General features: G+C 44.3%; 3 protein-coding genes across 3 annotated transcripts; 2 read left to right on the top strand and 1 right to left on the bottom strand.

Moving 5' to 3' along the window:
• The first annotated feature begins 24,291 nt into the window (after positions 1-24,291).
• Positions 24,292-107,290, top strand: plxnb2b (plexin b2b). Its single transcript, XM_083667103.1, has 36 exons — positions 24,292-24,503; positions 82,728-83,857; positions 84,383-84,571; positions 85,143-85,265; positions 85,485-85,585; positions 86,079-86,205; positions 86,669-86,828; positions 87,176-87,287; positions 87,779-87,890; positions 88,146-88,247; positions 89,702-89,797; positions 90,298-90,385; positions 90,686-90,870; positions 91,165-91,313; positions 91,607-91,718; positions 92,254-92,390; positions 95,377-95,559; positions 95,973-96,084; positions 97,296-97,505; positions 97,813-98,019; positions 98,292-98,425; positions 98,692-98,792; positions 99,056-99,285; positions 100,400-100,581; positions 101,202-101,268; positions 101,620-101,766; positions 102,498-102,654; positions 102,903-103,003; positions 103,485-103,569; positions 103,699-103,850; positions 104,263-104,423; positions 105,591-105,738; positions 106,009-106,073; positions 106,290-106,365; positions 106,545-106,619; positions 107,171-107,290. Exons 2-36 carry the CDS (start codon positions 82,730-82,732, stop codon positions 107,273-107,275), a joined length of 5,619 nt encoding a protein of 1,872 aa, XP_083523229.1. The 5' UTR covers positions 24,292-24,503; positions 82,728-82,729; the 3' UTR covers positions 107,276-107,290.
• A 5,996-nt stretch (positions 107,291-113,286) lies between these two features.
• On the top strand, positions 113,287-129,142 carry tubgcp6 (tubulin gamma complex component 6). The gene is made up of 24 exons (XM_083666371.1): positions 113,287-113,517; positions 114,105-114,957; positions 115,187-115,350; positions 115,495-115,708; positions 116,033-116,194; positions 116,351-116,472; positions 116,697-116,760; positions 116,882-116,991; positions 117,157-117,248; positions 118,032-118,171; positions 118,501-118,650; positions 119,078-119,159; positions 119,762-119,850; positions 121,025-121,140; positions 121,362-121,500; positions 121,666-121,758; positions 121,899-123,876; positions 124,238-124,409; positions 126,322-126,463; positions 126,623-126,817; positions 127,071-127,203; positions 127,471-127,684; positions 128,023-128,216; positions 128,577-129,142. The coding sequence occupies exons 2-24, from the start codon at positions 114,133-114,135 to the stop codon at positions 128,666-128,668; spliced, it is 5,682 nt and encodes a 1,893-aa protein (XP_083522497.1). The 5' UTR covers positions 113,287-113,517; positions 114,105-114,132; the 3' UTR covers positions 128,669-129,142.
• A 1,546-nt stretch (positions 129,143-130,688) lies between these two features.
• On the bottom strand, positions 130,689-142,795 carry appl2 (adaptor protein, phosphotyrosine interaction, PH domain and leucine zipper containing 2). The gene is made up of 21 exons (XM_083666372.1): positions 142,667-142,795; positions 140,855-140,953; positions 140,571-140,630; positions 140,141-140,212; positions 138,098-138,185; positions 137,893-137,934; positions 137,703-137,761; positions 137,437-137,583; positions 137,253-137,335; positions 136,935-137,087; positions 135,513-135,701; positions 135,364-135,406; positions 135,080-135,136; positions 133,459-133,553; positions 133,125-133,280; positions 132,922-132,974; positions 132,635-132,809; positions 132,423-132,459; positions 132,085-132,243; positions 131,820-131,867; positions 130,689-131,691 (listed from the first exon to the last, which is right to left on the bottom strand). Exons 1-21 carry the CDS (start codon positions 142,718-142,720, stop codon positions 131,560-131,562), a joined length of 2,001 nt encoding a protein of 666 aa, XP_083522498.1. The 5' UTR covers positions 142,721-142,795; the 3' UTR covers positions 130,689-131,559.
• Positions 142,796-144,179: the final 1,384 nt, after the last annotated feature.

The raw sequence follows: 144,179 nt of genomic DNA, 5'->3' as shown, positions 1-144,179 counted from the left end.
AGAAATTAAAAAACAAAAATATTACTAATACATTTTGTCTTGTAAATGCACTCTCTGATATCTATCTGTCAAAAAAACTAAAAATCACAATTGCTCAATTTTGTCGCTATCTCCCAAAATAATTATTTGTCGAGATTAAATAGCAGAGTTATCATTTGCATTAAAAACGCCACTCATGATAAGCAATCTTCTGGTCCAGGGAGTAAGACATTTACCATTAGGGATCTTGACATTTTATACAGCACATCAATCATGAAGATGGTTGCCACTCTAAACTGGCCAAAATATATTCCCTGTTTTAATTAAAATAGATTTTTTGTCAGTGACTAATGCCAACTGAGGACACAGAGGCCAAGAGTACGCTCTCAGACCACTGGAGGTGTTGTCCAGGGGATCCTTTTAGAGAGTGCCTCAGTTAAGTTGATTTCCCCATTGGCCCTGCCTCAGATTTGGAAGAAACTACCCAGCGACGTAGGCTGCCATTTTAAACAGCTTGTATTGTTCTCTTCAAGACTTATATTGTGAGCTGTCACCTCCATGGAAATCACAAAGCGAAAGAGTGAATTCAAACGACAAAAATGAGCATTACAGCAAAATGGACTGTACTTGAGGGTTATATTTAACTTTTCAGTGTGTTCTTAATATCACTTTTCCATGTTGTTCAAATGTGATGGGAAAAACACATTCTTGATTAAAGTGCTAACTGTTTTGATATTCCTTCAATTTAAGAATATCAAAACAGTTGGCATTTTCATTGTTTTAAATATATATTTGTTTATGTTGTATTTAATCAAGAATGTGTTTTTCCCATCGCATTTGAACAGGCTGCTACATGCCCTAATGATAATTTCGAACATAGATTTCTCTTTTGAGCCTTTTTTGTTTCTCTCACCCAAGCAGGCCATGTTGAAGGCTCGGTTGTGTAGCAACAAAGCAAGGTTGTTGATGTATTAATAAATGTACATGAATGCTGAATGTTATTTTGTGCCTCACTGCACCTTGTGTTTGCTAGTAGCCACAGCACAATCTGACAGCATCGCTCCCTCTTACCACTCATGGAGGGGTCTTAGTGAGTCCGCCAAAGGCCATTGATCGACAAACAGGATTAAAAGGAACAAGACTTTCCCTACAGCTAATTATCTTGAGTGTGCTACCAGGACAATTATAGAGCCAGTGCCAAAGCAGTCAGCTGCCATGCTATCACTTGGTGTCCCAGATAACATGCCATTCTGGGTCTTATCGTTGTGTTGCAGGATAAGTGTAACGATAAGTTGATAAGGTAAAAAAACTCACTCCTCACAAGTTGAAATACCCACACCCATACCATCAAATTGCAGCTGGTTATCATCAGTGTTTTTGGTGGCGGTCACATGTGCCGTGTGTGGCAATACAGAGGACACAGGCTTGAGACTCGTGGCAGAAAATCGGAGTGCAAAGGAAGCAATACTGTTTGCAGCTGTGTAACGCCTGTTACATAAGGTTTATGATTAATTCACTGTGGAGATGTGATACCTGGTATTTGTTCCAATGGCAATCTAACCATTCTAACAATAAATCTTCTTATTTCTTCTTCAGTATATCTTGTGTCTTGTGAATGGAAAATGTACTGTTGAGTTTACATTCTTTATTTGACAGTGACAGTTTTTCCCCCAAACGTCTTCCCTCTGTCTGTCATATTGTGTTAGCCAAGTAAGTGAGTTGGTAAAGGTTCTGTTTTGTAAGACAGGCAATGTTCATGTAATCCATGATCAATGTTCATGATTTTTTCCCCTCACCCCCTAGTAACACTGTGTTTGGGAGAGAGGTGTCGTTAAACCGATTAAAAGTTTGGGGCAGATCAGTGCTCTGCCATTATTATCTGCCATGGGGAGTGGACACACTTGATAGAGGTGCCCCATGTTACAGAACCACACAGCTCCAAACCACCAAGCTCCAATTAAACTACTGCAAGAGCTGCTGACAGCTCTGTTAGAAAATAGAGATGCTTCCGGAAGCTTCCCGGCTCTTTCTAATGAGATTATAAAGCCCCATCTCGTTCCATCCTGAGGGAAGAATAGCCAGTGGAGGAGCTAGAGCCCCTGTGGAGGTTTTGGAGTGGCAATCTAAAGGACCAGGTAGGCTATGTAGTTCTGCAGTAAGCTATTTCCATATAGCTTATATTGAACATTTACTTCACCGAATTTCACAGAACATATATTGTCTGCCATGTCCAGCCCGAACAGTCAAAGACTTTGCTATCACAGACAGACATGCATCTGTTTTTGCCAGTTTATTTTTTTAAAGCTGAGCAAAAAAAGAAGAATGAGGGCTCACTTATATACGAACTGAGACATTCCTGACTAGCATCTTATACATCCAAGAACATATCTCACAGCTCTTGTTCTGCAGCCTGCAGAGAGATGAAGGGGTGAAGGGATGGCGCCTGACCTTCAGCCATCAGCGTGCAGCATGACATCATCAGTGCGGACAGGATGGAGCACTGCCCAGGGGCATTTCCCTCTGTGTGTGAAGCAAACAGCCTCACTCTCCCTGAGATTACATGTCATCTGTTCCTCATCTGTCATAATCAAAAGAGACCATCACTTCAATCACTAAAGGCACCTTTTGGGAGGGTGCTTTTTTTTTCTGTCAGTTTGACAATGTTTTTATGAAATGTTTTTTTGTCTGTTGTACAATCTTAATCCTAAATTTTTTTTTGATGGAGTACTGTCATAAAACCTGTTTGTACTTGATGGTATAGTTTATAGTTTTATAGTTTCTATGCTTGGAAAGGGTCCTTCTAAAATATCCTATGATTCTTCTTAAAACTGGAATAGGAGCTTAAATAACTGGTTGGCAAAGAGAGAAAAAACAGTTTCCATCAGTTTGTCTAAAGTGTGATTACTATGACATTTACCTCTGTAGAAAACCCACTCCTTGCTCCCAAAGTTGCTTGCCACCAGGGTATTTACTGCCAAATGTCAGTTATTATTATTTTACCATCTTCCTGGGGGTGAAATCAGCAGGGTCATGATTTCTCCCAGTCTAATCACGAACAAGCAAACAATGGAATCCAATAAAAGATATTTGAGGGCAAGGGCTCTGAAGTAGCAGCCTCAGATGTTATAATTTGAAAATCAGTTCACTGACAGAAAAGAACTGTGAATGAGAAATCGATGTTTGCTGCAGTCCGTTGCTTTTCATCTCTGAATTCATCACTTTATCTTGCCCTAGCCTTTGATAATCTTCCCAAAGGAAAGTCCTTTGCAGATTTGTATTTACCACTTGATATCAATGAACCCTCCTTTGATTTATGACTAAAGGCAAATATAAGAGTTAGAAAAAAAAAGAGGAGATGGAGTAAATAAGTAAACAGCAGCAAGAGTTGTCAGTGGGCAAAAGAGGGGTGTGTTGACATATTATTGAGCAGGACTAGTGACAGAGAAGGACAACAGGACAGCCACAGCCTCAGAGGGTGGTCTCCTGTGATTGAGAGGAGTCTGTTTACAGTTGACTGGGGACAGTGGACCTCACGTCTCCCTGCCCCAGTCAACCCTTCCTGCCGTCAGCCACACAACCAGGGTCACCACCAGGTTGATTGGCTACAGGATAGGGGTCTCCTTTATGTGACCCCCATTATGTGTGTGTGTGTGTGTGTGTGTGTGTGTGTGTGTGTGTGTGTGTGTGTGTGTGTGTGTGTCTGTGTGTGTGTCTGTGTGTGTGTTGTTGTGTTCCAGCCAATTTTCTAGTTTGGCCTAAAGTAAGTTACAAGGCTATATTAAAACACTGCACACACTGAAAGTTAATAAATATTATAAATGCAGCTCAGATCCTGACATTTGAGAGCATCTGCATCTGGGTGCTCAGTCTGTAAGTGGGTCAGAAATGATATCCCTATTCCCCACGATATCGTAAACCCATCATATCCATTCCCTGCCAATGAAATTATATTACTTTAGCTCACAACATGGGAAGGGAGAGAATGAATATGGTTCAATATGGAGAGTGCCACTCACTGACACAGTGGTCACGGTGCACTTATTGGGTCTGCATAGAAATAAATCCCGATACATTCTCACTCAATCTGAAAGCACTGAAAGAACCTGGACAACACTCGACCTATCACGACTGGAGAAACTCAGACAAGGACTTAAATGCACGACACAGTCAAAAATCTTGAATCAAAAATGTAGTCTTTACTTTCACAAGGGTACAGTTCACAGGTAGTCAGTCAGATGAAAGGCATCTAATCCAATAAGGGGTAGACAAGGCAGGGTTCGGTACACAGGTATTCAGTTTAAAGAGAAAACAGATATCCGATAAGGATAAGAAAAAAAGGCAAAAAGGCAAAGTCAAAAATAAGACACGGAGATAAAAAAAAAAAACAAGGAACACTTGACACTAGTAGAACGTTGGGAGATAAAGACACAAAGGTACAATGACGAACTGGCACAGAGACAGGGGAACACACAGACTAAATACACAGGGAAGGATGGTGAGGAACAGGTGAAGCTAATCAGGGCGAGGTCGACAATCACACAGGCGGGAAACACACAAGAGCAGGTGGTGAAGTGTCTGAAACGAGAGACAAGGTGAGGAACACAAAACAAACAGGAAACAAAAAATGAATCACATGAAAGAAAAACAAACATAAACTAAGAAACAGGACGAGTTAGCATTTTCTCAGGAATACTTACTGTTCCAATTCTGCCTCTCCGAAATAGAGCAGTCGTTTTATTTCTCAACTTGTGAGTTGTGACAGCTGTGTCATTCATTGCGATGATTAATGAACTGTTACAATGTCTGCTGTGTGTACACCTCTCATACACCATTATACTTTCTCTATTTGAGGATTCCTTCTTCCAAAGTAATTTGATCCTTATTTATGTTTCACACTGAGAGACAACAGTAGCTTTTCATCTGTTTCCGATGTTTTACATCTGTTTTCATCTGCTCTGTAGAGTGGTTCTATTGGCAGCCGCCTAGTATTTATCTGTGCTGGGACACATATGGGGATGTGACATCAGGAATGCTCCCGTCTTTCCAACACACAATGTGTAAATTATTCACCTGTTATCATATTCCGATGGTATAATTATACTGGCGGACATCAACACCTCCAGGTGGTTTCTAAGCAACTGCTGTTTCAACATGTTTTTTGCATCCATATAAACAGCAATATTTATTGTCATTTGTATCCAGACAATATCAAACCGCATTTTAAATATATCAGAGGTACTAGTGATAATAGCCTTAACTTTACATACAAATGATAGTAGGTCCTCTTCCTTTGGCTGTCAATATTCATGTTTAAGAGTCCAATATTTTGTGCAAGACTGAATTAATAGACTAAATGGTCACCACATGCATTGGTCCGAGCCTTTTAACCAAATACAATCATTACACTTGTCTCATTGTACTTTCTACCACCACCCATCTTGTCGCTCTCACTTCATCAGCTGACGACGTTAAGCTAAATAAAAAGCTGCATTTTGAAGCATCAGTTAGCTCCAACTGCTGGATGTTGTAGACAGCAGAGAGTGAGACAACAGTTCCATGCTTCTGGCTGGTTGGCTGGAACACTGGGTTGATGAAACACCCCTGGCTGCTGCCTTCTATTATGTATCCTCCCTGTGGAGAAGGCCTGGGCTCTGTGTGTTTGTCAGCCTGCATGGACGGGATGGCAGCATGGCAGACGTCCCCAGGCAAGCAGACAGCCTTGGTCTTAGTCACCGCTCACCACCACTGGTGTCTCGAATGGCATCCCTCCAGTGTGTAGCGGGAATCAGACGTCAGTGAGGATCAGAGAAACCATGAGGGATGAATGCCGAGGCTATGATTAATATTATGGATCAGTGCAGTGCCAGGGAGAAGAGTTCTGCTCACCCCAATGGTTACTTGGAGGGTGGACATTTTGGATTCCCCTAAGGAGGCCTGTTTTTACACTGCTCTTGGTTTGTGCTTCGTCGTTGTCTTGAAATTGAAGACGTTTATTGTACCTAACGAGAAGTGAGTCTGTCTTGTTTTAGCAAAGCCGGCTCCTGTGCTTGATTTAAATTGTAATTGCATGGGGACACACTGTTCCTTCTCTGCGGCAACACACACACACACACACACACACACACACACACACACACACACACACACATGTAGGCACTACCTGGGGGAATTACTCCTGTGCTAGGAACATTCCGTCCCCCAAATCAACCAATCTCCTGATCAACAGAGAAAAATCTCATTTACACAGGATATTAAAGGTATAGCCATGAGGAGATTCACATACTTCCTCTCCATCTCTCTCTCACTCTGTGTTTTTGTGGTGCTTTTCCTTTTTCATCTGTACACCTCAGGCTGGTGAGGCTTCTCCACACTGTCATTCCTTTTGACATTTAAAGAATTAGATAGATAGATAGATAGATAGATAGATAGATAGATAGATAGATAGATAGGTACTTTATTGATCCCACAGGGGAAATTAAGGCGTTACAGCAGCTCACATCACAAACAACAACACCAAAACAAAGTGGCAATAGAATAATAGAATAAAAATAAAATAGACATCTGAAACATTATATACAGTAAGAACAGTCCAGTATGATTTAACATCCCCCAGCCTGACTCTGATCACCCTGATCGAGCCAGCCGGAGGAGGAGTTGTACAGTTTTATTGCGGCAGGCAGAAAAGATCTCCTATAGCGCTCCTTAGTGCAACGTGGTTGTAATAATCTGTTGCTAAAGGAGCTTCTCTGCTCTGCCACAGTGTCATGTAGGGGATGGGAGGGATTGTCCATGATGGCCAGTTTGGTCCTCATCCTCCTATAGGCCACCTCCTCCACAGTGTCCAGGGTGACACCGAAGACAGAACCAGCTTTCCTAATAAGCTTGTTCAGCCTCTTGGTGTCACTTACCTTGATGCTGCCCCCCCAGCACACCACTGCGTACAGCACTGCATTTGCCACCACTGACTGGTAGAACATGTTCAGCAGAGTCCTGCACATGCCAAAGGACCTGCGCCTCCTCAGGAGATAAAGCCAGCTCTGGCCCCTCTTGTACAGGACATCTGTGTTACCAGTCCAGTCCAATTTATTGTCCAGGTGCACCCCCAGGTACTTGTAGCTCTAGACCACATCCACATCCTCTCCCTGGATGGAAACAGGAGACAAGGGGACCCTAGTCCTTCTAAAGTCCACCACCTCCATCTCCTTTGTCTTGTTGATATTGAGTAGCAGGTGGTTCTGCTCACACCACTCAACAAACCTGTCCACCAGTCCTGGCCTCCACTGACACATCCCACAATGGCAGAATCGTCCGAGAACTTCTGCTGATGGCATGTATCTGTGTTGTGCCTGAAGTCTGAGGTATAGAGGGTGAAGAGAAGAATTGCCTTATCAAGTATTAGACACAGACTGGTGTAACTCCTAACCATCCTTTCCCCCACTAAATAAATTGCTTTTCACAATCTGATGCAAAGTTGCTCTGGGCACTCATTGGTTTCCTTACACACAACTCTTCACAGGGCCTCCTATTTAGACGAAGGCATGTTAGATGAAGTAGAAAAGAGGAGAAGAGGATCTGTTGATTGAAACAAACCTTTGCACAACAAAAGCCATTACCAAGGTTATTGAAATTGAAGTGACTTGGAGGTGTGACTTGAATGTGTTGATTGTTTTCTTGGGGGGAGCGGCAATGGTCTGCATCACAGCACAATCCTCTTATTCAGAATAGACCTCTCTCACACTCAGTGAAACAGAACTTCTGTAACAAATACTACAGGCTACATTTCCCTTTAGCAAGTGTAACATTGGTAGTCTTAGACCTTGGCAGCAGATGTAATAATAGTCCTCCAAACATTGTCATATATTGTAGTGGTTAACATAGACCATAGTAGAATGTTCAAATATGATGTATACATAACTCAGGCCCAAACACTTTAGACACCATGGAAGAAACTGTATGTTAACCCGGGTACTGTCTCTACTGTAGGCTTTATGATTAGCTGGCCACTCTGCCTTGTATTGTGTTGTTTTGTGTTGTATTGTATTGTGTTGTGTTGTGTTGTGTTGTATTGTATTGTGTTGTGTTGTATTGTGTTGTGTTGTTGTTTGACTGGCTGCGTTGGGTCTCTCACTGTGTAGCCACTCACAAGGACTCCAGTGATGATGATCAAAGAGGTCGCTATTTACTGCTCTCCAACAAGCACTGTGGGTTCTGGGGGATACAAGCCTGGACTCAGTAATATATTCAAATGTTAAATGATCTCATAACAATATTGGATAGCCTATACAGTAGTTGTTTCATTACAACCATGTGAATTATCTAAAAATGTTTTTAAAAAACATAAAAACAGCATATTTAAATGTGTGAAATTACACGGTGGGTCAACACAACATTGCACCTGTTATGCCTAGCCAGATTAACTGTAAAATTAGTTAGTGGTCCAATACTAATTAGTTAGTATTCATTCACACCATACCACACAGCCAACAGCAGTGGCATTTGCTCCAGTGGTGAAGCACATTTTAAACATGTACTTAACACAACAAAGAGCTTTCACACCTCAATGCTAACTTGTGTTACAAGTAAACGGTCATCTTATTAGTTAATTCTTGGGGATCTCAAATTTAGACTACAGTACAACAAACAGTGCTTTGCAGGTGTGGGGGTCTCAAATCTTGATACCTAAGAGAAATTGGAATTATTTCAGGCACATCCAATGAAACAACTGTGTTCTTCTAAAAGTCTAAGAAATTATAGAAAGAAATAATCCTAAAGCTGTTCCATTGTTCCACTCTGTCTTACTTGATGATAATAAAACTCATTGCTCTCAGTAAAAACCTGGTACATTGTCTACAGATGTGGCAAATTGGACAATTTCCCTTGAATCACTCAACTTAAGTGGTAATGTGTAAAAAAATCAATTAGCAAATATTGGAATGTTAATTTGGGATGGATCCTAGTTGATTGGGTTTTATTTTCTCATTTAGAAAATGTGGTTCTCCTGACTAGGTGCTTAAGAGAGCGTTTAATGAAAAAGTGTTCAATTAACATGTAATTACTTTTTAATCACAACAATAGCGATGTATTGATGGGAGCGAAAAAATAATACCACATTTGAGTTATTTTACCATATTATCGTGTTGAACACACCTAAAACCTTATATAATATTGCATACCGTACCCAGAAACCTGATATTTAAGAAGTGAAGACAGATGGTGTGATTTCTCACAGGTACGCTGTTTATTTAGTTTCCAATCAGGGGAAATAATTAGCATTCAACAATACATGACAGTCTTCATTATATTTGATCTGTGAATAATTTGGTGTATTTTTCATTGTTAACCATTATTGGACAATTATCTATCTATTTAGCTTTTCTACATTTCATTCTGGCTGCGTATGTAAGTGTGATGCACCACAAACTACAGTCCTTTTGACTGAACAGATTGTGGTCATACATATATACACTACTTTAGTACTACTTGTCTAAAACCTATACACTCTCTCCATCAGTTCCCCATGTTGTCCTACACTGATAGTTGGACTAGTGCAATTCCTACATGGTAGAGCCAGTTTAGAGCCAAGGTGAAAGGCCTGTGTGTTCAGCAGACACATTGCCAACCTGTCTGACTTGTAATGGATGTTGGCCATACAGTGCCGCTTTACCACTGTGTGTGTGTGTGTGTGTGTGTGTGTGTGTGTGTGTGTGTGTGTGTGTGTGTGTGTGTGTGTGTGTGTGTGTGTGTGTGTGTGTGTGTGTGTGTGTGTGTGTGTGTGTGTGTGTGTGTGTGTGTGTGTGTGTGTGTGTGTGTGTATTTGACCTGCCAAAGCTGGACAGAGACTGCACTCTAGTTTAATAATCCCCCAGCTCAAAGGGTCAGCCAGAGGGATTGGGGAGGAAAATCCTTTTATAGTCCTGTTTGGGTCTCTGGTCTAGTTTTCCTGCATTGATACCCCCTCTTTCTCGCACATCGCATGTCAATAGATTTCCTTCAAGATTACACTGATCCTGGAGGGTAGTTGCTCAAGAGCTTTCATTGGTAATGTCAGCTACAGGTGGTTGTATTGATTAGTCACCACTGACTGTGCTGAATTGGATGGGGACAATGATGCTTTTCAGATATTGTGCCATACTGAGTCAGGCACATTAAATTTCCCCTCTGCTGGCTTTGAGAGTCCTTTTCTTTTATTTCCATGGCTGGTTCATGATTTTGAACAGGGATTTGCTCAGAATATCAAAAGGTTTCAGGTCGTGGTTGTATTTCCCCCCAAAATAATGGCCTTTAGGCGAACAATACTGGCCAAATCACTTACTATATTAAACATTAAAAGTAGGGTTTTAGCAACCGAATTAAAGAAGAGCTTGAGATCTTTTTATTGGTTCAGATAAGCAGTTCTATTTTCAGAAAGAAAGGATAGGGGAAAAATGAATCATGCAGTGATTTTGATTCATTCAACAGTGAAACAGAGTGAAGCAGGTGGAAAACAAAACAGGCATCAGCCAGACACAGCTGATAAGCCTGTGTAGGAGCAGTCTTCTCACCAGATGTTATCCTCTTAACATACAGTGCCAGTCAAAGGTTTGGACACACCTTCTCATTCAATGGTTTATCTTTATTTTTTATTATTTTCTACATTGTAGATTAATATTGAAGACATCAAAACTATGAAGGAACACATATGGAATTATGTAGTAAACAAAAACGTGTTAAACAAACCAGAATATGTATTATATTTTAGATTCTTCAAAGTAGCCACTTTTTGCTTTGATGACAGCTTTGCATACTCAAGGTGTGTCCAAACCTTTGACTGGTACTGTATACTTACCTGGAAGGGCCTTTTGAAACCTGAACCAATACTGGCCTGTTCTGGAAAGGACCTGACCTTTACATAATCCTATCTGCCCGCTCTTGTTGATCAAAGAAAAAGTTCATTATAACAACCACAACCACTCATCCGACCACTCACTCACAGCCATGAAGCACCACCCCCCCCCCCCCCCCCAATAAAAGTTGCTCTGTGAGAAGAAGTCTCCTGTCTTGAGTGGTAGAGGTGTCAGAGAACCTCTGTCCTCTCACCTCCGCTTGTTAGCAAATGTCGCCAACTTTCTTCGACTCAACGTGGTGTCAGAAGCCTGAGAGCAAAACCGAGACTCATTTTCTCATGTGTAATGAGAGGTGAGACCAGACCAGACTAAAACCCCTCTGCTGCTAAGCCTTGAGAAGAGCAGGTCATATTTTTTGCTTAGTGAACTGTACTATGACAGACTTCCTTTCCAGTAATACGGTGAGATACATCGCTAGTCATTGGATATTATAAGCACACCATCCAACGTCACCCTCACATTCACCTATTAGGAAGCGATTTTGAAAAGGAACTTACAAATCACAGGATGAGAAAGAAACTACTGAAAAATACAAAACTTCAGTGGCTTTTGTTTTCTTTCAACAAAGACAATATTTCAGGGCAACACTACAACAACCATGCAATATTCCAAGCATTGTAGATATTTATCCTTCTCAAGAGTTTTAGTACAGTTCATTCCAGAAGCACAATAGTACAATAGTACATCCGAGCAGCACTAATCATGATTTCTCTCCCTCAATCTTTCTCATTATCAAAATGAGTGCCCTTTCAGAGGAGGAAATTGTACTTATTCATATGAAATAAGTGTATTGACCGGGCCTGGACCTTTTCTATACAGTAATAATGGGATTTTGCAAAAAGCATTTATCGGAGTATAATAAGGTTTGTGTGGGTGTAGCCTACATTGTAGTTCCGTGAAGCTACTTTCAAGTGGTCTGGTCCCAGGGAAATAAGGCTTTTCTGTCCACTGTTGGATATCGAAATGTTCCAGAAATCATTGTACAGGTGACTCTATGTATGATACCCCAAGAGAGATACCCCATGTTCCATAAAATAACAAATAATAGGAACAAAGAATAGAATTGAATGGGGATGTGATGCCTTCATGATCTCCTGACCCCTGTAGAGACAAGCAAACTCAGGACGGACAAGGCCACGTTACCTGGAAAGCTTCGATCCACCAAGATCGATCCACCAGATATTAACAAAGGACAGCAGTTTGCCACAACAAGGATCAGCTGCCTGGAGGGCATCGATTACCACCAGCTAACATTAGCAAAAGGCTCAAAGGGATTGAACTAGCAAACCATTACAGCTAAAGGCTGCAAGGATACAAACTTTATCCAATCTTGCCTCAAAGTAATTAAGTGTTTCACAGTCTCTTTTGTACAGGGCATTGTGTGCTAGATGTAACGTTAGATTGGTAAATATTGTATTGTGTAGACTGTAGTCTTGCCAACCATTATTATCAAATCTGCTGCCATTATCTGCCTCCTGCCTGTATTAGTCACACATACACCCCCCCATACCACGATTAGCATCGGAAACTGTCTTCGACTGTTGGGTTGTTTTCATACTGTAGCTCACAAGTAGGCGATTTTACGATATTCTAGCTATTTTATTCATTGATGGCGTGATGTGTATTGCGTGCCACATCCATTTGTTAATTTGCTGTTGCCGGTGGAGCTTATCAGTCATCAATTATTCATTCATTACCTTCCTCATTACTTGATTCTTGTTTTATGTTCATGCTGAGTGAGCAAATGAATGTTGAATGTTTGAATAAATTATTAGACATATACCATATCTTCTATACCCTTATACATATCCCTGTCCATTAATGAGATACTATACAGAAGGTAATTATTATTATTGAATAAAGAATACAGGAAATGCATAAGCCTATTTTGGAAATTACCTGTAAAATGATCTGCAAAACTACAGCACAACTTGATAAGCACACCGTTAGCCATTGTACAGGATTGCCAAGAATTGCACATCTGAAATTCTACAACCAACTACTTTCGGTAAGTCCAGTGGGAGGCCCACCTCTGAATGGAGTAGCTGCGCATGCTGTTGTGCAGGTGTATCTCTGAGCCCTGTTCTATACCCCAGTCATAATCTTTTAAAAGAAATCCAATTAAAAACCCCTGGGCCCTGAGGAAATGGGGAAGACTAATAACTTTAAAAAGCCATTTCAGAGACCCCCAGGCTACTGGGAGCTACCAGGGAGCTACTAATATTCTGACCTGGACCTGGGGTTGACTTCACTCTGCCAATCAGTCTACAAACAAGCACGCACACACATGAGCACACATGTACACACACATTCCCACATTCCCACACGCGTGCGTGCGCACACACACACACACACACACACACACACACACACACACACACACACACACACAAACACACACAGTATCACTGGCACATACAGTACATGCCACATAAGGACACAAATGTGCAGTCACACACATTTAATCACAAACACACATTATATAAATATGCATACACACACCTAAAGATATCCTGTCCACAGGCATCTTTACTGCCTTCAAATGCCTTTCAAACCTGCTCGGAGGTAGAGGCCTCAAAATTACATGTGATGAGAAGCTTCCTTCTACATATGTTTGATCTGGACAGGACAGCCAGCTGCAGCTCTCGGTATGACAAGATAATTGATAGTTCTTTTCGTGATTTTATAATCCACTGATATGAGTGAATGTCCTTCAGCCCCCCAACGAACACACACACACACACACACACACACACACACACACACACACACACACACACACACACACACACACACACACACACACACACAGCCATTATCTCATCCTTGGGGAACGTGAGGTAATTGAAGCTGAAATACAATCATGATGTGGCTGGGTGTCAGGATGCCACACAAGGTAGTTAATTGGTTAATTGGCCTCCCATCTTGTGCTGTGAGGTGATTAAAAGGAAGCACAATATTAAAAGATGGGGGGAAGTTTCATTGGTAATGTGGAATAACTGACGCAGTTCTTGTGAGACTTCTGTTGAATTGTATGCTCATTAATGTCTAGGTTTTCAAAAACGTAAACAATGGGCTAATTTATGGTCATCTCTACCCGAGATGATACATATTCACACCTCAGTGGTGAGATAGGATTTGCCCATAATTGGATGTACATCAAAGTCTTTCTTTTTTTAGAATTGCACCTGCTGTTCCCTATAAATTAATAGTGTGCTGCGCTGTGATGTCTATCTCTCTAACAAATACCTGATTATTTTTCCTCTCCGTTATGTTGTAACTGCATGTGGGGCTTATAGATCTTGAGTAAATGACAAACAGATTGATTTACTTTTTGCTCTCCTTTTGAAAAATGTTTATACTGGGGTCTGAAGGATTTATGTAAATAAGTCTCCTTACAATGTGTATGTTATTCAATATTTCTGAACAGATAGATTAGGTAGATTTCATTTTAAATGAATACATAAAAGTGCAGGGCTATATTTCACAATAAAGCCTGAGATATACAGTACTTGGAGAGCTTATCCATTTAGTACAGGAATACCAAGTAGTTTAAAGACTACACTAGGATTATAACTACATTGTATTTGATAAACAAGCCTGGTAAAAGTGACCTGGGATCGGAAAAATTCACTACTTCTGTGGGAGAGGAAATTCTTTGGAGAAAGCTGCCACAGAATGTACGTATGTGATGACGGAGTCTTATTCACACATGTCAAACCTTGACTTCCAGAGTGAACCCAATTCTCACAAAGAGAATATTTTTGCTCACATCCTCAAAGAACTGAGAGAGAGGAGGATAGGTTGGTTACCATAGCAATTGTCGACAGTGTCACATGGTTACCTAGAAACTAGTACTGTGGTGCTGGCCAATTTATTCATTTATTGTTGGCATGCCTCCAAGACAAGTACAGCTGAAATGGAATGCAGCTGTAACAGAACTCATGACCATGTTTTGTTATGACCACTTGTATTCAGACTGATGAATGGGCGGCCATCAATTTAAAAATGGAGGAATGGTGTAACATGTTAAGTACAGTACCAGTCAAAAGTTTGGACACACCTTCTCATTCAATGGTTTTTCTTTATTTTTATTTTTTATTATTTTCTACATTGTAGATTAATATTGAAGACATAAAAACTATGAAGGAACACATATGGAATTATGTAGTAAACAAAAAAGTGTTAAACAAAGCAGAATATGTTTTATATTTCAGATTCTTCAAAGTAGCCACCTTTTGCTTTGATGACAGCTTTGCACACTCCTGGCAAGGTGTGTCCAAACTTTTGACTGGTACTGTATGTTTAAGGGAAATTGAGCTTCTACATTGTCTGTCAGTGGTGGTCAGAGTGGACTGACTAAGTCCTCAGACGCATGGAACTATTATACATCACATAGGGTCATATGCAGGTCAGAAGGACAACAAAGGATATCAACCCTGGGAATCCACTTGGTGTAGACTGATCAATAATCATTGGAGCATAGAGTATGGAGAGGGCAAAGGAGCAAGTCATATATGGGTTAAGAGAACAGTAAATGTCTTGAGTAAGTGAAGTAAATATGGGGCAGTGTTTTATGTCCTACTTTCTCCTACCATTAGGCCTACAGGGAAAAAAATGTCCTATGCCCTGAATGAATGACAATTGATTCCTTCCACAGTAAATTCCAAATTACTGCATTATCAATACACTCGTCGGGAAAATACTACTGAGATGTTTTAAGAGGTTGCATTGTAAATGTGCACACTGTGAAGCAACAATAGCCCTTTGTGTGTGTGTGTGTGTGTGTGTGTGTGTGTGCGTGCGTGCGTGCATGCATGCGTGCGTGCGTGCGTGTGCGTGCGTGTGCGTGTGTGTGTGTGTGTGTCTGTGCGTGCACAGGCCATGCACATCTTTCTGCGTGTGTTCTCCTGTTGATTATTTCAAGCCAACATCTTCCAGAGGAGCCCATCTGCCGGATGAAGTGTCTGATTGGCCCCCTTTCGTCAGTGTAAGGCCCCCACATCTGAGTGTCCAAATCAAAGCTCAAGGCTCCTCAGGCCTGTCTGTTGATTGGCATTGACAGATAAAACACTAGTAGCCGAATGGTACAGTGCACACGTCCTCCACTGTCATTATACACTTGGTCATCTAATACACTTGTTCACCTAATACTTAGTCTGGTCATAGTCAATGTAATCTAGTCTACATTTATTCAAATCCCAACATAAACACACATGCTGGTGCACACACACACACACCAACGCACAGCCCTGCCATACACTACTCACATAGTGTACAACTCTTCCCATATATATGAGAAGTCAAATGTTATATCCCTTTTAATAATAAATTGTAATCAAACTTTTATGGTATACATATTATTGTTCAAATCTCAGAAGCCTACAACGCTGTCCTTGGTTTCTGAATTTAATAAGTAATGGCTTGGTGAACAGCGACATCTCCTGGTCATTATGAGCATGAAACCACGTGTACAAGAACAGTAATTTGATTCGAGGAAGCGTGTACACAAATAAATGTTTCCTATGGAAAACAAGGACAAGGTTACATTGTAATCGTTAAGTGCAGTTGTTCATTTTCAGCAGATGAGACATAATCAACAGTCGCTCTACCCTATGTCGCAGCGTTCTAGGAAACTAGTAATCAGGTACCTAATAACTTAATTTCAACAGAAAATCAGTCTTCTGAAAGACCGTCAAAAATTGCCAACGGCGACTATATTTCAAGTCGCCACGGCGGGGTATTGGGTAAAGTTTTCAACTAGCAATAATCGCGCCTCGGATAAACCTCATAGGCTACGATACTGCCACTGCGCAAAGATAACTTCAATTTCGTTACCGCTGGAGTGCCTTTCCGGTACATACAGTTCAGGGTGATGGTTTGGATCAACATCACATCGAATGAGTGGATAATGGAGTGTTCTAACAAGAAACACAGTGCAGTTAGTAATTGTCTTTTTAAATAATTGTTTTTATCTTTTTAACTTACAAATGTACAGCGTCCCCTCTCGCCAGTACGAGGCCCGAGTGTCCCAATCAGAGCTCATGGCACTCTGGGCTCCTCAGGCCTGTCTGCTGATTGGCACTGACAGGTAAAACACACGTCCTCCACTTTCATTATAATACGTAGGGCCGGTTTCACAGACAAGGTTTAAGCCTAGTCCTAGACTAAAAAGCATCCTCAATGGCAATTAGCCATTGAAAGTGTGAATTAGTCCAGGACTAGGTTTAAGCCTTGTCTGTGAAACTGACCCTTAGTCTGGTCATAGTCGATGTAGTCTAGTCTACATTTAATCAAATCCCAAAACAAGCAGACACACACACGCACAACCATTCCCTACACTACTCACATCTTGTAAACTCTCCAAATATATATAAGAAAACTCAGATGTAATACTTGTTAAATATAATAATGTATAGATAAAAACGTTTCTGGTATAATGAGATTTTATGTTCAACCCGGATCCGTTCATAGAAGCCAAGAACGCTGTCAATTGCTTCTGAATTTTACTGACAGCAGGCTAATGGCTTGGTGAACAGCGACCTCTCTTGGTCAATATGAACATGACACTACACATGCACAAGAACAGCTATTTGATGAGGAATACGGGAATAGAAGGAGGTTACATTGTATTCGTTGGAAACGCTAATGCAACAAGTTCAGCAGATCAGGCGATACTTCACACAGCTCTATATCGCACATGTATACACCGGATACATTATCCCGCTAAATGACTTTAACAAAAAGATCAGTCTCCTTAGAGACCGTCAAAAATTGCCAACGCCGACTATATTTCAAGTCGCCACGGCGGGGTATTGGGTAAAGTTTTCAACTAGCAATAATCGCGCCTCGGATAAACCTCATAAGCTACGATACTGCCACTGCGCAAAGCTGACGTATGAGTGGCAACGGGTGGGATGCCTCTCTGCTCCATACAGTTCGCATTGATGGTTTGAACCAAAATCACATTGAGGAGGTGGATAATGGAGTGTTTTAAAACAAAGCTAAAAACATAGTGCAGATAATAATTGTCTTTTTAAGTGTTTGGTTTAAACATGTTTTACTTTTAAAATAATACAAATTCACAGTGCATGCTGGGATAAAATCGCCTCCATTGACAGTTCATCGTATATTGTAAACCATTGCTAACAATAGCCTACTGACTGGAAATATCCGTCGGGACTCTGTCATGAACTGGGGCACAGAGCGTTCAGAAAGAAATATGTGGAATAGAGAACTCGTACACACATTACAATAAAGAATCATGCAGTTATGAAGTCTATTTCGAATGTTCTCAACGTAATCTTCCTCTTTTTGTTAGCACCTACGGCGGCGCTAAGGACGTGTTTTGCTATAGCCTCCTAGTGGTTGAATTTTAGACAGTAAAAGCAGCCTACCTTTAGTAGGGTGTAGGCCTACTTATTTTGACACAGTAATTCGATGCAGACAAGCGGTTAACTGCACAGGACATTATTGTTTAAATAAAATTAGCGACATACATGTTCAACCATATCACACAAAGCATTGCTCTATTTCTCCCCTTACTAAGTGCCCATTAGGTGTTCACGTTTTGAACCACCAGGTGGCAATCTTATCCAGGACATGATCGAGGCAGTTGGCAGCTTGGCCTTGACCTTTCTAGTTACATCAATATCTGCACTAAACACATAACATCAGTTTTCAACCAGATGAAAGCCAATTATCATACAAGTGACATTTTAACGTAGCCTAAATACAAATTGTATTTAGATGTCCTAGTGAAATCTTCTTTACCCCATTAGAATTCCCTTAATTTAAATGTTGCATCAACAGCAAAAAATAATTAATATGTTTTACATTTGTGGAAAAGCATTACCACACAGAGGAGCTATCATAACCTACATTATTCATGATATCCATACTACAGTATGTCCTCATTTTATGTTAGAGGTCAGTCATTCTGGTTAGGTCATGATTGCTACTGTAACTTCATGCATTTATTGTAAGAATGTTTGCTATATATATATATATATATATATATATATATATATATATATAATATATATATATATATAATGTTATACACACACACACACACACACACACACACACACACACACACACACACACACACACACACACACGCACACACACACACACATACACACACACACACACACACACACACTAACACACACTGGTAATAATAATCCAGTCTTCAGTTTTACCCAACCTTCTCTCACATTCTTTTATCCGTGCCAGGCAGTAACGGGCTGGCCATCTGTTACACCGGAACAATTCCTGGTCGATCTGTGGGCTGCAGGGCCAGTGGATAGAATTGGTTGATCTGTGGGCTGCAGGGCCAGTGGATAGAATTGGTTGATCTGTGGGCTGCAGGGCCAGTGGATAGAATTGGTTGATCTGTGGGCTGCGATCTATGGGCTGCAGCCCTGCATACAAAAACAACAAGCAATAAACTACACAAATTCACAAACAAATGCCTATGACACATCCTGGGAATACACTGGCCAAACACCATAAGAAACTAAGAGCTCTGGGAAACTACACAACACAACCAGTGTGTGTGTGTGTGTGTGTGTGTATATATATATATATATATATCTAGTAGATCAAATATATTTGTAATAACTGTTAAAATAAATAAAACTAAGTCCTCCGATGAGGGGGGAAAAGGAAAAGAAAAACGAGGAAGACCCAGGAATAGCTGGAAAAGGTATGTGGAGGCAGAACTAAAAGTAGCAAAAACATCCTTCAAAGAAGTGAAGAAAACCACACAAAACCGAACCTGATGGAGAACATTTGTGAATGAACTATGCTCCCCAAAGAGAAAAAGGGTTTTAAGTCAAGTAAGTCAGTCAGTTGCAGGTTACATCACACTCACATTCAGAGAGTTAGGATCTGACACACCAATGACTGTGAATCAGTTAACATACTTATAGGCCTATATTATCAGACACATAACACATAATAACCCTTATTTTCAAGTGAGAGTGGTTATTAGAAGCATTTCTGTTGTTGTACAACCTCAAAGGGATAATGTGGCATGCGCCCAGTAGGTTCAGTAGATAAGCACTGGCATGCCAGGTGTAAAGCTGCCTGTGCTGATACATTAGGGGGGATTTGCTCCTGCCAGAGTCATCCAGAGAGCCCTGCGGTGGCAGCAGGATCACTGTCAGGGACAGGTAAGTATGTAGATAAAGGGATTACACCGTGTTTGGGCCACATAATCTCAAATGAATCCTGCAAGCTTCTGTTTCATCCCTAACCTGGCAAACCCCATATTCCTTGCACCACCACCACAACCCAGGAAATAATAGAAGAGAAGAGATCATTGAGTGTGTTAGCCGTGCTCATTTGATAATGACTATGGTGGATGGTGGTAATAATCCCCTTTGATTCTCTGAGGTGCCCTGATTACTTTTCTCTATCAGACTTGTTTTTTTCTGATTCTCTGAGGCTTCCCATCCTTCCACTCAGAGAAGTGTGGTCTTTGTAATCGCCTGGGACATGTCATAAATGAGATCTGGTCTCTATTTGTCCCCGTGGTTGAGATCGGACCTGTTGAACAAAGATACGTTGGTTAATAGAGGCTCATGTGGAGTCTCCCTTGGCTCTGGACTTCCCACCAGTAGGCAGGGAGATGGAAATAGAGTGCAGCAGATGGCATAGCTATGGCAGTGATTCAACATGGGCTGCTGGGTGGCCCGCATAATACCCTGCCTTCCGAATAGGCCCCAGTGGCAGTCTGTGGTCTTTAACATGCCGAGCCTGTTCCCTTTTCATAATCAATCACAATGCTTTGCCTCACAGAAATCAATGGCTTCCTTAGGTCAGGATCCATGGATCAGCTTACAGTATGTCATGTGGAGCAGTTCCTAGTAGGTTAAGTATGATTTTTTGTTTGGGAATTGCAAACGTGGCTTTCTGGTAAAGCCCTATAGACTTTGGCATGCCAACTGGGCTGATCCAGCTTAGACTTCCCCACAGCCTTGGTCTCTAATCACACATTCTCAAACCTCAGTCCTCCAATAGACTCAGCCTCCTTAAATCAGTGATCAGTGATTAATCAGTGTGTGCGTGCGTGTGTGTGTGTGTGTGTGTGTGTGTGTCTGTGTGTGTGTGTATGTGTGTGTGTGTGTGAGAGAGAGAATGTTTGTGTGTACTCAAGCGATGTGTGTGTGTGTGTGTGTGTGTGTGTGTGTGTGTGTGTGTGTGTGTGTGTGTGTGTGTGTGTGTGTGTGTGTGAGTTACATCACTCCAGGATAAAGGACCAAAATTGATGCTATGTGTCCCTCTGTCTTCCCCCAGTTTAGACCACCTGGACAGGCTGAGATGGGAAAACTGTGATTACATTGTGAGGGGGAGCAAAGGAGAAATACACTGGCAATGAAATGACAGTCAGTTAGCTCAGCTAGTGCAGTGGAGATCTGAGATCTCCAGGGATGAAGGCAAATGTCACTCAGTGTATTTTTCAGCCTCACCCCACCTATCATGAGTGCAAAGGCAAGTGGCAAAACATGTAGGCAGATGGTACATGCCTTGACTTACAAACATATAATTACACACATACAAATACACTTTGTATCCTAACAGGCACACACACACACACACACACACACACACACACACACACACACACACACACACACACACACACACACACAAATACTTGCCACACTCCTCACAACAACCTACACACTGCTGCCACCCTGCTATTCCCATCTTGTGTTTATTCTTGTGAGTAAGAATCACACCACCTTCTCTCTCTTTCATGCTAAACCTGATGTCTCCAAGTCACACACTGCTTCATGAAGAGACTGCTCTCTGCACACAGCTAAGTGAGGCTGCTCAAACATACCCCTTCAACTGTAATAAGTCACATTGACAGACAACGATGTGCTCTGTTAGGTCAGGGAGCCATTCAAATATAACTGCTTCTCATGCTTTAAAGAACCTTCTCCTGTCTCTCCAGCAAGTCTCCATGCTTTCGCTCAGCACCTGTGACAGTTTCCTGTGTCTGTGTGAGCAACCTCCATTTGTTATCCGGATGTCTTCAGCCTTCCATCCCGAGATGCTACATCCGGCAACCTTCACCTACTGACAAAAAGAGTGATAGGGTGGTTTTGTTCCACATTGCATACCAAAGATATTCTGCATGCATTTGCAGGGTGCATGCCTATATGCAGAACAGTTTACTCTTTCCTGAATGTCTTTAATATATGCATACGGGTTATCAAGATAACAATACCAAACATACTGATAGGCTACATGGAGGCCTATGGAGATTGAAGGGAAGGTGCTTATTCTCATTTGATTTTCTATGTACAGCATGTAACATGCTACACAATGATAGAGATAGACTGAAAAAATAGAAGCACTTACAACAATAATGTCTATTTTACCAAAACACAAATACAGAGCCCTTCCTGAAGGTCCCCTTCACATCGCAATGGTATCAGTTGTGAACTCGATACTGGTGGGCACATTGCCATCTACAACCAGCAGAGGACACTCTATCCACATGACACACTGGTACTTGAATCAGCCACTCGGCTTCACATGGATTAGACCTGGTCTGAACACTCCACATCAACAAACAGATTACAGTATACCATTTTGACAGTATATTTATCATGTGCATACATATCAATCCAGGTGAATATGGTAATTTCCCATTAAGTAAAGGAACATGTAGTCACTCAGTCATTTCCTCAAGGATTTATCAATCACTTGTTACTCGACATGGACTGAAAATGTGGCCAATAATGTATGACTGAGATTATATATACAGGCAACACAATATTATAAAGGCTGTAATATTATTTCTTGCTTGACAGTTGAATACATTGTCTGGTAGTGTACCTCTATTCCAATAGGTGAGTTGATTTAGCCTTATGAAGCCTACCTCATAGTGCTTGACAGCATCACTCGGCCTAGAATACTCAAAGACTCAGACTCATTACTCTCGAACGAACACTTAGACAAACAGGTCAAACGTATTGAACTCGAGCACCGAAGCAGCCTTGCTCTACTCGGCTGGTTTCATCTGTTCTGGGAGTGTTTGTCTCTCTTGCTCTATCTCTCTGGGTCTGTTTGCCTGACACTTGTCTGGCATGGCCTAGTTTCCCCTTGATCTCATCAGTCAATTTGAAGACCTGTGAAGGCCATCTCCCCATCTCCCTCTCTGTGTCTCTGCCACCATTCGGGCTGTGTCAGCAGTAAGGGACTGACTCACACACCCCACACAGCCCCCATTGTCCCCCAGGGCCCATTGGGCAAAGACGACGCGTCTCCCCCAGACACAGCAATTTTGACAGCCTCATTTGCATAGCAATAAATCACTCAAAACTGACACCCAGCCCACAACAAGGCAGAGACAGGGCCACACAACTATATGTGCCAACTGCAGTGTCTTGTGTGAGCTAAGGCTCCAAGGCAGGAATACAAACACTTCATTAGAAGAGACATACAGTAGGTGTTGATGACAAAGCTGATCTTGGTTCAGTTACACATGTATAAGCGTGTTAAAAGTCCATGGAGATCAGTTTAAGTGCCTGACTGGAATACGGCAGAACTCAGTAAAGGTGTGTTTGTAAAGGTACTAGCCTATAGCAGTTTGACTTGAGTGTTGTTTTTATAGTGCATTCAGAGTGTACAACCATACCTACAGTAATAATATGATGGAGATGTCTAATAGATAAAAACAATGTCAGAACTCTGTAACTACTGTGGCTTGAAACTCTTCATCATACAGGTAATGAGTAAATAAAACATATTGATTCAGAAAAGGTTTCATCCTCTATTTTAGTAATCTGAACATATATAGCCTATACATTATATCAATATATGTATTTTACTTTCCAGTAAAGTTGTACATTTCTCAAGTCTAAAATGCATCTTATGATGGGGTTTCATGTCTAACATAGAAGTTGTTAGCAGCCACACAAGTTGAGACAAGCAAATGCACGGTCTGAATGGTTGGTTTTTACCAGAGGAATGAAACGGCCCTAATCGCTCTTTAGACATTAATCTGCTGGATTAAAATAAAACCACTTTAAGATTTGCATGAAATAAGCATTCCAGATGTGAACTCATGGCACACGTCACGTCAATTCCTTCCAAAAGTCTGTGGTGAACGAACGGCATATCCTAGTTGCTCGCTTTTATATCTTGATATTTGTCACCATATCGTCTGTAACTGTCTTTTGAAGGGGGAGGAGAATATTTCCTCTCTTCCCGGTCGTTGCTACGGTCTCTCCCTCAGGGTGAATTTTTCCAAATTTCTCATGCAATGTCACTCGAGGCGGATGAGAGCGGATCTCAGGTGTGTTGCCAACTGAGCCACAGCTCGAAACGAAACACACCTGGAATCATCATGTGATCCGGTACCTGGGCGTGGAGAAAGTCCCTGCTATTTTCTGGACTCTTTTGTTGAGTTAACTGTATCGTCTTTCTGTAAGAATTGGCAACCGTTCCCAGTATTTTCTACGGAATAGTGCCTTTATGTGTAGCCCTCTCCGCGCGCCTGGGAAGAGTAAAATGTGAACTTTACATGCGTTTTGCTCGGGGACTTATTTTTTGTTTTTAAGGGGGATTCGAAATCTGGACGGCTCGTGTTTGTGCAACTACTGTTCACCCAAGGTGAGTTCAGGCTACATGACGGGTGTTCTCCCATTATAACAACGGATCGAGTCACTTTGCCCTATATCCAATGTTACATGTACGCGTTTAAAAGCGTATAGGCGGTTTTCGGATCGGTTTACATTATGCCATTGTAATTTCATGCGTGCCTAAAAGGTGCATTTTCAAGCGAGAGAGTGTTATATGCAACTGCGCTGCTGTCTAAATAGACATAGCGCGAGAGGGACACGGATTCGCTTTACATTGGTTGTGAAAGAAAAGTTATATGACGATACATATTGATAGATCAGAATGTCTGTACCTTTTAAGGTCATGCTGGTTGTATTTCGGACTCTTTCCTCCAGCATTGAAGTGATGCGTTCAAAGAATGAGTTACATGCATAACTGGTTTATACATCTCTACAGTCACACATTTAGTTCTAGAATCATGCAAACGGTAATCACGCTTGTACGCAGTATGAGATAAAGCTGGCTCTCTCACCTTACAATGTTGTTGAAAGTTATCTGTCATCAATATAAATTAGCATAGGCAGATTTGTAGGTGCCTATTTTTGCAGCTAGATTACCATCCACTAATTTATTCACTCACTGACTTTCATTGCTGCAATAATTTTATCTGACTGCTGGTTATTTTCTTTTTTAGAGGGGTGTGTGTATGGGGGTAGGGGGTAGGCACACCTTGAGATGACCTGGTCCACATCCTGACAGTAGTTTGGGAGGACAGAATAATGACTCCACACACTGTAGTAATTTCATAAACGGTAGAGCAGCTGATCAGTAACTAAGAAGTGGGTCCCCTCCACACAGGCAATCTCAGTCAGACGCGGTATCTCAAACACACCCCTGGCTCTAGATGCGAGTGTGTGCACAGCAGCTGAAAGAAAAGGCTTTCTTGTGTCTTTTGATTGGTAGTGAGTAATGCCTCCTGTTAGTTTTTTGTGTCTTTGCTGTGGAGAACATGGAGACAGTAGCCCCATTCATGTCCCAGTTGAATCTCTTGAGTGGTGCTGTCAGTCTGTATCTCTCTGTCCCTGGCTCTGCCCTCAGCGATCACTGTACAGCCTTGTGTGTCTGTCTATAATCACCCTTTTATTCTCAGTCCTACATCCCCGACCCCTCACATACAGACCTACTGTAAATGACATTAAACAAACGTTCTCATAGTGGAAATGGATTAGTCCTGGTGGGGGGCAAGGGGAAGCAGGAAGGATGGCCGGCAGGGTTGGTTGGTAGGGGGGGTCAGCCCCTGAACTCCTCACAGAGCAGGGCTGGGTTTCCAATAAGGGCCATCTGCTCACAGGGACACACACAGGCAACAGAAAACCAGGTCTCTCTCTCTCTCTCTCTCTCTCCCTCTGCCCCACAATGCCTCATTCAGGGTTTATCTCTTCCCCTCTGAATAAATAGCGACACCTTATCTGTGTGGAAGAGAGTGGTGATAAAATGTTTTCTCGTGCTCCTCGCAAGGTTGAAAAAGACGGCATACTTCTTCATCATAGATTTTCAGTTCAGTGCATTTAAAGAGGAGACATTTACCATTCATGTCATGAATATACAAGCATATAGGTATTCTCAAACCTCATCAAAGTCAAATCCATGGTCATACTGTATAAAACAGTGAAATAAAGGAAATCCAACATTATAACATGCATCTTGATGACTTACATGTTGTAACATATTCATAATTGGTGATGGTTCTGGAACTGAGAACTTTTGTGATGACGTCCATTCCACTTATTTTTGTCCCATGAAATCTGGTATTGCAACATTTGGAAACTTTCCTCTTTCTCAATTCCCTTTTGTTTAATTTCTCATACCGAGTCAGTCAGACCCCTCTGTAATGATAGTTTAGTTTCTGTTCTCCAGCTGGTCTGCTGGCATCTGAAACGGCATTTCAAAGAGTTCTGCAATGTTTTTAAGGTCATACAGTATGTAGTTGAATCCATCCTTTGTCTCTTTGTTTCCATTCAACTGGATTACTGACCTCTTAATCTTTTTCATTTATGAAGTAAAGCCATAATCCTGGTAAGCAAGGCAATGCCTGCCCCCTATAGTTTGTTACTGTCATAGTGTCTCCCTTTCCGAAAAGTACCTGATGAACTCAAATGTTTAATTTCTCTCCACAAAGGGCGTGGCATTTTTAATCCTAATTAATGTGCAATGTGTACCCTCATACCTATTTTTCTTTCTATCTTGAATACACATTTGTGTGTGTGGGGGTAAGGGTAGATAAGTAAGGTGGGGCTTGGCATCAGCTTAGCATTATAGGCTAGCTCTGAGGAATAGAGATTGTCTTCAGATTGGAGATTGTCTTTTTATGTTGGGGGGGATTATCCAGTCGGTAGCGTCATGCTGAAGTGGTCTAGTGTTCTCATCCCTTGGGTTTATGTGGCTGCTACCCTTGCCCTTGGACCCAAACCCATCCCTCACCACCTACTGTATCCTGTACCCTTCAGGCTCCATCATGTCGCTGCCTATACTTCACATACTGAAGTACATACTGAGCCTCTGCCACTCCATTCCCTTCCCCTCCCCCATGCTCTTGAGCTCAGTTACAGCTGATAACAAAGCTAGTGTGGTAATGACAGGCATATGAGGTGAGATCACATTAATTCTCACGCTTCCTCACCAGCAGCTGGCTGGCCGGGTGGGCTGTGTCCGCGGGGGCTCTCACGCTTTCCCCCCCTTACTGCTGCTCAGTGGCCCTCAGCCCCACCCATGCCCCTGAAACAGCGATTCACCACCATCCAGGGCTTTACCTTCACTATCAACTCTCCATACTGCAGGGGTCCTCTTACAGCACTTCAACCTCATCATTATGGCCTGAACCGACTCTGCAGGGTAGCATTTACATCTCAAACAACCTTGACACTCTTTCAACCCACACTATACCTTTCATTCTATGCCGATGCTCTCCACAGTGCTCTCAACCTACCATGGCCCTCACTCCACACCACTCCCAACCCATGCTGATACTCTGACTACTGCCCACACTCCATTCTGGCTTTCATCTCTACCACCATCCTGACTACACTCTCTCAAAGGTTTGCACATGAGTCAGTGAGAGAATATCTTTAAATCTGTAAAGCACACATGTTCTGGAAAGAGAGGGAGGGCTGGAGGGAGATAACTTAATTGCTTGGTTGAGAGGTTGTATGCTTCACAGGATGTCATGCACAGGGAGTGTGCAATACTAATGTTTCACTGGGATAGAGCTGAGAGGGAGAACGTTAGTATGATATGTGTTGGGGAGGGAGGACTATTCAGAAAATCAGCCTTGAGGAAAACATGATCCCCATTACTGTTCTAAAGGCAGTGTTAGGAATGACACTGGTGTTAGCTGTCAGGAGCCCCAAGGTGCCATAGATGAGAACTGTATGCCAGTGTGTGAGACAGAATACAATGCTGAGCGCTCTCACTCTTCTCTTGCCACATAACCGAGCTGAACAGATGGGCTGACACACAGGAGAGCTTTTGATTGTGCCTGCTTATTGGAGACACGTCAACCTGCCCACCCAGGCCACATACTCAGACACCCTAGGCGCAAAAGGAGGGAGCTGGAGGGACCTTTAAGGCCCAAAGAATACAGGGTCACCTTCACCTTCCTTGCTTTGGAAATATTAGTCAAATGCTTTCTATTCAAAACTCATTTTAGCCTGAGAAGCGAAAGTCTAATTTATTTCTTGCATTGGTAATTGAGGCTGGCAAAGTAAGGCTAGTCAAACGCCATCCATTTAAGACTTCATGAAGAAGTTGCTTATGCCTATTTCCATCAGCGCGATGTTGACGGAGAATGTTTAGTCCAACTCTGCTTTATGATGAAAAGAGGATCTCTTAGACTTTGAGCGTAATGAAGATGAGTTGACGCATCATTTCAGCACAAATTGAATGTGCTTCTGCAGAAATTGATGGATGGATGATATATGGCTCTCTTAAAAGATTTGGGTTTGGAAGCCGACTTCAAGTTAACAAATAATTGAAAAACTACAGACCCACTCATTCCACCTCTAATGCCATTCTTTGCGTTTTTGTTTTTGAATGAGAGTTTCTCCATTAAGAGTGGCATTTAATCCTCACTCAGGCTCCGGAGTGTGCAATTCATTTTTATCCATGTGAGTTATGTTGCAGTTAATCCTCAAACTGACCAATTTCCACCCGCCAAGATCATTTTTAATTATCACCTCTACTATACGGCTAATATGAGGTCCAGCTGGTTCGTGTTAATGTGGTAGTGGCTGTTGGGTATTGCCCTCCCTTTTAATTTTTGCGTGCTCACTGGGCGATTAATTATGAAGTTGTGAATGTGGGCCTCAGCCAGGACTGGTGTGCGACAGATGCGGGAGGGGGTCAGTGCACCGGCAACAGCTGTAGATAAAGGTCGAGAGAGAGAGAGAGAGAGAGAGAGAGAGAGAGAAAACTAGCAAAAGGAGTGTGAAGGTGAGGGTTAGATTGCGCAAAACTAACTTTATAATGAAGTGGGTGGTGGTCGACCAAGATACAGGCCTGTATACCACCTGAGACTACTGTACTTCTGTCCTTGTGTCTCCACAAATGATCCAGTATCACAGCCGTTCAGTAGCTGATGGACCAAGCGGGACCTATTAAAACGGCCCTTACAGCTTCAGCTGCCTCTCATGTGTATACTCACAGACTGACATAGTGTTGCTGCTTACAGCATTTGGTGTTTTGTAGTTAGCACCGCGGGCTGCTTGTGGTGGTAATGGTGTTAGTACTGGGATTCCTAAGGAACTAGAGTCTGTTTATGTTGGTTTGGTCAGGAGAGCAGGGCATGTTTGTCAGCCTTTCCATTTCCTTTGGTCTGGAAGGAAAGGACAGCAGGAGCAGGGTCAGGGGAGCAAATGGGGGATTGGTCAGTATCAGATGGAGCTCATCTGTGGCCTTGGCCTTGTAGAGTCAGACCATGTCTTGACATGGAGGCAGGCCTGTTGAAGAGGTACATACCACAGTGTAGTGGTGGAGTGGTGGTTAGCTTCAGGAATCCCAGCAATGCCTGGTAACCAGCCAGGACCGAGGAACAGGCAGGAGTGCTGCTTGGACAGTGTCTCTGGAAAGACCCATCCATGTGTTTATGACTTCCTACTCAGTACTGTCTCTACAGTACTTCTACACATCTATCTCTTTCTTTCTCTTGTCTTTTTTTCCATTCTTTCTCTCTGTTGGTCTCTAGCCCTTTTCTCCCTTTCTTATTCTTTCTCATCTCTTTGTCTCATTCGCACTGTCTCCCCATACCCAGTGAGGATATGAATCCTTGTCTTCCTCTCCTGCCCCAGGCTTGAAGCTGTCTCCTGAAATGCAGATCTGTAGAGGTGTCACCATAGCTATGTGTCTTGGGTGTCTGTGTGTGCCCCCCAGCCACACTCTCTTATTCAGACAAAGCCTTGATAACATGCATTATTCCACACTGACTCATCTGTAAAGCCTCCAAATCCCCACACTCTGATTTCACCTCATAACCTTGTAGAAACAAGGAACTTTTTCAACATTTTGTGTCTGTCTTTGGCATTTTACTAGCTGAATAAGTCTGGGCTTCTGTATTTCCCATATAGGCTACATGTTTTCTTCAACTAACTTGCCCTTCCACACAATTTGGGCTTCTGCATTTAACCAACATCATGCTCTTCACACATGTTTTATCGACTGTAAATTGCCCTTCCACACAGTTTGTTTCACCCAATGGTACGATATTTCCTGGTGTCCTCCTTTTCACAGAATATTGTTTACAGTCCCCCTGCTTGGGGGATTTTTGGTCTTAAACCAAACCAGACCTTTCAGAAATGACATCACAGTCTCAGCCACATACCCCCAAAATAATGCCAAAATATTGACTTACACTCACAACACACAGCGGCACACACCACACACACTTGCCCTCTGTCTTTAATCGTAAAGCGGGTTGTGCGGTTGGCTTTCTCCCCGTGCAGTAGCTGTGTCTCTTCTACGTCCTGTCTCGTCTGATCCCACGTCATTGATCTCTCAGTGGCGCTCGGCTCTTTAATTACAGTCATTAGCTGTAGGAGGGCGGCTGCTGGGGTTAGAGAACCTTATTACCCAGACCTTGTCTCTCTCTCTCTCCACACTAGAACGCTGCCACCACCCCAGCCGCCCCGCTCAGAAAACAACCAGCATATGCCCCAGCAGTTACAATGTTTACAGCAAACACACTGCCAAATTGGATCCTCAAATCACAAGCCTTTCCAAAATAATTGTTTTTATCCTTTTTCAATTGGTTATGGGTGAAGTATGTGCCTTTCCTAACAGATTGAGGCAAAGTGGGGTGCTAGGCCCTGTTGTTATATTGGTGTCCTGACCGGGCCAGAGGAGACATTTATTTAGCACTTGAGAGTTCCATCAACACTTCTCTTGACGTGGCTGCTTACCTCTCTGTGTCTGTAGGTTATTTCTGTGACTTAGGGTTAGGGTTCTGGGTGGTGCTGTTTTGTTTCACTTCCTTGTCTGAGAGCTGTCTGGACGTCAACACACATTCCTCTGTGTTTTAATGCTTAATTAGTCATATGGATTTTGTTTATTGTGTGGGGTAATGGAAACTCGTAGACACACTCCATTGGACCTCTTCATGTCTCCCTCTCCACTTGATTCAAACCTAAAAACAAAACATTCTCCCTCATGAGTGAAGTGTTCAAGCACCACATCTGTTTCATATCTATGGTGAGAACAAAACAAATCCTCATCACCAAAGCCTCTAGTTTATCAGGATATCTTTGTTGAATACAAATGGTTGAGTGCTCTCTATGAACATTTTGATTAGAAGGGTTAAAGTCCTGGATCTATGTAAGCCCTCCCCACCACACCTTTGAGTTTTGCCATTGTGGCCTCACATTACATTGCAGTAATGCCATCCCCCCCGTAAGCTATATGACTCATGTTACAGTATGCCAGTTGTATTAGTAAAGTGACTACTACTTAAGAGGCCTGTAATGTTAAGGTCTCCTTATATAGCAGAGGGCAGGCAGTGAGCAGCATGGTCCGGAAAAGGGGATTTTTCAGAAGTGGGTTAAGCCTCGGAAAAAGTGATGTAGTGTGAAACGCATCCTGTCAGTCTGGCCGTTTCCTTGTGCTGCTGGCCTCAGTATAAAGATTTGTTAAAAAGGACTCTGGGTTAGAGTGGGCTCTGAGTTCCCTGTGAAAATACAGCTCTGTCTTTGTCTGTAATCCATCACTTGAAGATTGCATTGCTACCAATGCTAATGTTGCTAACAGGACCTGAGCTATGTTTGTGGGCATAATAACCAGACCCCCCAAGGAACAGACAAATAAAAATCCCATTTTCTCGTTTTCATCAGTGGTATTAAGAGCAGGGGATTGCAGTGTTGTCTGAGTGCCAGTGGGAAAAGCCACTCAGTGTGAGCAGTTAAAGCCCAGAGCCCAGTATGGGTGAACTAAGCATTGCTTCCTGTATGCATCAGCCAGCCTGACTGATCGATTCTGTGTTTGCTCTGTCTTGTCTAAGTGCAAGCTCACAGTCCCCGCTCTGCTCTGAAAATAATCAGAAGTTTGACCACCATACACCCTGCCCTCCCTATCACACACACACACACACACACACACACACACACACACACACACACACCACACACACTACAGCCTAAGGGAGCTGGGCAGCCGAGGCATGGATCCATGAATTCCTCATAATGCAATCTGTCAGCTGATCAATAATTCAATTCTATCTGTGAGCAAGCATGTCCGGATCCAATCTCACCTGTGCCTCCCCTCGGCCTTCCCTCGGCCGCCCCTTAACGAGGTGGGCATTATGTCCTTGAGCCGGGCTGGGCTTAGGTGTGTGTGTGTGTGTGTGTGTGTGTGTGTGTGTGTGTGTGTGTGTGTGTGTGTGTGTGTGTGTGTGTGTGGACAAACTCAAAGAGACAGCACATGCATACACTGTAGTGTGTGTGTGTGTGTGTGTGTGTGTGTGTGTGTGTGTCTTTTTTAGTGTATGCATGTGCTGTCTCTCCCTCCAGGTGGTTCAGGGTATCAAAGGCGTGGATCTCATTAGAAGGTGTGGAGCCTGTGGAGGGGCAGCAGCTAAGTCCTCTGATTAGCGTGGCCCAGGCGAGTTGGAGGGAGCGGCAGGGAACCGGGGGAAGACGGGCTCACCACACCGGCCCTTTCATCCATTTCCAGCCCATGCCTGGGGGCAGTACACCCCTCCACACCTCCGCACCGCACGCCTCCAGTTCCAGCCAGGGTCACGGCCATCAGACAAGGACACACAGACAGGAGTCTTCCCCCTCTCCCTCTATCCCCCACTCTCTGTCATATACATACCCTAATCAGCCGTCTACGTCCAGGCCGGTTTTTATCCTCTCTTTGAGTTTGTTATCAAAGGCCACACTCAGTTTCACTCCACTGCGAGTCTAGTGGTCTACTTCCTGGGTCATTTGGGACTTGTTTGAGCTTTTTTATCAACTGTGATACCTGGTCGACTTTCAGCCAAGTAGAAACTCTGGAACAGGATACTTGTGAAGGCTGATTGTGGCCAACTTTGGACAGTCTCTTCTTGTTCTTCTCATTGGGTTCTCTCTCTGTGGGTCTCTCGGTTAAATGCCAGTCCAGGTAAAACAACGGCAGTGAACTTAACTCTCTCTCCCTTCCCCCCCCTACTGATAACCACACTTTATCTAAAAGTGGGCAGCACTCTCCTTCTATTCACTCCCCTCTCTCTCTCTCTCATTCTCTCTCGTTCTCTCTCTTGTTCTCGTTCTCACCCTCACCTTCACACTCCTTTTGCTAGTTCTCTCTCTCTCTCTCTCTCTCTCTCTCTCTCTCTCTCCTGGAATGCGAAGAGGCTGTATTGTGTGTAATCAGTGGAGGGGTAGCGGCTCTTTTTTTTCTGTGTTTTTCTGGCCCGGTGGAGGAGTGATTGCGGCGGGGCTGACGTGTATCTGCTGACTGTCACTTCCATTAAGCGGGCTGTCTTCACTCGTCTCCCCGTTGCTCATGCTGAGCTCTCTCAGAGAGAAGGCCCCTTTGTCCCTTCTGCCCAGCCTGCCACAGCCCTCGGAGCCTCTCCCCTCCGGCCAAGAGAAATGCTCCAACTATCAGGGAGTTCTCAGAGGAAGAGCTCGGTCATTTATGAGGCTGATGTGTGCCGTACTGCAGTGTTTTCGTCGAGGTTTTAGCATTGTTGTGGTATTAATCTCTGTTAGTGTAACTTTTTGGCCTCAAAGAAAGAGAGAGATGAAATCACCAGAGTCCATATAATACTCTCCAAACGTTTCCCCTCCTCTGTGAGTAATGTTCTTCTCTCTCTCTCTCTGTCACTCCATCAATTAATAAAGGCTTGGCATTTACTAAAGAAAGCAAATAAATGTGTTCAGATTGAGGATCATCCTGTATGCAAAACACTCTCCCGCAGTTTTTTTTTGTTGTGTTTGTTCATATATTATTGGTCGTCATCCCTGGATAGTATCTCAATGCATAAAATAAGGACTCAAGAAGGACTCACAAGAATAGTGACTACTTTCTATAAACTGAACAGTTCCTTTTTAAAGGCCACTGCAGTTGCCTCCAGTTGTCGAGGTCTGATTAGTGGAATAATCAGTGCTTTAATTTACAAAGTCAGTTTAGAATATCAATTAGGCCCCTCTTTATCTGCAGTCATGTCACACAAAAAACAATTATGACTGATTGAGGAGTTGTTATTGTCCCTTGCTGGTGATAATTTGCTACATTTGGCTTATAAATCATGCAATTCTTCACATTAGCCCCCCCCCTGCCCTCCTCTCCCTCTCCCTCTATGTTATTGTAATTATTAATGAGTAGGGTTGCGCAATTCCCGTAAGTTTCAGAAACCTTCCCAAATCAAGGTAACTTACTGGTAATTTTGGGAATCTATGGGAAGGTTAGGGTTAGGGTTAGTGTTGGAAATGATGTGAAACGGGTTCCTAAAATACTACTCTGCAAATGTAACATGTATTTTCTATATTGCTTTTCTGTGTACCCATCTTGTCTGACTTACATTTCATATGCAGTTTAAGTCAGATTGCTCGCCTAACATAGCCAAATCACCCATGAAACAGATGTGGAGTTTGTCATCTGTTTTCAAACATGATAATGCATTTGAGTTAGGCCTAGTTTATGAGTGTCGAGTGTTTATTCATGCAATCAGATTTTTACTGTTTTTATTTCTAGATAATATATATATATTTTTAATTTTGCATTGAGAGTATCCAGTAGGCTATGTAGATCATAGGAGAAAAATCCTGATTTAATGTATTGAAATTTGAAATTTCAGATGATTGATATTTCCCAACATTCGAGTAAAATGTTCCAAATGTTTCCAGAAATGTTTAGACATTTAATGGGAACATTCCCGTCCTTTGCAGTGATTAATGAGTGGTCTTGAGACTCCCACCATGCGTTTTGGAGTGCTGGTGTATTATACCGTGCGGCCAGTATTTGCTGTGAAAGAGTCTCTGCGGCTTCATATCAGTCTCTCTCAGTCTCATCCCAGTCCAGACATGCTTTGAGTGTGTGTCTCAGCAGGCAGGTACACACACACACACACACACACACACAAACACACTCACACACATACACACACACACACACACACACACACACACACACACATATCTCATGTCGGTTCCAGACTGCGCGCTCCTCTTGGCTCTAGTAATGACACGGTACTGGCCTTCTCAGTGGTGTTCTGAGGTGTTAGATCCTTTTCACAGCCCTGTTTGTGTGAGAGAGATCTCTTACCTACAGTAGAGGTGTGCAATCAAAGCATCTGTGTGGCTGTTTTCTACATCAAATAATGTACCAGACTGATTATAGCATTTTTCATCATATTTCTTTTCATTTTCTATATTTGGAGAATGACTTTCGCTCTCCAGCATAACTAGCGTCTGGTTTGATGCTGATTTGTTATTGCGTTGTTTGTATTCGTTGTCCAGAGCGCAAATGATTGCAGAGCATCCAATTATAGAGGTGGGTTTGCTGCTCACAGAGTGTACCATGACGGTTTGATGGCTATTGAGTGAGCCTTGGTCACAGATGTGGAGGCCTTGTTGTTTTTGGCGCCGGCCTCTCTTGGCACATGCAGCAAGGCTAAGATGAGACGGACACAGTCGAGCACAGTCCTCTCAATGCGGTGAAGGGCTGTTCAGAGCTCACTGCTCAATGGACAGACTGCTGCTCCGTGCAATATTATTAAAAAAACCCTCACAGACTTTTATGCCCAACATGAACATTTTCCCCCTGATGTTGTTGAGTGAGTGGTAATGGTGGGGGTGACTCATTCTTAAATATGCTGACTCATTTTTGAGTTGGAAGTATAGTTGTCCTGGTTTGAGATGTGAACACTCCTCCTCCCTTTCTTAGACAGACTACTGTAAATGATGTAGTTCGAGACCATTAGAGAGATCATTGTCTTGTTTACCTAGTAGGTGTTTGCTGATAAGTAAAACTGATGTGGGCCTGAGTGCTTGCTGAAGCATGTTTTTGTTTTGGAATATTAAGCAACAGGGTATGGTATCATGCATTTCAAGGGAAGCATTTGTTGTTTGCTACTCTGTCCATATGGTTACATCCTCAAATAGTTATTATTCTGCCCTTGTCCTAATCTTGCAACTATGAAACGAGAGCTATTTTTCTCAGTAACACGGTGTATCTGAAAAAAAAAAAAAAAAAAAAAAAAGGATTTGTATGCATGCTTGCTTAGGGCCCATCCGTTTGTTCTTTCCTATCTGCAAGGCTATGTTATCTGAGAGCTTGAATGAAACAGCTGCCTGGCTCTCCTAGCCCTAGCTCAGTTTAGTCCTCCTCCGCCTTTGACAATGTCATGTTCCTCCCACCATGTCAGACACACTCCACACTAATGGCCTCTGGCCCTGATCCAGTCTTATCCCAGGCTGAACCTGGCTGCCCAACGCCCAGGAGAACAGGGAGTCTTACCTGGATCAGTCCAGCCAAACAGCCCAGCTGCAGCGAGAGCTGCTCTCCAGAATGTGTAAGGCATTTTGGGATTACGGTACGGGCTGTTTGAGAAGCCCCAGCCAGGAACAGTCAGCTGGCACCTGCCGCCTCTTCATCGCTAATACAGCACCAGAGCTTTTGCAGAAAAGCCGTTTAGCCACAGAGGGTATTTCACTTCACAAACGAGCCACATGGAAATAGATTTTCCTCCTGCTTGGCTCGCCCTCTGCCTGCCCTTGACTCAGGCCTGGTATTGAAATCACAAACACGTACAGACTAGCAAGTCTCAGGACCTCTGTGTATCATCAGCCTTATCTATGATGTCAACCGCTTCCTTCCATGTCCATACTTTACTAAGCCTGGTCACAAACCTCCCTGACCTGCGTCACTGTAATATTGGCTAAGCCTTTTGTTCCGAGGGGCATTAACCTATATGTAGGGATGGGCGCTTTGTCATCTAGTCCTGGAAAAGGCAGCTCCAGATGGGTGATTAGTCAGTACGTACTGTACTGTACTGTGTGTGTGTGTGTGTGTGTGTGTGTGTGTGTGTGTGTGTGTGTGTGTGTGTGTGTGTGTGTGTGTGTGTGTGTGTGTGTGTGTGTGTGTGTGTGTGTGTGTGTGTGTGTGTGTGTGTGTGTGTGTGCGCGCGCATGCTGTAATCGCTCCTGATGTGTTTGTGTGCATGTGTGCATGCGTGCTTTTGTCGATGCGCGCGTGATTACAGTGTAATGACACAGGCTAAATTAAGATAAAACCACACGTGTCTCTGAAAGTAATGTGGTGGGCCTCATACCCTATCAATGCAGGAGGCAATCTCATTGCCAATCTCAGCAGAGATTGATCTGATTCGGCTAGCTGTGTTCCGTAAGTGTTTGAGAGTGCGGCAGGCAGGCTTGTTTGTCCGTTTTGGAAATGAGGCTGTGTTGAAAAGGCCCAGCTGTTTGTCGATGAAGTGCAGAGAGGAGTGCAAATGAAGGAGTGAGGAGGAAGATAAAGAGGAGGAGGAAGACAGGGCTCTCAAACTATTGTACAGTCGCTTACAGTTTCACAGAACATACTGAACAAAAGGAGGAATACGTGTGCCATGAAAGATTAATTGGTTGCTGTTAGCGGTAACACTCATCATGACCTGCACCGACAAGGTATTGAATAAGAAAAGGAGCTGTAGGATGTTGCAAGGATAATGAGGCAGTGGGGATGGTCTTTTTCTCTCTACCCTTGGCTAAGGATTTGCACAGAAAAACTTTGGAGCACAAAACCATACCAAGTGCAAATCGATTCTGAGATTGTTGTTTGTTTGTCTTTACCTGAGCTGGAAGGTTCCGTGACTGGCACTGAGTGGAGTATGGACACGGGTGTGTGTCCGCGCACGTGTGTGTCCGAGCGTGTGTGTGTGTGTGTCCGAGCGTGTGTGTGTGTGTGTGTGTGTGTGTGTGTGTGTGGCATTCTGCTGCCCAAACACATCTGCCATGCTTTAATTAGTTTGGCCTGGCACAGGGACCACACTGGAATCTCTGGTGTTTAATAACAGCCAGACAATGGGCATTTATCAAGGTCTAAATACAGTGAACGAGCGGACATTCATCCAGCCAAAAGGCCTTAACGTGATTATAGACTCAGACTTTATTTCCAAACCCAAGCCAGAGAAGCTCCTCTGAGCTCGGTACTGAGGCATGATGAAACAGGAATTCTCTCTTGTTGGGCTTTTTGGCTCCCTCTTTCCTTTCCGTTTTTGTCCTTTTCTTTCGTCCGTCAGGGTATAAATATGTTATGCGCTAGACCCAAATTCCCACGCTCCTGTGTGGGTATAGCCCAGCGCTTCTGCCTGTCTCCCCTTGCTCTTTTTGATCAGCCCCATCTTTCTGAAAAGCTTCCCTGGGAGAGAGTCCTCATTGTCTGCTCAATCAGAATCAGTAACAGAGCTTTCGGAGCTCCCGTTCCTCACCAAAGCTTCAAAGTCTCCCCAGGCCGGACTGGTTTGTAATCAGGGCAGATTTTTGCTGATGATCCGATATGAGCCGACAGACACCCCTCTCCCTCCTCCTCCTCCTCCTCCTCCTCCTCCCTCACTCCCTTCCCCTCCATCCCTTCACGTCTGTGGATGTTACCTGACGAGGCTCATTTGTCAACCCCCCCCCCCCCCCACCACCACCACCTCCTCCTTCTCTCGCCTAGCCCAGCCACCTGACTCCCCCATCGCTGCATCAGCCAGGGCTATCGGAGCAGAAGCGGCTGCCATGTTGTTGATTTGGAGAGTGGCTGAGCTGAGCTGCGTTCAGGTGCGGCTCCTCTTGCTGCCTTAGGGGCCCTGTCACCGTCTCTCCATGTGTCCCTCCCCCATCTCTCTCTCTCCATGGCCCTCATGGCTCCTGTGACAGCCTCACCCCAGGCTCACCTCATCACAGCCCAACCCAGCCCAGCACAGACGAGTTGTCTCCAGTGGGGGTTGCTGCTCCAGCTGTTGCCGCTTGCATGTTTGGGCCTAAAAGTTAGTCGAGGAATCCTATTGTAGCATTGCCACCAAGCTCATTGTGCAAGCTGAAGGAATGTTTGGACTCTCTTTGTGTCTTAACCAGATTTCCCAGTGCTGCAGCAGACAGTCTGCATGCTTAGCACAATGCTAACCCATATCCCAGAGCCTCATCCAATTCCATAACACGTTTTTTTTTTAGGGGATTGGCTGGCCGATTCGCTTTCTCTCTCACTCTCTCTCTCTCTGCTCACTGGAGGAGATTGCAGAGATTTTAGGGAGGCTTGACCAGATTAAATACACGGCTGGTGAAAGAAAAGCTCTCTGCCATCATCCCATTTGTGTTCTCATTGTTGCCTGCAATTCCCCTTTTGTTTTGTTTCTACTTCCCTTTGTTTGCCTTGCGTTGCTGCTGTGTATCTGGCTGACGATTGATAAGCTCGAATCCCTGACAATACTTGGCTTGATGAGCGGGATCGGCGGCGATTGCCGCCGTGCGTCGCATCGTGTGTGTTTGCCCACTGGTTTGGGAGGAGATGGGATGCGGCTCCTGCCATTGTTTATCTACCTTGCCACTTCCAGATGGCGCTCAGCAGAAAGAATCCACTTCCTGACACGCTCTCTTTCTTCCTCCCCTCGTTACCCCCCCCCCATCCTCCCTCATGTGGCTCACTCAGGAATATGGGCTCGTTTTCAGGGCCAAAAAACGCAGCATGAGGCAAGGGGGAGGTGGCAAGAGCTGGGGCTGCACACATGGTTTGGAGGAGGGGTTCTGGAGTATCAGGTGTCTGTGCATGTGTATGTGTGTATGTGTGTGTGTGTGTGTGTGTGTTGGTCTGTGTGTGTGGGTGTGTGCGTCTGTGGGTCTGTGTGTCTGTGTGGGTATGTGTGTCTGTGGGTCTGTGTGTCTGTGTGTGTGTGTGTGTGTGTCAGTGCTTGTGTGTGTATGCGTTTGAGCACTTGACACATTCTGTTTGAGGTCATTGGATCACAAAATCTCGTCTTCGGCTCCAATCGAGTTGCCTGGCTCGTCCTTTGGCTGGGATTGATTGATGGTCAATTCCAGAGCTGGAGATAATCACAGGGTGTCAGCCACCACCGATCCAAACTCTTATCTGTGCCTCCCACTGCAAACACATCGCAAATGACCACAGGGATGCGCATTCTTGTTATTGTTCTTTCCAGCCTCCAGGGAAAGAAGTGTTTGTGCTAAATGTCCACTACCGCATATTTTCTACAACCTCCTTTCAACAACACAACTCTGTATTATTTACCATACTCTTACATTCTCCTACCATTTTTTTTGAAAATACATACCATTATAATAATGCTTTCAGGATGTTTTTCGACCTCTCTCTTTGCCTTTTAGTTGAATTATTACTCTTATCCAGTGGTGGAACAGTAAAGGGCCTGGTTAAAGCTCTTTTGTTTATCCACCCGGTTCCCTGTAGCTGATGGATTTTGAGGGTTATTGTTCCACTGTGAGGTGTGTGCTAATTGTGCTCTAATGGGAGCTCTTACTGTATGAGTGGTGAAAAGCAGTCACTCAACCGGGCTTCGTCAGCTTCCTGATTATCCTGTCTGTTTAATGCACCCCTCCGCTGATACAAATGGAGGTGGTTAGAACATCAGGAGGCACCGCTGGGCTGTCAAATAACCATCTCCATGGTAGACAACAGAGAGAAAGACAGCCCATTCAGGCGAGCCAATTTTAGCATTGACAGAGTGTAGGATGGTAAACCAATTTATTGAATATAACATTTTATTCAATGCAGCCCTTGTCTCACAGGCTGACCATATAGTCGATGGTTGGAATGATCTCTAACCATCAAGAATAGTACTGGATTTAGACTCTCGAAGTGGCTGCTATAACTGTTGAAGCTGGGAAAGAGGAGGCACATTCCAGCATTCGTTTTTTTTCCAGGTAGTTTCTCCATGTGTTCCCATTCATTCCAAGTTTATGTGCATGCATGCATGTGTGTTTGTGGAGGTGGGATATTCCTGTGTGGCCTGGCTGTGGAGCTCTCATCCAAACCCACTGTAATTAATCGCTGGAGGATTACAGGCCAGGCTTCGGCCAACTCTCCTGCTCGGCTCGTCTGAAAAACTTTCAGCAAGTCACACATGACTGCCCGTGAAACATACACACTGCAAAACACCCACACACACTGCACTACATCTGTCTGCTGAAGCACTCAGTCAGAGAGAGGAGAAGGTTGAACAGCTGGGCCAAGTCTGGAAAACCCAGGGTTGGACTGCAAAACCTAATCTGATAAACAGACAAAGATGTTGTGTGAAGCTTCTGTCTCAAACATGCATAAAGACAAACAAACATACTGTCTAAGTGAAGGTCAGCACACACACACACACACACACACACACACAGTGCAGTCAAAAGTTGCTATGTCTTGTGGTCAGGCCCACAACAACAATTCCTTATACATTGAGGCAACCACCTTCCCTATCCCACTCTCTGCACACACCACTTCCACAAGCACTCAGAGAGGAAACCCCCTGTGGTGTCCATGTACCGCCATGTCTGACTCCACACACTCTATTATCATGACCACCTCAAAGAGTGGTGTGACACTGAATACATTCCCCCTCCTAGACGACTTCATAAAGGGCTGCCTGAGTTCCCGTAGGCCCCCTCATCAGTGGCAAAGAACAGGGGAGCACTGCCGGTCCATGCCTTGTGAAATGGTGCAGAGAGGACAACAATCCCCCGCAGAGAGGAAAAGAGAGTAGGAGGATAGCAAAAAAAAGAAAAAAGAAAAAGATGGTGGTCATGCACGTGGTTCTGTTGAATGCCTCGCATTCAGGCCCGCACTGGAGGTATAATTGCACTGTTGAGTAATTGAGGTGAGGAGACCAATGCATCTGTCGATCACAGGTGTAGTCAGGGTTACTTTATAACAAGCATCTCGTATGACACTGGACAGGGACCTGACCTTGTTACTCGCCTCTTGTCCCCCCCCCCCCCCCCCCCCTCCTCCTACCTTCCCCTCCTCCCTCTTAACCTCTGTCTTGTTGTCAACAGGGGCACATACCAGGAGTCTCACTACACGGACCATTTCCCAACCATTTCTCAACATCTGTCTCACACATCGACTCCCGCTCTGACGTTGGAGTCTTCGCACACCCTCCTCCTCCTCCTCCTCCTCCTCCTCTCTTCCTCTCCTCCTCCTCCTACCCCTCTCCTAGCCGTCACGGCCACTGAGCGATTTCCTCTCACCGGGAGGCTCCCTCAGAGTCTCTCTCTCTCACTGTGTCAAACGAGGCTCCTATTTAAGCTCATTAAATGTTTCCAAGAGAATAGGAAATCAATGGTGCATACCGGTGTGAGAGAACTTTTCTCTTAATTTAATTTCCCCCCCCTTATCTGTTTGCACATCTCTCTCATCTATCTTTTCTTTCACAATCTCTCTCTCTCTCTCTTCTCTGCTACGTGACTCACCGTTAGGGGAATACACAGAGGGGTGGAAACCCGGTTGCTTTCAGAAGTGATCTCTGTCTACTATCGTGACAGGCACCACGGTGCGCTGCTGTCCAGACTTTTCAAGATTGCTTAGCACTTGTCACAAGGATCACAATCGACTTGAAAAGTTGCGTTGACCCTCAGCTGAGAGTTTCTGCCTTTTTTTGTTTTGGGTTGTCTTTTGAGGGAACTCGTTTGGGAGGGAAACAACGTTTCAGCGCAGAGAGGGTGGCATGGGTTATGTGTTTTGGTCGAGGTTTTCAGTTTCAAAACAATCCCCGCTCCTGCATTCTGACTTATTTTCCTTTCTCTCTGTCTCGCTTACTCTGTGTCTTTTCTACCTCCCTGTCTTGTCAGCGGTTGAGTTTGATGAATTCTGTGGTGTTGTGGATGTGGATGTGTCTGGCTGTGGTTGCTGTTTCAAACTCTGCCTCACCTTCTTACGTGCTCCCATAATTGCTCTTTTGGGGCCTTCTCTCTGGCACTAACTCTGTCTCCCTTCTCACCTTCCCTCTACCCCCCCTCTACCCCCCTCTACCCTCTATCTCTATCTCTATCTCTTTCTTTATCTCTATCTCTCTCTCTGACCCCTTCCCTTTCTCTCGATCCCTGTTTGGCTCATTATGGCGGATTCCCACCTGCCCAGTTAGTGACTCCTCCACACACACAAACATGCATGCACGCACACACACACACAAACACACACACATCCTCTCTCAGCACTTTTCAGAACTGGCCGCCTCTGTGTGCTATCTGCTATAAAACAGCTTTTGCTAATGCTGTTTGACCAAGGAAAGGAAACAATGAACGGTTGTTTTTTTTTTCTCCCTCCTCAACATGAGCCAACAGGCAGTTTCCCATCTCTGTAGAAGACTGTCAAGAGCAGTGTTGTTCGTGGAGCCTCTGCCCTAACTCTAGCCCCAGTCCCATCTCCTGCCTCGGGGCTTATTGTGAAGAATAATGGATGTAGTCGGCAGCAGCTGCTCAGTGCAGGGGCACTATCAGAGGAGTTATCTAAGGCCCTGAGTGGCCCATGATGAATGGCTCGGAGCTCTGTGTCTCTGCGATCAATAAGCCACTAGCACCCAGATGAGCTAGATGGGGGCCGCACTCGCTTGCTCCCCCTCGTCCCGTCCTCCTCACCTCTCCCTCCCCCCTCGTCTCCCCCCTATCATAATCTCCACTATGTGTGTGAACTTTCCCCCGTCCGTGGCTCAAATGGGCCATTGATCTTTTACCCTTGGCTTGTTTTAAATAAAAGCGGTATCTCTTCTCCACCCAAGCATGCACAGGCTCTGACAGCGGTGATTGCTACACTGGCGGGCAGCGCACAAACACTACTTTAGACTGATCGAAGGCCGTAATCGGAGAGGCACAGAGAGAAACCGCTACCCCCACTCTGGGAGAGAAGGAGAGTGCTGCTGAGGTTACCATCACACAAGTCTGACGTAAGCCGGTCCCATGTGGATGGGTACACACACACACACACACACACACACACACACACACACACACACACACACACACACACACACACACACACACAAGCACACACACACACACACAAGCACACACACACACACACTACAAACATTCTCACTGTCAGGGCCCATTGAATGCAACCTGTCTCAAAGCTCTTCAAACAACCACACCTCCCAGAATTGGAATCTGATGTTTTTCTCGTTTTTCTTTTGTATTTTGGTTTTGCATACAATTATGCAGCATCTCCCCAGACCCCCACAGCAAGCGCATTGTGTTCGCTCTGCTATATGGGTGGGCTGTAATAGAAGGTGTTGGTTTTGATGTGCTCTCTCTGCACACCTCAGCTCTGCCGTGTGGGGATTGTCGATGAAAAGAACAGACTAGAAATCTCTCCCCTGGAGGGACCAGCCTACCCTCCCCCTCCTCCTCTCTAGCTCTGAGCCTTACCTCACCTCCCTCCATCCTGTCTCACATCAGAGGGGGGAGTCAGAGAGAGCTGCCTCTTTGTCTGTTAATTGTGTGGCTGCTGGCCACCACACCTGTTGCTGTCAGTATGGCAGTGTGAGAGAGGCTCTGCCCTGGTCACCCCTGCAGGGAGTCTGGCCCCGCTGGGGATGGGAGAGATGATGTGTGTGTGTGTGTGTGTGCGTGTGTCTGTGCCTGTGCCTGTGTTTGTGTCTGTGTCTGTGTCTGTGTGTGGAGTGGAGAGAAAGAGGGTTGGGTGTGTGTGTGTGTGTGTGTGTGTGTTTGTGTGTGTGTGTGTGTGTGTGTGTGTGTGTGTGTGTGTTTTGCCCCTGTGCATGTGTGTGTGATGGTCTTGTCTGGCCTGTGCTGACAGTGAGCTCTCTCCCCTGCCTCAGAGCCCCAGCCCTTAATGAAGCTGGGGGTCAGCGGCAGTGTGCGGCTAATTGGCCAAGTTTGCCCTGGGCTCCGGCTGCCTGTGATTGAAGCGTCCAGGGAGGCCCCACTTTGTTGCTGCACCCTGCTCTGTTCCGCTCCAGCAGCGAAGACGCTGGTGCGCTGCTCACAACACATCAGTCTGCCTCTCCCTAGTGAGCCCCGAAAAGCCCCCTTTTACCCTCTCTATATTTCTCTTACTACGACTACTCAAAGTCTCACTGTCTTTTTCACCATGTCTTTTCTTATCACACTCTGACACTTTATTTATAATAACTGTATTTTCTCATGTTCCTCCGCTTTCACTTGTACTCTCTTATTCATTTCCCTTCTCCCACTCTCTCATTTTTGTTCGAAGACTCTCTCTTTCTCATTCCCAGACTTTCTCACACTTTTGCCCACCATCCTCTCACACTCTCTTGTCTTCCCCCTCACTTGCCACGGTGTGATTTGGGCAATTTCCATGGTCCCTGTTGGCTAGCGTCCAGGAAAAAACAACTTCCAGCCTCATTTCTCTCACGATGTCCTGACAGCTATGAGCCGAGCTATAATGCTGTGCGGATGGACAGAGGGGGGGTATCATACCATAATTAGCTGAGCTCTCCTCTTTCTCCTCGTTAAGGCAGTCCTGGCTCTCATTGTTAGGCTGTCATACCCACAGGTAGAGAGTTGGGATGCAGGCCTCAGGGGGATGGTTGGAGAAGGGGACAGTCAGCCACATTGCAGGGATAGATGACTTGTCTCACCTGGGATATACAGGGTGGCTCCACATCCCCGCTGCCTGAGAGTGCAACACTACCCCAAACCAATCAGCAGCCGTTGTGTTATTGGACTCATACCTCAGAAACATAGAGGAAGTGAGAAAGATAAAGACAGCATTTATCTGTGAGGAACAATGGTCCAATTATATAGCAGCTCTTGGCCACTCAGAGAGAAAGGTTGCATATATTCAGTCTAAACTTTCCTTTCCTCTAACTAATAAAACTTCCTCTACTCCTCTTGTTAATAAAGTGCTTTAAATCACTGAATCTGGGAGTCTCTAAAAAGTGAATTCACTGGCAATTGCCCTTTTAAAATTGTTGTTTCAGGCAATATACACACAGCCATTGTGATGGCTCCTTGGCTTGCACATACCCTGGTATTGAATGACTACAGCTCCCATAATTCTTGCTGTTGCAGAAAGACAAATATTGTCATTAACATCAGCTGTGTTTGGGTTTGACTCCACTCTTTGTCACCACCTCTGTAAACTTGTCTGGGGTACACTGTGAAATCCGAAAAGCCACAAAACCACAGATATTCAGTAGCTTGGACCAGTCCATCTGTGCTGGGCTTAAAAACCAGACGGCTGCCCTTTCTCAATGCACTCCTTGATAATCAGCTGTTTGTTTAGGTGAGATCCCCTGTGCTCCACTTTTCATCGTCACACTTTCCCTAGCCCAAAACCTGCTGGTGTTAACTATACAAAATATGGTTCTGCCGAAATGTCCAATACCCCAGGTGGCTGTGAAGCCTGCTTTGAATTATTAGAGGGGGGAAATGGGCGGAGAGGAGTACCGCTCGAGTTTCTCAGGCAACATTTGTGACCCAAAAACCATAATGCATACAAAAATTCAAACGCCTTTCTTTCAGTTTTCTCTCTTGTTCGTTTCTCCCCCTCTTACACGAACATGTAAATTTCATGCTAATGACACAGTCTTTGGTATCCACATGGGTTAGGAGATGTCAATCACTCTTCCCATGGGCATTGCCTTGGCAGAACCCTGGAGCAAAGAGGTGTTTGGGGATGAATGAATTAGGATGCATGACAAAACAGAAGCTCTCTTTTTTTGCATCTTTTGTTGTGTGACTTGGTGAATTTCAGGGGTGGTTATCCCTTCTCCCATGGGAGAGCTTAACCTTGCCCTTATCTGATGTAGCAACACACACAAATGTTCTTTATTTCTTGTCAATTAGTTTGACATTGTGGCATCATTTCCAGGCACTTGAATGACTTGGCATAAGAGGTTGGCACACTTATGTCCAATGTTCAAAACGTGTTAATTGAGAGCAGAACACTTTTGTTCTTTTTTGTTTCTTTTTTACAAAGATATATAAGCAATATTACATTTATTTGCACTTAATATTCTAAAGGCAGAGCACATATAAAAAGGATTTGTTTAGGATATTGCCCTGGGCAATACACTCTCTGTGACACTTTTGAAGTTGGCTCAGGTTAATCATGAGGAAAGTCCAACATCAAAAGTATTTTTTGATGATATACAGAATGACTCAGAATAGAAGTATGCATCCCCAAAGATGAGAGTGAATAATTCATTTGTCACACAAAATCAAAGTGATGATCCGGGCTAGAATAACCGTGATCTATGGAAAATACAGCTGAAATTGCAGCTATGGTCTGTAAATGACAAGTAGACTCCATGTATCCCTGGGATATACATTTGTTGTAATCTTGGATAAGCAAACACAACTGTTTCCACAATTTACCGGCTAAATTGGTGGAAACGTGCAGTTTTTTCTGAGCACATGGAAATATGTTCATTTAATTCAAGATAGATTTTCATCACAAACCTCTGCATAGCTGTTTCTGTTTTCTATGCTCTGAGGCAACATGTATAATTCAATTCCAAACATCAAATATTTATCATCACCAAAGTAAAGTTTTTCATACCTCACAGAGGCATAACACATTCAGAATGTGTTTAAAGGTGAAAAGTGCTACTCCCCCCAAGGCCAATTGATGATTAGCCCAATCAAAGCCAGGGTACTGTATACAGAACTCAGGTCTTCATCAGAGGCACGCTTATAGATTTAGCTAATGCATCACTGTGATTGCCAAGTCCTTGGGGTACAGAAGTAATATAAGACACCTTGTTCCTTACCCATCCTCCCAATCCTCCCCCAACCTCAACATGGTACTCCAGTATCTCATCACCCCCTGTGAATTTCCAAGCTGTTGAGGCTGACTGGGCTCCATCTCTCTTGCCAGGACCCGGTTGGAACAGATCCGGCCTCCGGGCCACAAACACTCCTCCACTCGAGCCCCTGCAAACAAGGCCTGCCCCGCGCAACTGTCATCTAAATGCTAAGCGCTTTGGAGCACCGCGGCGGATCTTTTGTACACACTTTATCGGTTCTGTGAGAGAGTGGTCGTCCTTTTGAGCATGATAGTCTTACATACTCTAATGCTTAGTGAACATGAGTAGGGGGTGTTTGTTGTTTGTGTTTCTGTAAATGTGCAGTGAGTCACCCAGAGTGAGTACAACTGTGTGATGATGAACTGGGCTTGTATTTAAAGACCTCCTCTGAGATAATATGCATGAGCAGTACCCTCTTTGATTTCTCTACAGGGAGAACGTTGTTGTTTTTCTCCCTCGTGTTTTGTTGGATGTGTTAGATCAAGGAAGCCTAATCCATTAAAGAAGGATCTGTAGAAATAAGCATATAGACGCTTACATGTACGTGTTCCTTGAATACCTTCTTCTTTGTTACTAAACACTGATGACAGAACTACATGGCTTGGAAGGATCTCTACGACTTGTGTTGCCTTGTAAGGACATGGCAACACGACTGTGACATATTTCTCCGGGGCAACAAAGTGTTGTATTGGTTATCTTTCAAATGATCGTGGGGCCTGCGCCTCCATAAAAGAGACACTGGCAGCCGAACTAATCGGCCATCTGCACCCCAGGGGCTGAGAAATGTGGATGTCAGGCTTTATGGGAACATAAGCTAAACAGCCAGGCCCGCTTTAAGAGGAGCGGCGTTGAGCAATAGACTCCAGGCGAGCCTCTCAAACAGTTTCGTGTCAAATCCAGAGAAATACAAATCTCCCAGTGATCTGCCAAGTTTTATGCAGGATTCACTGGAGCACGAATTGTAGAATTTCCTCCCCTCCCGTCTCACCCTCCTCTCCGCAGCCATCACTGGGTGCCGCTTGGCAGCAGTGGGTGATGGGGAAACATCTGCAGGAGTGAGTGAGTGAACACACTTGCCAGATAAAGAAACAGGAAGGCATTGTTTTCTCAGGCTTGTTGGATTGGCACTAGAAGAGTCAATTACACTATAACAGATCTCATAGAGTAATGTATGTATAAAAAAATGTTCCTTTTTGGTCAATGGTTGAACTTTCTGGCCTTGGTTCTTTCAAGACATGCTGAGGCTCATGATTTAAAAGGGTTCTACCACCTTGGGGAGGTGTGATTGAACAGGAGAGGACAGGATTATGCACTTCCTGCTAAGCAACTACAGGAAGTAATTGAGCAGTACAGGAAGTAAGAACAAACCCCTACATATTTCCTGCTTGCTTTCCCTATGTGTTGACACAAATACAATAACAAAGCTAGCTATTAGCAAGTTGAGTAGCACACAGTGACTGATTCCATTGAATTCACTCAAACAGAGTGATTGAGCAGGTCCTTTGGAGTGTTTATGCAGAACAGCTGCCAGTGATATCTCTGCTAGGAGTCACAAAAAAGTCTCTTTTTATTTGGGTGTGTTGAGCTATATAAATAATTAAATGGAGCCAGTAATTGGCGGTTCTTGGTAATTAGGACCAGGCTGTCAGCTAGCTAAGTCGTTTCCTCAGTCTGATGGTGCTGCAGCGAGGACAGTAATTACTATTATCTGTGGGGGTTGTTGACACAACAATAATCCCATCCTTAGTCAGGATATCAAGGTTTATGTTTGCCGCCCCCATTTTTAAGAGGGATTCAAACATATTTGAAGACTTATCATTCATGCTAATATCCGCCAACGCCCGCTTCAGCCGTATACTAGCCGTATACTAGGACCCTCGGCTTTGAATTTTCTGCTTGGCGACTCTGAAAAGCTTGTCCATATTTTCATTAGTCAAACAGTTTGACTCTTTCCCTGCTAGCGGTGTGACGTCTAACCATAAACAGCATTATCAACCATCTCAGCGGGTTTTCTAATACCCCTGTAATCCTGTCATTTCATTCATGGATACCTCTGGGGTTATTTTGGGATTGGAGCGTATCTGCCTGCCTGTCTCTGCTCCTCTGTGTGAGAGATTGGTTTCCCTCTCTCCTCCTGCTCCCTCCGCACACATCCCACACACACCCCAAGTGTCCACTCATCTCTTGTCAGATCCACACACTCTAGATGGGAAGTCCAGATCTGACAGTATATAGAATAAGGGACCAGACCTGGATTTTGATGACCACATGCTGACTTCCTGAAATCGTTGCCCAAGAATTACAACGCTGCCCCTTTGAGCCAGAGAAAGTGAATAATCTCCTTTGAAAGCAGAGTGTCCTAGAAACATTGATACCTTATTCACCAAACCCTGTTCTCCTAGCTACAGTGAAGATGATCTAGTGAAGTCTAATCATGCAGACTTAAATGGTTTTGTTTGGCGAGGGTTGGCAGTGGGTGGGTGGGTGGAGAGAGGGACAGATTGAGGGGGCAGGCATGGGGAAAAACTATACTATCGTCTGTTTTCCCCACTGAAGAGCATGTAAATTGCATCGGATCTGAATTAAACATGTGGCACCTCCCCGCTCCAGGCATGATGGACATTCAAACATATTGCAGGCGGAGAAAATGACTTTTTAAGTAGGCTATTTATGGGGAAGATATTGGATTCATTTGATTATAATAAAACATCCATTACACTCTGAGTGAATGGCACGGGGGAACAGAAGACAGCTCAAGGTAATAACGACTCTGTGTCTGCTCTCAATGAGCCAAGAGAGGACAGGGTCCCGATATTAGTTTCCTTTGTAGCGCGCAGATACAGCGATACGGTTGGCGGGGAGTAATAAAGAAAAATATCTGTTTTTATTGTGCTTCGTGACAGAGTTATGTTTCGAGGTAGTAAAAAGAGCTGGAACATGGCGTAAAATTATATTATGGCCCATTAGATAGGCCCAAGCTAAGCGTTTCTCAGCGGTAACCAGGGCTGAGGGTAATGGGGCCGGGGCGTATTGTCTCTGATCTCTTCTCCTGCTGCTCTCTGATTGAATCGTCTACATCACCGGCACTCCATCTCCAGGGGGGAGTGAAGAGTGGAAGAGAGTGGTGGTCTGTGCTGAACTGAAGCCATCACTTTGTCATGGCGGAGACAAGAGGGGAGGGGACTCTTATTATGAAATGAGAATGTGCTGTAGTGACCATATAGGTTGGTGGGTGTTTGACACTGCATGGTGAAAAAAGCCATGGAGCAGCAGAAGTAACATGCATGACATAAAGGAGGGCTCCGGGTCATCTCAGGGTCGTCTTCCTCTGACCTTGTGTCTCTGCCTATCTGGTCCTGCACTCGGAGCTTGTGGACATCATCAAACAGGGAGATGTCACAGGACAGACTTTAAAGTGCTCCCTCTAGAACCACGGCAGCTCAGCAGGGGAGAAGGTAACAGGCATAACAAGCTGCTCAGGAATGTCATATGGGAGCATTTCTGCCTTCATGATGAGAGGGCTTTGCTTTGTGTGCATGGGGTGCTGTTTTTCTGCTTTCCTGGGCAGTCCTCGGGGTTCAGTGAGTAATATGAAAGGATGATGAGGAATTTCAAGCATTCTGAATGGAACCAGATGTGTATCCGCTCTTCTGTCTTGCTTGTGTGCCTTCATGCCTTTCCTACTCCCACCCTCACACGTACAAAGCTTTCATAACACACACCCAGATGAGATAAGAAACCAGATTAATAATTTTACCAGAAAAGACCGCTGCAGGTTTGTTTTTGTTTTTGGCCTAGAGCCAACCTCTTTCTGTCTGGATTATCAGTTTGAGCTGATGCAAGTACATGTGTAGCTGTAATTTCATCATGTCTGAGGTGCCTAATCTCTGACTTGTATTTTGTGTTGTTCTTGCAATTTGGTTCATTTAGATCCCCTCAGAAATCTGCTTAGGACCTAAGTGAAGATGGTGGCTAGCCTTTGCAGCTGGATGGAGGCATTACAGGCACTTGTACTGTATACCTTGGGACCATGCAGATGAGTGGTTGAATATTTTGGAAGTGCTACAACAGATGAAAGCTCACATGAAGTCGACTCATTTTCGAACACTGAAGTGTTTTTCTCAGCAAAGCACATCCATCTTAGGAAGTGTTGTTTGCCTAGAAGAGTGTTGGAATGTGTGTGTGTGTGCCCACTTATACATATCATGCAGCAATCAGTACAGGAAATAGGGAGCCGTTGCTTTCAAGTCCCTGCAGTTGTGCTATTCTCTTTCACCAGAGATACAAGGCATCCCCTCCCCGCCCCTGCCTTAGACCGCCCAGCAGAGGCAGAACAAGTGGCCATTAACAGAGAGCAGAGAGAGCACTGCCATAGGGCACAAACCCACCGTCACTACACTCGCCTGAAAGGCTGAGAGGCCCGCTCTCACTGTCATACCCAGGCCCGTGTAATTGCATTTTTTTCCCTCCCCATGCAGAAAGTCAAATGTAAGATGTGGTGAAATGTAAGATTTTCCCCAGTCTTTTTCTCCCTCACTCCCTCACCCGCTCCTTCCCCCTCCTTTCCCTTTCCCTTTCCCTCTCCCTCCTCGCAGTTCTTTCATGTTCGAAATCTGGTGTGTGGAGATGAAATTAATTGGGTCACAGTTTAATAGTGATCTGGTGGGTCTCCCGTGGCTTGGCGCTGTCTGTTGTGGAATCGGAACAGCGGCGGCCGCTCTCTCTCCCAGTGTATCTGAAAATGAGGAGTGCTGTGCCGCAGGTCCATGGCATCATGTAACTTCACGCTACCTGCACACCTCCCCAACGCCTATGCAAATCAAATGGTTTTTTTTACACCAATAATCTCCTTGCATGTTAATGGACCAAAATATACTGGGAGGTTAGTTCTGTTACTGTAGCTCAGCTGTGTCAGTGGTCATGCCAGAGGAGCATGCCTGGGCTGGGTCTATTTAACTCTGTGCTGGTGTGTTACAGTATTGAGCAGTGGTTAGTCTTTGGCTCCGAACTGGTGGATCCAAATGAAAACCCCTCCAGGCCAATCTATGTGAGAGAGCACCACAGTTTACAATTAAGATAATAATGAATGTTTATCTAGTGTCTGCCCATATTACTTCATCATGAATTCAATGGTGTGTAATTAGCTTAGTTTTGAACCAGTCTCACAAAAGTCACTTTAGGCTTACATGAAGGCTTAATACTTCTGTAACATCATTGTACTCATGACACATGAGTTATTGCATGATATAATGGGTTGAAAGTCAAGTGTTTTGACACAAGTGGAATATTCTACTATGTAGCAGCAAGTTCATACAATTCTACTATAGTAATAACAGTGTCACCACACAACTTGATCGAAAGTGTCACCAAGATGAATGTGCCTGTGTTTATAGAGAGAGGCTTTGAGTGGGCCTCCCGTGATCTCTGTGGTGGAGCTGTGACTCTTTGACTTCTTCTCTGGCCTTCTCTCTGTGGGCTGCCTGATTTATGGGCCTGGGGAGGTAATGAGTCAGAACCAGTATTTGTGTCTGTAGTGTTGTTAACGGAGCAGTGCCGGCTCATTGGACCCTAACCCCCCCTCAATCTCCTTCTCCTTCATCCCTGCTCCCTGCTCTCCATCTCCGGACCGACCAGGCCGGTTCTCAGGGTCCCTGCCCTCCAAAGCCATCCGTCTTCATCCCTCCACTAGATGGACGGGGTACGGCAAGGGTGCAGTCTCACCTCCAGACGAGGCCGAACCTGGCCTGGCCTCATCTCTCCTCTCCTCTACCCCCGTCACCCCTCCCTGAGCCGTCACTGTTGACTGGGCCCCCCTCCCTCCCTGACTGGACCAGCCCGCTAGGCAAGCAGGGCGCCATTTGTGTGGAACTGTGTTGATTAGCACGGGAGTCTGGAGACGGAGACGCGTTATCTACCACCACAACACCCACCCAACACCCCCCAACCCCCTCTCTCTCTCCTCCTCTCTCTGGAGAGTGCTCCCATTGCTTCGCTTTGCCAGGTTTGTGGAGGATGTTGGTGCCAGCTGTCTCTGCCGTGGACCGCTGCCAGCCTTCCGATATTGTCTGCCCGTTGTTATCCCCTCATTCATTAGTTTATTTTTATATATTTTCATGCGCTTATCTGTTCGCATACTGTGGAATCAGTGCCTGTGTTTGTTGTTGTCTTTGGGCAGGGAGCTTTGGGGGGTGGCGATAGCCCTCTCTGGCACACTTGTGTGTCGGCACCAAGGTCGGGCAGAGTGGATAGGGCCCAGGTCGGCAGTCTGTGCCCGCCGTGCCATGCCAACTCTGCAATCTGTGACCGGTGTGTCAAACACAAAACAGACAGTATTCCCCCTACGTTTCTGTAACGGCCCGAAAAAGGTCAAAGGAAAAAAAAAAGGAAAATAGACAAAGAAAGCTTTATTTCTGTAGACAATGACATCTTGATCGATTCAACTTTTGCCTGACCTTCTAGCCCCCCCACACACACACATTTGTCTGAGACTGTAAGCTCTCTTTTCCATTACATGTGCTTGAGACTGATGTGGCCCAGTGAAGCTTCCTGCTCCAGTTGTGCTGATAGGAGTGTGTGTGTGTGTGTGTGTGTGTGTGTGTTGTGTATCAGGTGCTGAGCCGGGCTCCCTCCCCCGGTGAGTGCTGTAAAATCCCCTGCACTCCGTTTGACCCCGACCGCGGGAGGAGCGGACGCATGCCAAATAAAGAAACGGAATCCCTCTACGGAATATAGAGAAACGCTCTGCTGACAGTGTTTTATGAGTGACACACAGCTAGGCAAATTGTGGCTTTAAACAACTTCCATACAAGGGCCATTTCCATGTCATTAGCCTCTCCCCTCAGGCATTGGGTCCTCCTCTTTCAGTTGAGTGTGGTTAGTGAGAGAACGACATAGCGCTCTCTCTCTCTCTCTCCCTCCCTGGCAGAAGGCTAGCCCAGCTCCAGCTCCTGGGATTCTCAGACATGTAGTTTTAGATATCCTCTGACTGATGCGCCACTTTGATACTCTTGTTAGGGCTGCTGAATTCACCATTAGGGATTTGTCTGCTTTTGTACACTGGTGCCCCGGTGCAGCGATACTGATTCTCCTCAGAGACAAGTGAATGAGGAGAGAGGATCTCTCTGATCTCTGCCTCACTGAGAACCATCTGTCTGGGTCTGGTCCCGCCATTCTGCTAGCTGTGTTAGCACTTACAAATACAGTGCTGCTTGAAAGTATGTGAACCCCTTGTGCAGTTATAGATTTTTTTTAGTTTTTACCATGAAATCTGTATTTAATCAGAACCAGACTCTTTTATCTGACATAAGAGGTAATTTATTTACCTATTCCATATGTTGGTTTAGAGGAAATCATGCGTGTAGGAGACAAAATAAATTATAAAGAAATGACTGCAGGTGCAAAAATAACTGAACCCCAAGTTGCATTGGTTAAATCAAGTAGGTAAGTAGAATCAGGTGAGTAAATAATTGGGTACCAAATAAACCAATCAAAGGAGAGATCTTTAGGAAAGAGTTTGGACGGGACTCTGATAAATAGAGATAAGAAACCTGGTCAGTTTTGTGTTACCCCTACAGGTGAATTCAAAGCACACCATGCCGAGAGGAAAGGAGATCTCAGAGGACATCAGGAAGAGGATAGTGAGGGCACATGAGTCTGGGGAAGGCTATAAAATCATCTCAACAAGATTTGAGCTCCATCAGTCCACTGTGAGGCAAATAATTTACAAATGGAGAGCATTTAACAAATGACAGCAATTTGGTCTATAAGTGGACACCCTTCCAAAACATCCCCAAGAGTCACAAGAAAAATAATAAATCAGGTAAAAGCCAACCCAAAACATAACATCTAGAGATTTGCAGACCTTCCTTGCTACATCTCAGGTAACTGTGCACGCTTCAACAATAAGAACACTGAATTGAAATGGCATTCATGGGAGGGTTGCTAGGAAGAAGCCTCTGTGTCAAAAAAGAACCAAACTGCCCGGCTTAACTTTGCCAGAGACCACCTGGACAAGCCTGAAGGTTTTTGGAAGTCCGTTCTCTGGACAGATGAGTCCAAAATGTACCTTTTTGGTCACAATCAAAACCACTAAGTTTGGTGAAAACCTCACTGCCTACCACCAAAAGAACCTTATCCCAACAGTCAACCATGGTGGTGGGAATGAAGATCTGGGGCTGCTTTTCCCCCTCTGGACCTGGATGACTCCACATCATTAAGGGAACCATGAATTCTAAAGTATACCAGGAGATTCTTGAACAGAGCATCAAGCCATCAGTCAAGGAGCTAAAGCTGGGCTGAAAATGGGTCTTCCAACAAGACAATGACCCAAAGCATTCAAGCAAATCTACCAAAGAATGGCTCAGGAAAAAGAAGATTTGTGTTTTGGATTGGCCAAGTCAAAGTTCTAACCTAAATCCAATCGAGATCCTGTGGCAGGACCTGAAGCGGGCAGTTCATGCCAGACACCCCTCAAACCTCACTCAATTGGCTGAGTTCTGTAAGGAGGAATGGGCAAAAATCCCTCAAAACAGATGTCAGAGACTGATTAGTGGCTATATGAGATGTTTACTCCAAGTTATCGCTGCTAATGGAGGTGCCACAAGCTATTGACTGAAGAGGTTCACATATAGTTGCACACATGCAATCTGAGTTTTTCTTAAATAAACCACTTTCGTTAAATAAACAATGAAAATATATCATATTTTTTAGTTTGTGTCCTTTATTTGGAATGTCTTTATTATGAATTGGGGTTTAGATAAAGATTTTATAAGTAACTTTTAATATTTAATACAAAAATAATGACCATCCCTGTCGGGTTCACAAACTTTCAAGCAGCACTGTATATACATTTCACACAGTGTTTGAGAGAGCCAAACCACTCGCTGAGATATGTTGCCAGGAGACGGAGGGAGAATAGATTGAATGGGGGGACTAGTGGAGCGAAGCCCCAGTAGTGACATGTGCCCAGGCGTCAGGACTACCTGTTACCTTCAGGATTAATTTTCACTCGATTGGTTCTGTTATTATATCCAGGACTCATGATTGGCTGTGTGTTATATATCCAGAATTCAGGATTGGCTGTTGGTTAAATGAAGTGTGTTCCACGTTTTGGAATGGCAGATTGGGCTCTGCTCCATCTGTTTGATATCACACAGAAAAGACACCAATTCTTAGTGCTTAGTTTGTCTGTCCAAGCACCGCTCATATACAGTGCTCTGTGTAAGTAATGGGATGGTGAAGCATGTTTTCTTCTTTTGGCTCTACACTCCAAAAGTTTGGATTTGAAATCAAACAATTACTATGGTTAAACTAGACATTCTCAGCTTTAATTTAAGTTTTTTTCTTTTTTTTCATTTTTTTTCCTCTGTAACCTGACTTTCCTTTTTGAGGATAACTTGTAGTTTGCACCTTGCAGTGAAGCCTCTGTAATTCTGTTGGTGATGTATTCTGCAGATGGTAGTCTCTAACACATTCATGCCTACCTCCTGGAGAGTGTTCCTGATCTGTGGGCATTTCTTTTTTTTTTTTTCTTTTATTATTATGGTGAGCATTTTTCAGTCATCCACTGTAGAAGTCTTCCTTGGCGTACCAGCCCATTTGCGATTGCTGAGCTCACCAGTGCTCACCAGTGCTCCAAACTGTTGATTTTGGCAAGCTTAAAGTTTTGGCTGTTTCTGATTTGTCAGCCTAATAATGGCTTCCTTGACTTTCATTGACACCTCTTTGGTCTTCATGTTGACAGACATCAAAGGCAAACACAAAGCCTAGAATCAATACTGGACATTGACTGCTCTCTTATGCCTGCAAAATGATTTAACAGAATACACCTGACTAACCATAAACCCCTGTCAAGCCAATTGTCCCATTACTTTTGGTGCTCTGAAATAAGGGGGTGTACATTATGTATAAAAAGTGTTTTCTAAATGGTGAAACCAATATGCACACAAGTATCATCAAATAAAAGCTGGTTGTCTTTACTTTAACTTCATAGTAATTGTTTGATTTCCAAATCCAAACTTTTGGAGTATAGAGCCACAAGAAGAAACAAATGCTTCACTGTCCCATTACTTACACAGGGCACTATATTTCACATAAACATTTCAAAGAACTAGAGCAATTTCTAGTTATTTTCCCATAGCCATACAATATTCATGCCTGGAACATAAACCATCAACAGGTTTGTTGCCATTGTAGTTGTGTTATTAATAGTAACTGCTAACACAGCTTAGCCAATGATATGCCCAGCTGTAGACCTGTTGTGCAATAATGCACTTGTTTTCTGAGTAGTGGGCTGATGCCTCTTAGTCATTTCAGGTCTGTTATAGAGCTGTGGATATGGGTCTTTTAGAGTTCAAATGTCTGAGGAGAGAAATATTCAAACCCTAATAATAACCAACATGCTGTAGCCAGCATTTGTCACCGGTAGGTAAGCCCCAACACATTGGACGATTTGGTGTTAAATCTGTCGGCTCCTCTTTTTGGAGATATCTTCGGCTGAGCTGCTTTTATCCAAGGCTTCCATTTCTCTTTAGAGGCTTGTGGCTGACTCTTCCCCATCCATTTCTCACTGCTGTGAAATGAAATTGCTTTCTCGTTCGTTAAAGATTTTCTTGTCACTGCCTCAGACTACTTGGGAATGAGAGCACTTGAAATGGCTGAAACTTCTAAACATCCACTGGAGATTTATATGGAGGGGGAGCAAATGAGAAATCAAGAAAATAGCTTATTCATTTTTTTTTTTTTTTACATTTAATTTTTGCCACTTTTTTTGTCAACACACAAATTAATTCCAACAAATTGTCGCTTTACATTAAAGCATGAAGTGGCCCAATGGAGTAAGGAAAGCAATCTCCTTCTGTTGCCATGGGAGCAGGTTCATTGTAGCATTGAGTAGCAGCAATAGTTGTGCTGCCAAAACTACTGCCCACCTATATCCTATAGGCTTTTTCAGGGGGTGAAAGCAATCCTTTCAGAGTATGTCTACAGGCTTCTTTCATAGAACATGTATTCTGTTGGATTGTTGTGGTATTTATAAACCTTAGCTGTTCCCATGTGTGGTGTGTTCCTATCCTTTCTTGTGATCTCACTCCCTCACTTTGAAAATTTAAAAAGAGAATATAATCTGCTTTGCATCCTCTGCATCCACACTCCCTAAATAACGTTCCTCCCAAGAGTTGTTTGCCACAAGGAGGCCTTATGCTTTATGAACATTACTTGGATAATCCCTCCCCCCTCTCTCTCTCTCTCTCTCTCCGAAACTCATCTCCATCTGCCCAAAACAACACAACTGTTTCACACGTTCTCTCACACACATGCCCCTATCAACAGTGCTGGCATAACATTGCGGCCTCGCTCTCGGGGTGCATATCGGCAATCTTAATCACACTGGGCAAGCACACCTGTGAAAACAGATGTCCACCGGGGCTGGCGTGCTGTTCCTGTTTAGGATGGTGCGTCTGCGCGTGGTGCTCCTCTGGTTCCCAGACCCCCTCCTCAGAGTTTCTCCGATCCCCAGCAGGCCAGCCTAGCCCTGACACACGCACAGGAACAGCCCACAGCGGAGTCAGGCAGGGGGCAGGAAACAGGGTCTCAGAGCCTCACCCCCTGCTCTGTTTGTTTTAATATCAGCCCTGCTCTCGGACCATAATGAGAGAACTGCTTTGTCATCATAGCAGCAGACTCTCTGTATCTTCCATGAAAAAGGTATGTCCTGTTAGGGTATTAACCGTGCTTTAGGGAGAATTTGCCACTGATATGACTCCAAACAAAGGTTTTAGCCTCTGTTGTAGGGGAAGTTGATATGCACCCGGCATTGACCCCTTAAATTATACCCATTATGCTCTATGGATGGATGTCAGTCCCAAATGGGTGGTATGGGATTTACCCAAATAAACACAATCTGTAGCTATGGGCTTATTTATGGGGCTTATGGGTCTATATGTTCAAATGTGGTTTATTTTGGTATTAGTCAATATTATGGTGTTTGCATTATAATGATCTCTTTATCTGATAGAATCCACTCTTTTCTTGATTCTCTCCAACATATACTGTATCTGCTCTGCAGTTGCCCAGATGCACATCGCATTATGCATTCCATTAAAGCTGTTTGCTCAATCACAATTGATGTTAATGAGTTACCAGCAGCAGTAATCTGTACTAGTGATTTGAAAAGAGGCATTCAACTCATTATGAGCCTTAGGAGCAAGGGGTTATATTTATTTCCCGCTGTGCTGCTGTTCCATTTGCCAGCCAGTTGAGACCGCAGCCTTCCTCTCCTCACCCCCAAACTCCCCCTTCCCTATCCCACCCACTCCCCAGTCCGTACTAAGCCTGCCTTACCCTGTATGAGTCCATCCCACCCAAACCCAAGCCCCACCTCTACAGTGAGACAGTGAGGGAGCCAAGCCCCGCTGGCCACACACACTCACATGAGCTCATGCCTGAGAGATTTGGCATGGTCACGTTTTTCTGCCCTAGCCCTGCCCCGCCCGTGCCCAAAACAGCACACCACCTGACAGAACCCACCCCGCCCCCCTCCCCCCTTCTCCTGCCCTCCCCCATCCAACATTGATCCTGGGTCTTATCTCTTCTCTGATCCCTGTGTTATTTCGGGAGTGCAGGGATTGCCTAATGATCTATTGACCCAATCTATCGATCTCAGTCAACCACAATGGCCATGCGCTAGTGAGTAGCCTGTAGGGCCCATCACCACACCCCTCTCTGCCTCTCCATCCCAATCAGTCCCCACGGGCGCTCTCTCTCACAGCAAACCCAGATTAGGAATTAATGTGCTTTTAACATCTGGCTGTAAAGTAACAAATGTATTTTAGGTATCACTAAAGATGACTGCTGGGATAAATCCGGTGCTTGTGAGTGTTTTCATGAAAGCGCATTTCAGGATGCATACAGTATTAATCTATATTGGTGTTAGCCTGGTCTGTAATAAGGTCATAACCTCTCCAATCACAAAAATTCAGTATTGCAGTTTTTATAATAACACATAAAAACATAAGGTGTTTTTATAGCGATAGACTTGCTCACAGGTAGACAGTTTGCCAAAAAAATGCACAAGTTAAGACTGGGATCGAAACCTCCATTTGAGCGTCTTGAAGAAATCAGTGGTGAGCATTACAGAGCTGAGGACTTTACTTTTTTCTATCCATCACCTGACTCTTGGATGTGCGTATTCTTCCCTTTTCCGTTAAGACATAAACATTGTTGTGGCAGGTCTGATTGCCGGTTCTCAGTCTTGTTTGCACAGCGTCAACTTCAAGTGTTATGACTGAAGTTGTTACTTGTTGAGCTGCTCTTGGGTGATAGATATCCTTTGCAATTTGCACCTAAAGATGTCACCAATAACTGAGGTTAACACTTTTTAGATGTCTTTTAATTAGAAATGCATCATTAAGTGCCGTATAAGCTCCTCTATGCTGAATCAAACATGAACCACAGATTTCCATGTTAAATGCTTTGTAGCCAAAATGTTCTTGCATCCTCTCCTTAGATGTTTTAAACATTGATGCTTTTCATACCTTTAGGACAGATTTGGGTTCAAACTACTATACGAGAAAAGCAATCAAATGCTATTCAAATATTAAATGCACCTCGAGGCACGTTTATGCTCAGCAACAGAATGTTTAGTTACTCCAGTTTACTGGGCTGGGAGCAAACCTGTTGAATTTTAGAAGCGGAAATCTCCCAGTCAATGATTGATAGGCCTCTGTATCTCTGAAAAAATAGCCCTCTACACCACATAAATCTCTCACTCATGTCAGGTTGAATCTCCTGAAACTACAGGCCCAAGGGGAATTGAAGAGAGGAAAACGCCTTGCATTGAAAACCTGTTATTCCTGGAGCTGATTCCTTTTGAGGCCTTGTGATTACATTGACAGTGTGTACAGTGTGTGTGTGTGTGTGTGTGTGTGTGTGTGTGTGTGTGTGTGTGTGTGTGTGTGTGTGTGTGTGTGTGTGTGTGTGTGTGTGCGCATGCATACGCGTGTGTTGAGAGGCGAGTCAAAAGGGAGAGAGAGCGAGAGACCAAGATTCTTAAAACAAGTCTGGGCACATCTGGTTGTGATTGGGTGGGAGAAAAAGGGCCTATGTTCTGGGAACTGGCAGTGTTCTTACAGCACAACACAGTACAGCCTTAGAAAACAGGGAAAAACGAATCACCGCCGTCACCCAGACCCCTCCCCTTTCCATCCCCACCACCCTGAGTCTTCGGCAATTCATATAATCCCACAGTAAAGCCCCTGGCAATGTGTCCATGTACTGTATGCATTACTCCCTCCCCACCTCGGTACGGTAGAGGGGCCATGAGTTAGGTATACCCTGGGACCATTACTTTTGTAGGCAACTCTGCGTTTGATAATGGTACCCTGGAGGCCAAATTAATGTCTGAATGTCTGTTTTCTCGTCTTGGCACCCCGGTCAAAGAGGCAATGGAAATTGCGGCAGGCAGTCGGCATATTTAGAGCCGTCTTGGTGAACACTTTTTCAGAGGATGCTAAAATCGGTTATTCTCTATCTGTTTGATTGAGGATGGCAGGTCACAGATTGAACGTGACAGAAAAGCCCTCCCCGCTCCCCCTTCTGAGGGGAGCGGAGAATCTTGCAATTAAAATTGACGCTGTGGTTCCCAGCAGGGGCTCCGAGCCCCTTGGCCAAGCCTGCCTATTCGCATTCTGTCCCATTGTTTTGGGTCAATGCACCGCTGCTCCGGGAGAGATAGCCTTACCCCTATTGTGTCCATGGTCAAGACAAGGTCTGTCATTGCCTCTGTAAATCAACTCCTAATTTAGATGGAGAGTGTGTGTTTGCCCTTGTGAACCTTTGCTTAGGCACAGGCAGTTTTTGACTCTACCTCTGGTTTAGAGGGAATATCATTGCCCCTGTTATTCTGCCCCCTAGTTCTAAAGGGAGCATTCGGTGTCCTTATTAAGTGGGCTGACTGGTGGCTGTGATGAGCCAGTGTGTATGGAGGCAGGCAGTCTGAGGCGAGGCAGGGACAGGTCCAGGGCCAGAGACTGCAGACTGGGCTGGTGTTTCCACACATGCCACAGAGCCAGTGACCCTCACCGCCATAATGACTGTGGGGTTAATTCCCCGGGAGTGGCCTGTGTACTCGGGAGCGGGAGAAAAGAAGGGGGTGGAGGAGGAGGAGGAGGGGTGGCCATATTCACAACCGTGGAACGTGCAGACCTCATTCGTCCATGTAACACAGAGTGATCTGTTTCTATCCAATCCTTTCTGATGGGATTTCACAAGCTGCCAATAATCCACTGGCAATGCAAGGAGCATTTCTCTCTATCCCCTCCTGTAATGCTAAAAATAATTCACTCGCAAACGGAAAAAGAGGCTTTTTTATCCCTAAATCATGGCTGAAATGTATGGGAGGGTTTTCTGGCACAGTGTTCGGTGTGGAATTAGACTGTGACAATCTCCTACTCCATCATAGACGAAACAGAAATGCCAATTATCCTGCAGAATTTAGTGATTTGTGGACCTGCATTTGAGGGGATTGTTCGTAGAGAATATACAAGAGAACATATTTGCATGCCATTTTCTTCTTCCAGTGTAGGGAAATTTTGTAAAAAATGATGTTTCTACTTTGATAGTGTATGGAAAATTGCACATAATATCTTTATGGCCTATTCATACTGTATATCCTACACTGTATGAGTGTTTATGTTATGCACTGTAAATGCAGCATTAACATTATAACATTAAGAGCATTAGTATTCATATGACATTATAATGAGATGGAGAGAGAGAGAGACTGTAATTTAGTTCAAATTTTAGATTTTTCAGCAACTCCGCAACCTCCCAATTCTTATCTGCTGTGGCTGCAGTTCTTTCTTTGTGTTGTGTGTTGATGAGTAGACTGCTGAAATATAGTTTTGGCAACAGTATGTCCTGTCCTTATGTAACTGGAGTCTGGAGATATTGAGTGTGACCTTGTGCCACTTTATCTTGCCCCTCGCAGATTGCATTCCATAAGCTAATGAGACAGATTTTCTTTAATGAAATCCTTCAAGAAATAATGATTACAATGAAAAACACATACAAATGAGCAGCAAACACTTCAAGATTGAGAGCCATGGTATTGCTTCTCAAGTCCTTTATTTGGAAACTTTGGCTGAAGCCACATTGGGTGATGGGAACTAGATTTGGCACCAGATGATGTTTTCTGCCCTAACCAAGCCAGTGAAAGACTAAGTAAATATTTGCTTCCGAATCCTTCTTTCCCATAATTCTATAATGGATTCTACTTAATTATATTCTATGGCTTTGCGGGGCTCTCAATATACTTTAAGTCATTTGGGTCAGGTGGTTGAGTATCTTTGGGCATTGGTATGGAGTGGCTAGATTTTTTTGCAACAAGATGATGAAGTCCCTTGAAAGTGGAGGCAAACATATGGTGGAAAGTGGAGGCAAACAAGGCCGTCAGTAAAGTAAATGTCAGCTCAGCACTACACTCAACAGAACAAATGCCTCCTATGGATCAGCAGTAAGAAAACATGGAGACGCAGCGAGGGGGGAAACAACAAAACCATCAACCAGAGAAGCCATACCGCATCCAGCTAGACCAAATGAATCATCTTAATTGACTATAAACAATAAATACAGTGGGCTTTAATTATGCCTCATGAAAATAGACAAACAGGGAGAGAGAGAGCGAGCGAATGAGCGAGAGAGAGGAAAAAAGAGGGGAGGATTACAGAGGCAAAAAGACTGTGGAGCTTTGCTTGAATTCCTCTGGCGCCTTCGCCATTGGAGGGTTGTTTTGGTTTCTGTTCGCCTTGGTTGAAGGAGGGGGGGGGGAGAGGAGCTTCTGTGCCAGTTCTGCGAGTCTGAGGCACAACCCTCCTCCCTTCGCCTGCCTCTGGTTGCCGTTGCCATTGCATGCATTGAAGAGGGGGCCCAGCTGCACAGATGTGTTGCCTGGCTAGCGGTTTAGCATTAGCCTGGGGCAGCCCCTCTCCAGGACCACTGGGTTGATGAAGGGGAGTGTAGGCTTCATTTGGCAGCACTGAAGTTGGGCTCTCTCAGCTTGTAACAGCCCCCCCCCCCCCCCCCCCCCCCCCAACCTCATCCACAGCACTCCACGGAGAGGAGGGCGCCCGTGGTGGGGGAATTCATCACGGCTTAGCCTGGAGCGCTACGTTAGCGCCCAAATGGATGAACGTGCGCTGCACGTCGAGTGTAGAGCTGTGGGAGGCCCCCCCTCTCTTCCGTCCATGCCTCGGCACCAAAAAACATTGGCGTACGCCATACACCTACGTTTGGGTATCCATCACCCCCAGGGCCAGAGGAGAAATAATTTACAGTACATGAGGTTGATTGACGACGCAAAGAGTGAGTTTGTGCGTGTCTCATCACTCTCTCCCTACAGACGTAACACACTGCCTGCAAGGGCAAACACACACAGAAACACAATTTGAAATTGTTTCTAGAGACGTGACACTTAAAGTTCAAAAGCAGCCGCGGGCCGGGCAGAAACATCACAGGTTCTCAACAGGAAACACCTCAGAGAAATGTCTCTCTTGTCACTCCTTCTGGTTTTGGTCACAAAAGCTCTCCTCCATAATGCGTGGTGCAAAGGTGACCTGGAGCTTTCTGGTAGGCATTGGTCACGTGAAAATGGAATTAGTCCAGACTGAATAAATGATGTATGAATTATATATGAATGAAGACCAGCTCATAGAAACACTAGCTGACTTGGACTGGAAAGGAATCCCATCATGTGGTGAAGGATACACTGGTGTGGTAGATATGGTATATACAGTAAGATGACCTTGGGAGCACTCTCTTGAGTTTGCTGGTACATCGACTAGTGGATTTATAGAATGTTAAGGAGATTAAGTGGAAACTTCTTGAGAACCTGCTCTAATCCATGGTTCCTCCTGATCAAAGGGGCCCAGATAGCTTTGAGTTTAACTTACTTTCTTCCCTCACTCTTCTTTCCCAGAGCCGCACTGTAGATTTTTCCAATTAAATTACTCTCTGCCCTGTGTTGCCTGATGGTTAGACTGCACCGTTCTGAGAAGGAGAGAAAGGTTGTGATTGGGAGAGGCCTGGGAAACCAGGAAATGGTATTCTGTGTAGCTAGTGCTGTCCTGCTGTGATCCCTAGCCCGGGTAGTGTAATTGGTCGGAAGAGAGAATTGAAAGAACTTTGGGTTGGTCTTGAGTGTATCTGAGTGGTGCACTGGTCAATTGCATATAAGCCTCACTGTATCTACCCCCTCACACTTGAGAAAAATGAACTCCCCAAACTGAATCATTTCCTGAACCCCTCAAACAAAGAAACACAGAGATCCAATAACAAGAATAATGGGTGGTTTCTCCTAGGTCTCTGTATCTCTCCTCCTCACATGGTGCTGTGGGGAGAGTGGGTTGATGTTTAGAGAGGTTTGGTCAAGGTGTGATGTAGCCACTCTAGGTGATACAGATTCAATTACAAAAGGTATTACTGGTATTACTGTAGGTGAGCCTTTGAAGGAAAGTTCACAAACCAACTCACATACGTTTCAAACCGAAAATCAGTGATAGGTCTTACTAGAATTTATTAAGAAGTGTCTTGAACACCAGGTGCAGAACAGATCTCTTTGTAGTTTAATCACGGTAAAGGGCCATAGAAACACAGTGTATTCATTACAAAAATGATTGGTTCAGGGCCAGGTTTATTAGAAGTGATGCTTGAAATTCCTGATGTTGGGTTTTGTCAATATTCAAGAACTCTTGAACAATAGTAAAAGAGGATCTTGAATCCAGTGAAAACACAGCTTTGTTGAAAGGGGGCACACAATCTGTAAGGGCTAATCAAAAGCTTTTTACTGTTACATTTTTTATGTGAAGTTTAGTTAGAGGGCAATAACCTTCAGCGTTACATAAGCAGGGGCCATGCATTGCAATTAACATTCCACTTAAAACTCTTGCTCAGCTCAGACTTGCTCAGCGCAAACTTGGAATGTACCAGACTATCGTGGCTTGCCAGCAAACAGGAAAAGAAAAACAACAACATTGTCTACGTTGGATGAGGAAGGCCCTGCAGCCCACTCATTGTGATCCACTATTTTAGATGTGATACAAGAAAGACACACACAGCTTTATTCAGGCTGTGTGGAACCTCTCCAGAAAGGCAAGACGGGAGTCACTGTGGTATTGGTTTGGAGGGATAGTGGCAGAAGAGAGAGTGGAAAAATCATTTGAGGGAAATTATTTTTTATTTCATGAAATCCATAATGGGACTGGAGGGGGTTTGAAGAGAGAGGGTGCGTGTCAAAATGACAGCAGGCACCTGCAGGGTAATAGGAGCTTCTTAACTGAAAGAAACAGTTGGAAATGTATCGCCATGTAGCTTCACTTCTTCTCAGAACTCATGGCAAAAAAGGCAGGTACACCAAAATGTTATGGGAATTACTGTATCTCAATTCCTCACCTGCTCCAATTCCTGCTGGCTTTACAGTATGAATGAAACTCCCAATGCATATTTTATATAACTACTAATTGCAAGAAAGACTTGGATTTTAATCTGACAGATTCTTAAAAATTCATAAGAAAGGCTGCAGTGAAATGCTTTTTTGGGGAAGCTGTCATTGCCCCATTAGAGATGACAGAGTTCACAGCTTGTTTGTCAAACTGATAGCAATAGCATCCCTTCATTATTAACACCCACAGGTCAGCTCGCACACTGCCATATTAATCAATCAGGAAGAAACGTATTGCCAAAGTTGAGTGTCCTTAAGCACTGCCTGCCATGATTAGTTTGACAGGGCAGTCTGGGTGATGTCTATTCTCTGTAAAACTCTTAACATTTCAACAATTTACTCTCCCTTGAGCTCTTGTTTACCAAAGCCGAAGCGATTACATCCAATCTCTGACCTCACTACCTCCTGACAGAGTTGCTCCTCAAAGGACCTTCTCTCTGCACTTCCTTTGCTCTTTGCCCCCGAATAACATTAGGTACAAATATTGACCCCCTTAGGCACCTCTATGTAGCCGCCCCTGTTCTGTGATTATTCTACAAACATCTACAGTGTTTCTAGGAAGTGACAGTGATTTTACACAAAGCTCCTCCAAGCAAAATCCCACCAAACTTTCCCCAGTCGGTTTTTTTCCCCCTGAATGCAAGAATAAGAAACTTAAACTTGCTTTGTGTTATGTTACCTCTGCGTTTCCACAGTGCCAGCTCTCCCAGGCAGCCATGACAGGATATTGATGTGCAGGTTCTCTAGAGTCTCCTACTCCCTCCTCCTCCCTCCACACCCCATCCCACAGATCCCACTTCAGGACAAAAAGTTCAAACCCCTGGTGAAGAAGAGCTGTCTCGCTCACTGTCAACCACCCTCTACTCCTGAGACCGCAAAGTTCAGATGTTAGAGGAGGTGATTGAAAATGAACCCAAACCCAAACGGGAGTGTGTGTGCATGCTCCCTCACATAAGTGAGTGCCTGTCACTGTTTTGTTAGCATCAACACTTTCTCTCAGCGGCCAGCGGAGAGGGATAGGTTCTGCCGGAGAGGAGATTGTTGTCAGATGGCCCTTGCTCTGAGCATGGGGGAGCTGGAGCCTTCTGCCTGGTTCATTTCTATAGGATGGAGGGGGGGAACCGACTGGAACAGACCGGGTCTGGAGATCAGAGATCTGAAGTAAAATTGCATTTTATCAAGGTCTCAGAGTCCAAGGTGTTTTCTGTGGACCCCGAGGCCCAGGCTAGAGCACACCACCATGCAGGGGGCACTGGAGTTTGGAGTGAGGGAGGGAGCGCAGCCCATCTTAGATTCAGAGGAGATGCCTTAGCGAGATTGCAGGTGCACTTCACTGTGACTCCATTCCTTAAAAAGGGACAGGAAATCTTTTCCCTTAATCTTCTAATGCGAAAAGGAAATCAACAAAACTAGGACCTCTTAGACCAGAACACCAACCCCCACACTTATCTCACTCACTCTGTCTCTCTCTCCTTTTCTCTCTCTCTCTCTCTCTCTCCTTCCCTCTCTATCCCCTTCTCTCCCTATATCCCTCTCTCTCTGTGTGTCTCTCTCGCTCTCTTTCTCTTTCTCTCTCTCTCACTCTCTCTAACCCCATCTGTCTGAACTATGTCAATTTCCTCCACTGACCTCATAAAGATGTGGATAAGAGGATTCCATCCTTTATGGTGTCAAACAAAATCATATTCCAACTGAATACACTGTCGGATAAAGAGCTTAGATATATAAAAAAAAAATAGCTTAAGAATACTGTATGTGATGTAGATTTGTGACCATAAGCTTCCTCTCGATGTATCCCCATCTCCTGCATCACGTGTCGATGCTCTCATCTTTGCAATATAGAGGCACAATTCTCTTTGTCACTGTGGCAATTCATAGGTCATTATATAGGGAATAAATTTGAATTATATCACGTGTGTATCGCAAAGGTGTGTGGGAGATCTGTTGTTTTCAATGTATATATAGTTTTGGAATGAAAACCCCCACTCAGACTAATAATCCCTCAGTCACAGTGATACAATCCCTGGTTTAAGATGATGAACATGTGGTAGGCCCATACACACATAATTACATGCTAAGGAAGGAAGGAAGATTCACTTACTTAAACAAATGTATTTGTTGTAAGTCATTTTGGAAAAGGCATCTGCTAAATGCCATAAATGTAAATGTAAATTTCACAATGATTTTATAGGGTCTATTGAGTTACATATCACTGACCTTGATTTACACTGTGTTTATCTCCAAACAAGCTCTAGCAGTAGTCTGTTCACATCCGAGCACCACATGTAGCAGTAATCTTAGCAACAAACATTGAAACAGGATTACACCAATGATAGCGATTATAGTGGAGGTAACATAATAAGTGATGATTACATTGTTTTGCAGACAGAGGCGGAACGAAGAGCAGATTGGAAATGGAATTGCAGGTTTAGCACAATAACCCCTCTTTTCTCAAGAAAGAGGGATGACTTGGATGTTTCCCTTAGTAAAGACATTTGGGATTAAAGAGCGGAAAACAGTATGCCACTGTGACCTTCGTCTCAACTTGTGGTTGTTAAAAAAATGCTAATCTAATGCAACAAAGATTGGTATCTGGGCAATGACAGGCAGCATGATAGTTTGGTCTGCCTGTTTTGTTTTGCGTTCTTTTGGGTCACTGAAATGTGAGCCACCATTTTCTCTCTGTGTTACCGAAACTACCACTGTGTATCCCTGTAGGGAGGCCATGTCTGTTAGTGGTCTGCCGCTCTGACTAAGGGAATGTGATACTCTCCTAGTGGAATAGCTGTGGTTTCTCTGTCTGTGTCCCCCGACCACTCCCACCCCCATCCAAGTCCCTGCCAAATTTATTTCTGCTCACATTCAGTTCCACCACTCGTCATAATGTATATTTTCCCCCTCCACTCCGACCCCCTCCTCTTCTCTCTCCCCTTTAATTCCAGCACGTTTCCTCCAACATTCTCCCTATTTATTCAACGTTATTTATTGTGATAGAGATTAAGTCGGCTTAATTGACAACCCACACACCCAGGGAAAACTCTAAACCTGCCAGTCTCTCGAAGTGTCTCATGATGAGATTCTGTATTTAAGTCATGAGCAGACCAAATCCATATCCTCCACAGAGGGGGGTGATGATCAGATGTTTAAAGCTGACAATCAATTTGTTCAGAGACAGCGGTTGCATAACTGATAGTGATGTTGCTGTATGTTATTGACTGGACAAGGGAAAGGGATGGGGGTCAATCGGAGGTCTTCATAATCCCCATGTTGATGATACCTCAGGCTTGATCCCCTTAACCACTAGTCCTCTTGATTATCATTACCAGGAGTCTTGTTGTACTGCAGCTGTGGAGAGAGTCAGAGACCCAACCTGAAAGAGAAATTGACACTCCTGAAAAATGAACTCACAGACACACACACACACACACACACACACACACACACACACACACTAGATGTGGCATGGGCATAGAGAGATTACTCCAATGTGCTTCCTCATGCAGCTATCAAGAGTCACACGCCATCTGATAACCCCTGATCCCCATCGCCATGGTAACAATCGCAGGCAACCTCCAGCTGATACTTATCACTGCCAGCCAGGAGAACATTCCGGTTGCCAGTCTGCCTTCATGCCTCTCACAGAGGAAGGAATTGCTTCACAACAATTTAGCTAGCAAACAAGGACCAGCTGCACCCCATGCCACTTACAGTATATGCCAGTTATATTCCTCACTCTGTTATCTGTCTGCCTGTATTATCACTGCTCAGCCAGCAAAACAAGCACAGAGATGTGCACACTGTGACAAAGGCAAGTTTCTCCGTGTCTAGGTCATTTTTTGAAACAGGCAGCACGTGGCGCCTAGGTGACGACACCTCGCCAGCTGTGTTTGTGTGCCCTAGGGGATGTTCCCTCTCGAGAGCAATGCACTCTAGGTCTGTAATTGTGGCTTGGAAAACATCATAGAATCACTCAACTGACTCCATTTGGGAGAGCATTCAACATACTTCTGCCTTTTTTTAAGACTCGTCTCAGCTCCCCCTGTAGTCAGAGTCGTACAGTACGTAGAAGGTAACAGTTAACGGGAACACACTAAGGCGAAACGCTGTTTGCTCTCTTACTCCGGCTCAGCTGCGCGTCGCTGTGGGAGACCATTATCTCCCGTCAGAAATGTGTATAAATGCAAGAGGGAGGAGAAACGTGAGGGAGGGATCAGTGAAGTCTTAGATAGGCTCTGAGGTTGTCCTTTGCAATAGGAAAAAATATTGGTGGTCCAAGTGTAACCACAAATTGGGAATTTATGTCTTAGTCAATGCTCACTGTCAATATAATATTTCGGAAACATTTTCCCCCTGAAGACTGTATGTGACAAACTAAAAAATGTTGTGTTACGGTATGTAACGCCGGTTCTCTGAAGGAGATGAGGGAGACATCTTACTAAGGGATATGCACCCTTTCGTACCCTATTCCCTGAAACCCTATCCAATCGTGCCTGGAACAGAGCCTGTAAAAGAGTGGCAATCTGGTGTGATGTCTCCCTCATCGCGAGATGTTGAACCGAGTTGACCGAAAGAGAACCACCAAGTGTCATAACCCATTCATAACACTTCTGAGGAATGTGGATATGACTAACACACTCTTCCACTGTTGGACAATCATTGTGAATCAAGGCATTGATTGTTCCACTTGGGAAAGGCCAGTGGCTGTAACCTTTGAGCCTGTGCTTGGTGTTAATCCTCATGTTGTCATATGATTCCTCTGAATGCTGTATTGAGCTGTTTGTGGTTACACTTGGACCACCAATGATTTTTCCTATCGCATGTCATCTACCCCTGAACGGATTAGAGTAGCCAGCGACACTTGTTAGCCTTAGTAGATAGACCCACACACAGCATTGAAAAGAGGCATACACTTTTTGAGAGAGTGGGATGATCAGCCATGTAAGTTGGGAGGAGAAGTAGAAGAAGTTGAAAGCCCAATACGTACTCATCATTATGTGTGTGAGAGTTAGAGGGGGGGCAGGCCTCTCTACTGCCTGGATATGGTTGGTTTTGATACCAGCCTAATTGGGTGCACGTTAGCCTCTGGAACCACAGATACAACTAATTAGGCTCTTGTACGTATAATTAAAATGATGTAGCATAGCTGGGTTTAAGCAGGATGTGTATTTAGCAAAGCAATTAAGACATTGATCACCTGGAAAGATCCGTTATCCATTTTATCTTAATGCCAGCCAGTTAGTGTTTGTTTTATACAAAGGATATTTTTTTGTCTTCTGTGCAAGGCAACCCTCTCAAAGGGATGCGGTCGCTGTGGAACTGTGAAGAATTTGGTTTGATCCCCAGGGGCTGCTGCTTATCAGGAGTGTTGTGATAGAGGGGCTCGCTAACCCCTGGGAAAGCTCCTTCTCTCTCTCCACTCCTCCCCTCCCTCATTCTCACTCTCTCCACTCCTCCCCACCCTCCCTCTCCTCTCCTCCCCTCCCCACCCTCCCTCTCGATTAAGTCCCTGTATTAAAGATTCATACAGTTCCTACAGCGTATTCAATGCTACACCCACACCGTGGCTCTTCTCCCCTCCTATTTATTCCCTGCTACATCAGTGAATTCCCTTTAATAAGGATACTTAGAGTAAATCCTCCTTACTCCTCATTCCGTGGCGGATTAGTGTTCTCACCCTGGGCGAAGAGAACAATCGTTGGAGAGGGGAAACAAAGGGCTGCCTTGTTGGGGATGTGCTGTTTGGTCCTCATGCTCATTCTCTCTTTGGTCCTCTATCAGAGTCAGTCTCTCTCTCTCTTTCCGGCTTTCCTAATAAATGTATGGGCCTTTGTATCATTGCGGTATATTTGTGATTTTGCCATGTGAGAACTCGGGGTATACCAACTTGTTCTGCTTCAGTCATTCTAGGTGAAGTCTCATGAAAGAGAGATATCTTCCACATTGCTCTGCTAATACAGTCTATGACACAATTAAGAAAACCAATGAAGTTCATACTAATGAAAGATTGAGTTGCTCAGACTCACTCATTCTCACTCTCTCTGTCTCACACTTATGGAAATGGAACAGTTCAGATTGGCCCCACCGGAGTCATATAGCAATTAGGCACTGATACAAAAACACATTAATCCAGCTATAATATCTAGCCCTTGTTAATTTATGGTTGGGTTAGAGAAGCTTCAGTTATTAATTGGCGGTGTGAGAAGGCACATAGTGAAATTGCATTTGAATAGATCATCATTTTTAAATTGCTTAACATCCTGCAGCGAGTGCTGCCCCTCTTAAACTGTTGTTGTGTGAGGTATTACTTGTTTGACAGAGTTTGGGGAAAACGGGAAACGAGAAAGTGGTGGATGTGTCAGTGTGTGTGTGTGTGTGTGTGGGGGGGGGGGCGTTTTTAAGCCACGCTTTGCGGTGGCCATCTCGCCCACGTCACCACAGAAGCGGAGAAATTGGCTCTACTCAGCAGACCAGGACGGAGATAGCAGGGGCGGGGAGTCAATTCCAAAAGGACTCCAGAGTTTCATTCCAAAAATTGAATCGTCAATTTCCATTCAGCAAAGCGCTCTCCGGAATTGGAAATGAATGAGTGTTGCGGCGGGTGCTCTGGAAATGGTGGTTAGCCGAGTGAAATCGGGGAGGTGGGGGGGGGGGAAGAGGTGGACTTGAATCAAAAGTGAAATTGAATGGGTGGGGCCTGACCTTGGGTCTCTCCACGTGCGATGGTACAGGTGATAATTCCCTCTTCCCTGGCTGTGTGGTCTTGGTTGGCTGCTGAGGTGGGCTGGCTGACTGTAATTATCAACAGAAGGCTGGAGAGATAAAGAGGAATGTCGTAGGGCCCACCGGCAGAGCAGACAGACACCAGCGCTATCTAAGCCTCAGACTTGCTGCTCAGCACTGGTCGAGGTGGTAGTATTGGTGGGTGAGAATGGGGGATGGGGGGAGGGTGGGTTGCTAGCAAACCACTGCCAACAAAAGCCCCGCTTTGATGTTCGCCTAGGCGCCCCCCCATCTAAAGCCCTGACGAAATGTCACGGCGTTCACTTGACATGAAAGACGTGGTGACACCTTTAGAACAAGGTGGGAGATGTTATCTCTGGCATGCCTCAGCCATGCCACATCACCCCCCCCCCCCGCCCCCCAGCGCTTATCAGTCCCTCTGAAACCTGATTAAAAACAGTTTTGGGTGGGGAGGGGGTAATTTACTTTGACCTTTGTTCCCTTCCTGTTGATTAAAATTGGATACCACACACACACACACACGTACACACACACACACGTACACACACACACACACACACACACACACACACACACACACACACACACACACACACACACACACGTGCAGTCTAAGGGTTTGATACTAAGCCCTGAGGATAATAGCCCTGAGCTCCTAAACACAGTACAGGTAGGTTTCTGTGGCGATATATAAAATGCCTACTGCCTTTAAGTGTCTCACTAATACCACAGTCCATTTTTCAAGGATTACGGATCGGCTACGTGCCGCCAATGCCAATTGGAATTCATCAACAACAATTGCTATGCCTTTTTTCTTAGATTCCTTCAGGGCAACAGAGCAATCATCTCAGAGAAGGGTTGTAGTCTTTGGCCAGGATTTGGAGACGCTGTGTTTCCACCAGCCTCCTGGTAACAGACATAGTGTGTTCATGTGTGTGTGTGTCACACACACTCACCTGTCAGGCAGCGCAGCACAGAGTGGAAAGGATGAGCAAGCACAGGGCAACCTATGAGCCTGACTGACAGCCCGCTGATCATCTCCCCGATTTCAAACTTAATTAACCTCAGTGTAGCATGGCGTCCGTCAATGGCCCTCCCTATCACTGGAGAGATCTTCGGCAGTGAGAGGGAGGGAGGGGGGGGGGGGGGGGAGACTAGGACAGTATATCTGGCTGCTACACTCCAGTCCCACCAGCCCACAGCACTGCTGCCAGGAATATGATTATGATTAAAGTTCATATGTCATAGCAGGAGAAGGACACGTGTATGATCACAAGTGTGAGGGGACCACTGGTGGCCCAGTAGTGTGTTCAGCGACTAGGAAACATGTGCATTTGGTGCTTCTGTTGCTGGCGGGGGGGAGGGGAGGGTTACCTCTTTTCTTCCCCACTGACCTGACTCAGGCCATCTGTCTGTCTGTCTGTCTGTCTGTCTGTCTGTCTGTCTGTCTGTCTGTCTGAGGTTAGGGACTATGGAAGTGCCGACTCAACCCTGGAAGAGCGAGGGGGGAGGGGGGAGTTGTATGTCTGTCTGCTTAAGAGGGGCCCATAGCTGTATTCCCACAACCACAAAGGAATTGAAAAATACCCACATTTGGCTGTTTCTCATGCAAACGAGGTCAGAGTGGGGCTGGGGTGTGTGGACTGACTGGTGACAGCATTTTCTCCCTGTCTGTCTCTCTCTCTCTCTCTCTCTCTGCCTCCCTGCCCCCTTCTCTCTCTCTCTCTGCCTCCTTCTCTCTCGCAGCCTCCTCTCTCTGTCTGTCTGTCTTAAGTCTCAGCGGTGCATTTAAGACCCTGACATTTCACATGAAGTGGCGGTGGCCTGCGAGCTTGCTTTCATAAAAACACATGCGGGCTGATCTGGAGGAAAATGTCAGCCCTGGTCTCTCTGGGCCTAATCACCAGCTCTCACAGTCAATGAGTCAAGTTAAATACATAAATAAATAAGTGTGTGTGTGTGTGTGTGTGTGTGTGTGTGTGTGTGTGTGACTGTGTGAGGGGTAGAGCTTGAGTGTTTGTTTGTGCGGGTGGGCGAGTGTGTGATTGTGTCTTTGTGTGTTTTTGTGTATGTGCCCGTGAGCAAGCATCAGTGTGTGTTTGTGCGGGTTGGTGAGTGTGTGTGTGAAGGGTAGAGCTTGAGTGTATGAGTGTGTGCTTGTGTGGTGGGCGAGTGTGTGATTGTTTCTGGGTGTGTGTTTTTGTGTGTTTGTGCCCATGAGCAAGTATCAGTGTGTGTTTGTGTTTGTGTGTGTGTGTGTGTGTGTGTGTGTGTGTGTGTGTGTGTGTGTGTGTGTGTGTGTGTGTGTGTGTGTGTGTGTGTGTGTGTGTGTGTGTGTGTGTGTGTGTGTATGCGTGTGCCCATGAGCAAGTATCAGTGTGTGTTTGTGAGCCTGCATTGGTTGACAACCACTCCGGGTCCGGTGGCTCAGCCACACACTCCTCATCCAGTCCACACACACACACACAGTCAAGAGCAAACATGCTGCGTGAGCTCGTCAGCCTTATCCAGGGAGCCGAGTGTGTCTGGAACAGGCTCATTAATTCCATCCCCCTTTTAAGAGAGTGAATTTGCCGAGACCAAGGGGGACACATCCCCTCCTTACCCCCACCCTCTCTGGTTGTTCTGTGGGTGCACGCTCGGCTGGGATCTGTTGGAGCTCCTGTGGGCTCCTGTGAGACCAAGGTGGCCCTCTGGAGTAGAAGGCCCTCATTAGTGGTAGAAGAAGACCAGGGATTAAGTGAGTCTCAGCTGCAGGGCTCTGCTCTTCTCTGCCTATGCTCTGCCACAGTGGCTGGGCCATCATGGCCATATAATGGTGTTTGTTTAGCCATTAGTCAGGCCCCGTTTAGCAGCTCCGCTCAGGGACTTCAGGGGGTACAACACTGACAGATGAGCAATGGGAGGGTAGGTCGGCTTTAGTAGAGATCAGGAGGATTCGGTGTGCGGTGTAAATGTAAGCAGATTAGGTGTGGTTGTCTCATATTCAATATTCCTAAGGTCACAAAGAGCTACCTGTGATAGCAAGCTCCTAGCTAGTGTAATGTAAGGTTTTACTGTGACTGTTGTCATCATGATACTGTTTATCATTTGATAGAGGTCAACTTTCTGTGGTGCATCAGTCAAAAGCCTTGTCTCAACGATTAGTCTGATTGGACACGCTGTATTACAGCCACATTAACAAGTTTAGCCGAGCTGTGTACTTAGAGACCCAGTGAAAAGCACGGCATGAATACCATCCATTTTCATTAGACATGACTTAGGCTACGAACTGAACTTTTCTCATTCCCATTTGTCATGCAAACGCTTCAGCCATTTGCCATCATCAAAGCTAGGCTCCGAGCCTGTTTAGCCAGTGTTGATACGTAGACTCACTGACTCATCAAGAGGGGTGACAGACAGCTGCCAGCTCACACAAAACAGAAGTTTAAACCCATCAGAGCTCTCTCTCGACCTCTCTCCCACTCCACTCTCACACATCTGGACAAAGCCTTTCACTTCCCGCTGTTCACAATGTAGCCTCTCAGAGCACAGAGAGGGTTGGGCATCCGTAACAGATGAATAAGAAGGATTAGGAGAAATCAGGTTTGGTTTGAATTCAGTACCATGTGCGTACACACACATGCGCACATACGGGCGGGCACACACACACAGTGCAGTATGTGTGACTTGTATAAGAATGTCATGTAATAGGATATGTAGTAGTATTTAATTGTGACAAGATCAGTATTCCCCTTGAAACTCCAGAAACAGAGGGGTGAGACTAAACCATATTACAAGATACCTTCATGGCTCATTTGCGTTTATGCCGACGAAGTTAAATCATTATAACCAATAAGGTGTGTAATGGATTCCTTCCCAGTTTCTTTCCCTGACTTCTTAATTGTAGGAACGTGTGGAGTTGTGTTAATAGATGGGTGTAGTGGCAGTTTTTTTGGGGGGGGTTTTTGCTGGCGGAGGTGTCTCTTCTCAAGAGGGCCTAGAGTTTAATCAGGTTCCCTGCATGCCAGCTGTGTCCCGGTGGAGGGGCATTCACATCCAGCAGCAGGGAGGGAGGAGGCCAGAAAGCACTGGGAGATTATCCCAGTCTGTCTGTCTGTCTGTCTGTCTGTGTGTCTGTGTGCGTGTGCGTGCGTGCGTGCATGTCTGTCTGTGTGCATGTGTGTTTGAACTGCATGTGTGCAAAGGGTGTGTCTGCTTGCGGTTTGTACTCTCCTGCTCAAGTGTCCAGCTGGCAGAAAGGAGATAGCCAGAGCCTTGACACCAGCAATGGTGCAGTAAACAAACATGCTATCAATCCTAATGAGGAAAAGTGCTGTACCTCAACGGAAAGAGAGTGGGGGCTACGCTGACCTCTGATCCCCCACCGTACATGACGCATACACACACACACACACACACACACACACAGACACTGCTGGTCTAATGGTAGGCCCATATGTGGTGTTAGTGCTCTTGGGTCATGCTAGTCTCCTGGGGGTCACGTGTTCAGGCCAGGGCAGCGGGGTCTCCCTCTGTGTAATAGACCAGGCCCCATCAATGCTTGTGTGCTCAGTGCCCTCCCTACACACAATGGCTGGGTTGGGTGCCTTGGCGAGTGGCTCTCGCAGTCAGTCAAATTGAAATAAATGAACTGCCAACCCTGACGGCGGGGTAATTGTTCATATGGAAATTGGATTGCCGTCGTCACACGAGCTTCCCTAAGCACTTCTAAAACAATTTCACTCAGAGAGGAGGAGGGGGAGCTCATAGACTGAAATACAGAGAGGGAGAGAGAGCTCTACGATCTCTACTCCATGCTATACCGTAACAATGTGCCTTTTTCATTTCACCGTAAGAAAAAAATAAAAGAACAATGAACACTCCTTGTGTAAGCACCTGATGGAAACTAATGTTTCCGCCACCACTCCTAACCCACTTTGTCATATTGCTTGTACGCGCTTTATCACGGCTCCACAGAACACCCATGCACTGAGTAGAGACAGGGGCAGATAGGCAATTGAGTGTTAACCCCTCTCTCACCCCCAGCTTGGGGCCTCCAGGGACGGGGCGACTAATTTAATGGCGGCTCACTTTTCTCAGCGCATAACACTGCTTTAATATGAAGACGTCAGCCGTCACCGTCAGGGATGACATCTACCCGACTGGGAGTGAACGCTGATATGAAGTCGCTGAATATGAATGCGGCCCTGGCGCCGTATGGGGTGATATCCTATTATGTTTGCGGTGGGGGATGTCTTATTTATTTATTTATTTAGCTCCATATCTGTTTAATGAGTAAGAGAGTAGCACTTGTGCTGGTTTCAAAGATGCCAGATCAGCAATAGGGCCATGACTCACTCTCTGTGTCTGTTCAGCATGCTGGAGATTTGATGAGCAGACGCACTCACTTCCTCCTGCAGTTAAGATGTTTTCCTCGGAAGAGGATGTGGATGGTCCTCTGTAGTGGGGGGATGGGTAGGACACCGTGGACCGCCATGCTGTTTCCGTGGCCTGTGTAAAAAAAAAAAAACGGCATGATAGTGTGAGAAGTGCCTCTGTGTGGTAGGAGGGGATTACCTTGTCAGCACTTCAAGCTGTGTGTGCATGTGCGCATGTGCGTGTGCGTGAGAGTGCATGTACGTGCGCACACCTGCCATTTTTTCAATTATCTTTCATTTTCCTCTGCTGACCGATGCTTTTCCTGCACAGACATGTCCTGATGTCTTGGGGATGGGTGGGGATGTATGAAGATGATTGACAGCCAGAAGTGTGAGGGCTATACAGCTACAAAGCAGGACGCATCCGGTCTTGCCCTGCTTTTCAGGCCTGTACAAGTATCTCCTCTTGGACAAAATTCCCCCTTTTCTTTCCATTTCCGACACTTTTCTCTCCAAACACTTGGATCAACCAGTGAAATTAAAGCAGCCAGTGGCTACCATGAACTGCCAATAAGGGAGGCTATAGTTTATTTTCTCTCCTCGAGGTAAAGCCATTTCTCCCCTGCATTGGAAGACTGCTTTCATTTAACAATCAAGCCTTTCTCGTGAGCCTGTCTATCCAGATGTGCCTTGCTCATTAGCGCCTTGCTCGTTTCATTATTATTTATCCCTGGCCATTGGAGGCTTCATTAGCTGCATGCTAACGCAGTGTGCAACCGCTAAATTTAGCAAAGCTTTTTATTTATTCAGAGTGGCCCTGTGTAGGAGATCCCTGTTGCCGTGTCCCGTACAGAGGTGCGGAGATGTGTAGAAGAGTTAGAGATGTGAGCTGGGACAGCCTGGAGAGACAAAGGGGCCGGGCTCCACCTGTGTCACCGTCGTGAGACGTCTGTTCCACTGAAGCTCTTTGAAGCCTCTAACTCCACTGTTCTGGATTAAGCCCATGAAAAAAGGATGAAAAGTGATAGAGAGAGGGAAGAAGACATCCTTGGAGAGAACAAGCTCCTTTGAAAAATGTTCAGGATTTCTTTGCAGCAGTGACCCACAACGCAACATCTGAGGGAAATTTGTGTAACAGCTATGTGCAGTGACCCTCCTCAGTTGGAAGCAGTTGCTCAGTCACAGCATGTTCAATACTAAGTCAGGAGTCCTAAATCATTTTCTCAGGCAGAGAAAGCAGTGATATTTGGAAAATCCATCTTTTTTTTGTGTAATTTCTCCATCTGCAATTTGGAACTGACAATGGATTATGGATATGGAATTGATGGGTAATGGACATACTATCCATTACACTCCTCTTCTTGTACACACAAAACCAAAAGAGGGTCATATGCCATCAAAGTCGCAGTTCTTTCTCAACTCTGTAGGTTTAGTCTCACAATGTACTAAAGAAGAGGAACCAAAAAAAAGGGTAAAACAAGAGTAACCCAAATCTGTTGATTAGTCTGGCCCAGTCTGGGAGCTTTACAGTGAACAGATCTACAGTTAATTTTCTGCTGGAAAAGCCTATCAACTGCCATTATGCTGTAGCGCCTCATTGACTTTAGTGGGAAACTCTGAGTCATACCCACAGAATGGCAGTTGGCATACCAGCTCAACCCTGTTAAGGTGCATGAATATCTATTGGAGACTAGGTACACAGTAGGGTACATGGACACTTCAGAAAGCCTGTGTATAAGTATGTCTGGGACTCTAGGGTGTTGAGAGGGTGACTTTCAGTGAAACCTTGGTAGAAAAATTGCAGACTCCTATTCTCCCTCTTCATAATAAAAAGTACATTACATTTACATTCAAGTCATTTAGCATATGCTTTTACCCAAAGCGACTTACAATAAGTAAGTGAATCTGTCTAAGTAAGTGAATCAACTACACAACAGTCATCGTAAGTAAAACCTATGATAAGAACAAGTGCCACTCGTAGTCACAGTGCTAGAGAAAGCAATAATTTTGTATTTTATTTTTTTATTCCAAAATGTAGACCAACCAAACACTCCTGTTGGGTTTAAGCGCAGCCAGTGAGTTTATAGCAGTTTCAATTTTAATGGAATTGTTTGAGGGTAGAAATTAAAAAGGGCAGATACGTTTACCAAGAGAAATGGGTTTGGGGAGGGAATGAGGTTGTGAAATGAAAAGAAAAATAAAATCAGGGAATATGGGAGGACGGACACTTTAATGCAAATGGGAGTGGGAGCTGAAATTAACTGGGCCCCGGAGGGTGAATGTCTAATCAGTCCTCTCCCCACTTAGTGTTCTGAGGGAAGGCAGGTTAACATAATAAAACACAGATTCACAGGCTGCCTCCCGGGAAGCTTCAGGGGTTTTCAATTTGACAAGTGTGGCTGTGGGCTTAACTGTCTAGGTGAAATGAGCAGGAGGATATCTTGTGTGGGTGTCAGTGTGTATATGTGAAGGTGGATGCTGTGTGTGTGTGTGTGTGTGTGTGTGTGTGTGTGTGTGTGTGTGTGTGTGTGTGTGTGTGTGTGTGTGTGAGAGAGAGGGAGAGAGAATTAGTAGGTGTGTGTGTGTATATATATGAGGGAATGAGATAAATAGTTTACACTGAAGGTGTGTGTGTGTGTGTGAGAGAGAATTGTGAGTCTGCTTGTGTGTAAGTGAGGGAGATGGAGAGAGAGTTTGTCAGTGTGTGTGTGTATTGTGTGAGTCTGCTTGTGTGTGAGTATGTGTTCACACACAGTGTCGGCTGTTGCAGCTTCAGCAACCTGCAGCTCCACATTAACCACAGCGTGGGCAATCAGCAGAGAGGGAGAAGGATGCCTTAGCCACCTGCTGTTTGAGGGTGTGTGGCTGTTTTTGTGTATCAAAGGGATGCTGTGTGCGATCATGTTACCATAAACAAAGCAATATTCCTAGTGAACATAGGCTATTGTATATCCCTTCACACAAAAGGAACAAAGAAAGAACATCCTGGAATTTTGTCAAGCTTTCAGGATTTTGTTTCAAAATGATCTAGTTGTTGGCCTTATTTTATTTAGTCCCGGGAGTTACTCTCTAATGTGTTTTATTTAATTGCAATTTAACACATCAAATCTTGAAATATAGTATCCTTGTTAAACTAGAACAAGGATTTGAATCATTTGAATTTTATATGTGTTATTTTAATTTTATATAAGGGTCTGATTCTAGATCTAAATGTTCTCGTTCAATACCGGGCTGTCCCTCGGCCCTAAACCCATGACTGACCCAGGAATGCATGACTGATGTCTGACCTACAAGTGACCCATTTGATAATCGCTGTGTGCGTGTTTGTGCGTACGTGTATGACCATGCGTGTGCGTGTTTGTATGTCTACGTGTCTCTATGTATGATGTGTCATGCAACATCCCTCACCCCTGCCTCTCTCTCCTCCTCAGAGATGGCGAGCTGGGTCCAGGCTGTCCCTGTGCTCCTCCTCTGCCTGTCCTCAGCATCCCTCTCCCTGAAGGACCCCATCCTGGACTTCACCTTTGAGACTCCCATCAACAATGTGGTCCAGGACCCCCAGAGTGGCCGCATCTACCTGGGGGCCGTCAACACCATCGTCCAGCTGGATGCCTCGCTCCGCCAGGAGGCCCGCGCCGAGACAGGCCCTAAGGATGACTCCCGGAGCTGCACTCCTCCGGCCTCGACCTCGGCCTGCCACGACATCAAGCCCATGGCCAACCTCAACAAGCTCCTCCTGGTGCACCGGGCCAACGGCTCGCTCATCGTATGCGGCAGCCGCTACCGGGGCATCTGCTCCTTGCTCAACCTGACCAACGTGGAGCAGCAGCTATACTATAGCGATAACAAAGGGGAGAGGACCTACGTGGCTAGCATAGAGGACACGGTGGCCGTGGTAGGCGTCATGTCCACCTACGCCAAAGACGGGCGTGACTTTAGCGTGTTCCTGGTGGGCAAGGGCTACGGCAGCCTGGACAGCACAAAACTCATCAGCACGCGCATCCTCCAGGACTACCGGGAGTGGGTGGTGTTCGAGAGCATCATCGAGGCCTCCTCCGTGCAGACCACGCCCTTCGTGCCCAAGTACCTGCACGATTTCCGCCACGCCTTCAAGGAGGAGGGCTTTGTCTACTTCCTGTTCTCGCGCACACTGGATGGCTCGGACACCAAGAACCTCACCTTCGTGTCACGGCTGTGTGAGGACGATCAGCACTACTACTCCCACACAGAGCTGGAGCTCAACTGCGGGCCGGGGAACCGCTACAACAAGGTGCAGTCAGCGTATGTGGCGACCCCAGGCAAGGTGCTGGCACGAGGCATGACCGAGTCGAGTCAGTACGGTAAAGTCCTTCCCTGGCACAAGGTTCTCTTCATGGTGGCCAGCTCGGAAGACGACGGCGCAGACTCAGCCCTCTGCATGTACCCGCTCAACGCCATCAACGAGAGGCTGTTGGACATCATCAGCGCCTGCTACAGCGACTCAGGCAAGATCGGAGGGACCCCCGCCGTTTACATCCCTTACTCCTCAAGAGCGGATGAGTTCTGCACCTCCCGCATCAGTGTAAGTAGCTCCGTTTTTTTTGTAGCACTTTACATCGCCCCTATAGCTGTGTAGTAAAATTGTAATTACTGTAGTTACAACATTGTATAGCATATGGAGTTGAGAGGTTTGTGTTATTACACAAGTGGAATTAGAAAATAATAATAATAATAATAATAATAATAATAATAATAGTTTAGTGTAATAACCTAAACTGCTCAACTCTACTACTATGTAGTTACAGATACAATTACAATTACCAATGTACTATGTTACAATGTTGTTACTGGTTTTCCACAGCTGCTGTGTCTTTTGGCTGCAATATAGCCATTTACACACAAAGTTTGCCAGACTCATGGGTAGACTCTTGGTAGACCCCATGAGTCTAGACAAGCCAGACTGAGTAGACTTCCAAGAACACATCAAATAACCAAGAATCAATGAATTATATTATGATCAATAATGTGAAACACATTACACCTCATAGTCTAGGCTCCTTTTTGGGAGCTCTGTATAGATTTCTCATCTCTTCTCTCCCATCTGCAGAAGGATACACTGAACAGCTACAAGTGTGGGGCTGATTTTCTGCCCTCGCCGCTGGCCAGTAAGCCGGAGTTCGCCTTGCAGGCCGAAGCGGTGGTCACCAAGAAGGGCCTGCTGACCGCCGTGGCCATTGCCGTGGAAAATGACCACACCATTGCCTTCCTGGGAAACAGCGAAGGAGAAGTGTGCAAGGTAAGGTGGCAAGGAAAGGAGACTGGAAGAAAACTTATGGGTTGGTTAGGGTGATATATAAGTCAAGGTGCTAGGGTAAAATACTACAGGAGTAAATTAAGAGGAGAGGACAAAGGGGGGAGATATATACGGTAGAGGGGGATGTATAATGCAAGGTGCCAGGGAAGGTTGCAATTGAAGGGACGATTTTATTACCTTGTTTATTTTATTCATGTTACCTTGTGTATTTTATTCATGCATTTCATCTGCGTCAATCCCAACATACTATATCAGTGATGTATTTGACTGGCATGTGGATACATAAAGTACATTGGTGGGAAGGGAGGGTGGGGGCCATAAGGTAAGAGGTTAGGCTATTTCTGTAGAATGGGACATGAATGTTAGAGGGTGTTTGTGGGTGCACATGGGGTAGTGTACAGTACAAGGGAAGGAGCTAGGACAAAATGCTTTGATAAAGGAGGGAGGGAGTTGGTGGAGGCAAAGGGTTTTTATTTTTAATGCCTTTGCATTACTTACTTAGTGAAGTAGCCTAGCATCCATTGACAGTAAGTTGATGGTCTGGTCCTGTCAGGCCCATCTGACCAGCAACCCTGAGATGTACAGCAGTCCATGTGAAATCACGGGGGAGAGAGTCAACAAGAACCTCTTCTTCGACCATGAGCACAGCCACCTGTATGTCACAACAGAGAAAAAGGTATAGTCTTCTATCACCATTCTCTACGGAGCCACATGCTGCTGTTTGTTAGTGTTGTTTGTTGTGTTGTTTGTAGCGCTGCAGAGAGAAATGAACAGATGCTTTATAACCGGTGTAGAGGGAGAAGTGTGTGTGCGTGTGTGCGTGTGAGTGAGCATATGTGTCTGCGCTTGTTTGTCTGTATCTGTTTATTTATGTGTGCTCTGTGTGCTACTATAGATCATCAAGGTGCCAGTGCAAACATGCCATCTGAAGACTGACTGTCAGTCTTGTGTGGAGCTGAAGGACCCGTACTGTGGCTGGTGTGTTCTGGAGGGCAGGTGGGCAATAAGCATGTCTCTCTCTATATAGTTTTATTTGGGATTGACTGTACATTCCCTCGTTATGTACAGAGCAGCAGTGTGTTTGCTCTTGGTTTTTATTGCTGACTCTCACAGAACTTTGGCCCTTGATTGTGTTTCTCTACTCACCCATTTACATGGTGCCATGAGTCCTTAGATCTATATGGAGAGTTGTACTGGAGAGTTGACCCTATCACTTGTACAGCACTACACAATTGATATTAGTGTACTTGGGTGTGGGTTATTATAACTGTAAATAACAATGACTATTACCTGGTTGTGCTATTAGACAATTCAATATCATTCCAAATGACATTAATAGGAGTTGACTAATAGCAAAAACATATTTGGGGCAAGCAGGCTACAATGACTACAATTTAAGGTCAAAGGACACCATGACATGGGGGGTGTATAGAGATACTCAGTAGGCTTGGAGCAGTGGCTGATGGGTGTTGATGTCCCTCTGCCATAGGTGTACCAGGAGGTCTGACTGCCGGCGTGCAGAGGAGAAGAACGGTTGGTTATGGAGTCCAAGGTTGCAATGTGTGAAGATTGTGTCCTTCTACCCAGCCAACCTCAGCTGCAAGAAGACTCAGCAGGTATTACAGTGCATACAGGGCCACTAGCGCTGCTTCTAGAAATTATTTAAAAAAAAACTGTTTTCCATTCTGAATCAGCGGCTCTCTACTCTCAGTCCCCTCCTCTGTATTGATCTATTTTGAAAACTGAAACCGAGCTTATTATAACTGAGGGACTGTATGTGTTGGTGTGCGCTCAAGGCCCACTGATTCACTCTCTCTCCTTTCTCTGCCATCTAACCTCTTTCTCTCTCACCCATCCTATCCCCCTCTCTCTCTCTCTCACACTCACTCTCTCTCATTCTCTCTCGTTTTCTCTCTCATTCTCTCTCGTTCTCTCTCTCATTCTCTCTCGCTCTTTCTCTCTCACTCTCTCTCTCTCTACCTCTGCTCACACTCTCTCCTTCTCCCTCTCACCCTACCTCTCTCTCTCCCTCCCCCTCCTCACTCTCTCTCTCTCTCTCTCTCTCTCTCTCTCTCTCAGGTTGAGATCAACCTTCCTTCCCTCCCCTCCATTGGGGGCTCTGACCGCCTGCGCTGCATGTTCCTCACGTTCCTGAGTGAAGGCACCATGTCTGACTCGGGTCAGGTGACATGCGCCCTCCCCAACCCTGATGCCATACCCCCCACACCTGAAGACCAGGGTACACCATGTCTCTCAGTCTCCACAACACAATCGGCTCCTGTAACTCTCTGTCAATGAGCTGAAAGACTAGTATGTAAGGAGCAGACCTGGGTTCAAATAGTATTGGACATTTTCTGAAATACATTTAGTGTCTGATTTTGCCTCACCGTAGTGCCAGGAAGGTGGGATTTGCACTTTTGGGATTATTTCATTTTGGCACTATTTCCCCAGACAAGCTCAATCGAGCACAGCTGAAGTATTCAAATTATTTCAAATACTATTTGAACCCAGGTGAGCTATAGAGGGCAATGCAACCTTCATCCACTCACTCACACCTCGTCCACCCTGCGCTGTGCCCCTTTATAGATTTTGTGGCAGTGCCCGTTAAGATCTTTGTAAATGAGACGTTGGAGCTGGCGACCAGGGAGTTCAAGTTCTACAACTGCTCTGCCACTGTGAAGAAAGCTGAAAATATGCCGTGAGTTGTTCCCATCTCTTACAGTGCAGTACAATACTCTCTTTAGACCGAACACACACTGGCCTTTTGTGTGTATTGACGTAGAGTCTTAGACAACCTTGATGGAAATGAATAGCACCATGCGAACAGATGAGAGAAAAGGTCCGTGTGTAAAATGTGGTGCATGACGGATACCGGGGGATGGAATGCACCTCTTGCATTTTCCATTTTTATTGCTAACGGGAGGAAATTGCTTTAGTTTCCTTTTCATTAATCAAAAAATTAAATTCGATCTCCCCTGTATGTGTTTTTCCTCTCTCTCTGCTTCCCCATGCTGTTTTTTCATCTGCAGGAAACATCTGATAAATGAGTTTTGTTTGTCAGACGTTACAGAGATATATTTTACCCTCAGCATGGATTCTGTTACATTAATTGAATTCTATGATGAGTATGCATGTTTTTTTTTTTTTTAAACAAGAATGTGTGCGTGCGTGCGTGTATGTGTGTCTCAGGTGTACGTCCTGTGTGGCCAGCACGTGGGGATGCCAGTGGAACACCCATGACCACACCTGCAATGACATGGACGACACTGTTGTTGGCGCTTACATAATCAAACACAGACAGGTTAGAAAGGGTTAATACTCTCCAGAAAGGGTTTACACTCAAGTATAATACATTATTAAGAGCCATTTCCTTATGCATGAAACATATCAAGGTGTTGAGTATAAATGTATGAATCAGCAGAAATCTGATACATAATCTGTCGCTCTGGATGAGCACCTCTGCTAAATGACTAAAGATAGAGGATATAGTGTTAATAAATGTTCTAAAATGTACATTTATGAAATTAATATTAAATTTATTTCCATCTCAATGTAGGGGGCGAGATGTCCACAGTTTGAGAACCCAGATCCTGTACTCATTCCCGTTGGGTTCAAAACCACCATCAGTTTTGAGGGCATTAACTTGGACTTGTACCAGGTAAATTAATAGATCATCATTAGAGATGGGTCCGATTCAAGTTTTTGGTAATCGATAAATTCAGCAGTTCCCAAACTTCGGGTCGGGACCTCATGTGGGCTCCCCTGAGAAAATCAAACTAACCTCTATGATTTGATAAATGCGACACAAACATTTGTATTTTGTATGAAGACAAACATTGTCTGTGTTTTTTACCTGTAGCCTACACTCACTGAACACTTTATTAAGAACACCTGTACACCTTCTCATGGTGGAGGTGGTGTAATGGTGTGGGGAATGTTTTCTTGGCACACTTAGGGCCCATTAATACCAATCTATCATTGCTTCAATGCCACAGCTTATTTGAGTATTGTTGCTGATCATGTGCATCCCTTCATGGCCAAATGATAATGTGCAATGTCACAAAGCAAAAGTCATCTCAAACTGGTTTCATGAACATGACAATGAGGTCAGTGTTCTTCAGTGGCTTTCTCAGTCACCGGATCTGAATCTAATAGAACACCTTTGCGATGTGGTAGAACGGGAGATTCACAGCTTGAAAGTGCACCTGAAAAATCTCCAATTGCGTGATGCAATCATATCATCATGGACCAGAATCTCAATGGAAAGTTTCCAACATCTTGTGGAATCAATGCCATGAAGAATTGAGGCTGTTTTGAGAGCAAAGGGAGGCCCTGCCCAGCATTTGTATAGTGTTCCTAATAAAGTCCTCTGTGAGTGTACTGTATATTGCAATATTTTGGGGTTCATATCTATCATATCTCATTCATATCTTTTAGGCGATTAGAACACATTTGGATGTCATTATTATGCGTTGGCATAGCCCACAATTAAGTTGTTGGGGTCACAGGAAATTTTTGATTGAACCCCAGGATTAACCGCTGGATTAATTAATGGTCATCAGGGTCAATTAATCGATTAACTGATCCCACAACACAGTAATTTCCATAACAGTTATGCTCGTTTTTTTTGTTATGACTGCAGAGCTCTTGTTTGACCAGCCTGCCAGGAGTGATTTGATAGAGACAGTTAATGAATGACAGAGCAGGGTCTGCTTCTGTTGGATAAAATTAAACAAATCCCACCCACAGTCTCACAGACAAGTGGCTTGCTTTAGTTGTGCCACATAAAGTGAGGGAAAAGTGGTCTTTTTTTATTCATCAATTACCTTTTCTTAAATACTTTTGAATGCCAGCGACTGACTAATCGATTAATCAAATAATCTAACACAAACCTAATCTTAATGGTTTACATGTTTTTGTAGTTGTGACCATTTTGGATATATGCACCCCTCAGACACCTCCATGTCTATAAAGTTCATACAAAGACCAACAGCTAACTCTAAATCTGACTATTCATTGAATCAGAGTATAACAACTGAGTCTTGCAGAATGAACTTGTTTAATGTTGTCCATCTCACCCTCCCCTCCCTCCCTCTCTCCCTCCGTCTCTAGGACCGGACTTTCACCATTGGCACAGAGCTCATGAGGAACATAGAGGAGGACGTCAGATCCGAGGACGGACCATTCTACAGTTTCAACGGTTTTGATGTGTGTACCCTCTCTGTCTGTGCACTGTTGAGTCAGTGTCATTGCAATGACATCGCCCAAAATGTTAAAACAATGCACATTTAACAACAACCTCAATAGTTATATATAAGCAATGGCAAGCAAACAAGTAAGCAAGTCAGTAAGCAAGAGACCTGTTTAAAAGAGTGACATAGTATTGCTTGTGCAGGTTCACCCTTTACCTGGTTTGCCTGTATATAGTCACTTTGATATTCTAGCACCCCCCTATGGACAAACACCAATGTTCCTTCAATTCTCAGTTCTGTGTGTTTGGGAAACTGTTACAGTGACTAGCCCCCAGCAATGTTCTTTTTTAAACATCGATTTCCTGTGCTGTGTTTGAACGCCTGCCAAAGTGAATATAAGGAGAACCTTTATGTTCAGGCATCGAAAAGCCGCCCATGCTTTTGAAAATGTTGAAGTGCCATTTATCATTGGTTTCCACGTACACTATTAATATTTCATTTTGTCCCCGTTTCTAGTTTTCCTTCGATAAGTCACAGGAAACCAATGTTCTGTTCTATGTGAAGGACAAAAACTCTGGAAAAAAGATAGACAGCACCCTGAATGGTATGTCATACAATTTAATATGCAATGCTTTACTGTAGATAATGCCTTTATGTGTTTTGGTACAGTAAGCCTTCTTTGATCTTTCATTAGCATTGGTTTAACACTCAGTGGAAAGTTGACTGGTTCTATTCAATCATCCAATTTAATTGATCATACTCAGACATGATCAGGCATCTGATCCCAATGCCATTTAAGAAAATGTTCAATTCAACAACTTTATTGATCCCTTTGGACAACAGTGGCATGAGTCTGTGTATTCTAAAGTGTCCCTTTCCTCATCCCTGTCTGTCCTCTCTTCAGTGAACCTGTACAACTGCTCGCTGGGCAGGGAGGACTGCAGCCTGTGTAAGAACGCAGACCCCAAGTACAGGTGTGTGTGGTGCATCAAGAGGAAGTCCTGTGTCTACGAAAAGCTGTGTATGAGCAGTCAACAAGGCTTGGAGGATCCACAGGACACAGAGTGCCCTGACCCCCAGATCTCTACTGTGAGTAAGCAACATGTCACCTCTTTGACCATTGAACCTTGACCTATGAAATAATTTACATTTTGGTATATATTGACTTTTTGGAGACAGTATTGACTTTTTGTTATCACTTTATTCAATGGTCCAGTTTACATAGCTACAGACAATGGTATCAGTTCAGTCCTTTACTAATGAGGTGTAACTGAGAGATGAATGGCAGCCAACCCACTGCAGCCCATCTGTTTATGCAGTCTTGCTGCATGATGCTGCACTTTATAATCTAAAAGCCTTCTTTCCCCAATCCTCCTTTCCTAGATCATCCCTCGCTTCGGACCCATGGGGGGGGGCATCTCCGTCACGATTAAGGGCTCGAACCTGGGCATCCACAAGGAAGACATCAAGAGCATCACGGTAGTGGGGGTCCCGTGTATACACCAAGAGGAGAAATACGCTGTCTCAACCAGGTACCGTAATACACACTAATCCCTCTCCCATAGTGTGTGAGAATTGACGACACACAGCCTAGTTTACAATCTAAAATGTCAATAACCTGATTTTTTGGTCAAAAACTACTCTCAAGCGAGATGTGCCATTTTGATAAACAGTTTTCTGTTGATACCCTGGACTGCCTTTGCCTTAGTCTGTTGCATCCCAAGAGCACCTGCCCTACCTCTCTCTAACATTACAAGCTAAGTATGTAGCACCCTAACCACCAACTATTAATCCAAAATGTCTTCCTTTCATTCTCTGTCTCCAGTGTGGTGTGTGTGATCGGCCCCCTGGACCCCCTGAGCACCAACTCGGGGGAAGTGGAGGTGGAGGTGGAGGGAGGGAAGAGAGGAACTTCCTCTGCCATCTTCACATACAGGGTAACCACACTCTTTCAGAAATAGAGAGATTGAATTGCCAGCTGGAAAATGTCTCCCCCCATGCTTTTAGCTGATTTAGTTGTTTTATGACCATTGTTATATTTTCCATTTCCCTGCTACAGTGCTCCTTATCGGCACACATGCCCATTTTAGTTTAATATCCAAATACAATACATTAATGTTCTGTTGAATAAACTCCTGGGTGCTGTCACATTACAAGGCGAGGTAATGCACTGTATGATAAGACAGAATTGATTTATACTGTATGTATGCTAGTTTAGCCAGATGCTACACAGTGCCCATTTCCTCTGATGCTTTAACAGGGGACATTGTAGCAATTTAAGTAGCTTTTTCATTTCTCTCACTGCTAAATCTCCCCCAGGGAAACGGCTCTGCCTGACTGTTTGCTCAGCAAATTGAAGCAGATGCAGTGTGTGTTTGTGTGTGTGTGTGTGGGGGGGGGGAGGGGGGAGGGGGGGGGGAAGAGATGAGACACTAAGATGAGTGTGTGTTTTTCCTGGCTCTTTTCCTCCAGGACCCCCATCCCCACTCGGTGCAGCCCTCCAGGGGTCCAAAAGCCGGGGGGACGGTCATCACCATCTCAGGCAACAACCTGGACACGGCCACCAAGGATGACATCCACGTGACTATCGGCACGGTGGTGTGTACTGTGTAAGTATATGGTCCTCTTATGGTCAGGTCATGGTCATATATGTACATTACTATTCAGTCAATGGGCTGAATTAAAAAGTGGACTTTAGTTCATGAATTGAATTTCAATCCACTTCCTGAATTGATTGAGTCTAAATGGAATTGAGCCCAACTCTTGTGTTACAGTAGGTGAGAGTTTAAAAGGTTCATAGTTTAGTGACCGTAGCGGGGCAGTCTCACCACAGCAGTAGCGGGTCAACTTCACTTTTTCACATGTTTTATTTGAGGTATTTCACCTTGGCAAAACTCCACGGGCCATCTTCAAGCATTCTAATGGATAGGCAATGTGTTGTGTCTCCACTTGCCCCATTTGTGAGATGATATTAATTGAATATTTGAGTGTCATTTTAATTATTGTATTTCATGTTTTTTACAATATACAACAGCAGACAATATTTTACAGTATACTATAGCTTTTCATTCTTTGTTGTTTTATTTTACAATTTATTTGAAAGCAGTGTATTTGAGGGTGAGTTTGGGATTAACAGAACAGTGAGTGCGCTTGAGTCGCGCTTGCCTTGCTCACTTTCAGACTTCTTGAAGAGAAGTTTTTTCGCCAATCTCTTTCAGATCTGACCAGCGTTTTCATTTATTAATTTTGTTTCATTCATTCATTCGTCGGAGAAGATGCCAATCAAGATTGGCCTCTTCAATAAATAAAACAATTTTTCCTCCTGTCCCGTCCATGCCGTGTCTCCTAGCTTACAAAATTAGTAGTGCTTATTTTACAATATTATATACAGTAGGGTTTTCAATTAAAAATGCATTGGGTAAAATACACATATGGTTGTTGTGTAGATTATTCTCTCAGAAAGCCAATAACCACAACCATATCTCAAAATTTGGGTGACTAAATAAAGATATAAAAAGAGATAAAAAGTTGGAAAAATCTGGAAAATAGCATTCCAACTAATTAGCGCTAGGGTACTACTGTATCTCGCATTAGGCTACCTGACAGGCTCGCTCATCTTTCTTCTCGAATCCACAGGACATAAAACAACACAGAGGTAAGATAGATATCGGTTTTGAGACATGACAAGTAGTATTTTCGTATTCTAGCATACACTTTTCATATTAACTAGAAATTACTGTTTCTCACAAAAACTAGCGTATATGTCTGAAATTTCAACTGAGTGTAACCCGAGCATTTTATTTTCAAAGCCTTTTACATTTAATTCAGCTGATGTAATTAGATTTTTGTGACCCGCAGAAAAACAACTTTGAAGACGACCGCCACAATGTGTACATTCTCAAAAGTTGCTGCTAGACAGTGATATCGCTCTGTCAAGTTGCTATCGGTATATTAAGGACTCCAATTTATTTAAAAGTCCCTCTATTTTAGTTCACTCCTTAGTGAGCTAAAATAGAGGGATTTGTAAATAAATTGGTACTTATGTTCTCTATGACAACTGTATGAGGTTATATTGACAAGCCTAATAGACCCCCTCATTAGACAGATCACAGAACCATCACAACGATCACTGCTGCAATAAGTGAGGTGATCAGGATGATGAGGAGAAATGGTAAGACTGTCAAAAGCACTTGGCCATCACGATAAACACTCCAGAACTTGGCCATCACGATAAACCTACTGAATATTAGGGGCTAAAATATGATAACTAAAGACTTTTCGTAGAACTGTATGTTTCATATCTCAAGCAAATAATATACAGTACATTACATGGGGAAATGCAAATGATCACAATGAAAACATATTTACTGGTCACTGTAATCTGATATGGAGACGAGTGGATTATGCAAAATGAATACTGTACAATATTTATTATCGTAATACTTTGTCAATAATATCCTCATCACCTGATATTTCTGTTTTGATGTGGCTCTGATATTGATATCACGATGATAATAATGATGATAATTAGTAAACATTTACTGGTGTTATATTTAGGTGTTAAATTGTAGGTGTCCTACAGTAAAAGGCACAATTAATCCTCTCCTAAAATTGCCTTGTGCGATAAACTCATCAAGCTGTTTTATAAAAAGCAGGTTTTATTGTTGATTGTTGTCTTATTTCTCCTTTTAATGATTATGTATGGACATTTGTCATATCACTGCATGTTGGCACACAATATGCTCAAATTCATAGCATTTCATAGCAATTCATAGCACCCATAAGTTTCATCGAATAGAATATTTCAAATAAATCAATACTAAATTGACGCATTATTACCATTGATTATTCCACCTTAAACAAAGGTTTTACCAACACTGGCAAAATGATGGCTTTCCACTGCCGCCCTATGCGACCGATGCCAATGATGCAGTAATCGACACTACCATATGGGGTGGGGTGGGGGAAGGTAAAAGGGGAATTAGTCTCCTTAGTTAGTTCCTCACTTTCCTAAAAAATCCAAACTTTATTCTGTAATCCATAGGTTGCATTATCAAAGCCAACTTGCGCTTATTCATGTCAAAATACCTCTAAAACATTTCCCCTAATTTTCTTTTGCTACCCATATGAGAGCTTAGGTAGAGAATGCGTGATGACTACAACAAACAGTATGAGAATAGATCATAATATTTGAAAAAGACCACTTGGTCCCCGTTAAGATAGTTAGGAGCTGATCATCTATAGTAATCTCAATTTGTCAGATAGAGGAGATATCTTTTCAAACATCCTTCACAGCTCTTGTCACCACCTTGTGGTGGCTTTCGGCAGCACTTCACAATTCGTGAGGTTAGCCCACTGTTGCGATGGCAGTATGAACCTTTTAAACACTGACTTTCTGGTCTAGTCAGAGTGTCTTTGAATTCAGCAAGAGCTTCTCTGTAGAATCCATGCCTTGATGACATTTTCAACAGAGGTATTGAGAAATAACGAGCTCGCTAGCCCAGCAGGAATTAACAAACTGTCACGGTCCTGCCATGTTAGCCATCCTCCATGCTGTGACCCTGTATAACCCCCAGGCTGTGTCCTTGTCGACAGGGAGAATTTTGGGTCGGAGATCACTTGCAGGACGGGAGAGTACCGGATAGACAAGATCCCCTCCGACCTGCTCGCGGTCACCATCAAGTATGGCAAGAGCACCACCAAGATCATCCCTGATGCCTTCCAGTTCTGGGAGAACCCCACTATCCTGGACCACCAACCCAAAGGCAGCTTTGTTTGGTGAGACTTCAGTCCTTGTCCTGACTGGCTGTTGGCAAATGGAAGCACAAGCACACCTGGGTCCCTATTCTGACAACAGCCTGTAGTGTGAATGAGATTAGTTAGTGCTGGAGCTCAAATGTGAGCATGAGCCCCACTACTGGGGAACAAACACATCAGGTGAAAATGTGCCTCAATATCGAAGCTTGCCTGGACTTACAAATTGATAGTGATTCATCTACATTTAATAATTTGTAATACATTTTGATAATTGAACTAGATGATTATTAATAGCATTTACAACCAGCTAAAGTACAGTTTTTAGAGCTGTATAGGTGGGAAAAGGAGAGGATATGAGTGTTTTTATCTCATAAGATTATGGTGGTAATACTTTTGTCATATTTCCTCCTATGTGACCGTGATGTGTGTCTCAGTGGTGGCAGGAACATTACGGTGACGGGTTCAGGCTTTGACCTCATCCAGAATGCCAGTATGAAGATCCAAGCCTTGGCAGACGAGTGGTCAGGAGTCACAGGTCCTACTGAGGTATGCTTAGTCTGTCTGTCTGTCTGTCTGTCTGTCTGTCTGTCTGTCTGTCTCTCTCTCTCTCTCTCTCTCTCTCTCTCTCTCTCTCTCTCTCTCTCTCTCTCTCTCTCTATCTCTATCTCTATCTCTCTCTTGTCATCTATCTCTCTCTCTCTCTCTCTCACTCTCTCTCTATCTCTCTCTCTTTCTCACTCTCTCTCTCTATCTCTCTCTCTTGTCCTCTGTCTCTCTCTCTCACTCTCTTTCTCTATCTCTCTCTCTCGTCATCTATCTCTCTCTCTCTGTCTGTCTCTCTCTCTCTCTCTCTCTCTCTCGTCATCTAACTCTCTCAGCTCTCCCTTGTTTTCTTTCTCTCATGTTTTTGTTCTTCCCTACATATCTGGACCACAACTACGTCTCTCTTCATCCCTTGACTACCACTTCTTTGTCCACATTCACTTCAGTTCAGCCCTAAACCATCTCTTTAATATTTGCACCACAAATAGCCAGTCACTCTTCCCTCATCTAATTTTCAGCGATCAAGAAGGTACCCATAAGCCTGCATTACTGCATCTTTCTATCTGATCCTTAATAGTCTATAATTCCTTTAACCTGTAAGATTGAGGAAAGAAGTTCTGGTTTATCCCCAAAAATAATCAAGTTGGGTTGATATCAGGCACTCAGAGCTATGCACTCTGCAGGGCTCGTTGACTCCTGCCCCAGTTGCCTTCGGGTGGGTTTAGCAGAGATTTTATTCATTTCATTTAGAGGCTAAATTTAATGCAGGCATTAAGGTTCCAGCAGATTATGTGGTTAGGCAGTTCAGCTGTGCTTTGCTATGCTCTCTCCCTGTGTGGCAGGGCCTTAGACTTAGAGGGACTTGGAACCCCACAGACTGGTTTATCAAAGACCCTGTGTGGTCAAAGTCATAAGCCCCTGGATCCTGGTTAGATTCTGTCAACTTAACTTGTGACTCTGAAATCTAAATCATCGTACAGTATAAGCACTTTTAAGCAGTATAGCTGGAAAAAGACAACACACACAACCATTTACTTTATGTGGAAATAGCTGGCCACAAGAAGAAAGGAATCCCACAGAAAAGCTTTATTACTCCCAAAGTGTATTTCATTGTCACATTATGTCACATTCAGTAAAAATTATTGTGTATATTGTGTCAGTAAGCCAGTGTGCTCACCCCTTTCCTCCCTCCCCTTCTCGCTCTCTCTCTCTAGTACCTTCATCACGCCAGCAGCAAGAACGACACAGTGATCCAGTTCTTGTCCCCGGCCGTCAGCAGGTCATATGATGCCCAGGTGTTCAAGACCTTCATCCAGCTGGATAACTGGGCGAGGGAGCTCAAGCCCTTCGACTACCACCCCAACCCCACCTTCAATGAGCTGACTAAGAAGATCATCACAGAGGCCAGCATCATCATTGTCACCGTGAGTAGAGGCCTCAGGCTCGGACTGTTAGGGTGTACCAATACCATGCATTTATGCATGTCATTGTAAAAGATGTATTTTTTTATAAGTTTAGCTTTTCTTGAAATGTCACTTATCCTAAGTCACTCTGTATAAGAGTGTCTGCTAAGTGATGCAAAGGTAGAATGTAAATACTATAATTGTACTTGTCCTTCTGTGAAAAGGGGTCTCAAACTGCTAGGGTTCACCAATTGTGTCACTGAAAATGATACGATTATAACGTGATACTCATATTAAGTGCAATAATTATGTTCTGTTTCCATTTCAGGGCAGAGGCTTTTCCAAGGCCATGACAGCCAAAGAGGCCCAGGCGTTTGTGGGCGACGTCCCCTGTCTGGTCAACACGCTCCAGGACGACAAGCTGTTCCTGGACCCCCCCTCAACCCACCCCAGTGCCCGCTCCAAACGACACCGCAGAGATATCAGCTCTAAACGCCACCGCAGAGACACCAGCTCTGACCCGCTGGACCTGCTTGTGAGATCACACACACACATGACTACACTGCTAGTTGGATTGGTCACATATATATGTATATGTATTTTTAAATAACTTTAACCTTTCTAACTGTAATCTGTTAAATACTAAGATAATTCTGAATCTGTAGGCCTACACACCACTTTGCACAGATACCATGTAGTTAAATGACTAAATCAAGGGCAGCTTATAGGTCGTATACTCCAGTGCAGCACTCATTTTCCAAACATTCTCATTGCTGTGGTTAACTCTTTCCTACCTTTGTGTTCCAGATCAAGTTTGGTAACGGGGAGTGGGTGGTGGGCTCGGTGCACTATGAGACGAAGTATGAGCCCCTCTTAATCATCATCCCGGCGGTCATAGTGCCCATGCTGCTGATCATCGCTATCTCAGTCTACTGCTACAGGTGAGGAACCACCAGAAAGGACAGACACCATATTGTCTTTCTTCAGTCATGTGCTGGTGTTGAGTCAAGGGATTTTCATAGCCAACCAAATGACACCTCACTGTTCTACTCACTGTCATCAACAAGAGAGCACAGTGTGTGTGTGTCTGTGTCTGTGTCTGTGTGTCTGTGTGTGTGCGGTCATTTTGCATGTGTGTGTGTGTGGGAGGGTGGGATTTTGTATACGCATCTGTCTCTAATGTGTTTGTATGCACCCGTATCTGCAGGCGGAAGAGCCAGCAGGCAGAGAGAGAGTATGAGAAAGTCAGGCATCAGCTGGAGAACCTGGAGGAGAGCGTACGAGACCGCTGCAAGAAAGAGTTCACAGGTAACACAACAGCCAACCATGACTAATACATACCCACAGCCAAAAGCTATTGACAACATGATCAATAGTGCATGTGTATATAGCTGTATTTGTTAGTTCATTAGGTATGAAATTCTTGCATTGATGCATGAAATGCTTGCCTTTGGCAACTGTTGCCATGCCAAAAAACGAAGGAATTGCCCAAAGCACAAAGAGGTTGACAACTAAGAAAACAGAATGTAGTTTTGTGTGCTTCATAATAATACGCTTCTCTCCCCTCCCAGACCTGATGATCGAGATGGAGGACCACACCAATGACCTGAGCGAAGGACGCATCCCCTTCCTGGACTACAAGACCTACACCGACCGCGTCTTCTTCCTGCCCTCCAAGGACGGCGCCAACGATGTGATGATCACGGGCAAGCTGGACATCCCAGAGCATCGGAAGGCCATTGTAGCCCAGGCACTGAACCAGTTCTCCAACCTGCTCAACAGCAAGACGTTCCTCCTCAATGTAAGAGCTTGAACACCCACCCGAAGAGAATATATATATATACATATGTATATATATATGTATATATGTGTATGTATGTATGTATGTATGTGTGTGTGTGTGTATATATATATATATATATATATATATATATATATATATATATATATATATATATATATATATGTATATATATATGTATATGTATCTATCTATATATATGTATCTATCTATACATATATATTATCTGCAGAAATAATGCTAATAATTTAGTTTGGTTTTTGAATGCTGTTTTATGGTCTCTCGCTGTTTCTGTCAGTCCTAATCAGCCTACTGAATAAAGGCTGCGAAAAAAGAAAAAAGAACATTCCCAGTTCACGAATGTCCCTCTGCTCTGTCATGCTGTCTTCTCCTGCACCTGACAAAGAGTATCAGATCAATTGAAAGCATAACAAACTTCACTGTGTGAAACCTTCTCTTATGGAGAGCTATTGGCATCAACACTTACAAACATACAAAACAGGCAACAGCAAGATCTGGCTCGTTTCTGGAAATATATAGGATAGAGGCAGGTGCAGTACTGTAAATAGCCTACAGTTGTTGATAGTAGGCTAACTAAGGTGAGTTTTCAAGCAGTCTCTCTCTCTCCACTGAGCGAGTGGCTTTCTTCTCTCTGCAGTGCTGCAATTTTGCTGTTGTGCACAATGTATAAAGGCACAAACGTTTTCTAGACTTCAGGCTTTTTTCAGGCTCGGCTGATGAAAATGTTTGTGATGTCAGGCTTGGGCCTCATCTCAACCGGCCCGGGTCGGGTCAGGCTTGAATTTTCAGGCCTGTTTAAAGCTCTAGCCCACATAGATACAGTACAATGTCAAGTTTGGGTGAGGCACTATATACATGAAAATCATTTTTGTTATCATGATCATCATAATCATGTTGATCATCACCATCACCATCATCCTAGTCTCAGATAATTCCATACCACTGTTCCTGTCTATTTCTCATCATCATCTCCCTCTGATGATAAGAGTGATCCAGGCGTTGCTGGCTATCTTCAGTACATGACCATTAACAGGCTTTACTGTGCATATCCACTGCATTATGATTAATGGCCTACTGTCAATGTGTCCTGTAGTTTATCGGAACCCTAGAGGGCCGTCCAGAATTCACTGCCCGGGCCAAGGTGTACTTTGCCTCCTTGCTGACGGTGGCTCTGCATGGGAAGCTGGAGTACTACACTGACATCATGAGAACCCTGCTGCTGAAGCTGATGGACGACTACGTCAACAGCAAGAACCCCAAACTTATGCTGCGCAGGTGAGAGGCACTAAGTAGCCACCATTAGTCTAGGTCCTGTAGCTCTAGCTCTAGTTGTTCTAGATGTTGTAGATCTAGCTGTACCTTTAGTTGCTCAATCTCAATCTTCAGCGCCAACCAGCAACTATAGTCTGTGTCTCTGGGCCCACAAATACTTTGTAGCTTTCTCAACAAACCAGAACCATGCTACTTGTATAACAGCAAAATGCTTAGTTTAACAAATGGTGTTTGGATTAATAAAGCACCATGTTCGCTATAAAGCTTTAGGAAAACTGGGTCAGGTCCATATCTCCCACTATGGTATGGTCTGTATCTCCAGTCCAGGCCAGTCTCCAGTCCTAAGCAAGGGCTCAGTTGTGTAGCTGACACATCCAGAGGTTATATAATCTGAACTGTCAACTGCACAGAGCAGTCTGTTGTTGGATGTTATGCAAGACACACGTCTGTAATTATCCCCCAATGGTGTGGCTAATTATGCTGAATACTCTATTGTGCTAACATGGTCGGCCCATACACAGGACTGTTAATTAGATGTGCTAATAGCTAACAATGGGGCTTTGTGAATGCAAAAGATATCTGAAGTTCATGGTAAAGGTTTAGCCCTGTGTTTTCAACTTCAGGTCAGAGACAGTGGTGGAGAGGATGCTGTGCAACTGGATGTCTATCTGTCTCTACCAGTTCCTCAAGGTAATGTGCCAAGTATACTTTTGGTACTGTATGAATGTATTTGTATTATTTCCATTTGAGAAGGCATTTTGCAAATATGGCAGTGTGTGTGTTTTTTCCTAAGCTTTTTGGGTGTTTTTTATGTGGGTATGTTTGAACTAAGTTGCATGTGCAAAATTATGACATTTTGAGACCATGCTAATGGTGGACTGACAATAAATAAATATACTAGAAAAATACATTTGGGAGTAAAATGCCTCTTTAAAGTGTCAATCAGTGGGGTCAAAGTTTACAGAGAGTCAAGAGAGATGCAACAATATTGTGAGTGTAGTAGTGAATGTACTATGTTGTGTGCTTTCTGTCTGTCCCAAGGACTCTGCAGGGGAGCCCCTGTACAAACTGTTCCGAGCCATCAAACACCAGATTGAGAAGGGGCCCGTGGACTCCCAAGTGAAGAAGGCCAAATACACGCTCAACGACACAGGCCTGCTTGGGGACGATGTCGAGTACTGTGTCCTGGTGAGTGACACAGACTGCACCGTCACAGTGTTACCATGGTTACCACCCAGGCACCTAGATTTACATGGCTGTGACTGCTATTAGTGTGGTCCTCTGACATAAGTGTCCTGTTGTGAATTACTAAGCAATGCGTCACATCCAGAAGCCTTTTGCTGTAATACACTGTATAACATCAGGTAATGACAATGTTCTACTAGTGTATTATGACCAGAATTTTTAAATTCAATGTAGCGTTTCGCTAGTGCCAGATAATATGATCTCAGCTGTTTTCTTTTAAGTCTCTGTAAATGAGACACCCAGGGACGTAATGGCATTGTGGAGGACAATTATCAAATTAGACTGAATTACAGAGCTTGCCTTGATGGATTGCACTCCGTGATTGAATTACAGAAAGAATAACACAATGGAATTGCATCATTTTCCACAGCAGGCTTTTTTCAATTCATTTTACAAAGAAGCTAACAGCACAAATCAGAAACTCCGGAACGGTATAATTGCTATCAAGAGCAGGTCAGGTTTTATGAAGTCTGATATTTGTCAGATATGAGAAGTGTCACCTGGTGAGAGAGACCCCTTCTGGCGGTCGCCTATTAGCTGAGCAGAAGTGACAACACAAGGCTCTGTCACATGTCAGAGACTCTAGTGTACTGCCACCTGGTTGCCACGGCAACACCACCGCCACAGCGGGGCTCTTGTCCTCATGACGCTGTGCTCTCTCTTGTCGCTCTCAGACCCTGCAGGTGCTCGTACACGGGGAGGGGCCGGATGTGACGCCCGTCAAAGTGCTCAACTGTGACACCATCTCCCAGGTGAAGGAGAAGATCATTGAGCAAGTGCACAGGAACTTGCCCTACTCACAGAGACCCAAGGTGGACACTGTTACACTAGGTGAGACTGGTTACATTCGAGTACACAGACATGCACACACGCAGCGTACATATACACATGCACGCACAAAAGTACACACACACACACACACACACACACACACACACAGACACACACACACACACACAGACATAACAGCCTGACAGAACTCCCCAAGAAACAAACTGACTTAAGGAAATCAACTGAACAACAGTGTAACTCATGATGTGAACTGGTTGTGTGAGCTGCTGTTTGTGCCCCTGCCACAGAGTGGCGCCCCGGCTCCACAGGGCAGATCCTGTCGGACCTGGACCTGACATCCCAAAAGGAGGGCAGGTGGAAACGCATCAACACCCTGGCCCACTACAACGTGAGTAGTCTCCCTCACTGCACAGCTGATGGGACTCTTGTAACAGATGTGGTTCGGTGACCACGTGATGACTAACCTTGCCTGAGACCTGAATACATGTGGTACCTCCCCGAACTAATGCAGAGGCTTTCACAGCATAACATGGGTAGAGCCTATAAAAATTGGCAGGCGAGACTACAGTGATGGATTCATTGGATATCTGAAAAAAGCACTAATCATGGTCTTTATGTGATCAGTAATGAAAAGCTGCCACAAAGAATGCCCAGTGAAAGGACAATGAGAGTGTCCAGTCAATGGCATTGATTATGAATTAGGTTCTGAGACCCAATGAAAAGCAGCTGACCTCAATGATGACATGTATTGAGTCAGCTGTGTGTGTGCGTGTGTGTGTGTGTGTGTGTGTGTGTGTGTGTGCATATGTGTGCGTATGTGTATGTAAATGCTTACAAATCTTAAAAACATCTTTGTGTGTGTGTTTCAGGTGCGAGACAACGCCACACTAGTCCTGTCCAGGGTCCCGCAAATACAACAGAACTATTACCAAAACCAGGAGAACCACGAGGAGAGTAAGTCTACACACACACACACACACACACACACACACACACACACACACACACACACACACACACACACACACACACACACACAGATTCTCCCTGTGACACCATTGTTTGTGTGTTTGTCTCCTCTAGGGAACGCCCTGCTGGAGGATGACAAGGTGTTCCACCTGGTAAGGCCAGCTGATGAGATGGATGACATCAAGTCAAAGAGAGGCAGCATGAAGGACAAGTCCATGACGAAAGCCATCACAGAGATCTATCTTACCAGACTGTTGTCTGTCAAGGTAGGCATGGCTGGGGCATTTTTAAATGCATTTTAAATCATTATGACAACACATTTTATTTGTAAAGCGCTTTTCATGACACTAAAATACAGTTAAGATCTGTCCTTTTGAAGTATAAAAAATTATGAGCTGACATACACGTATTCAGCCATCATTCAAAAGGTCTAAATATGCTAAAATACATTCCAAAAAGTGTGTCTTTATCTGCAGTGCTGCATTCTAGAACAATCTTCTTGTTTGTTGGTACACTGCAACACTATTCCCACTGTGTGGTTAATGAGTGTTTCTTAGGGCATACTGCGACAGTTGGCCTCTCTCTGCCTCGTCTCACAACGCTGGTGTGTGTGTGTGCGTGTGGGTGTGTGTGTGTGTGGGTGTGTGTGTTTGTCTGTCTGTCCATTGTCCATTTCAGGGAACACTGCAGCAGTTTGTAGACGACTTCTTCCGCAGTGTCCTGTGCTCCGGGGCGGTGGTGCCACCGGCCGTCAAGTACTTCTTTGACTTCCTGGATGAGCAGGCGTTGAAACACGACAATGTAGATGAGGAGACCATCCACATCTGGAAGACTAACAGGTACACACACACACACACACACACACACACACACACACACACACACACATAAACTACACACACACAAACACCAAACCCAACAGCCTGAGAGAACTCTCCAAGAAACAAACTGATTTAAAGAAACCAGTCAACAGAATACAAATGCAAAAAGTACTAGCTATCTCGTTTGCATTCTCAATCTCCGCGCTCCCGCGTGACATTTAAGGGCATAAATTAACGTCAAGTTGGCTAAAGCTCAAGCATTCAAGACAATGCAATGCATATAGATGTCAGTGATTGACGGGTGTGGGTGTGAGAGAGAGCCAGACAGTGTGAGGACGGGAGATGAGCGATTTAATTACTCTACACCGACGTCCACATATGCTTGTTTTGTTTATCAAACCATCTGAGGCCTCTGTCTGTATTAAATATGAATGTGTGTATCAGCCATAACGACAAACATGGTAATTACATCCCTAGCTTAATTGTAACCATTATATTGCAGCGTGTTTTTTTTCAGTGCCCCAGGAGACGTAGCAATTCAATATGAATGCCTATGTTAGTCGCCTCAATTGGCCCAGACTCGGAAACTGATCAGGGTGGAAAATATTCAGGATCTATTTAAGGCTCGTTTGATATGCACAGCCAACGTCGTATTGGAGGAATTGTATGGAACTGTGTTTGTGTGTGTGGAATGAAAATGAGAAGGCTTATTTACTCTAGAATTCATTAGTAGTGTGCAGTGATGTTGTGAAGCTTCAGAGTATGTGAAAGGTTAAAGTTTTAGCAAGTTAGTTTAGCATGATACATCTCTACATTCATTAGGCTGGATTACAACAGTTGTAGCAGCAACAACTTCTCATCCAGCATTGAATCTGAATGGCAAAAAGGCTTTTACTTTACTTTATTTTACTTTAACTTTACTTTCAGGAGTTGAAATCTGTTACCAATAGAAGTTCTATCTGTGAGAGGTGATGGCGGTAATCTTGTGATACAGAACATAACATCCATTCACATTCAAGTTGCTAATAATTCCACACACAGGCATACTGTATGTATTCTGTAAAGGCTAATGTCTATGCCTATTCTCTATTGGCATATACTGTATGCATTCCCTAAAAGCTAATACTAACAGATAAGATGTGTTGATACTAGTAGGTGACTGTGTTCTTCCTCTCTCCTTGACAGTCTTCCTCTGAGGTTCTGGGTGAACATCCTGAAGAACCCCCACTTCATCTTCGACGTCCACGTAACGGAGGTGGTGGACGCCTCACTCTCCGTCATTGCCCAGACCTTCATGGACGCCTGTACCAAGAGCGAGCACAAACTCAGCCGGGTGAGTGGGGGAGGAGGAGGAGGAGGGAGAGAGAGAGAGAGAGAAAAGGGAATAGAGAGATGATGAGGAGGAGGAGGGGAACAACGAGAGGGAGGGGGAGAATTTGGAGTGAGGGGAAGGCGGAGAGGAGGAAAGGGGTAGAAGGAGGAGGAGTAGGAGGGAGAGGACGGAGAAGGCGGGAGGTCATGAATATCTCTGTGATGATAAGTAATCTAGTGAGGCACAACAACGTTATCATTCTTTTTTCCCCTTTTCTCTATTTCCATGTAGGACTCACCAAGTAACAAACTACTCTATGCAAAGGAGATCTCCACATACAAGAAGATGGTTGATGAGTATGTCTTGTCAGCGGTTCCCAATTATATCTGATCTGTTTGTTTTGATTCCTACTTACAATGCTGTTACATTGTTGGTGTTATATTGGTAGCTTGTCAATATTGAATGTACTCTATAATGATTATCATCTTTCTTTCCCTTACGTGTGTGTGTGTGTGTGTGTGTGTGTGTGTGTGTGTGTGTGTGTGTGTGTGTGCGTGTGCGTGTGCGATCAGTTACTACTCGGGCATCAGACAGATGGTATCAGTGAGTGACCAGGACATGAACACACATCTTGCGGAGATGTCTCGGGTAAGAAACACACCCTTTTTTCTCTCTATGTCTGTGACATTGATGATGCAACATTTTGTTTGAAGGGGAATTATGTTTTATGGATCTAGACACACGCACACATGGTGCTCTAAAATGTATGATTGTGTATGTGTCTGCTGCTTAAACATGACCTTTCATCTGTGTCTTGTCTCCCCCAGTCTCACACAGACAAACTCAACACACAAGTGGCTCTACATCAGCTTTACCAGTACGCAAGCAAATACTATGACGGGGTAAGAGACCACTCACTCGCTCCCTCCAGTAAACACACTAGGGAGAATTCTCCTCAACGCACTGCTGGGCACAATTTGGCATGTTTTGGCACAGTTTGTCATATTTGATTGATTATGAAATAATTAATTGAAAGCAGTTCTGGGGTACTTGAAATGGAAAATTGCTCAGGGAATAGATTAAGTTTTTAAGCTTCCATTTGCGTATCAGTACTTGAAGCTATGAAAAGAGGGTAAACAAAAACTAATGAACAAGTTTAGATAAACAAATAGGGCTGTCGTTCAGTCTGAGTGGCCACTGCAACAATGGTCCTACATGTCATGACTGTTGATATAACGCTAGTCTCTCCCTCCCCTCCCTGTCTCCTCCCCTCCCTCCCGCTCTCTCCATTCCCTGTCTCCTTTCCCTCCCTTTCTCCCTCCCTCCCTGTCTCTTTCCCTCCATGTCTCCCTTTCTTCCCTGTCTCCCTCCGCTCCCTGTCTGCCTCCCCTCCCTCTCTCCCCTCCCTCCCTCCCTTCCTCCCTCCCTGTCTCCATCCCTCCCCTCCATACAGATCATCACCTCCCTAGACGAGGATCCGGCTGCCCAGAGCAAACAGCTCACCCTCAGGCTGCAGCAGATAGCTGTAGCCCTGGAGAACAAAGTGACGGATCTCTAACCCACTGGAGGGGGGAGGGAAGGAGGGAGGGATGGGTTGGGATGGGAAAGGAAGGGAAGGGAAGGGAAGGGAAGGGAAGGGAAGGGAAGGGAAGGGAAGGGGAGGGGAGGGAAGGGAAATGGTACGGTGCCGCCAGTGTCCACAGGGGCTTATTTCTCCTAGTGGAGACAGAGAGAGAGAAACAGAGAAGGGACCCCTGAGGGCCTTTACGCTGACAACTCCAGCCCCCCAGTTGTGTGACAGGCAGCCCAGTGTGGAGCAGTATGGAACATTTCATGAAGCAGGTGTAGCAGAAGTGGTTTGGAACCACACTCGCACAATGAATAACCCTGCCTTGCCCACAGACCATAAGATTAGACTTTTTGGTCTAATGGTAAGAGCTTGGCCTCGACAAGTGGGAAAGCCAGGTTCAATCCCTGCCGGTCACACAGACAAAAAGAGATGATGGGTTTAGCTATCATAGGTACGCCTTACTACGCCCACTTGCCAAACTGAAATAGGTGGTCCACACTCTCTTGCTCCATTGACTGTTCCCATATTGCATGTGGCGCTAGCCCTGAGATTTAAGCCTGTGTGACGATCACTGGTGCAAAAGATAATCAGATGTTAAATTTCTTCCTGTGTAGAAAAGTTTTAAGAATTGTATTATATATTTTTTTTATTGTGCAGTCTTTATGCGGAAAGCTTTATAAGGAGAAATGATCTTTTTAAATGGACCGCCATGTGATGCGATTTGTGTGTGTGTGTGTGTGTGTGTGTGTGTGCTCGTGTGGGCACGCTCGTGTGGGCACTTGTGCATACATCTGTGTGTGTGTGTGTGTGTGTGTGTGTGTGTGTGTGTGTGTGTGTACAGGATGCCTACTGTCAGGCCAGAGGGCAGAGAGACACCCTATCTGTCATTTTAATCGCCACTAGCCACTGACACACAGGAGCCTGGTCTCCCACTAAGCTCTTTGACAGAGACTAAGGGTCATGACTGGGCAACGGCTAACAGCTAACTAACAAAGCACAGGTTATTGTAAATGATAGGCCAATAGTGGTTTTTTTCCAAATGTTTTATTTGTATTTTCTTTTAATTCACTTTGCCTCAAGTTTATTTGCCACGTGTGGTTGCCAATACATCCTAAGGCGCTCATGCCACATATTGTATGACTGTACACATTCCTCTCTTGACTACGTATATCACTAAGATGTTTTAAATAGGGTATGAGAACATTATCTGTTTTTCTAAAACTGGTTATGATACTTTCAATCAGTCAGTTTAGGTGTCCAAATGTTTTCAAATGTAGTTGTATTTTTTAAGCTTTAATATTAGTTTGAAAAATCTCCAGATCATTTAATAACATATTTTTAACCCACTAACCCAGCACCCCCCCTCCCACACACACACACACACACACACACACACACACACACACCCCAATGGAGCACACCAACATCTTTTAGCAACCTGGCAAGAATGTCAAGATTTTTGACAAAATTTGTGTTGCATTAGTTGATTAAACATTGCATTATCAAACAATTTGTTTATAAGCACGCCATCTACAGTAGCACTGCAGCAATACATGAATGGGCTAACACACTAGCCAACGTACAAAGTAATATGACCATGATGCTCTAGATCTGTTATTAGTGCAATTTTCTGTCATATCCACCATTGAAATATATTTGCTTACAGCATTTCTTGCTATTATGTCGCTTTCTCATTCAAACCGTGAACGTTGCAGATGAGGCTTTTGGTATAAGGAAAAAAAAGATTTTTGAATTAATAATGATCCTAACAATAGTTTTTGCCTTTGCGCACCATTGTTGGTATAATATGTTACAGGTCAGGTTCAATCATGTACATAATAATGTATTGCTATACAATGTATATGGCACACTTGGAGCCCATACAAAACTAGTCCATAGACTTATGACTGATTTGCTCATTATTCTGCCATTTTTGCCTCTCAAATCAGCTTCTCTGCACTTCATCCTGGAGTGTTTCAATGTCAAATCACACTCCTCTTGAGCAGACCTTTAAACAAGGGCACACACAGGCTCCCTGAGTCTGACCATTGATGTGTGTAGTGTCAGATACGTATTTAAGCTCCAGACCCTAGAATGTTTTTTGATTCCTGCCTTGGGTAGATTGAGGTTTGCACAGAGCCTGAGCCTGCATGCCCGCCCGCCTGCTTGCCTGCCTCCACAGCGTGGCATCATGGCATTCTGGCCAAGCGGCACTTGGCAGTGCCCACTCAGCGCAGATCGGAGTGGCACTCTGCATAATGGAATCAGCGGGGGATGCTTTTGATCTTAATTGCATGCAGACTGCAGACTCCATCCTTGTCAAACGCTGTTGTTTACTCCAGACTCCACTCCTGACTGGAGGGATGCAAAATGCTTCTTACGAGCCTTTCTTTAACCAAAATGTGCCTTCCAAATGATGATATCATTTCTTTTTTATTGTTATATTATCTGTAACATAGGTGATTTATGATGATTATAGTAATAGAGACACAGCAATGTAATTTGCAATTGTGATATTGATGTGTTGTCAAAATGCTAGGATTCCTGCTGCAGCCATGGTGTGCCAATAGGCTGAACACTTTCAGTATGATTTCTATGGTTGCAGTTTTTGTGTGCATTTTATTTTGGGTGTCTGTGGTGTGTGCTTAAGTAGGACCATGGTGGCCATGGCAACAGCCCAAATGAATAAATGTCAACCAGTGGCCAACCTAAGATATGGTTTCCCCCCCCAAAAATGTCTGGCATTCGTAAATTAGTCTGAAGGCAGAACAAATAACAAAAAGTAGAGTATTGATGAGTATAGCGCAAAATTGTTCCAGTGGTGTTTTTTGCCCTGTGTTTCTATAAAGCTGTTCCACTGTGTGTATGAAAAATGACTGTATCTATACTCGACAATTACCTTTCTTACTGCTGTGCAGTTAATTTTTTTATTTCAGTGTTTCCTATAACATATACCTTTGTAAAAAAAACAAACCATGTTGAAATACTGTATTCTAACTGTATAATCCTATGCATTGAGTCCTGGGAAAAAAATCCTGTTTGTTGTGCTGTTGTCGAGAGCTTTCCTTTTACTTGTGAATGTGCCGTGATAATAAGAAGACTGGGACAAGTCCAATGACAGTGCGGGGACGTTAATGACCCGACCCAACGTTCTTTTTCTCATCCAAGGCAGCTCAGAAAAAATCGATCATGTACCTGATCTGATCTGTTTGTACTGGGTTTACTCCCCTCTCAGAGGTTTAGTATGTGTGTGTCTGTGTGTGTGTATTGAGCAGTTACACACAGATTGCATCATACACACACTCCTCCATTAATAAACTGAGACATCCATGCCCTTGGTATCTTTGTGTTTTCTTCATTCTTGCAGTATGACTTTGATGCATTTGGATTGAGCTATCCTATATGATATCATACTATTTATACAAATGAGTATTTCATCATGAAAGATAGGTTAAATTTATTTTGGAATTTGATGGTATTAACTAGTTTTCAGTTGAAAATGATAATGGAAAAGTAAGTTATGTTGGACATGGGTCCACATAACAAAATTCCATAGACCTACTATTGCTATCACACTCAGTCATTGCTGAGTCTACTTCACCAGCATCCTGCACTGACTCACAAGGCATACAAATCATTACAAGACCAAGGCCTCCGAAGCCTACATGTGCTTATAATGTAAACAGCTACACAGTATTCTAAGGTCTCCAGTGAGGGCGAGAAATTGCTGCAAAAACATTAATTAAAACACCAACGGCTAAGAATGACTGAAAAAAGAAAGAAAGATGAAAGACAAAATTGCCTCGTCTGGTTGCCTAACAAACCTCGAAGCAGGGGTGGGGATATCAAAGAGCGTCTACTCCCATAGAGGCCAAGTTTCTAACTGCTCAGAGAGATTCAGCTATGATATGCATTCAGATATGCACACAGAGAACAACTTCAAGGGCTTACTGCCAGAGGAAGAGTGATTACATTACATTATCACAACCCCCAGGTCCTTTACACACTACGTTATCTCTGATAACTCTCACTTGTAGAGTTATACAGTACTGGATAATTCTGATTGCTGATGATGAAATGAGCACATCATTTAGTGTGTGTGTGAGAGAGAAAATTAGTTTATGGGGGGGGGGCAGAATTATTTGGGCTGCTTTTGATTGCTCTTGCTGATGAGGCTTGGAAGCCCATGTCCTTCCTCCCATCTCTGGCAGCCAGAATATTACAACTCTGCACTCACATGTATGATACAAACCTCTTCGCAGGGAGTCTTCTCTTCCAGAGCAGAAATTGGGTTAAAATCTGCATGTCCTGGTCTCTGCTCTCCTGCCTAAGCTTCCCACACACATCAGTCTGCCGTTCCCTCGACAGGCAATTGTTGTGTGTTAATCAGCAGTCATGTTTTTCACCTCCACATGTTCCATACCTACTAATGAGATTTTCCTTCTTTGATATCTACTGCCTAGGGAAGATGGGCTTCACAGCTCGCCCCTGCAGTGCAGGAGATCTTGGTGAAAATGAAAACAAACAATAGTACTGAGAAGTCAATGTCTTGACAGTTGTCATGATGAATGATGATAGTTTTGACCAGATATTTTGCAGATATTCTGTTTTTTTATGTTCACCCTGAAGTTAATTGGTCCTAGGTACTCTCTCTATGATTTAGGCAACAAATATTAAATCCCAGCTTTTTAAACTGCAGGGCATGCATATTACAACAACATGAGCAGTTCTGTAAGAGGAAACTTTTTGATTTTAATTACATAATGGCCCATTGACCTACAAGCCCCACCAAAAGCCTTTTTTTTTTTTTTTTTTTTTTTTTATATTTGACTAACTCAAACTCTGTTGAGAAGCCATATAATTTGTTATAATTTGAGAACAGTTTATCTACAGTCACTCTATAAGACAGCTAGGGCAGGTTTGTCCAGTAAAAGATTTTAATAGAGCCACAGCATATGAATATGAAGACTGTTAAATATAATTAATGTTCATATTTATGGAACATAGGGAGGAAGAAATTAAAGGTGCAATCTGTAATTCAAACAACAACAAAGCGAGTTCCCCGCCACTAACAGCTGAGGGATGGGACTGGAGAAATGTAACCACTTTCAATTTCATAGACAGAGCTATGGATGAACCATCTGTGAGATGAAAATGATAGTTTTGACCATGTTATGAAGCTATACATACATTGAACATCTGGGTAGTTCCTTTGTTACATCACATCCAGGCCACCCCAAAGTTTCCAGAGCTGACAAAAACCCCTAAGTTATGCAAAGTAAACAAAATATGACCAGACTTACTCCTCAGGCTACTTAGGTATGTCACCTCATCGTTTGTCTAGCTGTAGTGCTAATTTGATAAGCTGAGGGACATGTTTTCAGGCCAAATTAGTTTTAACCAACTTTTAACATTCCACCTGGCCCAACATCTGGAAATAACCATGGGACATGCTGTCTAAACAAGTGACTCAAACAAACTGGTGAAAGAAAGAAAAACTGGTGACAAATAAGGGTTTTTAGCTCTGAAAATCTGCTATGTTGTCATGGGCTCATATGAGAGATTTGTACAGTTGTCCCTTTGGGGGCATGGCTGCTTTGGAGTGATGCTGTACCGACTGTACAGTATGTATGTGTTTGCAGTGAATGGAGTAAAACAAGCTTAGACAGTTGAACTAAGCTCATGAGGCATTTATAAGTTATATAATATTATTATTTATAAGTTATATAATTATCTTCAAGAATCAATGGCTATATATAATTCATTTAAAATCCCAAAAATGTATGTACCAATTACAGATGTGCGTGTGCTTGTGCATGCGCGCGAGTTCGGGTGTCTTCCTCGGGGCTCGTGCCGTGGCCAATAGCAGAATCATTGTTGCCGGAAGTATGTCACAGATACATTTCGGAGTTAAACCAATGACTCGCCATCCATCTGTTCTTTTGTCCAATCATATTGTGAGTGGGCGTGTTAATATTGCTGAGAGGGAAATGGATAGCTAGCTAGCTAGCTGTGATGTACAATTTTAGTGATTAAAAAAAATCCTCCGTGAGCTACGGAAAATAAGTATACATTAAATTGATGCATGTGCACATCTGTGATCTTAAAACAGTAACTTAAAACTCTTTTCTCTACAATGATGTCTTGCCTATATGGCTACTTGGCTAACATGCATGCTAAACATGGAGGTGCAAACTGTCAACCGAAAACCACCGCTGTCTGAATTGAAGGTAACATTAACAATTATATCTTGTTCAAATGATGATGGTAGCTTGGTTGGTTGTCAGATATTTATTGGCTGCCAGCTCTGTGCACAAATTTGTAGCTAACGCACGATCAGTGGTCTATTGACATCCTAACGTTAGCTAAATTCATTCATGCATTGGATGGTTGATTGCTTGTAGTCATTCTAGCCGTTCTATAGCCAATAATGTGTAGTGCCCCTAACGACAACAACCCACTAGACTCAGCCTGACCTTTTGAGACAGCCGGGTATGAGGCCATATAGCTAGCACTGAAATCATAATGCAGCAGAGCTGATCTCAAACTTGCTGCAACCCGACTGCTTCCCATTCGTGTTGCACACAAAATACATACTACTAGACGAAAACACACTGCCACACTCTATCGCTGAATAAAAACCTGCTTCAATATATCCTACTTGTTTATTGTGTTGTTTAAAATGCGCTTGGCACCCGGAACACACCACCGGTGTGTTTTTCTGTTTTCGTCTATGTATTTGTGTGCAACCCGAATGGGAAGCAGTCTGGTTGCAGCTCAAACACATTTCAACATGTTTATATTGTTTATCTTTTAGATCCTCAGGTTAGAAACAACAGTCCTGAATGTCTCCTAGTAACACAGCTACAGTCATGTACTCAAGCCCTAATAACTCGCTCACATCAAGCTGTCACAGCAGCACCAACAGCATCACTGAACTGCTGGGTTCCCTGTGTGACAGCAGCTTATCTGGGGTGTCATGGAAACGTCGAGCCCTGGGGGGCGTCTCACGAGAAGGGGTCCGCCGTTCCCTCAGAAAGCGTGCCTACGGGGCCCTGCTTGCCAAACTCTTCCAGGAGAGCTCCCCGAAAGGGTCCTCATCAGGAGGGCCTAGCACCATCGCCAGCACTCCACCCAGAAACAAAGTGCTGATGATTTCCTTCGATCTGCGGGTGGCAGGGTGCCAGGATGAGGCAGAGAGGCTGGAGGAGCAGCTGGGGAGGCTGGCTGTGGGGGCCGCCTCAGGCCTGAAGGAGCTGGACTCTGTGCTGGAGCTCCTGGTGCACCTAGCAGGCTCGGCACCCCCTCCCCAGTCCTCCTTCAGCAGGGACTACATGCGCAGGGAGAGGCCTGTGCTGAGGAGGCCTCCACTGGGGGGTTACCAGAGCGAGGAGCTACAGAGGCTGGAGGCCCGGGCTTGGGCGCTGGTGTGCGCGGAGGAGTGGGGCTCCCTGGGGGGTCTGTGTGGGACCCTTGGGCTGATGGACGCCCCTCCGGGCACAGGGCTCCTGGCTCTGAGCAGGGGGTCGGAGGCGGAAGAGAGGTTTGAGAAGGAGACCAGGCTATCTCTGTTTGGAGCCCTGCAGCACTCGCGCACCTCAGACCTGGACATCAGACTGGACTTACCTCCTGTGCCCAGCAACGCTGATGTCACTGGACTGGCTATAAGGGTAAGAGACTGACGGGACAGACTCAGACAAGCAGAGCTATTTTTGTGCAGTTCATATGGTTCTTTTGTCAATTTAATTGGTTGCTGCCAGTATTAACAACATTGACCCTATTTTATTTGGCTGTCAAACAGTGGTCCAGACAATTAAAAGTAGCTCAATATCTGTCACTCTTTTTTAGTGGATCCATTGATGAACCATACATCCTCTGTCATGTTTGTTGTCTATTCAGGTGCCGCCGTATTTGGACCAGTCTGAAGATGAGGGCTTCCAGTCAGCCTCCAACCTAACCCCAGACTCTCAGTCGGAGCCTAGCCCCAGCCCAGAGCTCGATGTCTGGGAGGCTCTCAAGACCTTTGAGCCAGGCCAACGCCGTAGCTGGGAGTATGTGGGCTGGTAAGGGATAGAAGATGGGTCTGTGTTGAGGGGGTGTAGTGTAATAAATGTATATTTACAATGACGTTTGTCATTTGTCACACATTAACTTCTCCCTCTTTCCCCTTATCCCCACGCTGATAAAACTGTTAATTTATCCATCAGCCCACCAGGGAAAATGGACGCTCCCTACCTGACAGAGGGGGGTAGGGAGGCCTTTGACCAGCTCTACAAGCTGTGGGAGGGGGAGATGAGGGTAGTTAGCTCTGCACCCCCCTCTCCCTTGTTGCCCCTGCCCCTCGACTCTCAAACCCAGCTGGTCACCGACCTCCTCAATGTACTGATCGGAGTGGCGTCTACTACTTTCCCCCTCAACCAGGTGCTCTATCCCCTTTGACACAAAACATCATCATGAGACTGTTTCAATAAAGTAAATCTAAATTTGCTATTAGGATATCCTTGAGGCTTACACTGCACAAAGTTATTATATTCTGGGAATTTATTAATAGTGGACTTGTGAGAAATGTACTGAAAAATCATTTTTGAAAAAAATGCCCCTTTAATGCTCTAAAACTGCATAGAAGTAGCCTCTGGTCTTTTAGGTGCACTGTGCAGTATATTGTGCACAGAATATGTAAATTGGGTTGTATCTATCTTGCTCTATGGGCTCCACTTGTCTATGGATTGTGTTCACTTCCTTCAGGTGTGTGTGCAGTTTGACGTCCGACCGGGAGTGTGTGTGTCCGGAGCGTCACCGGAGAGTGTGTCTCGTCTGCTGGGGGAGCTGGCTCAGTATGGCACCTACTACCTGAGGCTCAGTCGCTTTTCTCTGCAGAGCCCCCACAAGAGAGGCCTAGTCTTCCAGGTATGTTTGTCATGACTACCATCCCCTTTAACCTATTTTCTGGAGGCGTTAGCAATTAGCATTCCACTGGTGCTGTTTATGAAAATGTGGGTTGCGCCACTTTAAGGAGAGTATAAAGAGATAGACCTAGCGTTAGCATGTTTTTCTGTTTCTCAGGCCTTCACTGGGGGACTTCGGAAGTACTTGCACTACTACAGAGCCTGTGTTCTCAGCACCCCGCCCACCCTCAGTCTGCTCACCATTTGCTTCCTGTTCCGCAAAGTGGGCCGGCAGCTCAGGTGAGACCACCCCTCAGAGCAAAACAACCACCTTGCTATAAGAGTTCTTAAACTTGATGGACTGTATTCACCTATCCTCATTTCAATGAATTACCCGTATGTATATACTTTGTTTGGAAAAAACTTCTACCTCCCCCACCATTTACAGCTTTGCCTATATTTCGTCTCCCAGTCCTACTTATCAAATCAGACACTCATGGTCCTGTGTTGTGTCTGTTGGTCAGGTACCTGTCAGAGCTGTGCTGTGTGGATGGGGCATCTGGTGTAGGTCAGGCTACCTTCCCAGTGGTGAGTATACTATACCACACTCCTGTCCTGTACACCTCCCAACTTCCTCTCAGTACACCTATCTGCGAGCTAATATGTCTGTATGAGTAACTTATAACCAGTCCATATCTTGTATCTTTAGGGTGTGAAGATGTTGTCCTATCTATACAACGAGGCCCAGAGCAACTGCAGCAATGAGAACTATCCTGTGTTGCTGTCTCTGCTCAAGAGCAGCTGTGAGCCGTACACACGGTCAGTATTCCTATTAGGCCCATCTATCCTGTCCAGCTTTAAAAAATAAAATAAAACACCATCAAATAATTTATAGTAATGATAATTTATTATTTACATCCACACATTTAGTGGATGCTTGTTAATGGTCTATATTCTCTGCCTGCCTGTCTCTGTGTTGTGTAGGTTTGTGTCAGACTGGGTCTACAGTGGAGTGTTCAGAGATGTGTATGGAGAGTTCATGATCCAAGTGAACGAGGACTACCTCAGTGTCAGAGGTGAGACAATGTTTCTGTGAGAATATATATAGTGTTATATAGTATAGTAATATATATATATAGTAAGTATGCCGTTATGAGCTGATGATACAATATTTGGACTACAAATGTTGCTGATGTTGATTATTATTTAAATAAAATAAAGTGAAGTTACAATGAAATCACAAAATTGTGATTCCATACTGTACCTCATTCATGGACACAGGTTCACCCCAGGTTTGCTCTTGTTCAGAGGTTTGTTAGCTTGTCTGCTGTACCTCATCAACTCCTGCAGTGAACATAGTGCTCCTCACTCCTGCTTTTGGAGGACACACAAGTGTCAGTGTTCTCCTCCAAGTGAGTTATCCAGGGAAGCAATCAGCAAAAATTTCTTGGCAAGCCACTGAGTTAGTTGCTTGTCATTAGAAAAGCTGGCTAAAACATGAAACTTGGTGAGTTCATGCCTTCCAATGCCTGTATTTTTGGGACATGTTCTTGTCCTGTGGCAAGTTTCCCAACATTTTTTGTAACACGAAAAGTCATCCTCTGTCCATTGCCAGGACCAAAGATGATCATAGTTCAACAGAGCTTTACCTGGGACGCCTGGGTCTTCTATCCTCGCCTTATCCACCTAACTGATTGGAGGAGAAGATCTGAGGTTCCTCTGACCTTCTCCTACAATGGGCTTTGAGAAAGAAGCAAGGAGAGAGGGTGCAAGGAATCAAGGAGAGACTTTTGAGATTTGGCTCCGGTCATGGCTACACTTCCTTATTGACGTGTCCTTTATTCCCATTGCTCCCACAGACAAGCACTTCTGGGTACAAGGCTACACCCTGATCTCCAAGGATGTGGAGGACTGTGTCCCTGTCTTCCTCCGACACATTGCCAACGACGTCTATGTCTGCGGGAAGACCATCAACCTGCTCAAGATCTGCTGTCCTCAGGTCAGTGGTAGATCACATACCCTGTACTATATACTGTACACCAGTGTTGTTCATTCTCGGTTCTTAAATCAGTGCTTAGTGGGGCCAGGTGGGAGTGTGGTGGCGGGGGGGGAGTAAGTTGCCCATGGACACTGAGCTAATGTTAGTTTTTGCATCCCCCCCTTAATGATTTAAGGTTTGGATTTTGTCAGGTTAAGCTGATCCTTGATCTGGGACTGTACCTAATACTGAAATGCAACACCTTTTTAGTTTCACTTCAAGCACTGGCCAAGAGCAACAGTAGAGTGTCATAACTTTCGTCGTAATGTTCTCTGATGTTGTTTGTGCAGCACTACATCTGCTGGTCGGAGCTTCCCGTGCCCCGCATCTCTGTCACCTTCTCCCTACATGAGGTGGAGCAGATAGAGAGGGACTGTGCCGTGTACCGTGGACGCATGGAGAGGATCGCCAAGCACAGCGCCCTCAGCAGGGAGGAACAGGTACTGCAGTCACAATAATGATAATGATAATACATTTTATTTATATAGCGCTTCTCCAGAACCCAAATGCACTTTAATACATAACAATACATTCAAGCGCACATAACACTAACTTTTATTTAAATCGTCCAAATCGATTTGTGCACAAATTTGATTTCTGTCTATTTGAGTTCTGTGTGTGGGAGTGTTTCAAGTTAGGATTCGTTCTACAGCGAAGGAACATAGTCAGCAGGTTTGTTGGCCAATGATAGAACATCAGTGTTAGTAATGTGCCATTAAAGTGATGTACAGATACTGTCTGATCAGTACAGTAGCCATCCATGGCCTATTTTTCTGTGAGAGGCAGCATGGCAGGGGAGAGGTAAGCCAAAGGGCAGTAGATAGATCTTTGTTAATGATGGTCTATCTGTCTGCCTGTCTTTGTTAGGCCCTGCGCACAGAGCAGGCACGCCAGGAGCTGATCAATCAGGTCAGAGAGTGTGCTGCCAAGACCCTGGAGAGCATCCGCGGTGAGAGACACACACACACACACACACACACACACACACACACACCTACTGTATATACGCAGGCACGTACTTGCCAACACACACACGCACGCACGCACGCACACACACACACACACACACACACACACATACATGCACACACACATACATGCACACACACACCACTACAACACTGATTAGACCTGAGAGGATCTGTTAATGCATCGCTCAGAACACTGATTATAACCCATATTTGGCACCTAAATCTGAGAGCTCTCTCTCTGTGTAAGCCTGAGGATTCTTCTTCTCAGAGAGGGGAGAGAGAAGAGGGGGCTAATATGAGTGTGAGGAAGTCTTTGAACAGCTTCCAGCACTGCAGGGTGTGAAATCTAATCATCACTCACATAGTTTAGCTAACTCCTATCATTTATGACTTCAAAGATGTGTGGAAGAGAAGTGGAGGAATCTGAGGCCAAGTGCTGTGGAGAGTGTGTGTGAGTTTGCAAAAAATGTGTGTGTGTGTGTGAGAGAGAGAGTTGTAAGTGTGTGTGGGTGGGAATGCATGAAAAAGTGTGTGTGTGGAGGGGGTAACCAGTCTGCTGCTTCTCTCTCGCCCCCTGCAGGGCGCCAGGTGTCGCAGCGTCTGGCAGAGGAGGCGAGGAAGAGGGAACGCTTCGAGGAGCTGAAACAGCACCTGGACAAGGAACAAGAGGTGGGAGAGATGGAGAGGGAGAGAGAGACAGAGAGAAATAATGAGAGAGGGTCACACATAGTCCTCAACTGTCTTCCATTTGACCTCCATATATTTTCATTATCTCTAGAGAAAGTGAGTGAGAGAGTGTGTAAAGTATGAATGGTAGAGGCATATTCATTCTTCAACAGCTTCCTCTCTGACCTCCATATTTTCACTTGCCACTTTAACTTGAGAGATGTAGAGAGATACAAGTGTACAGTAAACATATTGTCCCCATTGAATGATATAGCACCCCTCTATAAAAGGAGAGTGAGGAGGAACCTGTGAATGAAGCAAGACGTTTATTCATAAACGTTTTACTATGACGACTTTTTACTATACTCTGGTTGTCTGTGTTTTAAATACTCTTTTCATATGAAACAAACACTCTCTAAATGTATTTGATCCCCTCTTGTGAGCAAGCTCTGTTACTAGCATAGAAATGGCTACAAAGTTTGTGTTAGCATAATGGCTAGTCGTTGCTAGCTACCTTGTCAGCTAAAGCACTGTATCAGGTAGCCTAGCAACAACAAAAGCCCAGCGCTGCTTTAACAAAAAAAGCTGTGGACACGGCCCCCTACACTCCTAGCTCTCCACTTTGCACCCTATTATATGACATGTTTAATGATGTCACCTCGAAACTAACATAAACAATCTCTATGCGTCTTTCACCGTAGTTTCATCACAATTGGGCCAACCAGTGTAATTTCGTACATGTCCCATGCGTATGGCAAGACCCATCATTCACCCAAGTTTCATCAAAATTGTCCCATTGGTGTTGAAGAAAAAACATGACATACGAACAGACAGAGACCGTTTCATAGTCCCCTCTTCGATTTCATCGGTAGGGGACAATAATGAAAAAAAGCCATGCTTAGTCTTCAATGTCTCCTCTTTGGCCTTCTCACATTTTCAAGAGAGAATGAAAGAAGTGTTTGGATGAAAACAAGAGCCACTCACCCTTCAACGTCTCTCCTATTTGACCTTGCTCAACATTTGACCTTGCTCAACAAGCTAGGATTCCACATCGTCTTCAGAACAGTATCAATGAAACCACTTCTTTAGCTGTTAAGAGTAACCTGTGTGTGTCTGTGTGTGTGTGCGTGCATGCATGTTTGTGCGTGTCGGTGTGCGTGTGTGGTGTTGTTTACAGTGGCGCAGTGCAGCCAAAAGGAAGGAGCAGGAGGATGACTTCGGTTTTGCCAGAGAGCTGAGGGACAGAGAGAAAAGGCTGCAAGCTCTGGAGGAGCAGCTGGAGCTGAGAGCCAGGTATGATCTGGCCACTGGAGGGCACTGTCACACCACCGGACACATACGCACAGTCCATCCATTCTGAATTCTAGTTTTACAATAGGATTACATGCAGTTTAAAGCAAGAGCATAACTGCTCTTCATACTGACTGTTTTGTATTGAAATGTGTCAAGCACTATGAAAGTCAAAGACTATTGTTAAGTCATTTGATCAACCATGACTGTGCCTTTGCTCTCAGGAAGGAGCTGATTGCCCAGTACAGCCACCTATCAGAGGAGGCAGCACGCAGGGAGAGGCGGGCCATGTGGAGGGTGCAGCGAATGAGACTGGATGAGCCCCGGGCCCAGTTCCTACGGAAAGACCAGCAGCAAATTGAGGTCAGTACACACGTGCACACACACACACACACACACACACTCTGAGGTCATTCTCACTCTCACTCTCACACATGGGATGGGTTAATGCCATGATATGATGATGACGACAACGAAGATGATGATGATGATGATGATCATCTATACTGTTCTGATCTAAAACCTTAGGCTATACTTGAGAAGTATCCTCTGGGACAGGGTCGACCCCCTTTGGAAATATTGTTACCAGCTTCAGTTGTGATTTCACAACCATCGGCACAGGTATGTGTGTGCGTGTGTGTGTATCTTAACACATGTACAGCATATTATTTCAGATTGCTGTGTCATGTCTCATATGGTGCAGATGTGAGTGTGAAGTCTGGTCTTTGGTGTAACCTAGTCTGTCCTATCCCCCCATGCAGGAGTCAGAGGAGCGGACTCAGCATACCCTCAAACCATCCCCTCCCCCTGCAACTGTACCCCCCTCCCACTCAGCGGTTGACCCCGCCCTCATCTCAGAGGAAATCAACCTCAACAACTTCCTCCCCAAGCCCCCCAACAGTCAGCAGGTGGACCAGGCCCTGCAGGAGATTGGGTCTAAGCTCCCGGAGGGCCCCACCCAGCCCCAGCTTCTTGACTATGACTTCAGCGCCCCCTACAGTCCACTGGAGGGAGTAACAGCCCCGACCCCACCGGCCAGACCTTGTTTGGGGACCGCGTTGCAGCCTGACGTCCCCCACCCCTCCCTCTCCCACTTCCCCCTGGGGGAGAATGTGGCTGAGGGCCAGGAGTCTTTCCCCAGGCCCAGTCACCACGGCCAGGCTTCCCAGTCCAGCTTCCCCTTGGGTCATTACACCCCAGACCTACCCATGGCTGCTGTGCCCGTCACTAACACCCATGGGCACCCCTCACAGGGCAGCCTTCAGTTTGGCGATGGTAGTAAGTCTAGTACCAGTAAGCAGATGGACAGCGGACAGGGGACAGATACACCAGCCCCGGCCTTAGAGAGGAGAGTTACTGTGACTGAGTCCGAGGTAATGTTTGGTGTGGAGCCTGAGCCAGCTAGCCTTGCGGGCATCAAGTCAGATGAAACAGGCAAAACAGTGAATGTGGTGGTGGAGGGCCAGACAGCTGGTTCTTCTAAGGAGGATCCTATCCTAGAGCAGGGCTCTGCTAGTGGGGATCACCTAGGACAACCCTCTCCCTCCCCCTCCGAGTCGGGTGCATCAGAGGTCCCTACTGCAAACGTTCACCGTCACACCTCAGATTCCAACATCAAGGTCGGGGAGTATGTTTCAGAAGTGGTTGCTCCTCTACCGTCCGCCAACGTTCACGGTCACTCTTCCAACGCTCACATTAAGGTTGGAGAATACGTTTCGGATGTGGCCGTTTCCCTAGCGACTCCCAACATTCACGGTCACTCATCGGAGGCTCACATAAAGGTTGGGGAGTTTGTGTTTGACGTAGCGACATCTCAACCGCGTTGGAGCAAGCACGGTCATGCTTCAGACTGTGTTCTGCAAATGGGCTGTGTGGTATCGGGTACCGAACCAGCACTGTCTGCTTTGCCTGGTAGCACCTATGGTCACTCTTCAGAGTCTACACTCGGCATAGGGTGTGTTGTTTCAGGAACAGCACCCCTCCAAACTCCACTACCAGGAAGTGATTATGGCCACTCCTCTGACTCTACCCTGGGTGGGGGGTGTGTTGTGTCAGGAACTGTACCCCTCCAAACTCCACTACCAGGAAGTGATTATGGCCACTCCTCTGACTCTACCCTGGGTGGGGGGTGTGTTGTGTCAGGAACTGTACCCCTCCAAACTCCACTACCAGGAAGTGATTATGGCCACTCCTCTGACTCTACCCTGGGTGGGGGGTGTGTTGTGTCAGGAACTGTACCCCTCCAAACTCCACTACCAGGAAGTGATTATGGCCACTCCTCTGACTCTACCCTGGGTGGGGGGTGTGTTGTGTCAGGAACTGTACCCCTCCTATCTCCGATACCAGGAAGTGATTATGGCCACTCCTCTGACTCTACCCTGGGTGGGGGGTGTGTGGTGTCAGGAACTGTACCCCTCCTATCTCCGATACCAGGAAGTGATTATGGCCACTCCTCTGACTCTACCCTGGGTATAGGTTGTGTTGTGTCAGGTGTAAACCCCCTGCCCTCACCCATCCCAGGCAGTACCTATGGCCACTCCTCAGACTCTACTCTGGGGGTAGGGTGTGTAGTGAAGGGAGATCTACAGACCAGTGAGCAGCAGCGGCTGGCCGAGGGTATCTCCTCCTGGGCAGAGGAGTTTGGCCTGACCCCTGGAGAGAACGCAGAGCAGGACTACCTCCTCTCTCTGGCTGCTCAGTACGAAGTGGAGCAATACGAGGACTCCTACAGCCTCATGAGTGAGTCAAGTTCATTCAATTCAATACAAATGTATTTGACCCCTTATGGCAAATGTGTATAAACATGGCGTCCTCCATACACTCCCCCGCGCTGCATCGCAAACATTTTGTCAGTGCATAATTTTCTCATCATTTAGAAAGAAATCTTTAGAAATTTGATGATGCATGATTTAAAACATGATGCGCTGACAAAATGTTTGCGTTGCACTGCTGTACGTGTGTGTGTGTCCGCCATCTTTATGTACGTTCTCCATGAGTATTTAAGACAGCAGTGCATCAGTCTACATACTCTGTAAAATACAAGTGAATGTGAAGAAGCTCAACATTATGCTCGTGTGCTGTGTGGTCCTCACCCCTCCAGCGTTGTCCCCGGAGTGCCAGCTGCTGCAGCAGGTGACGCGGGGACCCTGGGGCCTTCCTATGGACCAGTCCCTACGCAACATGGCCATAGACACCACATCTGTGCAGCTCAGCGAGATGGTGTCACTGCCTGTACTGATGAAACACTCTGTCACCACCCCGCTCATCACACAGTGAGACAGACAAATAGACAGACAGACAGAAATAGTGTGTGTGTGCGCATGTATGCGCGCGTGTGTCTTATCTTAATGGCATATCTGTTGCGCCTTTGTGGATGAAAGAGGAGAGTGTGTGTGTGTGTGTGTGTGTATATATACAGTGGGGGAAATAATTATTTGATCCCCTGCTGATTTTGTTAGTTTGCCCGATTACAAAGAAATGAGCGGTCTATAATTTTTATGGTACTTTTATTTTAACAAATAGAGACAGAATATCAACAAAGAAGTCCAGAAAAAACACATTATATAAAGTTATAAATTCATTTGCATTTGATCGAAGGAAATAAGTATTTGATCCCTAAGCAAAACATGACTTAGTACTTGGTGGAGAAACCCTTGCTGGCAAGCACAGAAGTCAGACGTTTCTTATAGTTGGTCACCAGGTTTGCACACATCTCAGGAGGGATTTTGGTCCACTCCTCTTTACAGATCCTCTCCAGATCCTGAAGGTTTCAAGGCTTTTGCTTGGCAACTCGAAGCTTCAGCTCCCTCCACAAATTTTCTATAGGATTAAGGTCTGGAGACTAGTTAGGCCACTCCATGACCTTAGTGTGCTTCTTCTTGAGCCACTCCTTTGTTGCCTTGGTTGTATGTTTTGGGTCATTGTCATGCTGGAAGACCCATCCACGACCCATCCTCAGTGCTCTGGCTGAGGGAAGGAGGTTCTCGTCCAAGATCTTATGGTACATGGCCCCGTCCATTGGCCCCTCAATGCAGTGAAGTCGTCCTGTACCCTTAGCAGAGAAACAACCCCAAAGCATAATGTTTCCACCTCCGTGTTTGACGGTGGGGATGGTGTTCTTGGGATTGTAGCATTCAGCATTTCTCTCCCTCCAAACACGAAGAGTCAAATTTATGCCAAGTTCAATTTTGGTCTCATCTGACCACATCACCTTCTCCCAAGCCTTCTCTGAATCATTTAGGTGTTCATTGGCAAACTTCAGATGGGCCTGTACATGTGCCTTCTTGAGCAGGGGGACCTTGCGGGCACTGCAGGATTTCAATCCGTTACGGTGTAGTGTGTTACCAATGGTTTTCTTGGTGACTGTGGTCCCAGCTGCCTTGAGATCATTACCAAGCTCCTCCCGTGTAGTTCTGGGCTGATCCCTCACCCTTCTCATGATCATCCTTACCCCACGAGGCAAGATCTTGCATGGAGCTCCAGGCCGAGGGCGATTGATGGTTATTTTGTATTTCTTCCATTTTCTAATAATTGCACCAACAGTTGTCTCCTTCTCACCAAGCTTCTTGCTGATGGTCTTGTAGCCCATTCCAGCCTTGTGCAGGTCTACAACTCTTACCCTGATGTCCTTTGAATGTTCTTTGGTCTTGCCCATGGTGGTGGAGAGGTTGGAATGGAAGAGATTGATTCTATTGACAGGTGTCTTTTATACCCATAACAAGCAGAGATTAGGAGTACTTTTCCTAAAGTGACAGGACTAATCTGTGTGCCTCATGGGCATATAACCGGTCTGTATGAGCCAGAATTCTTGCTGGTTTGTAGGGGATCAAATACTTATTTCCTTTGATCAAATGCAAATTAATTTATAACTTTATATAATGTGTTTTTTCTGGACTTCTTTGTTGATATTCTGTCTCTATTTGTTAAAATAAAAGTACCATAAAAATGATAGACCGCTCATTTTTTTGTAATCGGGTAAACTAACAAAATCAGCATGGGATCAAATAATTATTTCCCCCACTGTATATATATATATATATATGTGTACGTGTGTGTGTGTATATGTGTGTGTTTGTATATATGTGCCTACCCCCTTTGTAACCCCTTGAAGTTGAAGTCAGCATTCCTCTGATCTGAATCTGTACTGTTTGTTACTTTTCCCCGTCTTCTCTCTGTCTATGTTAGTGTTTCCTTGGTAAACAAGGCAGTGGTAGACTACTTCTTTGTGGACCTCGGGGTGGAGAGGCACTTTGAGGCCCTCAGGCACTTTCTTCTAATGGAGGATGGGGAGTTCGCCCAGTCGCTCAGCGACCTGCTCTTTGAGAAGGTGAGCCAGAGACACGAGACATTGGATAGTCAGACCCTCTGTATGTCAGGTCTCTCTTGAAAAATAGATTTTATCTTAACGAAATTTAACCTGGATAAATAAAGTAAATAAAATAAAATAAAATTGTGTGTGTCTGTGTGTGTGTCCCTCCTCCCTCAGCTGGGCAGTGGCCAGACCCCCGGGGAGCTGCTGACTCCTCTGGTGTTGAACTCCATCCTGAGTAAGGCTCTACAGTACAGCCTACATGGAGACAGCACCCTGGCACCTAACTTCACCTTCGCCCTGCGCTTCCTTCCCGAGACCTTCCACCCACATGCCCCAGACTCCCTCAACTGTCTAGAGCTGCGCTATAAGGTGAGAGAGAAGAAAAAGAGGGTAAAGGGATTGTGAGGCGACAGGCTCTCAAATGTACTGTTCTGGTATGGAGATGAGATTGTCATTGGATAAAACCCGTTTGATCCTCTTGGATTGATTGGAGTTTGGATTCTTGAAGACGTTCACTGTGAATAATCCTTCTTCTCTCTTTTTATTTCCCCCCCTCCCCTGTCATACTCTCATTCCTCTTGTCTTTCTCTTGCTCTTTTTCTCTCCATCTCTCCCCCCCCAGGTGGACTGGCCCCTGAACATCATCATCACAGACAGCTGTATGAACAAGTACAATCGTCTCTTCTCCTTCCTGCTGCAGCTCAAGCACATGGTATGGAGCCTGCGGGATGTCTGGTTCCACCTCAAGAGGACCGGTGAGGATTCTGCTGCCTCATACATGCCCAACTCATATATATGAACATAACTAAGATCTGAAGAAGGTGTACTTGGGTGTATGAGGAGACATCAAGAGGATCTTGAAGCGTGTTAAGTGACACGCTTAGTGGTTGATTTTGTAATTTGGCACATTTGGATGTTGCAGAGTGGCTCTCAACCCGTGTGTGTGTGTGTGTGTGCGTGAGGGCGTGAGGGCGTGTGTCTGCATGTCTTACTGTCTCACTCTACCTCCTCCTCTCTCTCAGCATTGGTGAAGGGTGCAGGCCGCTCAGTCCAGTTCCACCAGCTACAGCTGTACAGGCACGAAATGCAGCACTTTGTCAAAGTGATCCAGGGCTACATTGCCAACCAGATCCTGCAGGTGTCCTGGAGCGAGTTCACCACCAAGCTGGCCTCCGCCTCTGACCTGGACGCCATCCACCGCATTCACACAGACTACCTCAACAGAGCCATCTTCAGGTGAGGAACACACACTCACACTCACACACACACACACACACACACACACACACAAATACACTTCTAGCTCTCAGCTCTTAACATGAACTCAGTATGATCCCGAAACCTTCTTCTGAACTTCATGATTCATTTAATATAATATAGGCCTAGTACACAGAAGAGTCTATTAACATGTCTTTTTTTTTGTTGTTGGTTCTGGAATTGTTTGTTTTTGTTAGTGAATACTGCTCTCACCAAACCACTGTTGAACTCTTATGCCTGGAAGCTATATTTTAAATGCCACATTGTCTCCTCTCCTGACCCCTCGCTCACCTCCCTCATCCCGTCTCCCCCTCCAGGGGTTTGTTAACGGAGAAGGCCGCTCCGGTCATGAACATCATCCACAGCATCTTCAGCCTGATCCTCAAGTTCCGTGCCCAGCTAATTGCACAGCCCTGGGACAGCCAACAGGGGGAGGCCGTGCACCCCAGCTTCATTGCCATGCAGCAGTCCTACAACACATTCAAGTACTACTCACACTTCCTCTTCAAAGGTAAGGAGACTGCAAAATGAAGTAGACATTTACTCACTTATACAATCCATTAATTTTGGGCTTAAGCTGCGTTCACAGGAAACTTCACAGGAACATTTCCATCACAATTTTTTGCTATCTAGAAAGTGATGGATTTTATAGGGGGTGAAATATATATATAGTAGTACACCAACCTCAATGACTCATCATGAGAGGAGGAAGGATGCCCCTGTCCTGGGAAAGAGATAGCTAATCAGAAATGTAACTGGGTGCAATGAAAATGACTTTTGTCTTTGTTCCCCAATTCACTTACTTACTTTCCCTTCTATGAAGAGTGTTGTCAGTTACTGTCAACAAACACACTGTTTTCTCTCTCCCCAGTGGTGACCAAGCTGGTGAACAGAGGATACCAGCCTCACCTGGAGGACTTCCTGCTCCGCATCAACTTCAACAACTACTACAGGGACTCCTGAGCCTCCTGTCCTGTGTTGTACATGATCAAACTATATGCCTTGTAGGTGTCTTACTACCCAATAGAAGCCAATTATATGTTGAATATGATTTAGCTTTTGTACATGTGTATGAACCTGTCCTCCCCATGGCCATTGCTATGTATATGGTGCTGTCTAGACCTACTGTATATTTGTGGCATGGAAATGTCCCCATAGAGAATCAACACAAGACTATCCACATTGCATTTTAAAACGTACCTCATGAACCAGTTTGTGTGCCGAGCTATGCACTGACGCCTCCTGTTCAAAATGTTATATGCTATCCAAGTTAGAGATGACAACGTCACAATCCTTTTACATGCTGATGCCTAATGTAAAACTACCCACCCCTTGGTTGTGTGTGATGCTTCATTTTGTGGTACAAATAAATAAAACACAAAGAACTGTAGTAGGAAATGTCACTTATATTTATTAAAGATTGCATGTTAATGTTTATTTTTTAGAAAACAAGGTCAAACAATGAGTGCAAAGCCAAATGGACAGTGGACACGCTGTCAAATACAACCAAGGTAATTTACAAAAGAGATGTTTCTGCAAAAGAGAGCAATGCACTTGTCACTTGACTTGTTGCATGTTTTCCGGATAGCTTGTATATGTTTTCCCCTTCACAGCGCATTTTACTTAAAAAGCAAAAGGAGCACAGAAGATTTTGAGGAATATGATAGACGAGTGTGAGGATTATTGACGCTGTATGCTTTTTAAAATGTCTCTTCCATGGTTTGATAAGTAAACAATGCAGGTATGCCAATCCGCCACTCTATGGGCATGGTAATTGAAACAGAGTAGCCTATCATGTAAGCCCTTGAGGAGGAAAAGGAGGGAGAAGAATCCATGGGTGCCTTATTATTTCATAGAGGTTCTATGTACTGTACAGACTAGAAACACGATTCTCCTACACACAAATTCAAAGAAAAGTGTCGACCATTTCAATAGTCTATTTTTTCTTTTTCACATCCTCAAATCACAATGCATTGAAACCTCATCTGAATATCAATATTGAAGAATGGAGTTACAGTCCCATAAGAAAGAGACATTTTACCCCAACTTCTGCTCCTTGCAAATAATGCAAAATGACATCCTGTCATAACTGTTTTAAGTTACCATTCTAACCAAGCAGGCAAGCAAACGTGTCAGTCAACGTACAAACGTGTCAGTATCTTCACGGTCAATGTAAAGTAAAGTGGCTTTGACCCCTTATTACACAATACAAAAACATCTCACATTCATAAACAGCACATACTGGCTTCTAGTGGCCATCAGGTGTAGTATTGCAGGTTAGCTGGGCTGAAATAAAGACACAGTATGTCATGTCTACAGGAAGGAGAAAGTACAAAGGTTCAGTGATTTTTCCCTTGGTTGTTTTTTGTTCTGATTTGCATTCCTCTATTGCCCAATGAATGACAAGTGTATTATTTTTTTAATGAATGCATAATCTTCTATCATACTCTTGTTTACATGCGGTTAATGGAATAATTCAGGGGATTATTTTTGTTTCGGTTCAGTTTGTGTAGACCCCCAATAATCCACTGCACTGGGAATGATCTGGACAGAGCACACCATAATGAAATCATGCAGTGCATCACTCACATCATATTGATTCCAAAAATAGCAGATATCTAAAACACAATCTTCTCTGTGGAAACAGCCTACAGTTCACATTTACAAAGGCCTTTATTGTAAAAGGAGTGAAAATGTTTTTTTTTTATCTCCCACACACACCAACACCCAAGAATGGTCAGCCACAGAGGACTGTTGTATAAATCTCAAAGCATAATGTTTTAAGTGCAAGGAATGATTCTCCCTAGAATGCATTCTTCATATAGGTAGCGATGTATGCAAAACATGAAATACCAAAATAAAGCATTTTAGAGGAATTGGTGACCAATGCTTTACACATTGTACCTATTGTATAACCTTACTTTTGCATGACAGGGTTATTTCTTCTTACAGTGAGCAATGAGCATAGCACTGTGACTTTGCATTTTGGTTTTTCTGCTTTACCACAAGTCATCCACACTCACACCATCACTTGGAAAGGCTTTTATGCCACCATGTCCACTGCTAAAAGACACTGACAAGCTATTCAAGCACAGCCACTGGCCCCCTGAACAGCAAGTAATGTCACAGCAGGATAAATCAACAATACAGTACCTTCATTTGTCCTTTAGATGTAAAACATACTTCATAATGCTGCCTGACGATATCTAACATTCTATAGACGTCAGGCTTGGAATTAAAACCTTGGAAGTGCAATATTGTCCTATAGGAATGATAATGGAATAATAATGGCATAAGTGCTGGTAAGACCTATATGTAAGATGGACTGTAAGACGAGGTCTATATGGGTCAACTTTCCGTAATAATTATAAAATGTAGCATAAACACAATAGTACCACTAAACGCAAAGCTATGAAATGTAAACCTATCAGGGAGAGAGAAAGGGACTACCCTCAGTCTTAACCCAAAGGGTGGTTAAGGATATTAGTTCCACCAGGGAAAAGGAGAAAAATAAACATTAATACAACTTTGTCCCTTTTTAGAAGTACCTCCATTTAGTGCTCGTAAAAGAGAGATACAATACCAGTTATACAGGCACAGATTTTACCTAGTCCTTGACTAAATCACATATTCACTAGAGTCTCCATGCCATAGGAAGTGCTTTTTAATCCAGGGATATAGGCCTAATCTGGGTCCACAAACCCAGCCAATAATGTACTGTATAACACAAATAGTACCAGAGTCAGTAGAAGGTGAGGGATTTATGAGTGCACCTTCACCTCATAAGAGGAGACCTTGGGTGGGGAAGAATGTGGGAACCTTTCCTGGTCCTGGGGATCATGGTCGTGTTGTGGTTAGGCCTCAGACTCCAGGTCCTCCTGCCCTGCTCCGTTGGCTGTGTCTCCTGGCTCATTCTCCAGCAGGAGGAACTTGCCATCATTGGTCAGAGGCATGGACTTCATCAACTGGGCTAGAGCCTCTGGGTCCTAATGGCAGCCAAACACAGGTTCAGATAGGAACTACAAGTAGCATTTGCTAGCATACTAGCATACTGCAACTAGTAGCATTTGCTTTTTTGTAGATTTCATAAACTGGGAAGATAATTTGTAGTTACCTTCTTGGCTTCTATGATATCCTTCCCCAGGCTTATTGTGTAACATATCTGTGAATAAAAGATATGATATCAAATCATTTGAAACAGACTATTGGAATACATATGCATACACTCACTGACTGTAGGCTTAGTGTCCCATAGTGAATGCAGATATGTTAAAGCAGTACATTCGAGGTGTATTAGGCCAAAGCCTCTTACAAGTAATTATACCATATCTGTTTACGCAGTATACTGTAGGCGTGTGTGTTTTTAAGACATATAGTACCTTCTCTCCTTCCGTGTTGCTCTCGAAGACAAACGCACTGAAGGAGGGCTCCCCCACCTCCTCCCCTTCCTCGCTCCAGTCCCGCCCCTCCACCACAAAGCCCATCAGTCTGCCGTTCTCCTGGTGAGCCGCAAACACGCTCACGTCCTGTAACTGGAACTGAGGGGAAGGGGGACAGCAGGACAGATAGGGGTTAATTCACATGTACATAATAGCTGACAAGGATAAATCAGATCAAATACTTGGAGTGAAGCACTAGCTGATTACTGTCAAGTCCCAGATTTACTGTAAGAGTAAGATACAAGTATATGAGATAGTATACAGTTGAGACCACTCACACTTATTCTTGTGACTTGTGTCTGAGGGTCAATCAGCCTGTTGGAATAAAAAATAAAATAAAACACCCAAAATGTTTATTACATATCTTTAATCTTCCTTATTTTATTTCTATTTTCTACCTGACATGACTCTATTCATTCTACTGTCTTGCAGTAACTCAGAGTAATTCACTACAACTTTATTAACCCCAGAGGTACCATTAGCCTCTTACCTGAGGCAGCTGCTGGTGACCATGAGGTGGGACTCTGTAGTTCTGAAGATGTTGTGGATGGCCCGGGCTGCCAGGACCTGCCTCATGGCCTCATAGATCACCTCCTGGTTATGTCCTGATCGCACAGCCATGGAGCCCAGGAAACGCACCACAAACACCTGCTGGAGCAGGGAGTCTGGAGATATACACACACACGCACACACATGCACCACAGGACAGAGAGGATCAGGGAATAAGTACTGACAGCATGTGGAGTATAAAAACAGCAGGATTGTGGATGGTATTACCGTCGCTTTCTGATGAGCAGTCATCATCCGTTTCTCCAAATGGATTAGTGCGCCTGTCAGGGAGGAGACACGCATGCACGCGCACACACAATTAAACCTTGTGGCTCCATTATGACCCAGCTTTCTGGAAATGTTATCACATTCACATCATGAAGCAGCTTCCAGGAAATTACCCACAAGTGTCTTTCCCCTATATCTTTTACCTTCCTCCTCCTCTGTTCTGGTCCTGGAACTCCATGGCAGGCAGCATGATGTCAAACTGGATGGGCGTACCCGGGGCTATCAGGTCCTCAGGCTCTGGAGCAGCAGAGGTCTTCTGAGACGCACTGCTGGACGTCTCCACCCCACCTGGCTTAGCCCTGCAGAGAGAGCAGGAGGAGGGGGAGGGGGAGGGGTAAAGGGACAGAGAGGGTGAGATATGGAAAGAAAATGGTCAATGTGACTATGTGACTAAATAAGATATTATCCACATGTTTTTCATTTCTTCTGACAGTGGTAAGATATCTTCTACTCAGCAGGGTGAATCAGAATACTGACCTGTCAGGGTTGGGTGAGCCCTCTTGTCTCTTCTCAAAGCTGGTGATGGGAGTGACTGCCTGGATGGCCGTCTGATTCAGCCTGATGGCCACTGCCTGTTGACCAGGGAAACAAACAGTCCAGATTTAACTGTGCACTGGGAGTAATTAATAGTACCACAAGAGGGCGCAGTTTGGCTCATTCTATTGAGAACATACATAAAGGATATGGTAGGTCTAGACTCTAGAGTAGAGTAGGTTGGATGAAAACACTGACAATATCATTACTACGGTAAATACCACCACCAAAGTCATGACAAGAGTAAAGAGTAAATCACTTTCTCAATAGCATAAAAGTCAATATACATCATCATACAGTACCAGTCAAAAGGTTGGACACACCTTCTCATACAATGGTTTTTCTTTATTTTTTATTATTTTCTACACTGTAGATTAATATTGAAAACCTCAAAACTATGAAGGAACACATATGGAATTATGTAGTAAACAAAAAAGTGTTAAACAAACCAGAATATGCTTTATATTTTAGATTCTTCAAAGTAGCCACCTTTTGCTTTGATGACAGCTTTGCACACTCTTGGCATGGTCCAAACGTTTGACTGGTGCTGTATATATTTCGGCAGCATATGAACAGTGGTCATTAAAGACAGTATTTGACCCCGATCTAGCCTGTGTTGTTTAGGTCTTGTAAGTGTTGCTTACTGCTCTGGTTTGGGCCAGATTTAAAATGCTTCTATTTAAAAAAAAAAAAAAGACTGATTGGCTCAGGGGAGCAATGAGGAGCGGAAGTAACAGACAAGTCCACAGACAATGGCTAATATGGCTGGACACATTCAGATACTCTGCTGTCTCTCAGCTACCAAAGTCAAAGTCAAACGCCAGAGACAATGAGACAGTGAGGCACCCTCTGCACCCTACCATCGTCCACCCTCCATACCTAAAACACATGTTCCATAAACATAAGGATGCAGCAAACTGTTGTATACAGAGAAGTTCAAAACACACACATGTCCTCCCTAACACACACACACACACACACACACACACACACACACACACACACACACACACACACACACACACACACACACACACACACACACACACACACACACACACACACACACACACACACACACACACACACACACACACACACACACACACACACACACACACACACACACACACACAGAGGCTGGTTGGAAATACTCAGAAACAGCCCTACCCAGTGGGCTTAAGTACTGTACATCCCTATCATATGTTTAAAGCCCATTGCTACAAAAGTAGAAGTCAAGCATGTGTCATGCTATTGCAACACTGCTGCACTGCGGTATCATCACACTGGTTCTAGTACTCTGCTATAACAGGCTGGAATAAAAACAAGGGCTGTGTCTCAGGCTTATCTCAGCCTACGCCCATGCCCTGTTTCAGAGCACTAGAGCATAAAACAACTTACTAAAGAGCTTTACAATTGCTTTATCTGACTTGATTTTGGGTTCATATGTGGGGTCTCCTGTATGGTACAGAGTGAGTGAGTGTGAGTGTGTGTGTGTGTGTGTGTGTGTGTGTGTGTGTGTGTGTGTGAGCTGTGCTAGAGGAGGCATACTAAAGTACCGTACCTCAGGGTTGTCAGTCAGGTAGATCTGTCGAGAGATGTTGTTCAAAGTGCAAATCCACTGGGAGAGAAGACAGACACACAAGATGTTTGATTCACAGAGTTGTCTTACAAAACAAATAACAGCACCTCACATAAGAGAACTAATCTCTTAGGCAGGTCAAATGTGTTTAAAAAAATATATATATCTGAACAGGTTGCTATTTGTTGCAGCAAAAGCTTTATCCATATGGATCAAAGAATCCTATGAAATTCAGAACAAAAGATCTAATACAACAAAATACCTACTTCTTCATATTCCTTTTTGCTCTCTGCTTGAAGAATCATTGACCTAGAATAAGACATTAAAAAAATGACATTAAATACAGCGTTGAAGGAAAACATGGTGCATCGGATTAGTTAGGGTTATTGAAGACTCATACGAAGGTCTGTCATACGTTTTACCGGTGGGGGAGGTGATCTGGAAACAGTAGCGCCTGTCCTCACACTCCACGGCCATCACCGAACTGTTGTCCAGATCCAGCACCATGCCCCCGGCCACCGCCCCGCGAGGCTGGCACATGAGGTTTCCTCCCTGGGTGAAGAAGTACAGTCGGTCCCAGGCTGTGGTGACAAGGCCTGTTTTACTGTAGAGGGAAGGAAGCAAATACACAGTGGAAAAAGGCATTTTAACAAAACGTAGAAAATCCCAAAAGATAAAAGAAGACATACACTGCAAGAGTACTTAAACTACACAACTATACAGAGAATACAGAGCAGCAGAACAAAGTGTGCCTGAAGAGGACCTGGTGTGGTCGAAATATAATGTATAAGCCATACTAAGTTCTGCTGCTGTATATTTTCTGTATATAGTTTAGTATAGACCCCCCGGGCCATACTCAACATTTCTAAATGAATTTGCAGAGTTCCTCTTCGCTCAGGTGACTCAGGATTGTGATATTCTGAGATTTCAACACACACAAACACATGTTGATGCTGACCCACTCTGAAAAGCTTTCTTAGCAGTTATTGACCTACCCACTGCCATCATCATACTCTGGATTTAGTTCTATCGTGTGGTATTGATGAAGTCTTAGTTCAGTCAAGACACTTAAGTTGTTAATGTAAATAGGTTTAATGAAAAGTACAATTAGATTTGGCGTAAAGGATGTCTCCGCTCTGATATAGCTCCCCACTTGAATTAAACAACATTAGAATACAAATAATACACATAGCGGGGAGCCCATAAACTCCTAACGCCCCACTTGAATTAAAACAATATTGAAAATAGAAATAAAATACATAACAGGGAGCCCATGAACTTCAAATCCCCCTGTAGGTAGGTAACCTGCAAGTGGAAGCTGGGGGGGGTGGTAGGATGCTCAAACGAACAAGCCAGCGTGAACAAATGTTCAGCTATGGTGGAGTCTAATATGACTTGGCTCTTATAGCCTGTCCCATGAACATGTGACATGATCTGCATAACGTGAAATCAGCTGTCCGTCCCTGAAGGCCAGCTGCGTCCTCCTTGCCGTGCCTGACTGAACCTTTGTGATACTTACATTTTTCATCCAGTTGTTTACTTGACCCTATTCCTACTAGGCTATAAAGAACTTCTTCGGTCCTAGCTGTTCCTATGCACTTTGAGTCAATTGTCTTTGTAAAAACAGCTATACAAATACATTTCATTGACTGATTCTAATCAATTTCTTGTCATAGCAACCTTTCATATATATGTATTTCATTGTCATAATACATCACAATGTAAAACATCAAGCCCTAAACTGAAAACACCAACAGAATATGAAATACCGGTGGACCAGACAGAAAAAGAGAGCCTTGAATGAAAGATAAAGGAATAATATCAAATGGCTCCTTACTTCCTGATGTTGAGGTAGCCTGCCTTTTGGATGAGTGTGCGGTTGACGGGGTCAGGGTCCCGGTCAGGCATGTAGACAGTGTCCTCTACAGAGAGGAGCTCCCTCTGGGACATACGCATGGCCTCTGCCTCAGAGTCTAGCTGGACCTGGATACTGACAGAGAAAGAGAGAATTAGAGAAATAGAGAGAGAGAGAGAGAATTAAAGAAGTTCTACACTCATAACATGCAACAGTATGTTATTTGTTATTTGACACAAACAATAGAGATGGGGACAGACAGACAGACAGACACGGGTCTTTGAAAAAGTTAGACAGTACCTTTGTGTCATGCTGGACACTGAGGCGAGGAAGGTGTCCATTTTCTTGGAGACTAGATCAATGCCTTTCTTGAAGAAGTTGATCTGAGGGCGGTGACACAATGGGGATGAGTCCATATCATTGCAACCTCTGACATTACTCATTTGAACTAGGCGATGGTTCACCTGCTGAAGGGTGATGTTACCTGTGCCTCTGTGTAGCCCAGCATAGGCTCCAGCATGGCTACTCTCTTGCGGTACTGCAGGGCATTGAGGGCACAGTAATACTGCATGGAGGCCTGGTGTTGCTTCCTCCTAGAATAGGCCACCTCCCCCACCAGCTCAGCCTTCACCTGCACCACAATACACAATCAATGATGTACACACGCAATCTAGACGACGACCCCCCCCCCCCCCCCCCCCCGGCCCCGCGCGCTTTATCGATGCAGAATAGAGGGAAGTCTGTCACTACCTTCTCATTCTCCTTCTTCTTGGGCAGTCTGCTGTACTTGACCATGGAAGCCTCATGCTCTGGGGGGGAGGAGGGGGGGAGGAGGGAGGAAGGGACATGAGTCTCAATATGACAAATGGGTCTGAAGATGATAAACTACTGACTTAAAAAAAAGAAATCTTAAAGATTGAAGAAACCTTCACATACATACCATCGCTGGCGATGCCGAATATCTCTCTCAATGTGCTTACCTCTGCAAATACAGATTCATTGCATCAAACACCATGACTAAGCAGAAAATCATCAACACCACAATTAGGCATGCAAATCAATATTCAATGTACAATCAATTAGCGATTTTTACTCATAAAATGTGAATAAAATATAGGTTCTGATGAAGGCATGCTTGTGTCTACCTGTGAGGTCCTTCTCTCTGAACTGAATTATGGGGTAGACCATCCTGTCGGCCATCTGTGTGGCCAGCTCAGAGTGTAGTGCGTTCAGCTGGGGAGGAGAGAGAGAATACACTCAGCCCTACCACTGCAGTTTGACACAGACAAAATGACTACACTACCCAGAAGCACCACTCACTACCCTAGCACTACAGTGTGACACACCTAAAGCACGACACAGGAGCCTTTCCTGTCAGCTCTCTTAACAGCATGTGGTTACATTGATCTGTAATCTCACAAAGCCAGACAGTGTGACTCTGAATATTGAATATACCAACTGTAAAGTCAGGGATGCGAGATAACATTGATTGTTGCTTAGAGGGGGGTTCAATAGCAGATTCAAAAACAAATGCAAATCACAAAGCAAAATCTCTATTCTGCAATGAAGAGGATAGGCTGAAATTGTTTATTGGGCTACTATGATGCATTCTCATATAGAAAACGTACCCTACGATACTGCCCTCAACTTGCAAAACAGTATTTCGATATTTAGTGTTGAAGCAGCAAAACTCTGTGCTCAATCATCTATCAAGAACATATATATATATATATATATATATATATATATATATATATATATATATATATGTACATGTACATGTTCAATATATACAGTGCCCTGGGTAAGTAATGGGACAATTAAGCATTTCTTCTTATTTTGGCTCTACACTGGATATTAAATCAAACATTGATTCTAGGCTTTGCATTTGCATTTGCCTTTTACTAGGTGTTTACTATTGTTGTCTGTCAACATGAGGACCAAAGAGATGTCAATGAAAGTCAATAAAGTTATTATTAGGCTGAAAAATCTGAAAAATAACTATCAGAAACGTAGCCAAAACCTTAGGCTTGGTCAAAATAAACAGTTTGGAACATCATTAAAAGGAAAAAAAAACAAGCACTGGTGAGGTAGTCCACAGTGGATGACCGAAGAATGCTCACCAAAAACCCAAAACAACTTTCCCACAGATCAGGAACACAGAATACATCACCAGCCAAACTACAGATGCTTCACTGCAAGGTGCAAACCACTAGTTATCCTCAAAAAGGATGGTCAGATTACAGTTTGTTAAAAAGTACTTAAAAAGCCTGCATAGGTCTGGAAAAAGGTATTGTAGACAGATAAGATGAATATTATCATGTAGTGATTGCAAGAGGAATGTTTGAAAAAAATACATGGTGCAGGGGTGTTTGGGCATGTATAGCTGCCACTAGAACTTACTAACTTGTCTTAATTGATGATTGTAACTGCTGACAGCAGCAGCAGAATGTATTCTGAAGTGTAAAGAAACATCTTGTCAGCTCGAGTGCAAGCAAATGCCTCCAAATTCATTGGATGGTGCCTTATTATATAGTAAGACAAACTGAAGATGGCTGCAGTACAGGCCTGGCAGAGCATCACCATAGAAGATACACAGCGTCTGGTGGGGTCAATGGGATATATATATACAGTGTTGTGGAGGCAAAAGTTCATAGGATTAGGTTTAGCCTTTAGTCAGATAGATTCATACTCTCTACAGTATGCTGCTAGGTAAGATGGGTGAACAATGACCTCACTTGTGTGTATGTTATAATGCCTCTCCAGCCAGCACAGGCCAGGCAAGCGACTGGACCCCCATGGCTGTGTGAGGCAGACCCATCTGTTCCAGCCCTCCCTGTACTAGCAGCACCACAGGTCTCTGGAACCACAGCCTCTTCATACTCTAGCATCCTGACTGAAGAAAACTTCAGTTTTTTTTTTCTGATAGAATGAACCCATAGCCTGAACCCATACCCTCTTGGTTATCCTGATGGAAGCACTAATGCAGTTTTTTTTTAACAAATAGAGTGAGAGACCGCGTAATTTTCCTCCATATGGTGTCTATACACAACTGACATGTCCTGCAGTACAATGGACTATGATGCTGATACACATACCCAGCCTAAACCAGAGTTAGACCCCCATATCACACATGCAAATGCACGCACATACACACACGCACACACACACAAACACACACGCCTCACCTCCCCCACAGTTTTGGCAAAGTGCTGCAGTGTGGTGATCACTTCTTCATCACCTTTTCCAAGGGCAAAATTCTGGAGAAAAAAAAGATGGGGCTTGAAATGCAATAAATGCAAGCTAACACTATGAAGCTACAATTACAAAATTCACCCCATAATTCTGGCATGCATTCTGCAGTAAAGTTAAAATGCTTTTCTGGAGAAAAATGCTACTATAGCGTGCAGGTATGCGACTGTTATAAAGGCCAGCCAACAAACTGTTCCAGTACAACACACTGCAGTAATAAACCAACATGCAGTCCTTATTTCACAGAAATATGTTCCAACAAGTCAGCATAATCTACTAAATCTTGTTCCACACTTAGGACAGAGACATGATTTCATTTCAGTTTCATCACATGTACAACTGACCAACAGTCCCAGTAGTACCTACTTTCTTCTCATAATCCAGGAGCTGCTTGGAGAGCTGCTCTGTGGCCAGTCCCATTTCACTCTGAGGGGCAGAGAGTGGAAGACAGGAAGTTAAGTCACTGACAGCTTATTCTCAGTCTATGCAAAGTGTTACCACCTTTCAAGAATCTATAGCTTTCACAAAGCAAACTGCACATATCAGGCAAACATAGCTTAATGCCTGTACTGTATGTCTCATCACATCAATAGCCAGAAACACCTCAAGTCATCAAATCAGAATCACAATAGTGTGTGTGTGGGTGTTACCTGTGCTCCAAACACCCTCTGCATAGACTGTAGCAGTTGGTTTGTGTAGTCTGTGAGTGTCCCTGCATCCTCTTCGAACACACTGAGCAAGGACCGAGTCTGTATAACAAAGAGGGGCAGACAGAACAATATGTCCAAGGACAAAGAAATTGGTGGTGATGGACAGTGACACACAGGCGAACAGATAAACAGGTGTGAGTTTCCCAAAAGCTTTGAAAAGCTTTTGGGAAAGCCTCAAAGGATGCAAAACCTCAAAGGAATAGCAATTGTAAAATCAAGCAGCTGTGAAATGTAGCCTATATTTACAGTGTATCTATTTGTTTATACTGTAGATTTAAAATGCAGGTTTTATTTCCTAGATTTAAAGTAAAAAATAAATCATTCCTTGATTTGAGGGAGAACAACTGAACAGGAAAAGGAAGTTCCTGAAGAAACTGTGTGTGATTTCTATCTTTAAGATATCTTCAAGTAGGATAAATAAGCTTTTGGTAAACACTGAAACTGATGTTGAGTGTCTGTATGAACAGTGTGATTTTAATGAAGCAAGCCCACTAATAATAAGTATGAGGAAGAACAATAAAGCTCATAAAACAAATTTCTTCTTCATCTACAACTGGTTGCTAAGCAATAAAACAGCCTTCCTGACCTTCCTGTAAATTGCTAAATTTCAATCACATTTAAGTTTAGTTTTGAACTCTATGTAAAGCCAATGGGACTTTTAGGAGTTACAAAAAGTTGTATAGTTTAAAAAGTATAATAGGTATCAGAAATATTTTTACAGTGTTTATCTTCTGCACATCTTAAAGTTGGTTTGGAGTATGTCGCTTATAAGTTGTACGAAGAGCAGCGTTCCAATAATTGCATCTTTGGTCACCATAGACTTATGTTAAAATGTGCACTTTTAAGTGGTAATATTTTAAAAAGTATGATGAGTATCAAAATAAAAATGTAACCAATTTAAATTGTTACCTCGAATCATGAAATGATTCGAGGAAGAAGAACTAAAATGGGCAGGGCAAAATATAAGCCTCTAGCATAATCAGTCAAACTTATTAAAAGGATGGGAATGGTATAGCCTACAGATAACGCAATGCACATTATAGGTGTGTCTGGAGGTGGTGTCCCTTTATTATCATGTTCAATCGCGGCACATACCTGCATGTAATTAGGGGCCATTCATCCAATTTCCCAATTACATCTGGCTATGCCCGTCTGCCAACTCACCATACCTGTTCCCACCCAAATAATCTGCATTTCTCTCATACACTCAGCCTCATATTCAGCTTGGTCTGCAGAGCTGACATAATGACCAATTCCAATAACTCAAAACCCCTCCCACAGCCCGTAAAGACAGGCCCAACTCGCGGTCTTTTCTGAACAGTGATGTGAAACACGTCTGTATAGCGAGTAGTTGATGTAATTTGCTACTCGTGAGGGTTCACACAGTATCGAAACAATCCCATAACTAGGCTAATAACTATTGGAGGCGTCCTATTTTGTCGATGCACTTAGGAAACGAGATTCACATAACGTCATCCAGACAGGGGAATACCCTCTATCGAGCAATATGCAAATACAGTGGACACACTGTAACTGATAACAATTTAGACTAGTGATGCATTCTAACAATATTATCATCCAATGACGACTGACCAGAGGAATGCTTTACCGAAACAATGAAGCAATTGAGAGCTGTCAACGTCGAGCAGCGTAAATACAACGGGGAAATTGAATCTGGCACAATGACACCTCGTTTTGCTAGACCATTCCTCTCAATCGCGTCGATTGCATCAACAAATAGAATATGCCTACCTGAGGACTGTCTTGCAAAGCTTCTTCTAAAAGCAATGTATGGACGGCGGGCATCTTGTTTACAGCGAAGAGGACGAGGCTTGAATTATTTAGAGTGTGGACTCTCTTTCCCAGAGAGCTTTGTGTGGATGTGGGTGACACGTATAATTTACAGGCGGTCCCTGTCCGGCTAAAGCAACCAAGCAAACAAAGCAGTCAAGCGTCGACGTCTTTATTGACCGCTGAAATGTAGGACGAGAGCGGTACAAAGTGTCCTGTCGTGCAATAGTTGAACAAAGAATGTGTTTATTTGTTTTCATAATATTTCTGCATAGGAATAATATTTGCTGTTTTATAATGCAATCAATATATGTCTGTTCTCCACAACGATATTGGAGTGTGTAACAACAGTGTCACCCATTGGATACAGGGTAGAATTACAATACTTGTCTTTTCAAATACTACCAAAACATACAAGTATTTCTTTTTGAGGTGGGGTGTTTGGTAGCCTATAGAATTTAGGTGTATCTCTTTTGGGGGAACTGGAAATTATATTATTACTTTTGGGGGAATTGGAAATGATACTGTCATGATTAGATTGCACTGTGTATAGTACAGTATACATTTATAAGATCAAGTGATGTAATTTAGCCTGTGTAAATTACGCTTTCAAGACATAACATTCATAACATTTGGCGATGAGTTATTCTATTACAGAGAGGGATGGAACAAGGTCTTGGCTTATAGACCAGTAAAAAACATTCAAAATTGCAATTCAGCAAAGCCTGATAGCACTCAATATCACTGTAATCATAATTGTCTCCCTCTTACATTGTTTTCTACCCACCATATCTATAGTGAATAGATATATTAAATGAAATGGGAGAAAAATGGGAATGGGAGGGGTGGAAGATCTGCTGTATATATGGGTGAGGAGGGGTGGATGGGTGTGTTGGGGAGGGGAATGGAGGGGTGGGTTGTGTGGCGGTAAGGGGGAATTTGAGGGTTGGGTTGTGTCGAGTGGAGGGGTGGAGGGCTGGGGGGGGTTAGGAGAGAAAAACAGGTGGCGAATAACAGTGATGCACAGAGAAACAGGTGAGTTTCCTGAAAGCTTCGTAGCTTAAGTAGTACTTAATTTTTCCTGACAATTAGCAATTCTAAGATCGTCTGTGTGTGAACAAACACAATTTGTTCAATCAAGAACATTGCTGTTCTAGGAGAGGTGTGGGCCTGGAACATCACAAGAAATTAAGTACTACTTAAGCTATGAAGCTTTCGGGAAACTCATCCTAGAACAAAAACATTACAAGCCGAGTGAAGGAGGCGTGGTGGTGGTATGAAGGGGGAATGGAGGGGTTGGACGTGTTGAAGGAAGGGGAGGGGTTGTGGGAGTGTGTTGTGGAAGGAAAGGGGGGAGGGGGGTGGATGGGTAAATTGGGGGAGAATGGAGGGGTGGGCTGTGTCCACTGGGGGGGGGAGGAAGGAGGGGGAGGTATTGTCAATTAAATTGTCAACAAACATGAATTCCACTTGA

Source organism: Argentina silus (genome assembly GCF_951799395.1).
Source record: "Argentina silus genome assembly, chromosome: 3".
NCBI classification, from domain to species: Eukaryota; Metazoa; Chordata; class Actinopteri; order Argentiniformes; family Argentinidae; genus Argentina; species Argentina silus.
Note: the sequence above shows the minus strand (reverse complement) of the source record. Positions and strands in the feature narration are given on the sequence as shown.

Excerpts from the sequence above, each read along its gene's own strand:
- plxnb2b (XM_083667103.1), top strand. The coding sequence starts at position 82,730 with ATGGCGAGCTGGGTCCAGGCTGTCCCTGTGCTCCTCCTCTGCCTGTCC. Across the intron at positions 85,586-86,078 it reads TGGTGTGTTCTGGAGGGCAG|GTGTACCAGGAGGTCTGACT; the intron begins GTGGGCAATAAG and ends CCTCTGCCATAG. Across the intron at positions 87,288-87,778 it reads AAGAAAGCTGAAAATATGCC|GTGTACGTCCTGTGTGGCCA; the intron begins GTGAGTTGTTCC and ends TGTGTGTCTCAG.
- tubgcp6 (XM_083666371.1), top strand. The coding sequence starts at position 114,133 with ATGTCTCCTAGTAACACAGCTACAGTCATGTACTCAAGCCCTAATAAC. Across the intron at positions 114,958-115,186 it reads TCACTGGACTGGCTATAAGG|GTGCCGCCGTATTTGGACCA; the intron begins GTAAGAGACTGA and ends TTGTCTATTCAG. Across the intron at positions 126,818-127,070 it reads GTCTAGAGCTGCGCTATAAG|GTGGACTGGCCCCTGAACAT; the intron begins GTGAGAGAGAAG and ends CTCCCCCCCCAG.
- appl2 (XM_083666372.1), bottom strand. The coding sequence starts at position 142,720 with ATGCCCGCCGTCCATACATTGCTTTTAGAAGAAGCTTTGCAAGACAGT. Across the intron at positions 137,584-137,702 it reads AGAAGAAGGAGAATGAGAAG|GTGAAGGCTGAGCTGGTGGG; the intron begins GTAGTGACAGAC and ends ATTGTGGTGCAG. Across the intron at positions 131,868-132,084 it reads GCAACACGGAAGGAGAGAAG|ATATGTTACACAATAAGCCT; the intron begins GTACTATATGTC and ends TTTTATTCACAG.